Source organism: Corvus cornix, chromosome 8 (genome assembly GCF_000738735.6).
Source record: "Corvus cornix cornix isolate S_Up_H32 chromosome 8, ASM73873v5, whole genome shotgun sequence".
Lineage (NCBI taxonomy): Eukaryota > Metazoa > Chordata > Aves > Passeriformes > Corvidae > Corvus > Corvus cornix.
The window spans coordinates 31,294,430-31,408,065 of record NC_046338.1 but is presented as its reverse complement, the minus strand read 5'-3'; the positions used below and the strand labels follow the sequence as shown (position 1 = coordinate 31,408,065).

The window sequence follows — 113,636 nt, the reverse complement described above, 5'->3', positions numbered from 1 at the left end:
GGAAGGGACTGGGATGAGGATGAGGTGAAACGGGAATGGGGTGGGAAGGGGAGAATTGTGGCAGGGAGATGTGTGTGTATGGGGGGAAATAAGTGACAGGATGGGGAGGGATCAGGGAGGGGAAAGACAAAGGACAGGGACAGAGATGGGGGAAAGAGTAGGAGAAAATACAGGAAAGAACAAGAGTAAGAATTGAGGGAGGCGGGAAGCTGGGCTAACAGGCCACAAAAGACCGGCAGAAAAGGGGAAAAAAAATGAGAACGGGGAAAAGAAAGGGGGAGGGGAAAGGGAAAAGTCTCCAAAAGTTGCGTGATCTCCACAGCCTTTGCCCGCGCGCTGCCCATCAATGCCGTGCACATCCGGGCTGGCACAGGGGGAGCAGGGGCTCCAGGGCAGCTCTTGGAGCAAACCCACCCGCACGGGGCCAGGCTGCCCTGGAACACAGACACCCCCGGGGCTGCCGGGGTCGGTACCCGCTGGGTCACTGCCTGAGAGACCAAACTGGAGCCGGTTGGAGTGGGGCTGCAACCCTTGGTTATCGCAAGGATTCTCAGTGGCCCTAACCCTGCCCCTCCCCCGTTCCTAGATTCTGGGGATTTGACGCGTTTGGGATTAATTTTGGTTTCCTTCAAGCCTCCCAACCTTTGGCACAACTTCAGGTGACAGCTTTCAGCTTTTTCCCACCCTCTCAGGGCCGATCCCATTCCCGCTGCCGGCCCTCGGCAGCACAACCTCCCTCCCCGGCGGCAGCTGCCGGAGCATCGCTCCCCCGACACCCGCAGAGCTCGTTTGCTGCGGAGATTTATGGGGGTCCTGTCGCAGGCCCGGGGATCTGTGATTTGCGAGGGCTGAGATTCGCCTGGCAGCTACAGCGGCGCTCGCTGATACCATCTCTTAATTATGTTTGCAGCAAACCCTTCGATGAGCGGAGCTTTAGTGCCCTTCCTGCGCAGCTCCGCACTCAGCAGCCTGCCCGGCGCTGACCCCGGCACCAGCCCGCCGCCGTGTCGCGGCTTGGCTTAACATTTCGCAGGTCGCCGGCTTCTCAGTGCCTCACCTTGGCAGGCGCTGGTGTGCCCGGTAACACCGCCCGGGGCTGAGCCCGCTCCCGCCGCGATCCGACGGGAGCTGGGGTTGTACAGCCCCCGACCCTTTGAGTGCTGTCGGGCTCCCGGAGATAGCTTGCAGCGGGGAGCAGGAAAGGGGATTAGGAAATAAATATTGTCTTTGTTGTTTGCTGGAGGCATTGCCTGGAATACATGCTGGGGTGTACAATAAATTAACGTCTTCGGATGCGACGGCGGGCAAATTTCGTGATGGAAAGTAACCAGTGATCCCTCCTTTCATTGATTCATTTTGTATCAATAAATGCTCTTTTTTGGCGTTAAACCGAGACAGATGATAGCAGGGGAGACAGAGCAGAGGCTGGGTTCTTTGCTCACCGTTGCCCTGCAGAAACAGCTCCATTCAAGTATCTGATTGGCAAATCCCTGCTTCCCGTTATCGGACACCCTTTGGGACCACGCATCCTGGTGTTTCGCTGCTCGGGGCTTCCCAACTCCTCTAAAGGTTTCAAAACTCCCAGCTCTGCATATCCAGGCTTGGGGGAGGGATGCAGGAAAGGAGAAAGGGCAAGGAGAAGCCTTAAGCACAGGAGAAAAGGCCAGCACCACCTGCCTCTGCTGCCTTCTGCCCACGGCTGGGTGGAGGGCAGGCACGGGCAATCCAGGTGACACTGAAGTGGGATGCTGGTCCCAAACGATCCTGGTCTTGGGTCTGGATCTCAGTCCCCAGAGCTCAGGTTTGGATCCCCGTCGCTGTGGCTTAGGTCTGGATCTCACTCCCCATACCTCACTGGCATCAGGCTGCCACGTTTTCCTCATCTCTCTCTCTCTTTTCCAGGAAAGAGTTTGCATTGTGATTTCCCCCGTGCTGTTGTAGTTAGGAAAAAATCATAGAAGCAATGTTATTTGCATTTTTAAACCCAGCAAGGAGAAGCCGGAATGGGCTTTCCGCCAGTGCAGTCTGGCACTTGCTTTGTTGGGAGTGTATAGAATAATTTATAAATAGCATGGTGGGATTTTTTAAAAAATATATAATTATACTTTTAAAGCTCCTGCATGGCTGGGGAAAAGGAGTCTTCAAAAAAGGCTTTAGAAAAAAGAGTCTTGCAGAGGGAAAATTTGCTTTACTGGCGCTCATAAAATCACAAAGAGGAGGGTTTTCCATCGCAGGAGACAATACAGGAGAGCCACAGACCTCCTCCCACCTCCTCCTCAGGCAAAAGGATTTTAAGACACCTGGATATTTAGGGGCTCGGTTTGGCATGGGAGGAAACGCTTTAGGAGCATGAACTGCCCCGGTCCCATGAGCAGAGCTGAGCCTGGACCATGGGGTCAGGGGGACCGGTGTGATTTACTAAATTCCCTTGTCGTTCAGCATCAGGGGGATCTGGGAAGATGAAGTCATCTCTCATTAAAAACAGAAGAAATAATGCCCAATCCCAGGGTCTGGGGAGCAGCAGCACGTCCCAACCTTGGTGCAGAGGCAGCGGAGGCATCAGGAGGGGCAAAGGCTGCTCTTTGCATCCTCCACTGTCCTGCCCTGCCCTGCGCTGCCCATGCCCACGCAGTGATTCCTTCTCCAGAGGGACCACCAGTGGCTTCACTGCTGCTGCTTGGAAAGGAGGACAGGGAATAAATAAATGCAGAAATAAAAGCAAGTTGGGAGCGAGCTTGATGTGGAACAAGGAGAGAATTGAGTAAATCACACCAAGAGATGCTGCCCTGACTTCCAGGATCAATAGAGCTCCAGCCCCTGGGCTTGAACACCCCCAGCACCCCCCGGCCAGCCCCAAGCGCTCCCATTACCAGCTCCATCCATGGCGGTCTTGAGGAAAGGGGTCAATATATCAGATTTCTCAGTGCAAAAATGCACAAATCCTCCGGCAGCCTGGGCTGGAGCTATTGATTTTTCTTGTATTTCCCCTCCCTACTGGCAGAGGATGAGGGTGTGATGATGAGGAGCTGGGGGGTCCCGGGTCCCAGTGGGAAGAGGCAGTGCACAAGGTCAGACTGGGAGCAGCCCAGTCCACGGGGAGATGTCAGGGTGTCTATACACCCAGGGAGCTGCCTGCAGAAAGGTCTTTTAAGCCAGGAGGAGCAGTGGTTTCCAGGAAATAGTAATGCCATGGACTGATCTGATTCCAGTGGCAGGGATGTTGGTATCCATCCATCCTCGCCCAAGCACTGCCCTGTCATCTCCTGCAGGCTTTCCAAGAAGGGTAAGATGGTGCTTTTGTCTCAGGATGAGACCTGCCAGGCGGGGCCATGCCTCCCCCCGCCTGGGATGCAGCAGGGTCAATTTACCCACTGGCTGAATTTGCTCCATTGGGACTTGAGTCCATCACAGAGGTGGATTTAGGACTCGAAATTCCCAACAGCCAGCCCCAGGGATGGAGCAGCTCATGCAGTTGAGGGTCTGTGGGCAGTACCTCTGCCATGCTGGGCTTGTGTGTCACCTGCCCTGCACTCCCTGGGGCAGGATTTTCCCCACACATCACTCATCCCATGTCCACATGGACGCCTGATGTTAGAAGTCCCAACGTCAGGCAACAACACTGCCCTGACTGGAAGCCCCTCTGTAGGTTTGGTTGCTACTAAAACACTTAGGGATGCAGACACATAGAGAAGGAAGCAGCTCCCTTTCTCCAGAACTGTGCCCTGTGGTGGGAGCAGAGCTGCCTCTGCGCTGGGTGACCTTTCCCGGGCTGACTCATGGCCGTGAGCAGGCAGCAGCTCCTCGCCGCTCACACGTGTCCCCTCCGCTCTGCTGAGGTCACAGCAGCATCCTGCCTGGAAGCCCAGCCAGGGAATCCGAAATAGCCCATCTGCCCAGGCGGTTCAGTGCCCCTGCCATGTGGCTTCCAGGAGTGCAGCGTGCCCCAGTGCCACGGAGGGATGAGCCCCCGGGAGCTGTGCCAGTGCTGGCTGGCTGGGGACTCGCTGTGCTGCCTCAATCTGGGAGCAGATGGGGGGTTTCACGCCCTTCCCTGGTGTGTAAGTGATTGCTCCTGGATGGTTTCCAATCCATATATGTGTGCCTGGCTTAATTTATGCACGCTCGCTTTGTGTGAGAAGACAGCAGCTGACCAGTGGTTGAGAAAACTGAACACCCCGAAAAGGTCTAAAATTAGAGAAGAAATAAGAGCTGCTTCCTCCAAGCCCCCGAGCTGCCTGGGCTGCTTCCAGGAGAGCCTGGGAAGCACCTCCAACCTCCCTGATCCAGCTCTGGGCCTGCCCCACTGCTAAATCCCCCTCCTGAAGCTGAAGGGAGCCTGTCCCCGCTGCACCTCACCGTGTCCGTAGGATTGCCCCACCGAGCTCTGGGGCAGCGTGGACCCTTATCCCTTTGGGATGTTTTCCAGGACAGGGGCTGGTAAAGTGCCAGGTGGCCTTGCGACCGTTCCTGTCCTGTTTACCCCAACCTCACTTGCCCTGTTAAACACACTCCTGCCTCCCCATCGCCATCCTGACCGCCGGCCCCCTGCCAGGGGAATACACCACATGAGGGGAGTGAAGGAAGCAGGGCAGCACCCGCCAAACAGCAGGAAGGGAGGCGACCTGGGACAAGAAACAGCATCCATGGAGCTGCTGCTGCTGGGCCACATGGCCAATGCCACCATCACACCAAAGCCACAGCAGGCTGTGTTGCAAACACAAGATTTTGGCACCTCTTGGTGCATCGATGTTGCAGGCACCAAGCTGCCACAAGCACCATTAAAGGGCTGGGGGAACCCCTCTTTCCTGTGCCACCCCCGTGGCGCAGACAGACGATGGGGGTCCTGCTGGGAGGAGCAGCTCATGCCCACGTGTGACACCGTGAGCTGGTGTAACTCCGTGCTGGAGGCTGTGTCACTGCCATTCTCTGCACTAAACCTGTGTCCCTTATCCAGCGTGTCAGCAATGGCAGTAAAAAGTTGAGCACCAGTGAGCTTGAGGTGTGTGGTAACAGCTATGGCAAAGACTTCTAAAGCTGGCTGGACTTCCTAGGAGTTTTTGGAAATCCTGACATAGCTCTGTGGGTTTTCCAAAACCTCTGCACCTTATCAAAGTGCACAAAAGGCCACAGGCCTCCTATTTGCCTGGGCTGTGGTCAGAGGTTATAGCCAGGTACAAGTAAACCTCTTCTCCCATGTGACAGGACTGGAGGAAATGGCCTCGAGTTGCTCCAGAGGAGGTTTGGATTGGATATTAGGAAAAAGTTCTTCACCAAAACGGTGGTCAAGCACTGGAACAGGCCTCCCAGGGGAGTGGTGGAATCAAGGTCCCTAGAAGTGTTCAAAAAACGGGTGGATGTGATGCTTAGGGACATGTTTAGTGGTGAACAAGGCAGTCCCGAGTTAATGGTCGGACTCAGTGATCTCAGAGGTTTTTCCAACCTTTATGATCCCATGGTTTTAGGAAAAGAACAGCTGCTCCTGCCAAACCTGGCTTGACCCTGCCTGGCTTGAGCCCTGTGTCATGAGCACCCTTAGGGTGTCAGCTGCTGCTGATGGTCCCAGTGGGTCGCAGGTGCCAGGCGTTGTGCTCCAGTCTGCTGGGACATCTCCTGGGACAGCACTAGGTTGGCTGTTCCTCTGTGGAGGGTCTAATTTGGCCTGGAGAAGGAATCACATATCTCCGGGTCATTCCCTCATGCACCAGGGCTGGGTGTGAACCATCCACAGGTACCATCCACACAGCTCCAGGTCCTGCAGCCTCAGAACAGACATCAGTTCAGAAAGAATCATCTGAAGCAAGTGGGGACGTTTCCCAGAGGTCCTTGTGCCCCCAGGGCAGAGAGCGAGGGGCAGCAGGTCAGGTGGATTCCCATCCCAGGTATGGACTGAGTCCATGCTGGGAACTCTGTGCTCTGCTGGGAGCACAACACCTCTGATCTCCGATGGCAGCCGTGGACAGGACACAGCCTGGCTTTGTCCCCACCGTGGAAATCAGCCCTGGTGCAAACCACACGTGTGTGGAACCCCCCTCAGTGCCTCTGAGCAATGCCAGCAGCTTTGGCCAGGGTCATCCTCACAGCCTGAGACCCCCATGCCCTGCAGACCCTCTCTGGCTCCAGACATCATCGCGAGCTTAAAGGACCGGCAGGAATTAGCCCAAACCCCTTCCCTTGCTAACTGGAGCCACGGAACGGGCAGGAGCTCAGACCCTGCGGGACCATGTGGAGGGGACCCTGGGTGTCCCCTTCCTCTGAACCAGCCCAGCCTGCCCCACCAGGACACGCTGACCCGCAGCCCGAGCCTGCCTGCTCCATTGTACAGCCAAAACAAGCCATAAATCCACTTCCGTAGAGCGGGAAGGTGCAATTGCTTATCTGTGGTGCAGGTTTTATCTCGTGCGACTCGTGGCATCACGTGAGGGAAATCTGTAAGTAAAAGTCGGGCTGGAGCCATTTATAACAGCAGCACTGCGATTGTTGCTCCTGACAGCTGCAATTACGGGCACTCCCTTCCATCGCTCCGCGCTGGGGGAGAGCGGAGCCGGCACCAGAAGCAGCTTTTCCAGAGCTGCATCCCTACTCCAGCGCACCTCGTCACCCACAGGCAGTGCTCAGGGAAGAATGTAGGATGGGGCGTGACGCCCCAGTCAGGAGGGTCTGGGGAGGGATGCAGGGTGTAAGGAAAGCTCACCAGCTGCTCCTCATCTCCGTGGGCAGGCCAGGGACTCCACAGGGACAAACAGCACTGCGGAGAAACCCTCCTGGTGGCCCCAGAGAAGCCCAAAGTGGGGTGCAGGTGAGGGCAGCACCCCAGGAGGATCACTGCTGGGCGCTTGTTTCCAATGCCACGGGCCGGACCTCCTGCCTGTGAGGTGTTTGGTGTGTTCCAGGCGGGTCAGCGCTGCGGTGCCAGCAGCCACAGGGCCAGGGAGCTGCCAGGGAATCTGGGAGCTGGGTACTGGAGGGATGCAGAGAACCCTGGCTGGGGGAGATGGAGAGGAGCATGAGGGACATCCATGGTCTCGCAGTGACAGGGCAGTGACAGACAAAGCCACTACTCACTCGATGTGAGCCGAGGGGGAGCTGACAAGAGGCAGGGGAGCGTGGAGGAGGCAGCCCTGAGGCAGCCTAGACTCAGCTGGGCTTTCCTGCTGAACACCTCAGCTCTGTCTTCTCCAGGCAGTTTCAGGGGAACTGAAACACCCAAAGTGAGCTAAATTCCATCATCGTCCTGGTGAAAAACCCCACTCGTAAGAAGTGACTTTTTCTTTTGCTCTTTTCAGTGAACAGCACCATGGGGTTTGTTTCAGAGCTAAGGGCTCCGCTGTGGTTGTTGCGTGGTGACTCCACCACTTGCCTGGGCAGCCTGTTCCAGTGCTTGACAACCCTTTTCCTGACGACATTTTTTCCTAATATCTAACCCAAACCTCTCCCAGTGCAGCTCGAGGCTGTTTCCTCTCATCCTGTCACTTGCAGCCTGGAAGAGACTGACCCCCACCCGGCCACAGCCTCCTCTCAGGGGGTTGTAGAGGACCAGTAAGGTCTCCCCTGAGCCTCGTTTTCTCCGGGTCAAACAGCCAGACCTTCCTGCTGAAAAAAAAAGATGGGAAATAGGATAGAAGAAACAGGAGGCTGAATAAAGCGAAACAAAAATGAAGGTTTTTGTGTTTGCTTGACACAAAGCCAAACACTCTAGGTCAACCAAACTGAAATTTCTCCTCATGTTTTTCATTTCCGTTTAGAAAACAGAATACACATGACGTTCGTTCCGGCTGCCCCAAACCCAAAAGACTTAGTGCTGAGATGTCTCTCTCCACAGAAAGGTCCACTATTTGCACAGCTCCAGCTGCCACCTTTGAACCTCTGGCCAGTCTGTGCTGCAACCACACTGGTGCTGATGTCAGCCCAGCAGGGCTTCGGGCGCGCTTGGGGATCCGTGCTCAGCACCTGCCAGAGGAGTTTTTCCATCAGTGTTTAAGAGGTTTAATGATATGCCAGGAGAAAGGAGATTTATGCACTTCTGAGGGGGTTATGCATTCCTACTGATTTGTATTCAGCACAGTGCAGGAATTTATGGAAGGAGGGGATCGATGTTTTATTGATACCTAAAAAAACCTGTATGATGGATGTGCTAATTACACATTTTTCTCCCAGACTCCCTTTATTATACACAAACAAATGGCCCTGCTGCTGTAACAAATGTAGGGAAAATGTGCAACGGAGCCAAACTCCTTGGAGGTGATGCATGTGAGGGAGGCCTTGCTAATGCCAGGGCAGAGACCTCAGTCCTTTGTTTAACTTCTTCCCTAGCCAGTATTGAATTTTGGTTTCCTGTTGCCTGTGACTCCATTTCCATTTCTTGGAAATCATATCCCTTGTCAGGGACGGGGGGGCACAGCTCTTGCAGCCACACTGCGGGGTCCTGGCTGCTACAGCAGGTGTTGGCTCCCAAAAACACTGCGCAGAGTGTGCATTTGGTGTGCCTTGCTCAGAGGGAACACACAGGGCGAACAACAAGCAGGGTTTTTTTGTCTCTCTGCTAAAGCAATAACTGTGCAGAGGACAGGGCAGAGGTCAGTCGTTGTGTCCACTCCTCCCTCTCCCACTGCAGGGGTGAAGGCCAGGCAGGTGCTGTGATTTGTGTAGCAACACATGTGAAAAATCGATATTGCAGATGGAAATCAGAAGCTGAGACAGGCACACGCTGCCCCATCCCTGCCTGATGAGCCTGAGCCCCGTGCAAGCGCTCCTCCTGTGCTCCAGGCAGGGAGGGAGGGTGGCTCTGCTCAGTGCAGGGAGGGTCTGTGCTCTGGGTTCTGCTTTCTGCATGGGGTGTGTGGGATTTGGGAGCCACCAGAGCAGGGCAAGGACCTTCTGGGTGCAGGACACAGAGTGGATACAGGAGGTGGGAGCAGCACGGAAGAGAAGGTGGGGTAAAGCATGGAGCCCGAAGCATGGCGCCAGAGTGCTGCCTGCCCAAAACTGGCAGCACAGCCTGGGTTTTCACAGTGAGGACTTTGTGATCTTGGGGGCCAGAGAAAAAGTTCTCAGCCGTTCCCCTCGTGTTCTGCCAAGAAATGGCTTTGGCAGGCAGCTGCCACCCACGCAGCTCCAGGCTCCACATGCAGGCAAGGCAGGGGGGTTCCTCGGCTTTGACTGGGCTTGGTGGTGCCCTACAGGGATGTTTGGCAAAGGCAAAGGCTCAGTCAGAAGTGAATCTCTCCTGGTGTCTCCTGTGCCCTGGCATGGGGATGGTGGGAGGCAAGATGGGGAGGAGGGTTCTCCCCCTGAGACAGGGGTGCAGGGAGCAAATCTCCCAAAAAGTGATGAGGGAGACGAAGAAAAGGAGTAGCAGGATGAGGACATTTGCAACTGGTAGCCTGGAGGAGCTCGGGGAGCAGGAGGGGACATTGATTAACCAGAGGAGCAGCTCTGCCCACAGTGGGGTGACACGTGCCAGGCTGAGGTGTGCTGGGGGCTGTGCCACGGGCCGGGAGCGTGCCTGGGCTTCCCCTGGCTCCCTGTGCCACTCGGGAGCCACACACATCCCCAGCCTGCTCCTCCTCCAGAGGCAGGTGTCTCCCACAGCAAAAGGGAACCAGCTCTTAGCTGCCTCTTTCTCCTTTTGTCGTGGAAAAAAGAAATGTAATCACAGCTTAGCTTGCAGGGATCCCTTCAGACGTCGCTTTCAGGCTGGCCGGGGCTTGGTGTGTGCAGTGGCCTCTGCCCTGTGCCCAGGGACAATGACAGGTCTGCAGGCTGACCAGCAGGATGGATATGATAATTATGCTGGGATATTTTTTCCCTGCTTGGCACTGCTGGTCACAGCCTGTTATTGTGTCTTTGCTATCCCAGCGTGGGACCTGGGGCAGACCCACACACGCAGCACATGCAAGGGCCCTGCACGATTTTTTTTACCACTTGGTGCTTGAAATGCTTCTGATTTTGTGTGCTCTGTGGCCCAGGGCTGGGGGAATGGGCTGAATTTGACCTGGCTCGTACTGGGGTGACTGGGGGCTCTCCCAGCTCTGCACCACCTCATGTTTGCAGGGGGTGGTTGGTGCACCCGGCACAAGGGCGCTGGCACTGGCATCCCCTGAGCTCCCATTCTGCTCTCTCCCAGGCTGCGGGGAGCCAGCAACTACATCCACATCATCCTGTGGAGCAGGTGCAGCGAGTCTGAGCCCAGCAGCCCCATCCTCAGTGTTTCCATCCTGAAACCTCCGCGGGCGCCTTGCATCAAACCTGCTCCCACGCCTGCCAGAGCGAGGGGGTGGGAGGAAGGATCAGGCCCCCTTTTAAAAAAAAAGGCAAGGAAAAAGTGAAGGAGAGCTGGTAGGAGCTGCGAGCGCTCTGGAGAAGGGACCCGGCGAGGCAGGGAGGCCTCTCTCACCATGGAGACGCGCCGGGAGCGTGCGGAGGCTGTGCGCTCCAGTTCATTCGCTGCGAGTACTTCTCCCAAGCTATTCCAAGCGGATTCCCGCTGCCAGCCCGCCTGGCTGCCTGCGGAGCGCCGGCAGGCTCGGCCCGGGCCGGGCGGGGCTGGCCGGGCGGGCACAGCCGGCTGGATGGACGGATGGATGGATGGATGGATGGATGGATGGATGGATGGATGGATGGATGGATGGAGGCGGACGGGGCTGCTGCGGGGCCGTGGGGGGACGAGTGGCTGTAAATACCGCCGTTTGTCTACGAGGCTGCGTGTTAGTCAGCCATGTATATATAGAGAGGTGTATTCCTTAATTTGCAAGTGGCAGAGCCGCGTTGGTTCAGCCTTTTTCCCCTTTCCCATTTCAAACCAGGGCTTCCTCCACCCCACACAGGCAAGGCAGCTGTGGGGCCATAGACCAGCAGGGTGCCCTTTGTCCCCACAGAAAGCGACTGGGGGAAGAGTGGGTGCTTGCAAGCACATTCCTGGCTCTGGCACAGCTGAATCTGTCCCCAGTCTGATACTGAGCCGAGACTGGGGCCCCACCACCCCACTCGGCCAAGCTGGGGTGCAGGGATCCCTTCCAGCTCAGGGTATTTTATATTCTGTCAGGGATGTGGGATGTGGCTGGGAGGGACCAGGGCATGTGCAGGAAGCACCTTCATCCTCATCCATCACCCTCCCTTTTCCTGCAGGGCTGTGGTGTAACTACACTCATCCCACTTCAGGGACAGGGATAGTGCCATGGCTTGGTGGCCCAGTGGGACCGTGTAGGTGGCCCTGCATGGCTATGTCCAGGTGCCTCAGTGACCATACAAACATAGAATATTCTGAGGTGGAAGGGACACATAAGGATTGAGTCCAACTCATGGCCTTGCACAGGACAGCCCCAACAATCCCACCATGTGCCTGAGAGTGTTGTCCAAATGTTTCTTGAATTCTGTGAGGCTTGGTGCTGTGACCACTTCCTTGGGGAGTCTGTTCCAGTGCCCAAACACCCTCTGGGTGAGGAACCTTGCTCTGACATCCAGCCTAACCCTCCCCTGACACAGCTCCATGCCATTCCCTCAGGGCCTGTCACTGAGGTGCTCCAGCTTGCTGCCTGGGCTATTTTGGGGCTTTTTCACCCCTAAGTAAAGCCTCTGGCACCCAGTGAGGCTGTGAAGAAATTAAGAGGAATAAAATCCAGCTTATTCCCGCCCCTCATGGAAGCTCTTTTTTCTTCCACAGCTCCTGCATTTTCCTCTGCAAGCCCCTGGATGGAAAAGTGGGTGCACGCATTGCTCACAGGCTGCTGAGCAGAAAAAGTTGGCTTTTATCCTCTTAATCTCTTCACAGCCTCACTGGGTGCCAGAGGCTTTTCTTAGTGGCAGAAAAAGCCCCAACACAGCCAAGGCAGCAAGCTGGAGCATCCCAGTGACAGGCCCTGAGGGAATGGCATGGAGCTGTGTCAGGGGAGGGTTAGGCTGGATGCCAGAGCAAGGTTCCTTACCTAGAGGGTGGCTGGGCACTCAACAGGCTCCCCAGGGAGGTGGTTGCATCATCAAGGCTGGCAGAGCTCAAGAAACATTTGGACAAGACTCTCAGGCACATGGTGGGACTTTTGGGGGTGTCCTGTTCGGGGCAAGGAGTTGGGCTTGATGATCCTTGTGGGTCCCTTCCAACTCAGGGAATAAAATTTATATTCTGTCAGGGATGTGGGATGCGGCTGGGAGGGACCAGGGCATGTGCGGGAAGCACCTTCATCCTCATCCATCACCCAGTGCCTCGGGGTGACACGGCGACCCCTAAACCGAGACCCCCAGCTCGCAGCCCCCCCAGCACAGAGGTGGCCGAGGGCTCCCCGGCGGGCTCGGGGCTGCCGTTCGCCGCGGCCGGGGGTGGAGGAAGGAAGGAGATGGAACTCGACAGCTGTGCGCGGGACAGGGAAATTTTCCACCCGAAGCAGATACCGGGATAAATATAAACCACCTCTGGGATGGCTCTTGGCCGGGATCCCCGGCCAGGGGAGGGTAGGGCAGGGTCACCCCTGGGAACCCGGGAGGCGCCCGCTGACACCGCACATCGTGTGCGGGGTTCACCCTGGCTCACACCGCACATCGTGTGCGGGGTTCACCCTGGCTCACACCGCACATCGTGTGCCGGGTTCACCCCCGGCTCACACCGCACATCGTGTGCGGGGTTCATCCTGGCTCACACCGCACATCGTGTGCCGGGTTCACCCCCGGCTCACACCGCACATGGTGTGCGGGGTTCATCCTGGCTCACACCGCACATCGTGTGCGGGGTTCACCCTGGCTCACACCGCACATCGTGTGCGGGGTTCATCCTGGCTCACACCGCACATCGTGTGCGGGGTTCACCCTGGCTCACACCGCACATCGTGTGCCGGGGTTCACCCTGGCTCACACCGCACATCGTGTGCCGGGAGGATCCCTGCTGATACCGGGCCCCGCGGAGAGGAGGAGGGCTCTGCTCCCGGGACAGGGGTGCAGGGGAGGATCCCGGCTGACACCGATCCCGCCGGGACCGGCCCGGAGCGGGCCGCGAGTGCCCTCCAGTGGTCCCGGGAGGGAGAAGAGAAGGAGGAGGAGGAGGAGAAGGAGAAAGAGGAGGAGGAGGATGACGAGGAGACGGCAGCGGCAGCCCCGGGCCGGGACCGCGGGGGACGCGGGTGGCAGCCGGGCCCAAAGGGGGTTTGGGGGCGCGGAAGGGGTTGCCCAGAGAAGCTGTGGCTGCCCCATCCCTGGAAGTGTCCGAGGCCAGGTTGGATGGAGCTTGGAGCACCCTGGGACAGTGAGAGATGTCCCAGCCCATGGCGGGGGTGGGACTGGATGAGCTTTAAGATCCACCCCCTTAACCTGTCCCCCTGTGCTGGACACTGGTGAGGTCACACCTTGAATCCTGTGTCCAGTTCTGGGCCGCTCAATACAGGAAGGACATTGAGATGCTGGAGCAAGTCCAGAGAAGGGCAGCAGAGCTGGAGAAGGGTCTGGAGCACAGGAGTCTGGTGAGGAGCGGCTGAGGGAGCTGAGGAGGCTCAGGGGAGATCTCGCTCTCCACAACCCCCTGACAGGAGGGTGGAATGAGCTCAGTGACAGCCCCTTCTCCCAGGCAACAAGCGACAGGATGAGAGTAAATGGCCTCAACGTGCGGCAGGGGAGGTTTAGATTTGATATGAGGAAAGTTTTTGTACGGAGAGGGTTGTCAGTCTTTGGGACAGGCTGCCCAGGGCAGGCACATCCCTGTAAGCGCTCACAAAACGCGTGGATGTGGCACCTGGGGACATGGTTTAGTGGTGAACATGTTGGTGCCGCTGGGGGAACGTTTGCACTCGGTGATCTCGGAGGTCTTTCCCAACCCAAACCAATCTGTGATTCTACGTCATGTCGCCGCTCGCCGACATGCGGATCCGCGGCCGCCCGGAACCCTCGTGCGCCGCGCGCGTTTCCCGCGGGCGGCGCGGGCGCGCGTACCGAGGCGCGTCGGGGGAGCGTGTTGTCGGGCGGACCGGGGCGGGCGCGGGCCGCCATGGCGTCGCCCCCGCTGTCGGCGGCGGGCGGGAGCGGCGGCGAGCTCAGCTCGGGCTCCGAGGCGGCGGCCACGGGCGCGGCGTCGCCGGGCCGGGACCTGCCCGCGCTCTTCGAGCAGGCGGCCGAGCGGCTCCCCTCGCTGCTGCCCGCCGCCAGCAAGGAGCAGCTGCTCTACCTGTACGCCCGCTACAAGCAGGTGAGGCGGGACCGGCCCGCGGGCTGAGCGGGGCCCCGGGGCGGGCGGGCCGCGCTGGGGGCGAGGCCGCTGCGGTGCCCCGAGGGGCCGGGCCCGGGGCTCCCCCGCGCCACGTGCCTGCGGGACTGCGGCCCAGAATGTGGCGCCGGTGCCGAGGAGGAAAGTTGCGTCCCGGGCGGGGGTGGAGCGGGGGTATCTCCCTCCGGGACAGCGCCGGCCGCTCCTGCGGGGCAGGTGGAGGGAGCCTGGTGGGACAGAGCCCCGCGAAACTCGGGGGAAGAGTGGTTGGGAAGTGCCCCAGCGGGGAAGGACCTGGGGATGTTGCTCGACAGCAGCTGAACGTGAGCCCAGGAAGGCCAAGGGCATCCTAGCCTGTATCAGCCGTAGTGTGACCGGTGATAAATAACATAGAGAATAGAAATGTTCAGTTCCAGCAGGACCAGGGCACTGAGCGACCCCCTGTGCTGGGCATGGGTGAGGCCGCATCTCAAATTCTGGGTTCTGTTTTGGGCTTCTCAGTTCCAGAAGGACATTGAGGTGGTGGAGTGTGTCTGGAGAAGGTAACGGAGCTGGGGAAGGGTCTGGAGCACAAGTCTGGTGAAGAGCAGCTGGGGGGGCTCTGCGTTGAGTAAAGCAGGCTCAGGGGAACCTTGTTGCTTTCTACAACCACCTGAGAGGAGGTTGTGGCCAGGTGGGGGTCAGGCTCTGCTCCCGAGTAACAAGTGACAGGACAAAAGGAAATGGCCTTAGGCTGGGCCGGGTGCAGTTCAGGTTGGACATCAGGAAGAATTCCTCACTGAAAAAGTGGTCAGGCATTGGAAGGGGCTGCTCAGGGAGCCGGTGGAGGCACTGTTCTTGGAAGTGTGTAAGAAACAGCTGGATGTGGCCCTTAGTGCCATGGTCTGGTTGTCACAGTGGTGATTGGTCTGAGGCTGGACTTGGTGATCTCAGAGGTCTTTTCCAAACCAGATGATTCTGTAAATCCAGCACCCTGGTTGTTGTTCCTCACCTCTCACCCTTGCTCAGTGTGGGTGGCCTTGACCCTGCATCCATGGAATGACAGGAAACAGACTCAAGTTGTGCCAGGGGAAGTCCAGGTTGGATAGTGGGAAAATTTTCTTGCCTGAAGGAGTGGGAAAACACTGGAATGGGCCACCCAGGGAAGTGGTGGGATCACCATCGCTGGAAGTGTTCAAAAACCGCGTAGCTGTGGCACTTTGCCATATGGTTTAGTGGGAATGGTGGCGTTTGGCCAAAGGTTGGACTGAATGATCGTGGGGGTCTTTTCCAACCTTAACGATTCTATGGCATTGGTTTGGCTTTGGCAGAGTCCACGGTGGCTGAAATTGGTGTGGAGGATCTGTCCCTTGCCATTGGCAGCTCAGCTCTCAGGCAGGCTGGTCGCCTGTCAGCGTCCCTGAGGCTTTGCAGAGTAACTTGACTGGTAAATCCCACTGCCATGGCTGTGTTTTCCCAGCTCCGTGTGCCTGCTGGGGGATGAGGCTGTGGGACGGGATGGAGAGGTGGTGCACAGTGCCCATCTCCCTGTTGGAGACAGCGGGATGAACACCAGTGTCCCAGGGGTGGGCACTGCCTCTTTGGGGGCGTCACAAAGGACGCGCCTGTGCAGACCTGTCCGTGGAGGACTCGTGAGTGGGCTGGGAAACGGAGCTGGTTGGGGCTGGTTGTAACCTTGAACACAGCCCCCTTTTCCCGTTCAGGCCCTGTGACCTGAGCAAGCTGTAGGATGCATCCTGCCGAAATACACGGTGTAACTTCTTCTGCTGCCAGGGGAGAAGTTACATAAAACAAACCAAGAACAGCACCAGTTGCAAAGGGCTGTAACAATCACTTAAACTGGAGAAAGAGAAAACTGTAAGTATTGTTAGACCCGGAAGGTGAAAGAGTGAAAGTACAAATAAAGGCTGGATGGAGCTCTGAGCAACCTGGGGTAGTGGAAGGTGTCCCTGTCCATGCCAGGGGCTTGGAACTAGTTGATCTTTAGGGTCCCTTCCAAGCCAAACCATTCTGTGGTTCTGTGGCTCAAATGTGTGGCAAGAGATGCTGCCTCAGCTTGAGAACTGAATCCCACTCATTTGGGCAAATAGACAAAGCTGGGTGTGCACATCTTCCATGTATGTTCCTCCCACATGGATTACCTGTGTCCTGCTACTGCTGTGTGTAAGTGCTCTCAATTTTTTAGTGCAATATTTAATTATCCTCTAAGCTGGCAGCTCCCAGGCTGTGGTTTGTGGACCAGTAATTATGTTAAAAGCAGGCCGGTCACGTGAGGTTTTGTTTTCAGATTGTGCTTAGCGCTTAAACAGGTCTCCAGGTTTCTCCTTCCCTTGTAAGAAAAAGGAGCATGGGAAAAAAAAGTACTAGGAGAATTTTACAGTGCCCAGGATGAGATGAAAAAGGCGTCTTTTCTATCATTTTTTGCCTGTATTCTCAGGATGCTTGTTGCATATATTATCTGTGGTTTTTGCTCTGTTTCAAATGCTTTGTGACTGTCCTGGGTGGAAATGGGAAGGGATTGCTTGCTTTTCAGCTCATGATTGTCCACAGACTCCAGAGGGTTTCCTGGTGTTAGCTCTGTAAAACCAATAAGGAGTTTAATGGTAAAAATTGCTAAAATCAGAAGCTGTTTCACTAGAGTTTTGATACAAGTCAGGAAAAGCTGACAATTAACACTTTGTCAGCACAGATTTCCAGCTGCCTTCCACTAAGGAGAACAGGGCACTTCTGTGTCCTTCTCCTGTGTCCCTGACCAAGCAGGATGTGACAGCAAGTGCCTTTGTGCTCCTCGGTTTCAGGCTGTGCTTGGCTCCTGGATTTCTGTGCCTTCCCAGTTCGGAAAGGTGCCATCCCTCTTACAGAGTGCCTGGGAGTGTAGTGCTGGCACTGGAGAGGGGAGAGGTTTGCTAGCACAGCTATTGGCGGGATTATGCCCTGCTAACTTTAAGTTTTGCAGCATTTTGTGCTTTAAATCAAACCGAGGGTGCTTAATGCAAGTTTTCTGTATTTAATTACAGCAGCGGTATCAGGATGCATAATGAGCTGCTAATATATCACCCCGGTGGACAGTGGAATTGCTGGCACACAAAAGGTGCTGACTCAGATCTGTCCACTGTCCTTGATTTGGCATCCTTGTCTTTTCCCAGTTTAGTGTTTTGTGTCACTAAAGGCTTTGATTTAAGATACAGCACCGTCATAAAAGAGGTGACAGTAACAGCTGAGCTCTCTGTTAAAATACTGTACATTATTTATTTCAAACTGTTTGGGTATATAGACATTTTCCTGGAATTTTATTACCTTTTATTGGAGGCCATTTCAGGATTTTATTACTTTTCTCTCTGATTTTGTTTATGTGTCAGAGACTTGAAAATAAGGGAATTGCTTAGTTGTCATCTCCAGTGAGGTTTTTAGAAGATGTTGCTGAGTTTATGACTCTGCCCCACAACAGGAGGAAGAACAGACCAGTCCATAAGGCTCTGGACTGGGACCGATTTTTCTTTCCTTCCACTACTTTCTGTGTGGTTTTGGGCAAATCACTGGTCTGGGCCTCGTGTCTGTAGTGGTCAAGTGAAGGGAGCGCTTGCCCATCCTGTTGAGGATGTAGAAATCTGAGGTTCAGAAGGTGCAGTAGTGGAGACCAGTGTAGTAGTGGTGATTTAGATAGGGGTGGGAATCCAGAACTTGCTGGAAGTTATTGGACTGGGAAAACTGCCCTGCCAGGGGGAGGATGCGTCTGTGTAAATGCTGGGGGGTGCTGGCAAGCTGGAAATCCAGTGCTGACGGCAAAATGGGCCTTGTACTGTCCCCGAGTGTGGGCTCAAGAATATAATACCAGTTTCAGTTTTGCATGATGTCTTTCAAATATTGTGGACCGTGATGCCACAAGCCTGCCCTGAACACAGGAATTTCTGCCTGCAGCTTCCTGCAGCATGGAACCGTGTGATGGCACTGACTTGGTTGTTACCAGTGTCACTCTCTGTCTCCGGGACATGCAGTCCCTTGGTCATCATGACCCCTTCTGTGGCTGGTGTTTGCTTGTTCTTCCTTACACCCCATTTTCAGTCAGGGCATTCCCATGGGTTGGGGCAGAGCTGTGGGCAGGAGCAGGCGGGAATTGCCATCTTGAAAAAGAAATTTAGCTTACTTGGCTTGTGTACAGTGAGAGCGTAGTCCTGCTGTCCAGGGAGGTTCTGTTCCTGTTACTGCTCCACAGGGAGGCTGCAAATACAATTCACCTTACCAGATTTACAGTCAGGTAGGAATGTTTGGCTGGAACATCCTGCTGTATAAATATGTTGGCAGAAAAATTAGCAGAGAGCCATTTCACCACCACCAGGGAGGGAAAACCAGTCGTGGAGTAATGTGTGAGGAGAATCTCAAGGTTTCTCACGGTGTAGAGCAGCAGCTAAAGTTGTATGGGGACGGTGTACAGCATGAACACATTTCTGAGTATCTCTCCCTCTTCTGAATGTCATTGACCTTCAGCTCTCAGGTGAAGGCCTCATCCAAGGTTTCCAGATTTATTTTGGTCACAAATGGAGATGGCTGCAGACACTGCCCGGTTGGGGCTGCCTGGGTCGTGTTTGTGCAACTCATGAGGATAGCGCCTGCAGGTAGTTCTGCATGCAGAAGCAATACCAGGAAGTTTTTAATGCATTCTGGCTGTCATGTTCTTTTAATGCAGCTGGTGAACTGTAAATGAGGAGAGCTGAGCATCAAGTGACCAGTCAGCACCCTAGAGACCTTCAATAATTATTTTCTGGACACGGAATGAGAAAGTCTTAATTTAAAATACTAATACAGGCCCTTGTCTTTGTGCTGGCTATGGAGTAAAGCAGCTTTTGAGGTCCTCTAGGGAAGTAGCAGGAGGACAGAGTCCTGCACAAAATTTTGCCTTTTTTTGTCAGTATTGGCATGTTTAACTGCCCTGCCTCAGCTGTCGGGCTCGGGTCCCCTCTTATGTTAAATTCCTGGTTGGTTTCTCCTGCATTATGGAGTCTTGCAGCAAAAAGAGAGGAGCCAAAATCCTGTCTTTTATTCTTTCCAACAAAACCTCTGCAAGCCTTTTTAATATATCTTAAAATAGCAAGCAGGGCACAAGTGCACTTTTTCCCCCTCTTGATGGATGAAATTTAACTACTGTTCCTTGATTTGTATTACTATCGATGTTACTAACAGTCTTCCCCAATGCTAGAACAGCCTTTGAGTGCCAAATCTCCAGAGAGGAAACTGCTGTCGTGTTTTGATGATGGTAGTGGAAAATTAATATTAAAGCAGATTTTTTTTTTTTATCTATCTTGGCCAATTTTTGCAGCTTGGCTGTTGAACTAAAGAATTGCCAAGCAGGCGTTTTCCATAGAGATAATGAATTTGCATTTTATTCCCCTGTTTGTTTTGCTTTTTGAAACAAGTGGTCCGATCCACCTCAGAGCATAGTAGAACATTTAGACTACATGGGTTGTGATTGATTTATAGAACCTAACTGTTGCTAGCCTATTCTATTTCTCCATGAAATGCAATATGTTGTTTTAAAGGCCAGCTAAGATGTTCTAATTTGGATGAATTGCTCACTGGGAGACAGTCAGATATAGAGAAAATTAATTTCAGTTACAGTCACTCATATCCTCTAACACTTTAAATGAAAACATAGTGTAACTAATAAATATCTCTCAGCATGGGCATGCTCTCCTTAAAGCCTGATTAATGATTCCATCCTCAGCATAAAATCCCCACCCTGTTAAGGTGAAGAATTGTTAGTTGATTTAAGCACTTCACCTGCCTGAACACTTGAGCATATTTCATAAAACATTGCTGAATGCAGTTGGGTTTTGCTTGGCTAACAAAACATCCAGCAGCCTTTGCCCACCTCCAGGATGTGCCCGTGTTCCCTCCCTGGGGTCCCCTCTGTGCTGTGCCCTCTCCTGTGGGGACTGGGTGTGGTAACTGCTTCCCAGGGGCTGCTGCATTTGGAGCCGTGGTTCAGCTCTGGCTTCTAGTCTTCCCCCCATCATCCTTGTGTTAAAAAAATTTTATACGTGGGAAACTGCCTGGATCCCACTGGCACCAAGTCCATTTTTCACTGGCTATGACACTTTTTCCATATATCTATCCCTGGGTTCTGGCTCGTTCCCTTTCTTCCTTGTGTTTTTTATTTTCACCCCCCACATTTTAATTTCTGCCTTGTTTCTGACAGATTGGTTCATCTCTGGCCCTCGGGCCTTGACTTGTCTCTCACGCAGGGCTCCCGTGCAGCCGGGTGCCTCGGAGCAGATCCAGGAGCTGCCTGGCATTCCTTTGCTCTGGGTTTGTCCCCTTGCCTTCCAGAGGACCTTGAAAATAATTAAGCAAAGTCTGTTTGCTCGAGCTTTGTGTGGAAGCAGGTGAATTTCAGCCTTAATGAATAATCATCTCTGTAGAAACCCTAATCAACAGAATTTTTCTTTATACTGGTGGGGGATGAGGCATTTGGCTGGGTAATAAACATAACATTAGTGAGAAATCACTTGCTGGTTGTCCCTGTGGGTAATGCATGCAAAAGAAATGAGCTGCATAACAAAATTGCTTCCCTTGCATCATGCAAAGAGCACCCAGGGATGCAGAGGTGCTAAAGTAGGGGTAGGATGGGGTTGATGAAGTTGTTTCCCAAAAAAACCTTTCTTCTGGCCTCATGACATGGTTACCCTGAAACCATCAGAACACAGAATTTTCCTTGTGCAAGTCCCCTTTGTTTTGTTCTGACAGAAGGAAATTTCTTTCCTTTAGGTGAAACTTGGAACCTGTAATACCCCCAAGCCAAGCTTCTTTGATTTTGAGGGAAAGCAGAAATGGTAAGTGGAAATCCTTGTCATTTCTAGCAATTTCTGGCTCTACTTTTTGTTGCATCTTGTTTTATCTGTTGACAGATTATGGACCTAGGGGATGTCAGCTTGGAGAGTCTGCCACTGAAGTGGCTTTAAAATCCTTTGTTTAACAGGGAAACGTTTGCTGCTGTGCCTGATACAAATGTGAAATACCAGACTCCCGTATTTACTGTCTTCATCCAGAACTGGCCTGCACACAACAAAAAAGGTGGAGCTCTGTGAACACAAACTGTGTCCCAGCCTGGATCAGGATCCCCTGAAAGATCCTTTTACAACAGAGCTGCACTGACAGTGGCCATTCATGGCCTCAGAGAAAAGCTGACTGTTTCAAGCCGAATGAAAGATGGCTTTGCATGCCCTGAAAGGATTTTGATGAATCTGTTCAGTGTGTTCCACTGATGTCTCTATAAAAACACCTTGTGCTGTCTCCAAGGGGCTCACTGATGTTTTGCTGTTGCTCCTAGGGAGGCTTGGAAAGCCCTGGGAGATACCAGCCCTCACCAGGCTATGCAGGAGTACGTTGCTGCAGTGAAAAAACTCGACCCCAGCTGGAATCCGCAGGTAGGAAACGTGGAAATATTGTTCGGAAAACAAACCAGAGGTTGTCTTTGTAAAGCTGACAATGGTTCAGCTTCTCACAGGCTTTAATTGCTGCATGATGAACTTCATTTTGAGCAGATTAAAGTCTAAATTAATTTTTAAAACTCTCCTTTTGTTGTGACTGAAGCATGAAGAACCATCTCTTTCATTCATAATGATCTTCATTACAGTGAGCGCATGCACAGGGTTGGTTTGGCTGTAGTGATCTAATTTATTTTGCTCTTATTGGTTCATGCTGTATTTAGCATGTAAAGATACTTTTTATCCTTTTCTCATCCTTCTCTTTTCAACTACTATTTAAGTGTTGATCAATAGAAAGCAATCTCCATGAAAGTGACATGAACTGAATGATCAATTCTAAAAATGTTTCCTTTTTGTTTCGATGCAGGAAATTACCAAATCTGATTATGATTAGGTACTCCAACATAACAAGTCTGTATCTGTGTGTTATAGGGAGACTGTACTGTCATTTTAATTAATCTGTCTTTCATCTACCAGGTTTATTACTTGATTGAATCCTTAAGGATATCTCCTGTTTGTAGACTGATTTTTATACAATTTTTAAAAAGGATTGGTCTTTAGAAAAAGTATAGCCTTTGGAAATAGAGTTATTTCACTAATAGTAAAATGCTGAAGGCATGGTAATTTCTTCTCAAGGTAGGAAATTTGTTCTTCTATGCTCCTGTGCTTTGGAAGCAAAATTGTGTGGGCACAATCTTATGAATCAAGAATTTGATTCTGAGTTGTCTTCTGATGCTGTTCTTGAGACTTAAGGTTAATTTTTTTTACATATTTCATGCCACTGATAGTGTTCTTGCAGCAAAGAAACATTGTCACTTAGAAAAAGCCCTTTTTAATGCCCTTGGAGAATATATTTTAATATGCTGTGCGTTTAGCCAAAGCTGGCTGCTTGCTGGGTAAATTCTGGTCAAATCTAAAATTCTCATACAGAAATAAAGTAATTTGTAAAAATCCATGTATAACCCTGAATGAAGAAAGTGTCAAGTGAAACACATGAATAGTAATTTAAAAATGGAAAAAAATATTCAAAAAAAATACCCAGTGCTTTCCTGAAGAAACTTCTCAGCATGGTGACAGGCTTAGCTTTTTGGGTATTCCCTTCCATTTCTTGCCTCAGAGAAATACTTACTGTCACAGTAGTGAGCTTCAGGTTACACAGCTGACACTCAGGAAAGAGGAGTAATCTGTCCGTTTTTACAAAATATTTCAAAGAACCCAAATAGCAAACAAAGAAAGGTTGGCAGCACTGTTCCTCCCCTCTTCCCCTAAATCGAGGAGGTCACCTTAGCAGAAAATGTGATTTAAAAGTTAGCATTGAAGTAGAGGTGGCATTGCTTTCTTCACAAGAATTCACCTGTCCTTCTTATTATGGCATCCTTGTAATTCCACTTTTATAGGACCAAAATGCTGTCAGGCATCCTCTCTGTTTTGTATCTCATGCTGCTCTCCAGTTTTTCCTTCTCCCCACCAAATCAACGTTCTGGAGCCACGAGAGGGAGCTCTGTTCTTTAAAATGATGGAGATGCATGTGTCAGGGGATGGAGATAAAATAGCTACTTTAGTCTTCAGGTTTCAAATTGGATTTCTAGAAAAGAGCTGTGGCTACATTACAAGGTGCTTCATCACTGTCATTGTGTCTCCTTTACATGCTCATCTGCTGGGCTCCTTCAGATTTTTCTTATGTTCCGTAGATCGTGAATGAAGTACTCCAAGTGTCTGGTTAAAAGCAGTATAAAGTGCATGTTACAAATTCAAAAAGTTTGGCTTTCACGTCATTATGAATCATAAACAGTAATTACAGTACAAAGGTGTACAATTTCTTATAGTGCGTCCTCATGAATTTTGCTATTTTAAAGTTTTCTCAGTGTTCCCAAATTTCTTTTTCTTCAACAGTTCATCTCATCCATTAAAGTTGTTCTTTTGTGTTATTTAACATCCTCCTCAGTCTCCTGTTTCATATATTTCCAAAAGGGCTTTATTGTCCTGATCCTTTAGTATTAAATATGCAAAATTTTAAGTTTAAAAACTGCTTATTTTTTTCATAGGTTCATTTTTCCCTTAGCAGATTTGCTGCTGTTCTGCAGTCTTCAGGCTATCAGTACTTTTGTTAGTAAATAGAATGGAACTAAATGCAGTATTTCTTGTGCAGTCCAAATAGATCCACTTCTTCATTCCTTTTTCTTGTTTCTCCATTGGTTCATTCTTTCGTATTGCAGTTTCTTTATTAGTACATTTTCAGCATTAGACTGTACTTGCTTTAATTTAGTATCTTTGTTCTGGATGGAGAAAAAAAAGACCAACGTAAAAGAGTTCTGATGCAGTAGGACTGCCCTGACTTTGTGTCCAGAAGCAATGAGGACTCTAATAGCAGCCAAAATCTCACCTGCTGCTTCCTGTTCTGCACTGAGTTTGGACTACCCACACTTCATTAGGAGACAGCTGAATGTGGAGAGGCAGCAGCTGTTCTGTGCCCTCTGAAGTTTGTGTGACGTTTTTGACAGTATCTGCTTGGCTGTTTCCAGTGTAGTTTAATTTCTTTTTCACCCTTGCTGCCCGCAGGTTGTCTCACAGTCCTGCCTAATCTTCTCTCTCAGAGCTTTGTCTAAAATCTGGAAAGAAATGATCACACTGCACTTATTTTCAGCCATTTTATTTGCTGGAAAATCTTTAAAAATAACAGGTAACCTGGAGGATATTTGAGGTGAGGTCCGTTGTCTTTACATCCATGAAGCCACGGGAATCTCATGGCTGTGTTTGTCTAGAACCAATAATCACAGTTGCCTTTCAGGATGTTTTGCAATTCAGCCCCTCTGTGTTGGCCTGATCTTACTGTGTGTTGTGGGTTGTTTTGTTCCTTTTCCCAAGAACAGCTGTTAGTAGGAGGTCAGGAATATTCTTTTCCATGCTCTCTCCATTCTCCTCTTGATGCAGTCTTCCTTTGTCATCTTCTACTTTTTAGCACATCTTTTGTTTCTTGTGAGTCATTCCTTTCAGTCTGAAGTTCCAGGCAGTGGAAAGGTAATTGCTTGGACCAGCTCAGCTCTATTTGCATATTTCAGAGACATCACCTGTCCTTCAAGTCTATTCACTCTTCCTCCAGAACAGAGAATAATTTATGAAGCCATTCTTTTGCATTCTCCAGCCTTAAACAGAAACATTTCATGCCGTCAACACCTCCCACTGCTTCAGGTCCTTTACAAAGGAAGATATGTCCCGGCTGCTTCTCTTCTCCCATGTTCACCTGTCCTCTTCCTGCTTTACTGGCAGCAAATGACAGATGCTTTTGGTGGCTTTGGCTGGTGTGAGCGTGGTGCTGACACTCACCCGCCCTCCCTGCCAGCCACCTGCCGTGGTGCTGTCCTGCAGCTTCAGTGGTGGGCCCAGGGGGCTGGGGAGTATCACCTTCACGAGCTGGGTGTCTGGCATCTTCATGCAGTAACTTTGTTCTCAGGTACATAGCTGCGTAATTGGGCACTTCAGTGCTTGCAGGTTTTGAGAGTCATAGTGGCTGTGTTTCCATTCCATTTCCCCACGCACCGAAATTCTCATCTCTCCTGTGAATTGGATGGCACAAATCCCCACTGGCTTCAGGCACCCAGATTTTTCAAACCCAAAGAGGCAGAAGCAGGCCAGCACTTCTCTTCTCAGCAGCGTCAAACATGTCCCTTCCAGCAAAATCGTGTCGCAGGGGCTGTGGGTGGAGGTGTGACACGACGCCGCAGCGGGGTGGCCGGGAGCTGTTATTGATCCCTTCTTGTAACGAGATGGTTATATGGCACAGCTCAAACAATAAAAATAAATAATAAAAAAAGCATCCAAATTTGCTCAGCACATTTAGCCTTCCATTTGCTGATTGCAATTTTGGCATCACTCGGTTCTAAATATTTCCTTTTCCTATTTCTTATATTGCGCATTTACCAGTTCCAGTCTGAACAGCTTGTCACTACTAAATTCAGTGGCATCCTTTCCCAAACACTTAGAGGCCTCTTCCTATTTGCTTTGAGTGCTGAAACACACAGGAGGACTTAATTATTTTCTATTTATATATCAAAGTTTAAAAAGTTGGCGTTTTAACTTGTTTGACTCAACTTCACCACTAATGCAGTTAGTAAGGTTCCTGCTGTGCAGTGAGGAAAGTTGGAGATCAGGAATCTAAAGAGCAGAGGCTTCTCTCTAACGCAAAGTGGGAAAGAGAGCTCCACCTCAAAGAAAATAGGCATTCACCAAACATCTTCTTAGGCTCTTAAAGGTGTGAAGTCCCAGTTCTGATGTTTACAAGGGAGAAAGCTGCCTGTGTTTTTTTTAAATACTATTCTGTGCCTTGTTTGAGTAGGGGAGGATTTATTTCTCTGTGTTCTGGCCCAAGTGTGAATGGGACTAAAATCCCTCCTTTGTTGGGTTGGTGTGGGAGCACCAGGTCATGCCAGCAGAGGACCCTTGGGGAACAGAAAGTCTCATGAAACAGAGAAAAACGTCAGAGTGAATAAAATAGCAAATGCACAATTGCTGCAGGCTTGGAGCAGTCCAGTAGGCTGGAAAACCTGCGGGAATAAAACAAATGGATTTGTCCATTGGGTGTTTTTGCAGGAAGTACTGCAGGGGGCAATATTTGATAAGGTGGGTGGCCAGGTACCCTGTGCCCAGGGCTGGGCTCCATCCCTTGTGCCTTCTGGTGAAATAACCTTTCTCTGTCACATTCATATGCAATCAGCAAGTTGAAACTAAAATGTGGAAAAGAGAATTTTCAATTCAGGGATACAGTGAAAAGCAGGAAGAAACAATTCCCAGATTTGCAGCGGTGCTGAGTTTGTGTGTGTGCTTTTGGCAGGTTGCAGTAGGTGTTAACTGAATTGTTTTAAGAATTGATTTAAATTGATGAGCCTCTTGTATTTAAGTAAGATCTCTCAGGCAACTTAGAACCTCTGTAACATAGGACCTCCAAGGGAACTTCAACATTTCTGTAATGACTCAAATACAAACTGTTTCCAATGGCATTAAAAAAAAAATTTGGAAATCAAAAGTTGGATTTTTTCTTAAATTTGGACTCATTGCTCAAGTCTGTCCTCTTGATATCTGGAACAAGAAGCTTTGATCTTTTGCAACTTACAGGTTTTATGTCTGGTCAACTTCTAAGAATTAGATTAGTGGCTGGTAGATGCAGTTTCAGGCTGAAATCTGTGGATTTCTTGGTTAGTTCTGCAGGCCAGTGGAACTTCTTCTGGAAATTAAGAAATGCATTAGAAAAACTGTTGTCTGTAAATAAAATGAGTGCACCCATGGTGTTTTCCTGTTTTGTCTATCAGTCAAACAGATGTCTCCCTCGATAATCTGGTCCAGCAGCCACTGTTTGTGGTTGGGAAAGAGCAGCAGAGTGGTGTGGGCAGGATTACAAGGGGGATGGGAAGAGACCTGTTTGGGTCTCTCTCTGCCCATTACCAGCAGCAGTGAGCTCGCATACCTGCTTCGTTTGGGGAAATATCTCAATTTATGGCTTGCTGTGCTGAGAGGTCAAAAACTTTGAAAATAGCGACTTTATTTCTTTTGTAGTATAAAAGCAATTTAATTGCATCGTGTAAAATGGGCACTAATCAAATTATGGCTGTGCTCCCTAAAGCTTGCTGTCCTGGGCTGTGCTAATGCAGCACACTGCGAAGAGGAGCTGTGCAACAGTGCTGCAGGGGCTTTGCTCTGCACATTTCTTTGTGTAGATCCTGCTGTGGCACTTCATCCTTAGGGAACTTCATATCTGACTTTTTGCTTGGTTTCTTTTTTACAATAATAATAATAATAATTCTTACAAAATGTAGGAAGCAAACATCACTGTTTGCTCTACGTTTTTGGAAGCTCTTACTTCAGTGGTGACCATGTTGGAAGAAGCCTATCACTGAAACAATGTGTAAACTCTAATCAAACTCTTCCCCTTTGAAAACAAAATGGAACAAAGCCAAACTATCAAGCCTGTATTATTTTTTTTTTTAATTATTATTCTTCTAGCAGAAAATGAAGCACTAGAAATTAAGATTAAAACCAGAAAATTGCTACACTCCAGGCTTCTGGCTTTGGGGCGTGTAAGACTACAATGTCCTCCTGTTTTAGACAAACTGCTGAGTTGGTTTTTTGTGAACCACACTGGGGTATGTAATAGTTTTGAGGGGTTTTACATCCTGAGATGGGTTAGATCTTAGCACACAGAGGGATTCTTCTGCCCTGCCCTGCTGCCTTTTGCCAGCCGTATGATGGACAATCTCTGGCATGCAAGTGGAGTTAGTGGGGGATGCAGCCTTCCCGTGGGAGGCAGTTCTTTACTGTGCATGGCTCTCAAAACCTTGCAGTTGGTGGACTCTTCACTCCTACTTGTGAGACTACAGGTGGAGCGGCCCACCTTGTTTTATCCAAGGTGGAAAAATGGCACTTTATTGTCTGCACAAGTTAGACCTTAAGTGCTTTGCTTCTGGAGCATGCTTTCAGAACCAATTTTTCTTATTAGCAAGGGGATGTTTTGGAGCTCCTGTTGTGTCAGAAACTAAAATGCCGCACTACAAACATGAACTAAATTTCCCCATTCTTCTGCAGTAAAGGTGGGTAGTGTTGCTTTGCTGTATCTTCTCGTGAGGAGTATGTGCTGATGCTTTAAGTCCTTGATATAGATCCTACTCACAAACAAAGCTGTCCACAGGTGATTTGCTGCCTTTCTGTCCCTGCCTTTGCACGTGTAATCTAGCAAGTAACATGTTCTAGCAAGTAACTCACCTGCCAGCCACTGGGGTGCTGTGCTGGTGGGGCTGGCATTTTGTCTGTGGACAAGTTTGATAAATCACAGGGCTTTTTCTTTCCTGCAGTCTTTTATTGTAGAGCACAAAACAAAATGCCAGACCCCCAGTGAGATTTTCAGTTGTTTGGAATTGTGGCTCTGGCAAGCTGTGCAGAAGTGAAGAAGTTAAAATGAACAAGCAACTCACAGTAGAAATATAAACAGCTGGAATATGTGTCAGCCTCCCACCCCCTGGGAGTCTGTTGGATTGTTCTCTTTGATTTTACATCTCTGCAGAAATTTATGGTCTCAGCTTCTTTTATTTATGACATTCTGATCCTCGACCAAGCGATTGATTGAAATACAACAGTGCCAAGCTGCAAGTCTGTATTTCAGAGAGACTGAAGTCTAGGAAGCAAACCAGCAATGCAGTCATGGATTGAAGGCTGCACTGGAATCCTGTGCAGAGGTTGCCCACATTTCTATGCCCCTAAGCTTTATCAAAGTAGAGAATTATTATGACGAGGGTTATGCCTTCTCTCTCCCTCCTTTTAAGCTGCCTGTTCTTGCTGAAAACATACTGTATGTTAAATAGGCAATCTCACTAGCCCTCCAATGGGCTGACTTTGGCTTGTAGAGATGCTAGTCCTTGTTTTTCCAGCTCAGATCCAGCAGTTTCAATGCGCTGCTGTAAGTGTGCTGTTAGTGTGCAGCTACTTGAATGTAACAGTAGTGGGTTTTGAGAATTCCAACCAAGGAATTGGGGGCATCACCATTTTTTGGTTACCAATGCAGTGATTTGGGTTAAATATTTAATATTTAAATATTTTTCCTTTTGAATACACCACTGAATTAATTTTCATCATCTTACGCTGATTACAGAAATAGATACTGTTTGGAATGTATTCAGAAAAAAGGAATAATTAGAGGCATTGCTCTGCCTTGCTGAGCGTGCTGCTGCAGCAAAGTGATGTGTGTGGCATCCCAGCATCATGATTCCTGGCCTGCAGGTGGATGGAGACACTGCATGCTAGCCAGATACACCAGAGACAATTGGAAAAAGAGCAAGTAAATTTATATATATATATAATCTCAAACTACTGGCATACAGTGATGACAAGATGTAACAGAGTGAGACAAAGCACTTTACTGTGTAACTTTCTGTGCAGCAGGGAATTTGTTGCTTTTTTCTTTTCCCTGTAATCCTTGTCTAGAAGTAACAGGTTCTGCTGTCTGGCTGCAGTCCCACAGCACCTGGTTCTTCTGTGATCCCACGACTGTGGGATTGGAAGCACGGGATGCAGCTGAGCTCTGGGATCTTAAAACTTCACTTGGGCGATTGCTCTCCTAGCTGAGAAAGGATCTCAGGATCAGGGAAGGACCTGATCACCAGATCAGGTGTAAGTTGCTGCAGATCCTCTGCAAAAGGTTGTTGCTTCTGTGGCTGAGTTGACAGAAAATGGTTAAATGCTGATATTTCCAGGGAGGGCCCGAGATCTTGGCTTAAACTGAGATAACTTAACTGAATTTGTTAAAACTTCAGACCACAGGCTGAAATGACTGAGATGCAACCAGAGGTGCTCTCTGTCATTTCTGCCTTGAGGTGGCAGTTTCTGGCAAGGCAAGGAAGGGGTTTAAATGCCAAGTGCAGTTTCCATTTGTTGCAGATTTTAGCAGCAATGCTGCTGCTCCTCAGCAACAAAAATGTGAATGACAAAAGCGTTGAAAAGCTTGTTTTTGTGAAGTAGCTTTGTGAGGCTGGAAGCAGGAAAGAGCAGTGTTGTTACATGAGAAGTGACTCCACCAGCAATCAAAACTTTCCTGTGAGGTTCATTCCTGTCCTGAAACTCCTCTGGCTAAAACAAATTGGTCCAAAATTGGTACAAATTGGTAGCGCTGACATGACCAAACTGGGGGCTGAGAAAGCTGCAGGATGGGCTGGCAGAGGAGAGAGGTGTTGAGCCAAGCAGGATGCTGCCGTGGGCTGTAGGGACAGGGCAGGTGAGTCCTCAGGAGCCTGAGGCAGAGAGTAGGGCCTCTGGTGTAACAGGAGGTTTGGAAGGAGAGGAAAAATAAATAGGAAATTGCAAGGTGAGGTGGGGAGGACCAGGAGGGCAAGAGCTGCTTTCTCTGCTCGGTTTTAGCTGAGGTTGGAACTAGGTAACCTTTAAGATCCTTTCCAACCCAAACCATCCTATGATGATTCCTGCTGCCCAGGTCACTTCCTGGGCAGGAGAGAGCCTTCCTGACATCCATGGATCCCAATATTTTCCCAGAGTGCCCAGAAACATGGAAAAGCCTTGAGTGCACCCAAGTCAGGTCTCCCAGGACAGTCGAGTGAGGTGGTGGGTGAGGGTGGGAGGAGCAGGGACTGACTCCTCTGCTTGTGGCACTTGGTGGACATTCCAGGAGGGGGGCTTTGCCTTGCTCTGCTGCTCACTCGGGAGCTATGTCAGCCTCTCCCTTGTTTTGGCCCTCTTGCCCCTGTTTTGGCCAGCAACCCACCAGGCTGGGCTGGCAGCTTGACTGCTTTAAGTGGGGAAGGGCTCAACCTCTAATTAAAAAAAAAAAACCAAACAGATTTTTCCAGGTAATTGAAGCTGTTGCAGGACTCTCAACTTGCTGTGTCAGAGGCTCTTAAAAAATCAGGAACTTGGGTGGAAATTGCAGGTTTATCTTACTGTGGAATAATATGTAATACATTAATGTTTAGGTGTGTAGCTGTAGACATTTACTTAAAGTATTCAGATGCAGGAAGGGGCTGTGTACCCTGCTGCTTCACATGGCAGTGCAAAGGCTGGCGTAAAAGAGAGAGTGTGTTAATTAAAAATAGAGTATGCTTTTGGTTAGCAGAAAATAGCTGTAAGTGTTCTGTGTATAACATAAGCTATAGCATAATTAAGCTGGTTCTTTAGTGAAAATACTGCTTTTTGAGTTAGAAAAAGGTTAAGTGGTTATGTTTAGCTTGCTCTTTACAGGAAGTGTCAAGGAAGTATTGAGTATAATTACTGGAGATTAAGATTTTGTTTGGATGTTAACTAACACATTGGTTAAAGTCGTGTCAATGCTGTTTGTCTCTTAGATTGGAAAAATCTTTCCTTTAAAAGAGCAGGGATTGTTTCCTACTTGGATCCTTGGACACTGTTGTACCAAATCACTCCTATTGTAAGGAAAGGTGGCACTCCTCAAATGTCTCCGGAGCATCCTGTAGGTACTTTGAGCTGAACTAACCAGCACAAAGGCAGGGAAAGGCTCAGGCACAGCGTCAGTGCTCAGCACTAAAGGCTGCTCCAGGCAGCCGCATCCAGATCCTGCATCCCTCTGGCTGAGCCTGCCAAGGGTTATTGGAAACCTTCTTGTTCCTGCTTGGATGCTCTGATCCTTCCCATGCCCGAGTCTGTGGGGATGCGGACCAGCAAAGATCTCTTCATTCTGCCATTTCTGTGCCCGCAGACCTCATAAATCCACCCTCTGCCTTCACAGCCGAGATCTGCTGGGGGAAACAAATGTCCATGGCACTGCTCAAGCAGCCTCGGAGCTGTTCCTTTTGCCAGTGGGGACATTGGCCACTGCAGCACGGTCTGGCCCAGTGTCACTCCAGAAAGCAGAGGATGGCTGCTGACATCCTTTATTTACCAAAAGTGAGGGTTGCCTTCAGCTTTCAGGCTTCAGAGCACCTGTTTCATCCCAAGCCACGGAGTTGTTCGGTATTTCCAGCCTGGCTCAGAATATATTTCTTCCTCCTACGAATGTCTGTGTAAATCTAAATAAATATCTTGTATTCAGTTGACAAAACCGCCACAACAGTACAGGCTGTGTTTGTGTCCGTAGCTTGGTTCCCTCTGTTTGGGCACTGATGGAGTTTCATACAGGAGATGTGACTGAAGGGATTGATTGCTCCAGGACTAACCAGGAAGCCTGGTTTCCATCACACTGGAAGGGTCCAAACAATGCCACCCACTTCACCCTTTGGTCTGCAGACACTGGGATTCTGCAAGTTTTGGCAGAGTCCATGAAAAGAGTGTGAGGAAAGGAGCCTTCCAGTGGTCTTACGTTTGCCACCTCCATGCCTGCTTTTCCTTTTAAAAAGGTGCTCCACAAACCAAAAACTGTGGGAAGCCACTGCATTAGGGTTTTTTATTGAGCACAGTATTTCCTCCCATGCATATGCTAGAATGTGTACAGTGAGTTGTGGAATCACAGCTCCTAGTAAGCATAAAACTTGCTCAAAATTATGTTTTGCATTTTACATTTATTTCCCTTCCCCTGACTGTCTTTACTACTAATTTCCAACTGTGATTATGGTGCAGTTATTAATTAAGTCATTATAGTTAAATGAGTCATCTGCAAGGCTTTGCTTTAGATCACAGCACTGTTTAACTATGTCATTACTTATAGTATGTTTGTTTTTATTTTTTGACTGTAATCTGGAAAATGTTTTCCCTGTCTTAGACTGTGTTTTTAAAAAGGAAATTCTGTGATGAGACTTAAAAGAACCAGATTTTTTTTTTTTTTTTTTAACATAGCCATTATTGGAATATTAACTAAACTGACCCTTCAATGTGCAAAACAAAACACCCACCTCAACCCCGGGTTATCCTGCAGTGTGCTGCCATTTCTCATGAGCAGTTTGCTCGGATTGTACAGAGCTTCAGTGGGCTCTTGCAAAGGCTCCAGGTGCTGAGTCATGTGCGTGCTCCGGCCGAGCTGCTGCTGGGAGCCAAGAAGGATCGTTGGGAGAGGAATATTAAAATAGTCTGTTTATGGCAGTCGTTAATAGGGCTGGTGTGGAGGGTACGGCAGCCTTCTGTGAAAGGTGGCTTTGCAGCAGTGTAAGGGGAGGCTGCCCTCAGCCAGGAGGGATTTGTATCTTCTTTGGGTGTTACTGCCTTACAGCGGTCAGTAAAGAGTGCTGAGAAATGCCGAGCTCGTATCTTAGTCGGGAAGGAAGGATTTGATGAATTTAAACAGTGTAAAACAATGCCTAATTTTATAAGTGGGTAAAGATGTATTTCCTGTAGTAGCATCACCTCCAAAGGGTTAATATTTGCCTTCCCTCCCGCTGCAGGTAGTGTGAAGTTCAGCTGAGCTGTAAAGTCAGAAGGATACAGGTGGAAAATACCTTTGGAAGAGAGCATTGTTTGTCCTCATTTCACGCTTCATTAGCCGCACTGCCGGAGGACCCTCCCGCATTGTTGCGGGGTCAGAGCCCCCGCGGCATGGGGGGACAGGGGACATCTCCTCCCTGTCCGAGGGCTCTCATCTTCGGACCACCTGCGTTTGGGGCGGAGAGCACCCTCCTCCCCTTGGCTCTCCTGGCACGGGCCTTAACTAGCAAAGGAAAAGACGGCAGCAATTATGGCACACACAATTAACGAGCTTCTAATCTCCAGCCTTGTGTGTAATTGCTGCTGTCAAATACAATTAGTGTCTGCCCAAGTTCCCCTCCCAGGGGGATGGCCAGGCCGTGGCACACAGGGAGAGGAGGGGGGTGAGTGTCGGAAACTTTAGGAGAGTTTACATTTTCTTGTTGTCTCCCTAATAATCCTCACTCCTCAAATAGAGAAATGTTAATCCAGAGCATTAGGGGAACATGGTGGCCAGCAGAGCAGGTCTGCTCTTGTGCCTGAAGTGTCTTCTGTAAAATTTCTCACCTGAGACTATACCAGCTTAATTACAATTCAATCAGCACATGTCAGGGATTTGCTGGTACCTTCCTGTGAGCCTGCCAGGGTTCCAGCACGTCACCTGTCCTGCCATAACAACAGACTGGAGTTGCTACACCTCCCAGGTGTGGTTCGGGGAGCTGGGACATGGGCCAGGGTTTCTCCTACCCCAGCCAAGCAGATTTCTGTGAGCATCCAGCAACTGCAGCTCCTCCAGGCCTGGTGGCTCAGGACCCTTGGTTTCACTTCAAAGCCCTGCAGCACCTTGAAAGGCCATGACAGATTTGGGTGGCTGCTGAAGGCTGCCATGTTCCTGCCAAGGAGGGTGTTCCACTGGTGTGCTGCTGTGTGTGCCCCTTGCTGTCCCTGTGCCCGGGGCTGGGTTCTGTGCCTGGCCGTGCAGGAAAGCCGGGGAATGTGCCAGGCTGACACCTGCACTGGAGGAACAGGTGAGCTGGAGGAAGGTGAATGGTGCGGCACAAATGCAGACTGGAACCTGCACTGTGTGTTTGCTGCTGCGGAAACGCTTGAGAAGCTTTGACTGGAGTCATATTGTTAGGAATGTTCCTTGTCTATCCCACGAAGCTGGATACAGCTGCTACTCTGACTTGAGCTGCATCAGGCTCGGAGGAAGAGGAAAATAATACAATCAGCAGTGCAAACTTCTTCCATGTGGTGTGGTGGCTCAGGTGTGAGATCCTGATGCATTGCTCTCATTTAAGTTGTCTCACTTTTCTGTTTCCAAGGTGCATGATGATGAAAAACCTCAGTCTTGACCATTTTAAGGCATTAGCCCGGGTAACTTTGAAGATAAGTATTTTGATGAGATGGCCCTTTTTTTGCTGATGGCTTTCTCTTAATATGCATTTATGAGAAGTTATTTAAGGTTTTGGGCGTGGAGAAAAGCCAGAGTGAGATGTGAGGGAATTGGGGGATGATAGATGTGCAGTGCAACGCAGCCACGTGCCTTGCCACCAGCTGTTGTTGCATTTGCTGGGTGTCTAGGCATGCAAAACCAGCCAGGCAGAGTTCCCATATTGCTCTGGATAAAACTGGGATGCCCTACATTCAACCCATGCCTGGGATCACATTCTTCTGTTAACTCGAAGTTATGGTATTCCATTTTTTTAAAAGTTTTTCTGAAACTTGTGCTGTTCCTCCTGTTTTGTAGTATTTCTGTAGGACTTCTCTTCCTTCCATCAGACTTGGGTGTCCCTTGCCCTGCATGTAAATAGCTGTGTCCCATTCCATCCCAGCTAATTACTGAGAGTGAGTTCATTTGCATCTCTATAGCTACTTCTGGCTCTTGAGCTTGAAGTGGGTCATTGGAAGGACCCATGAATTTGCCATCTTGTTAAATCTGTTGTAGCCTGTTTTGTGTAGATCAGAACAAAGCTTGGGTGTGGAAATGAAAAATAAACCATCCCTGTCCTGTCTTCAGGGATATAGCAAGAGAGTGATTCACCAAACCAACCCCCTTTAGGAAGCTACTGCTCCTCCTCTTAGATGATAATTTTCATCCTGCTCCCCAAAAATGCCAAAGGAGAAATGGATCATGTTGTGATTATGGGAGAGTTTTATGACAAAACCCTCACAAAGAAAATGTTTGTCTCTAATTGTTTTGCATTTCCATAATGCTTAGTATGATAAAACCATCTTCTCTTTCTCCTTTATTTTTCAATCATGATTAGGCTTTAATGTTGTTAAAGCTTATAAGTGAGTTTGAGCCACTGTCTTGTTGAAGAGAAGATGGAGCTGAAATTTTCAGTGAGGCATTGGACAGGGTTTTTAATGTGTCTGTCATTATATGTTAACCTCTGAACTGTGACACGACGTCTGTTTTATGGCTGACAACAATTTAAAAGTATACATCTTGACATGGTGGATAAAGGAAGAAGGGGGAGTGGGGAAGGAAAAAAGAATTAATGATGTTAGCAAATATTAGTCCCTGTATTTCCATTTTGTTCCAAAAGTGGTTGTCAGGCTTTGAGGCTGCCTGGAGCAGCATTGCCAGTGACAGCCAGCCGGGATGCGATTGTCCCTTGGATCGAGCTGGGCTTTTATTGACAAATCCAGCACACCGAGGCAGGGACGAGGATGCTCTACTGTCTGTTCCGGGAGGAGTGCGGCTTTTCTCCTGGCATTCCTGGTGACATTTGAGAGGGATGGTTCTGGGCTTAGTGGAGTTCCCTGCGCCAGTCCCTGAGCCCTTCTGGAGTCAGGGGAGTTGAAGATGTCTCTTCAGGAGTACGTTTGCTGCATACTGAAGCCCAGACTTGCCCGTGATTGATGCTGGCTTTGGTCAGCCAGATCCGCCCACCAAAGTTAACTGTCACAGGAACAGTGACTTCGACATCAGCCTTAATTGTACACCAGCCACCAAGAATCAGTGGGCAAAGGGAAAACATGGGAAATTTTGCTGTTTAAGGCATGTCTTACACTTCTCTCTTGTCTTTTCCCCTATTTCTTACATGCCACTGCCTGTGCTTTGGCACGCAAGTGCAATCCTCCAAGGTGTCTTCTTCACGTACTGTCACAAATTCCTCTTTATTCCCACAGTTTTATACTGGTATTTTAAGAGAAATGTCTTGTGCTTATGGAGCCCACAGCAATTTTGCCTTTCCTACAGCACCTCTCTTGCATGGTCCAACTGCGGATGCTACTGCTGTCATCTCCCTTGGATTCAGGTTCCAAATTATGGAAGCCCTGGATCATGCTATTCCTTAACTATCATTAGCTACATGTGCATCTGCAGTGCTTCTGGACAGCGCTGCCAGCTGTGAAAGAGATGGAGCTGGCTTAACTGAGAGCCACATAGTTAATTATTAGTGCCTTTCTAACAGAGGAGACAGGAAATTTGCAGTGTCAGTTTTTAATTTCATTGTGGTTTGCAGGGTAATGTGACTTTAAACTCATGAGTCATTATCTGCATATAGGTAGCCCTAAAAGCCCTCTTCTGCTGTAAAAATGTCAAGAGATTTAAGAAGGAAAGGGGCACCTGTGTGTTACTGATCCCTTCAGCCAGGATGAACAACAAGTAAAAACACTGGTTGCTGTCAGTGCTGACAGTAGCTGTGACGTGGTTTGGAAGGCGCTGCTGCTTCTGCCACACTTTTTGTGTCACTGAGTTCAGTACATTGTGCTCGGATATTGCGTGGAAGTTCTGGCAGGCTGGGCAGCATGGATTTTGGAAGTGGGCAGATGAGCTCATGGACAGGCAGGCTGTCAAGAGCAGCTGGAAAGAAACCAGTTTGTATCTGTGCTGCAGCAGAGTTAACCTTTTTGGGAAGGAGCATTCCTTGTAGCCTGGACAGGTTCTCCGTGGGAAGCCGCGAATGGTGGAGCCACGTCTCTGTTTTCATGGCTTTGCAGAGTAGGGGCACACGTTAAATACTGAGAAAACAGCTGAATCTTTTCCTGGACCTTCTTCATAAACTTCTACATATCAAGGACTGTGATGGAATAAGCTTGCTTCAACATTCATAAATTGAATATTGAATTACCTATTTCTGCGTGAAAGAGATGAGATAAAAGCTGCTTGGACAAAGTAACTCGTATATGGATTAAAAGCCAGAGAAGTTTTTGCCTGAGTGTTTTTGGGAAAGCCTTTATCACCAAGTTTCCTGATGACCTTATGTGTACTCAATCAACATGATTAATCTTTGGTAGAAATGCATTTGTTGCGCAAAGAAGGTGAACTTAATCCTAGAAACCTTCTTTTTTAACAATTTCTGCCTCTAGAAAGATTAAAAGTATTTTTTCAAATGTTTTTTCAGACTCGGAAAAAAAGCAACAACCAAAAACTAGAGTGGGAAGAGATAAAAAAATATAGATTAAGATTTTTTTGCCGTTTCTGACACTGATTGAATGCCCATCATCCCTCAGTATCAAACAGGGTAGACTTGTAGTGAGTATAGCTTCACTGTATAGGAATAACTCTTCTGTGCACTTCCAGGTGATCTCAAATTAATTTTATTTTATTTCATTAGTGCAAACAAAATAATTGATGGACAGTAAGGTTCCCTGCTAAATAATTTTTTAAGAGGGGCACTGCACTGTAAAGACTCTTAAGTCCTTTGCCTTCAAGAAAGGAGAACTTCATGTCACCTTCTACTCTAAATTAGAGAGAGCCGACTTGCCACAGAATAGTCTTCAAAGCCAATTTCCTTTCCATGTGCTCTTACACAGAAGTATGTCTGTGATATCTGCAAACCTAATGTTATGGCTTTGGGCTGGTACAGAAGAGCTGAAAGGTGGAACTGGTTGGCTCAAACTGGGCAGAATGTAAGAGTAAATGCATTAGAGGGAACCAGTACTTGGATTTAAAACAAAAGCAACCTAAGGAGCAGGAAGAAAGACGAATGTAAGTATGTTTTATTTAAAAAAAGAAAAAAATCAACATCTTGCTAGGTAGAATCCTGATGGGACAGCAATGCTTGTTGGTGTAACGAAGTTGATCAGAGGGTTGGAACATCTTTCCTGAGCAGGAAGGCTGAGACAACTGGGATTGTTCAGCCTGGACAAGAGAAGGCTTCGGGCTGATCTGATTGTGGCCTTCCAGTACCTGAAGGGAATCTACAAGGAAGATGGGACAAGACTGTTTACAAGAGCTGGAGTGACAGGACAAAGGAGAAGGGCTTCAGATTGAAAGAGCAGGTGTAGATTAGATATCAGAAGAACATTCTCCCCTGTGAGGGTGGGCAGGGCCCAGCACAGGTTGCCTGGAGCAGCTCCGGCTGCCCCATCCCTGGGAGTGTTCCAGGCCGGGTTGGACAGGGCTTGGAGCACCCTGTCTAGTAGAAAGTGTCCCTGCTCATGGCAGGGGAGTGGAACTAGATGATTTTTAAGGTTCCTTCCAGCCCAAATAATTCCAGGATTCTGTGATTCTATGTATGGCAGCTACAGAGAGGCTGGGACTTTGCTCCTGATGTTTTTCACCCTGGGTGTGACACTCTGCCATCACAGAAAGCCCCAGACCTGTCCACTGGCAATGGCAAGCTGCAATTAATGGGCAGGTTTTGCAAGGAATTGCTGCTGCAAATTGCAAACTAATTTTGACTGCTTACCTGAAAACCAGAATACTTAATGCCGTGGAAGAGTTGGGGTTTCTGGTTCCCTGCACCCCCTAATTGGGCCAGGCTTTCAGACAGCAGGCACTTACCCCTGCTGAAGGTCTGGCATCAGTGTAAAATCAGGCAATTGAAGATCCCAAGCTGCAGGATGGCTTTTTGAAAAGGTAGGCCTGGGGCTCCGCATCGATCAATCATTATTCTAATTGTTCATTTCTATTATGGTGGGAATCACTCAGAATCCTAGAGTTCCTGGGAGTAAATCATTTGGAAATGCTGCCCATTATAAAATTTAATTTTAAATCTATATTAAATAGATTTATAAAGGCAAGCTTTGCAATCTAGTAACAGAATATTATGCTGCCTCACAGAGGCTCAGCTTTTGGGTCCTGAGGGGCCAGGGCTGGGAATGAGAGTTGGGAACACAGTGGGAGTCAGGATGCTGGACCAATTTTTCTTTTTCTTTCAGACAACAGAGAAGAGGGGAAAGGAAAGCAAAACTGTATTTGGAGGCCCAGTCATCAGCTCATTATATCAAGAAGAAACAATCAGGTGATTATCTGTGCTGGAATTCGGTTAAAAAAAGTGTTTTTCTAATGTCATTTTGTTAAGCTTTTTTTTTTAATATTGCACAAGTGTGGTGGCAACTACAACAGGATAATAAATGACAGGAAAGAACTTTTCAGGTCCATAATCATTTAAATCAATATCTGCCTGTATCATTGCCAGGTAGTAACCTTTCCCTAGCGCGAGATGTGGGGGAAGGGCAAGGCTTCCCATTTTTCAGTTATATGGCTAAAAAAAGGTAATATTGGATATTTTTAATAGGAAGCTATTCAGGCACTGCCTTTTTCAAACAGTAATTTCTTTACCAATACATTCATTAGGGACTGTTCAGTGAAGGTTTTAGTGTTGGACAATGTTTGCCTTCAGGGAGAGTTTGTGCCTTATATCAAATTAATTTTTTTTCCAGGCTCTGCAGCAAGAAAAGCTAGCTCTGCATTTACTGAACTAGAGTGGCTGCTACTTAAAACTGTCAAGGTGCAAGTAGAAAGTGACATTAGCTACTGAATAAGAACACCTGGATGGGTTTTGTTTGGTTTATTCTTTTACTGTTCCAGACAACTAGTCATGGGTATAGTATTAACTCCAATAACTAAATCAGAATACTGCATTGTATTTTTAGTTAAAATGAGCAGTCAGAGAAGACTAAATTTTTGACAGTGTTTGCTGTCATGTTGCAGTCACCCATTTATGTGTGTATGATCCCATTTTTTAATGAATGTCTTGCATCTTTTTAGATCCAGGAAATTTAAACACTGATTTCTGGACATGCAGTCTCCAGCTGAGCACTTAGCTAAAGGGTTAAAACTCTAGCACAGTGTTTCTTTGACGTGTTGCCACAAACTAAGGAAAAGAAATCTTGTCCAGGTGGCTCCAAACCCTTTGCAAGGAGCTCAGGTAGGAGCGGAGGCAGCAGCTGTGAGCAGCCAGGGTGGCACTTGTGTGCTTGGCAGTAGTGCAGGCACTTCCCTCGGGATTGCAATCCACTTTAGCATGCAGTGGAGTACTTGGCCAGGAATAGCTTCCTTCCCTCGCCTGGAGAGCCAGCACATCTTTGACTTGCCCTGGACCTTGAGCAGAGGTGGTCAGGTGTGACCTTGGTTTAACACACTGTTTGAGGAATGGCACTTCTGCTGGCCACCAGCTCCTTTTTTGTCCCTGCTCCGTCAGTGCAGGTCTCAGCCAACATCCGTGATCTCACGGTGTGACCTTGTGGTTTAAATCCTGCTCAAGCTCTCCTTTTGGGGGTGGAGCATATCCCTACAGTGCTGTCAGAGTCTTGTTTATCCCAAGTACTGCCTGTGCCCTTTCTTGGGTTTGAAATGCAGCATAATGTACAGAAAAACAGAGTTTGCTCTGGTTGGCTTGACCAGCCTAAATCTTTTCATGTGTTTGTTTTTATTTCCAAGAGTACAGCTGCAAATACTTTTCTTCCAAACATACCTTGAGGAACATAGGTGCTGTTGGTTTAGCACAGCCCAGCTGTCCTTACAAATGAGGCTGTGGGCAGGTGCAGTCTCCTGCACAGCTGGAATAGGGTGATTCTGCTGAAGGTTGTTGAATGAAGTGTCCTGACTCTGCTGGCAGAGTGGAAACTCACGTAGTCCCTTAGCACCATTTGACTCACAGGCATCAGTGTCTTCCTTGCAAGACAGGAGCGAGCAAGTGTCACCATCATCTACCCACACAGAGTTGTACAGCTTCAGATTTCCTGGTTCTTTTGTCTGCCGTTCATTCTCTTCCTGGAACAGGAATAAACATGCAAGTATAGGCACATCTCCAGTATGATAATTCCGCTAATAAAAGCATAGCCTTAAACAGCAAAATTGCTCTGGTACCAAACCTGCAAGCAGACAAATCAAAGAGGAGTGGCTCTAAACATTGGGTTTGGTGTCCAAGTTCGTCTAGAGCAAGAATTGGTTCCATAGTTGTACCTGAGAAGGGTGACTTTTGTGAGGCTGCGAGTGGTTATTTAAAAAAACGTAAGCTTAGCATTGAGTAATACTTCATAAAAGAGAATGTTATCATTAAAAAATAAGGCATTTTCTGTAGAGGGAGAACCTGAAAAATTTTAAGGGGAAAGAAAACTGATTAGCTTGAGGCAAGGTTGATAACACATTGGTAGTTCTGGGTAAGTCCTGTGCTGTCCGTTCGGTGTGTACGTGTGTGCTGCCTCAAAACCTGCTATCTGAGAAAAGAAACTTGGACACAGGCTCTTTTATTGCCTCAGTTGTCCATGGTGGGTCGTCTGAAGCTTTACAGCAAGATTGCAAAAATTTGAATAGAAATCAAACCACTTTAGTTTGTTTCCCAGGCCTGTTGAAAGGATAAGTATTTTCTTGTTACAGGATCACTAAAGAAGCCCAGAATAAGTAAGAAAAGCCCCTTATTTTGTGTACTAAAAACTAAAACTCGAGTCCTCATCAGCCCTGCATCCTGACAGATTGCTGAAAGCAATTTCTCAGCAGGTATTACTCTGCCAAACACAGCCCACCACGTGCCCTTTAGGATTCTGCTGATCCAAAGGCAGGAAAAGGCTGCTAATTTATCTGGAGCCCAGCATCGTCACAAACTCACCTTGCACCAGGAGGTAGACAAGAATGCAGGTGCAGGGTTTTGAAGGGTCACCTGAGCAGGTTCACTTGTTTTATTCTTGTCAGAACCTTTTAAACAGTTTATCAAATGATTAAAGCCCTCCAAGCTGTTGCTGTGTTGTATGAAGAGGAGAGGTTTTGTTTTAAATAGAGTATACCCCTAGTTTGCCATCAGCAGTAGTTAGCAACAAAGCAGCAGTGTCATTGATTTCAAACTGAGTGTCTAAAATTATGCCTAAATAATGCTTACATTCCTTTTGTGGAATGAAATGCTCGGGGTTTAGGGTGCAGATCTGGAAATGATGGACAAAGTGAAGTTACCATACCCTGCCCTAGCATGGATCAGCAGCAGGAGGAACTCAGATGGTGCCAGGGCCGATTTTTTCCCTTATCACTAATTATCTCAAATGTTTCTAATTGAGAACAAGATAGGAAAATGGTCAGTCTGGCTCACAGTACATTGCACTGATTCCAAATAAATTCAAGAGCATCCATAGAAACAGGTTATACCGATCTAATTAAATCAATTTAGAAAGAGATTCGGTTAAATCAATGCAATTTGTGTGTTCGTAGATCAGCCCTCAAATCAGGAGAAGGTCTCTCGAGCTAATGAGGCATAGCAGTTATTTACTTTGGGGTACTGGGCACCGGTCATCAATTAGGAGTCATTAATAAAGCCTGGCAATAAAGAGCTCGAGCACCCCCAGTGAGTAATGGGGAGCAGTTGCAGGATGTATTAGCATAGTGCTCTGCCTCTGGGTTTCTCTGCAAATCACTTATCTCCCGTCGGGCATTGCATAGAACTCCTGCGTGCTGCTGACTGATGGTGGGACTCGGAGGTTCCCTTGGAAGGAAGAATTTAGAAATTATCTGTGATTTCAGCTGGGTATAGTGGTGGGATGATTTGGTGGGGTTTTTTGCTGCTTCATAAAGCTTTATGTCCCTTTTCTGGTCTTATTACCAGAACAAAGAAGTAGTAGTAGAGCTCTTTCATGATCAAAGCACTATAATTAGAGTTTCGCAAACCTGGGAAATGAGCGGTGATCTGAGGTTGACTCATGTGTTACCAGTATAAATCTCATTCAGGACACAATCTGAGATATATGCCAAAAATACCATAGCCTCGGAAATTCAGCTTTATTCTTCAGTATTTTTTAAAGCCAAGGCAAGGGGTAGGCAGTTTGTAAGTGTTTTCAGGAAACAAATACATTGATTTGGCGGGTGGAGAGTGAGAAATAACATTGCCAAATATCCGTGTCCCTTTCCACTTCCGCTGGAGGAGCCCTCCTGCACTCTGCCATGAGCTGCTTCCTCAGGGCCTTGGCATACCAGTTTGGGAATGACATCCACCAGTCAGCACAGAGGCCTTCCTGAGCTGTGTTTTACACTTCTGCCGTCCAGAGGGACGCTGGAGAAGCCCTTTTCTGGTAGAAACGGCCACCCTTCCCCAGGACATTTGGGAGCAACCCCAATCATGAGCGGGGCAGCATTTGGGATGTGGGTGCGGCGCGGGCCCCCCGGTGTGCGGGACCTGCCTGATGCTGTGCAATCCATCAGAATTGTATTAATCCCACTAACGCAGCCGCCATCTGGTCCCGCTGCCGGGCCGGCTCACGCGAGCCCCCGTGATGGATGGCCCTGGGAATTGATTAGTTGTTGTGCGAGACAAATGAACTGTTTTGGCAGAAAATACCAGAGGTCGCTCCATGTGGTCAGGCACAAAGGCTGCTGAATTTTAAAGAGCTGCTTCCAGCATCCATTGCAAGGATGCTGCTTCAGAGCAGCGATGGCTTTTGAGACGAGCCCAGTGCTCCAGAGCACGGTTGGGGTTTTGTTGTCTCCTTCCAGCTCTACTTTTGGGAACACCAGCACTGGAAATGAGTGTAAGGCTGCAGAGATGTGGGAGCCGGCATCCGTGCTGGAAATTATGGGCTGGTGTGCGTGTGGGAGGCTGTGCCACAGATGCCTGTGTTGTGCGTGTGGGAGGCTGTGCCACAGATGCCTGTCACTCGCGTAGATGCTGGGCTGTGCAGTCCCTGTGGAAGAGCTCTCCTGCTTCTGTGGAGCCCAGGCAGCCCACAGTGTGCTCAGCCGTGGTGCCTCTCAAGCACAACACCTGCAGGCCCTGACAGCTGGGGCTGGGGGCTTTTCAGGTCAGTGTTGCTTAGAAAGGGCTGCTCTCATGGTGATGTTCAGCAGGCCAATCTTTTGACTTCAAGATGATTGCCAAGTTTATTGCTTCCCCCCTTTTTACCGTCCCCGGAGCAGTGACCCTTGGGGCTTTGCTTTATTGTGCAAAGGGGCGGCTTGGCTCGGGCCTGCCTTCCCTTTGGGAGAGCACATCCTTGGGTGGCGGCTCCCACTCAGCGCTTCCCGGCCGCCTCCTCTCCGACGCTGCCACGGGTGCAGTGAGGCGCGTGCAGTGCGAGGGGAATTGGATGACACATGTCCCGCTCTGTCCCGGCGGCTCTCGGAGGACAGCACACGAGTGTGCCGGCAAGTGGGCAACACTTCCCTCGGGACGGCCTGCCGGCTCAAAATAAACTTGAGTTATGGATTTATTCAGCTTGTAAAACCTCAGCTGGCATAAATAATTGAGAAAGCAAAGGTTTGTCTGTGAAGCGTACCTCAGGGAGCCGCTCCTGCCTCCCTCCCTCCCACCACCCTTTCTTATGAAAATGATTCCAGTTGCACTGATAGATAATAACAACACCAAGCAATTAAAAGCTATGGGTGGCTGGAGAGAGGAGAAAAGGTTCAGTTAATGAGCTTTTCCTCTTCCTGTGCCCAGGAGAGCCTCCGAAGTGACGAGGCGATTAAAGCGAAGAGATAATTATAGATTATGTGAAAATGGGTCCCTTGGGGGCCGGGGGCCTCGACATAAACAGTGAGTGTTGCGAGTGCCTCTCGGCTCCCCGCACACGTCCCGTTCCGCTCCGCCGCGGTGCCGCTCGCTCGGCAGCGCCGTGCCAAGCTCATGGGCGAAGCCACCTGTTAGCGGCACCCGGGGCCACTCCACAGCGAACCCACTGGGATGTGCCTTGGACCAGCCCCAGGAAAAGGGGAGACGATGCCCAAAGTAGAACCTGGTCTCAGCCCTCTGCCCTGAGCTTTGCACTGAGGTAACCTGCGGAGGGGGAGGATGGGGACGGGACAAACCTGGGGGGTATTCTGTGCACAAGGGTAAAATAATGTGAATTTCAAATCTCCTCTTTGCCCTTTTCAGTGGCAGCCTTGGTGCTGTTTAGAAAGCAAGGAGCTTTACAGCACTCCAGATAAGAAGGAAATTATCAACTGGCAGCAGATCTCTTCCATGAGCTGTTTAAAACCTGTTGGCTCAGCGCGTGTGTTTTGGACAGCTTTTGGAGAAGGTTTGCAGAGCCTTCCAAGCTTGGGGTGAGATGTCTTGGTTTAGGTTCTTCCAAATCCTTTTATTCAAGGATGGAAAAAGCTGCCCATGTGTTACTTGCAGGCAACAGGTATGCTTCAACTCATCCTTTAATCAGAATTACCATCTCTTACTGGGGATGGGGGAGAGCACAAGGAAATAGCTTTGGGGGCCATCAGCAAGGGAGAAGAGAAACCTTCTGGCTGTCCTCAGGAAATAGATGTAAAAACTCTACCTGCTTTTACTGACAGTCAAGTGCTTGCTGACTTGAAGACTCCTTTTTGCCTCAATAATCTGACATGGAAAGAAAATTGCATCCAAGTCTTCCTTTTAGCTACAGGTTTTACATTATGGTGCACATTTCCATTAGGTTGAGTTTCATGGTGTTTCCCATCTGAAGATGTCCTGAATACTGTATTTTTTATGTAAATTGAGGTGTTTCCAGAAAATACTGATGGAAATGCTATGGGTTCTCTCCACCATGACATTATCTGAGCATGTCTTTGCACTGTCACTTCTGTATTTCTCACGTGTTTCTGTCTGGTTTTTGCCTCTTTCTACCAGTTTCTGGGCCTTGCTGCTGGCTCTTACCATTTTTATGAGGAGTGCAAGTTCCTGCTAGGAACAGGTCTGATAAAATCATTGCATCCTTTTTCTTTTCCTGTAGCTACTCCAGTGGAGGTATTATTATGTACACATACACACATGCAAAATAAAGGAAGGGGAAAAAACCGAGTTGCCTAGTTTTCAAGCTCCGTTTCTCATTTGTCCTGTGTGGTTTTCAATGCAGAGTCAGCAAATAACAGTAATTTGTCTTTATTCCATTCACACCGTTAAAGAAGAATGTCTTCCCTAGTATTGGTCCCTCCAAAAATCTGGATTTAACTCCTCTGAGATCTTTCTTCGGTTTCCCTTCCTGGTTTTAGCTGGATCAGATTGTTTTAAATGTCTGGAGTGCAGCTTCCTGTGACTATTTTATTTGTAGGCAAAATGTTCTCATTGTGACTGGAAAGGGCTTGTTTCTCTTTGTTAATATTTATAGGAAAGTTGGATATAATATATGCTTAATTTTTTTAAGGAGGGCATCAGGAGCAGAGGAGTGGTGTAAAGATTGAGAAATAAATGCAGAGTAGAAGAATGAAATTTCCCGAAACCTTATCTTCAGGTGGGGAAATTGGTATTCTGGATTAATTCCACTGTGGAGACTTCTGAAAGAAAAGTGGTTTTTTGGAATGGGGATATATAGAGCATTTGCAGAGTTGGTTATTCCAGAAGACTAAATCATGTCCAAATAGCTGTGTCAGGTCATTTTCCCCTTACAGACAGTAATGTCCTTGGGAAATGACTTTAAAAGTCCTGTCTGGAGGCTGTGGTGGGAAGATGGGCTGGTCGTGGTAGGTCAGGGTTGCTGTGCCCTCCCTGCTGGCACAGACCCTGCAGATGCTCCCTGTGGAGCACAGTCAGGTGCTTTATGGCTGCCGTGTCCCTCCTGGTACCTCTGGTGCTGCCCTGTGAGGTCTGTCGGGGCTCTGCAGCATGTGGAATGACCAGGTGGCATCGCTGCCAGGGAGGGAAGGGCACAGCCTGAGCTCCTGGATGTGACATGGAAAATCACCCGGGAGCAGCTGAGGATGGTTGTGGGCTTCTCCAGCGAGAAGGGACTGGGGTTTGCTTCGGTGTTACGGAAAAAAGAGCGATCTGTAGTAAATGAGGGGGGTGTGGCTGGCTGTGGGGAACCGAGTTCCTGTGCTGCATTGTCTGAAAAGCAGCTTCTCCCAAAAGGCTGCTGTCGGCAGCCAGGGTTGTGTTGGAGAGGTTGGACTAACAAGGTGGGACTGGAGGGACTTCCCAGCATATCACATCAGCCCTTGTTAGCAGGGGCAGGCATGTCTTGTGACCTCCATCATGAGTCTGTCAAGCTCCATCTCGAGCAGTATAAGCTTTTGCCTTTTCTAATCCCGCTGTGAGATTCTTTTTTTCCTGGAATTCGAGGTAATTGCATTTAAAGCATGCAGTGATCTGATTCCCAGGAGCTTGTGTGTAACGAGCGGGTGAGACCTCCAACGAATGAGTTCATGACAGACTGGTTAAGAAACTGGGGGGCTCCTGTAGTGTCCTTAGGCCTAAACACAGATGTGAAATCCTGTGTGGCTCCCAGCTCTTCACTAGAAAGGTGCAGCTCAGGTGTCTCTGCAGGGACTGCCGGCGTACAAAGAGTGGGAGTGGTGTGCTGGAGAAGGGTGCTGCTGAGGGAGCAAGGTGAGAGGGAGGCCAGAGGAAGTGACTTCTTTGGAGAAAGCAGTGATCTGCCACTGGAGCAAGTATTCATGCTTTTTCCCACCCTTTTATGGCACCAAGGCAAGACACAGATGCTTGAGGTCTGAAGAATCAGAGTGTAAGTCAGTAAGCTAGATAAAGAACAATAAAAGGCAAAGCCAAAGTTGGGTCATGGCGCTCTGCCTGCCCTGATGGGAGCAGAGGACATGGCCTTGCTGGCATTTCATTTTTGGGGGACTGCAGCTCAAAGAGCATCACTTTTTGTTTGTAACCCATTGCTCAGAAATGCAAGTGTTATCTAGATTTTACTTTTCCTTCCTGGCGTTCCTCAGCCTTCGAATTCAAAGCAACACAGATGAACAGAAGTATTGTTGCCTTTTAGCACCAGGGTTCAGTTCTCAAATTGCCCTGTTTATCCTGCTCAGAAGGCCCACAGCACACTGACCTCCTTAGTGGGTCTGGCCAGCTCCAGCAAGCTCCTTTCTGAGTAACTGGGGCTGTCAGTCTGAGTTCTGCTGAACATCCAGAAGGTCTTTAGTTAAGGTGATTGAAAACTGGGGGTGTCTGTGTGAGGCAACACCTCTGTGTTTAACTCCTGTGAAGCTGCCAAGTCCCATAGCAATGCTGATGGGCTCATTTGAACCATGGTTTTCATCTGGAAACTAGAGAGAGAATTATGTGGACTTTTGGCTTACTTCTGGAAAACCTATGACCTGTTTTCTTTGTTCCCTGCTAGCAACACAGTGGTATCACTGTATTTATGCCTAGAGGTGTTATTCTTACAAGAATCTGTGAAAGATCTTAACTTCATTAGAGGTTCTGTTTGTTTGGCAGGTAAGGATGGAAGTTTTACTGTGTCTGAAGCCAGAGTATTGCTTTTTGCTGTAAGAGAAGCTGTAGGTGTGACTCAAGCGCATGTGACGCCATCATTTGATCTTTCTGCCTGCAAGCTGTCCTGAGTGAGCACGTGCTGGTGTAATATCCAGGATCCAATGTGTGTTCAGCCAGGGACAGACTGCCTTGCAGGTGTCCTGTTGGTCCTGCTGTTTTCTCCAAGCCACATTAGTGGCCTCTGTCCTGGATGGATGGCATTGGAAGGGGCTTTGGTGTGACCCAGAGCGGCTCTTACAAGAAGAGCGGCTTTAGCCTTTGCTCTTCTGTGGGATTGCAGTGATTTATACCAGAACTTGAACATGGTTTTTTCTGGCTAACTTCGTACATTTCTTGTGTCATTTCACGGGAATAAACTGACATTTGTCTGGACATAATACTGTTAAAAACAACCTTGGTTTTTCTGGGAAGCAGGATCTTCTGTTTCTTAACCTGGGGGTGGGGGGAAAGCACATTATTCTGCATGTGCAGTACTAGATACCTGTTTCAGTCCAGTCACAGCACTGTATATCTGTAACAAAGTTAGAGCATATAGTGTGCATGTGGCCTTTGTGTTGCACAGTAACATCGTGCTTGTTTTGCTTTTGTTTCCTGAATAGGGAAGAGGACAAGAACATTTTTGATTACTGCAGAGAGAACAACATTGACTATGTAACCAAAGCCATTCAATCAAAAAAAGTGGATGTGAACGTCACAGATGAGGAGGTATGGAGAAGAGATAAGGACTATCAATCTTTTATCTGTTTTGTGTATTAATTCAGTGCTACTCCTTTTTAAAATTCCTGGGTTAGGATTGTTATTACAACAGTTGGACAAACACTTGGTCATTGAGACAGGGTAATCTATTTGAAAACAGCTTTCCCCTGGATTTCTGGTAGTGTGTGTGTCTGACTGTGGGGCTGTAGCATGTCAGATCAGAAACTTAGTTTCTATGTTATTTTCAGCAATACCATCTGCCACTTGCAGGGTAAGATCTTCTGGGTACCTCCCTTTCCTCACTTTGTACACTAAATGTGGTCAAACAGAAGTAGAAAGTGAGGAAAGCAGCTCTTTTGGCCCATGAAGTCTGTTCAGGTTGAAGGAGGATTTCTGACATGCCGCCAGCTTTTCATCATTCTCAGATGGAAGGCAAGTGAGTGACACTGGCTTTCCAGCTTCACAAAAACACTGACAATGTCCAGTCTTTCTCTGCTCACCAAACTCAAAACGCCATTTCCCCACGGGGAGGTAATACAGGCAAGTGAAAACTGTGTCTAAAACTGTGAATTGGCTTCATCCTTTTCTTGGTAACAGTAAACAGCTGGTGGGGGCAGTTTCCTGTTCATCCTTCAGGAGTTGTGGCCTTACCAGGTTTGTCACCTTGGTTTCCCTGCTTGCACTCTGCCACCTAGCCGTGCCCCTGGTCCAGCCTGAGCACAGCTCCTTCCAGCACGCTGTGTTTTGGTGAACAGATGAAGTGCTTAGACATTCATAGACTGAGACGCCACAAATTCAGTTGGGTTCTGCTGTAGCTCTAAGCAGATTTCTGCCCTCTGAGCCATGACAGCCCCGGCTGGGGCTCTGAATGCTGATGGCAGGGCCTTTTATTATTAATCAGGAATTCATGTGAATTAATTTTCAGAAGAGAGGAGGGAGGGTGTTCACAATCAGAGTTGGAATTTCACATCATAAATTCAATGAACTGAAACTGTCATGTGCCACACAGTCACTGCAACAGTGCTGTTCCTGAGCTCCATCCTCCTGCTGAGCACAGCTTACAGAAGGAGATGTCCAGGGCAGTCCCACAGAAAATACAGCGTGAGTCTGTTAATTAATAGAAGCTCATTTTTAGGATCACATGCTTGCAATAAGTGCATGTTAGCATTGCTTTGTTTCCACTGGTAAGGTGCTTTTTGTAGGTAGCAGCATTCAGAAGCTTGTATCTTCCTTTCTGTTCAAGTAACAGCTGAGCTTGTTTTCAGCCAAAGAAATACTGTTTAAAAAAAAAAAAATCAAAATATTTTGTGGAAGCTGAAATATCTAAACTATGTAAAAACTACCAGATGACTTCCTCTTTGGGAATTATCCATGAGTCCCAGATGTAAAAGAAGTCCTATTTCTAACTAATGGGTATTAGCACATGGCTGTTGCAGAGTATGGGATTGCTTCAGCACAGGCAGGAGCCAAAAACATCTTCCTACCTGTGAAGGACTTGTGGGAGGATTCCCACTGGGGCAAAACTCTCCCAGAGATTAAATTCTCACAGCTTCAACAATTTTGGTTTACCCCAACAAATGGGCAAATAGGGGAAGTAAGTTTTATTTTTTTTTAGAAACTGCTTGCTTGCTTCCTTATGCTGAGTCTGACTGGTCCAAAAAGCAAAAAACTAGCGTACCAAAAGGAAAAATCAGAAAGAAATAGTTATTTCATTATATGTTAAGGATCTGAAACCATCACCAGTGTTGTTTGGTATCCAAACATATTCTTCCCAGTCTGGGAGGTAGCTTATTTTCCAATATCATGCAGCTTGATTGAAGTTTTAGGACCCATTTTAGACTAGAGGTAACCCAGACTGAGCCTTTCGTGAAGTGTTCTTAAGCATAATCTTGTCATTTTTATTAAGGATTTTGGTGTTACTGTGTAAATACCTCCTGCCAAATCCGAAAGCTGCCTCACCTGGCCTCTGGACATAATTCACGCTGCCAATCCTTTGATTTAAATGCCTATAAATTTAAAATACCAGCAGGGTACATGCAAAGAGTTAACTTCTTATGAAACAAAATCTACTGAAGCACCAAATAGTCTCGTGCTAAGCTGCAGAGACGCTCGGCTCAGCCTTTCCTTGGACAATAAAGACTTGGCTGGGGTTGTAGGGTGTTTAGATTTTACTTTTATGTGATATGTTAGTACTAATTGTTAGATCTAATTGTATCCTCCCGTTTTGTGCAAACCTGGAATAGGTCAGAGAAAGGAGAAAAGAAATCAACAATAAAAATGTAAAGTGGGGATGAGCCAACTTAGGCAAAGCAAAAGGATTTCAGCAAGGGCAGCAGAAGATTCTGGGGTTTACATAGGTGCACTGGGAAACTTCCAAAGCATAAGTGGCCTTCTCCCCACGAGAGTAAAGCTCTTCATGTGCAGCATTAAAGCCAGCATACCTGCTAACAGTTTGGATATGATAAACTTCAATTTAGAATTAAACAAAGAATCTAATGACAGTAATCATGTACAAGCTTCCATTTACCGTGTCTAAATTGCCCAGAGTTCAACAGAATCACTTGCATTCACTTATAAGAAGTAGCACAGGCTAAAGCAACCTGTTTTCCTTCTGTATGTCAGCAGGACTAATGGAATAAGAAATGAACTGTGGCTGTGAAGTCACCCCAGGCACATCCTGAGAGTGTGGCTCACTTGCTGCCTATTTGAAAATGGTACTTCTTCAACTTCTAACAAACCAGGAGTTGCTCAAAGGCAGAGATGAGTTGCTTTTGTAATTTGTGCCAAGAGCTGTGGGAGTTGTAGCTAGATAATTTTTATTTAATTGTTGGATAAATCCCAGTAAACAAGTATGTTACCTGTGTGCAGTGTTTAAGCCCTTGCCAAAGCTTTAATGAAAGGCTTAGTCCCCGATCCTCATGCTTTTGAGACAGCAAGTGCCAAACTGGTGCCAGCTTGCCAAGGAAAGGACAGAGGGGAAAATGGATTTGAAGAAGGGTCACATACTTCTGGATTTATAGGCTTTCTCCCGTTAGAAAAACTTCAGCAAATGTTTCAGAGCTCTGAAAGTGATTGACTTCCAAGTTGAGTTTACCTGTATAATTGCAACAACCCTTCCATTCGCTGTTCCTGCTGTCACAGGGGGTTGCAGCCATTCTGTGGGTATCTGTCTTTTCTTAATTACTGCTAATAGAACACTTGCCACAAGTTAGAGTGGCTCATTGCTATCCAACCATTACAGCTGCAAACATCGTCCCCAGAGGTGTGGCTGTAGGCTGTAGCACATCCATTCGGTTTGGCTTTGTTCTCCCCTTTCTCTGCTCGGGCTAATTGATGTGAAAATCATTCCCATCCATTTGTCTGCCGACTCGGTGTATGGGAGACAAATCCCTGTCCTGTGCTTTGTTTGTGAACACCCTGTGACTTGGAGCTGAGCAGAATTGATGTGCTGTTGGCTTGAGAAACTGCTGCAGGAGCTGGCCAAGCTGGCAGCGGTTAGCCAAGCAAAGCACAGAAGATTTAAGAGGCAGGGTTAGTGCACTGGGGCTATTTTTATGCTTTTTTTTTATTAAATACTTCAAAGGCAGGGGGAAATGCATCCTCTCAAGTAACTTCTGCACCAACTGCTGTGTTTGAATTGCAGGGAGGGAGTACCTTGATGTTTGATGGTGTCTAGTCAAGACCTCACTGCTGCAGCGCTTTCCTACGTGAAATTATTCATGTTGCTTTGAGTCTCTCACTGCTTAATGACATAGTCATGTGAGAATTGTTTTGGGAAAGCTCAATCGGTGGCCCTTAAGATCTCTGCCACGTTATTTAAGCACACAAACACATGCTATGTGCTGTTATAAAGCAGCAGCTGTGCAGAGGTGATATCCATGCTCTACAAAGACTGGGACTGTATGTTCAGTTTAAGCTTGTCTTATCGCTAAGGTTTATTTTAAGAAAGACGTGGGAAACAAGTGGGTTTTGTAGCTGTGTATCTGCCTAAGTATGTTAGCTAGAGCTGTTGACTGTTGTTGACTTTTCTGATGCCCTGCAAATAGTAGTGAATATTATCTAGTTTCCATAGAGCCGTTAAGGTTGAAAAAGACCTCTAAGATCATCGAGTCCAACCATTTTAAATACCGATTTTTTAGTAGTGCTTTTTGTTATGCTGTAAGTGGGTTGAGATTCTTCTGCAGGTGTTTTTCCTTCCACATCCATAGTGTGCTCTTGCACAGAAGGTCTCCAAAGCCCCTTGCACCCCGTGTCGAGGGCGTAGCATGCTGCAGACATTTCTTGGGTGGAACGTGTCAGCTGTTTAATAGTGCACAATTACAATGCAGAGCCATTTAAGGCACTAATTAGAAAATATTGTATCCATTTAGAGTTGCAGAGAAAATATATAGGTAAGCAGAGTGTAATTACCCAGAGTGGAATTGGCCCAAGACTTGAAATCCATACTCCTGCGAATAGCACAAGGAGATTTTTAATGGCTATAGATGATGAGGCTTCAGGGTTTTGTCCTGTTCAAAAGGCACCATGTGTAGCAGAACCAGCCTTCCAGTATCATGGCCAGGACAAGTTGCACAGTGCTCTGGTACCCTGAGCTGTCACAATTAACTGTTGGTTTTCCCTTATTGCTCTCAGCCAAGTTCAGCACCAATAAAATGAGATTCTCCTTGTCCAGAGACAATTGCAAACCAACATATTTTAGCCACTAATCTGTAGCATGAATTTTGATACAAAGGGTAGAAGTGCCTTTATCATGTAATTGTACAGTCAATGCATTTGAATAATTGCAATATTATTCCTCTACACATACATCAAAACATCGAAATCATCTGTTGAAGTATTTATTGCTATTGTGCATATTGCAGATGTGCCTCTTTCTTTTGACATAAACATCTGTGCTATGAAAAAAGTTGGTATTTGTCCGACCAAAATGCTAGGTCTTAAGTAATTACCCGTCCAGAGATGAGTTAAGGCTGCTAAATGTGAATTAAAGATCTCTCCATATTTACCAATTATTTTAAGTTGTACTCTTTCCCCCTTGTAGACTTTGATAGTGGTGTTGAGGGCAAGAACATGAATCATTAAATGGCCTGTGGATGTCATCAGTGCTTCCATGGAAAGTCACTGTCAGAAATTCATTCTAATGCAAGGTTAATTAGTGTAACATTAAAATTACATGTTACAAAAATTAATTAGTTGCTGGGTCAAAAAGTGTGCATTTCCTGACTTAAAATCATGCTCTACCTCTGCTGCCCTGCCCAGGAATATCCAGCAGAAGCAGTGTGAGCTTTGGTCACAGGTGTCTTCTGCTCCTCCTGCTTTCTGGCACCATGGCCGGGAAATTTGGCTCACAGTTCCCATTAGCAGATAAATGAGTTGCTCACCTTGCTCCCCACTGCTTTGTCAAGAGATTTATGACCAGGCATGGGCTAATTTAAACGATTTCTTCTGTGAGGGTCTGTGACTGTTTTCCATGGCATATTGGAAAACACAGGTCAGTCTGATGGTGTCACAGCTTGAGGGGGGTGATATCTGGTCATCTGTGATTTCCAAGGAATCCCCTGCACGTGTGCTGTCCTAAATCAGGACAGACTGATAGAACATTAAGGCTAATTTACTAAGTGTACATAGAAGCTTTTCTTCTTTGTTTGCTATCTCAAACTACTTTGAGTTACATTTCTCAGGGATCCTAAGCTACCTCCCACGTCCTTGGGCATGCAGGAAGATCTGAACTTCCATTGCATCCCATCTCATGGTGGCAGATACCTATAGAAAGGGGATGGGAAGAAAACTGGAGTTTTGGGAGGGGCTGGAGGCGTGGATGCAGCAGCCTGCCCAAGAGAGGACCGTCGGGGGTGCCTGCCCAGACACCCAGTTTCAGTCTTCTCTTGCAGCAGAGGCAGGACCCGTGGGTTGAGTGTTTCAGACCTGCCAGAGGAATGAGCTGTCTGGGGACTTGGCATCCGGGTGACTTAGGCAGCGTTGAATATCCGACTCTTGCTGTGTAAGCCACTGCTCTCAGAGAAGTCAGAGGTGCCAAAATCCTAAATCTATATGGGAAAACAAATAATATCCTGGCTCCTGCGTTTCATACTTTGCTGCTTTCCCCCTCTGAATTTTTTGCTGGCTTGTGGGTTTGGTGCTAAATTAATGAAAAATTAAACCGTGTGTCACTTTGACGCTCCCAGCATTATTGTGCAAGTCCAAATCACCAGCAGTAGTAAGTAGCATACTAATATTATTTTGGGGTTTTTTTTAAGTCTGTGTTAATTTTGGTATTGGTGCTTATTACTTAATAGCAAGACTGATTTTCCATGGGGATTTTTTGCTTGGGTTTGTTATTTTTTTCCTGGCTGTTTCAGGGCCGGGCTCTGCTCCACTGGGCATGTGACAGAGGACACAAGGAGCTGGTTTCAGTACTGCTACAGAACGCTGCTGACGTGAACATCCAGGTAAGAAGGAACACAGAGGTAAACTGGGTTGATGTTTTATGCAGCCTCCTGACCAAATGTTTCCATGAAACTGAAGTCTTCCCCAACTCCACAGCAAGTTCTCTCAGGGTATTTATCACAGAAAAGCTGCTCCATTCTGGTGAGACCCCACCTGCAGAGCTGCATCCAGCTCTGGGGCCCCAGCACAGGAAGGGCATGGACCTGTTGGAGCGAGTCCAGAGGAGGCCACAAAGTTGATTAGAGGGATGGAGCACCTCTCCTCTGAGGCTGAGAGAATTGGGATTGTTCATCTTTGAAAAGAGAAGGCTTCAGGGTGACCTAATTGCAGCCTTCCAATACCTACAAGAAAGATGGAGAGAGACTGTTTACAAGATCATGTAGTGACAGGACAAGGGGGAATGACTTAAACTGAAAGAGAGTAGGTTTAGATTAGATATTCAGAAAAAAAATTCTTCCCTGTGACAGTGGCGAGGCACTGGCACAGGATGCCCAGAGAAGCTGTAGCTGCCCCATGCCTGGAAGTGTTCAAAGGCCAGGCTGGATGGAGCTTGGAGCAGCCTGGTCTAGTGGAAGGTGTTGCTGCCCATAGCAGGGGTTTGGAAACTAGATGATCTCTAATGTCCTTTCCAACCCAAGCCATTCTGGGATTCTCTTGTAAGAACATCCAAAAAAGGTAACCTGGGAAAAATAACAGAATTTTGAGCCACTGAGGTTTGCAGCCCACGTGTCTGAGCTTAGCTGACACCAGTTTCAGGGTATCTGAATTGAGCGGGTTTTGACCTAAACTGGTTCAGCAACCACTTTGCAAATGGTTTCTTCCAGCCAGTCATCCTGGGTCTGCCAGTGCTCCTGAGTCAACACCCTCAGTTCTGTCAGCTTGTTGTAGTTAAGGGCTGGCCTGTGTAAATGTGATCGTGTTCAGAAATAATTGTCCAACATACTTCTGTCAGATCACGACTGACTGCACTTTACCATCATGGCGCTTACTGGCTCTGCTCCCCTTCCCAGCTTGGACATAGATACACCTCTGCTGATGAATCTTGGAGCTCTCACTGGTGAGATCTGAGCAGCCTTCAGTAGATGCTTTGGGAATTTGTATGAGGTGGATCTGAAGCAGAGTTGCAGTCTGAAGGCTTGTCAGCAGAGCTGTAGCATTCACAGGCTACAGACAGTTGTGTTGGTATTTACACACACATAAAATTGTTGTAAAAAAGTCTGTCTTGCCCTTTCCTGGGCAGCATTGCTGGTGGGACGGGAATGAGAAAGCACAGCTCTGCCGTGGCTGATGAGATGTGTATGTTCATGCTTAGGTCTCCAGGGTTTCAGTTGTAGTAATGGATTTTATCAGGGTTTTTCCCTACAGAGAAGAGGGATAGAGTGAAGCCAGTGCAAATGGGGGGCTTTGCACGCCCTGTCCATCTCCTTTCAGACAGAGCTAGTGAGTGGTGTGTTGGACACAGGCAGGAACAGCTTTGCATTGAAATTGGGAAGGAGTGGAATCAGGCAGCTGCCCACTCCCTTCGCCCTGGCAGCCTGGGAGATGGTTCTGGGTTCTCTCAGAAACATCTCTTCTCTTTGACACTTGTCTCATTCCTTTGGAGGTAAAGTCTGACTCTTAGAAGAAAAAGCAAAGGGAGAATCATCGTATTTTTTTTTCCTTTGAGCATTAATTTTCTGTTAAATTCTTCTCTTTACTTTTTGATGCATTGCACATTTTCTAACCAGATTATTTTTGGCCAGTAACAAAAGGTTAATAATAGCCATAAAAAGAAAAATCAATCTTTGATATGTTTTTCCCCACCAAGGTAATAAAGGAGAATTTTTTATAAAGGTCTCTGTTTGCACGTAGGTGTGTTCCCAGAGAAGGCAGACACATTTTTATTCTCAACCATATATAAATTGCAATAACATTTCAAGACTTTGTGACAATGTTTATTTCTCCTTTTTTAATTTTTTTTTTTTTGACCTTTGCCCTGGAAGAATTCACATCCAAAGCAAAAGCAGGAAAAATTTAAAGAGCAACCAGAAGAAAAAGTGAGAGGAAGAAACTGCCTTCCTAACAGGCCATAACACCGCAGCACCTGCTATGAGACATTACCGAAGGCACTGTCAGTGAATGCATGGGCTGCAAAGAGCAGTGGGTTTGGTGTGAGGGAATACCTGCTGAGTGGGTGATGCTGTTTTTCTAGAGTGATGTGCTCCCAGCAGAGGTTCCCTTCACACCTGTGTCCAAGCAGCCTCCACGATTCCCACCTGCCTCTCCAGGTCTTCAGGGGTTCTTCTGTCTTGTTCAGTTTTGCAGCAGCACCTTCGTGCAGGCAGCGTGAGACATAAAGAATAAATTAGGGATTAGGAGGGTTATGAGCAGGTAGTGAAGGAGAGGAATGTTACAGACCAATTTTTTTTTAATGCCTATGTTTTAGTATGCTTCTAAAAAGTTAGTCAAACAGCATGACAGATTTACACTCTCTTCCATTACCTTCTTAATAAATGTTCTTCCATCTTGGCTCTTCTGCAGTGCACTAAAGGATTTAGCTGCCCTAAGCAGGCAGTGACAGTGATGCTCTGCTGGGTGACCTGGAGCAAGTCTTACCTGTTCACTGTGCCTGCAGATGTGCCTTAATCCCTTTTTGCTGCCTTATTTTAGTTACCTTTGTACTATCGATTGTCAAAGTCTCTGGATCAAGAGGGTCTGCAAGAGTCAACTTATTGCTCTTTGTTGATAAACAGGCAGCTTTAGGAGTAGGAAGAGTGGTCTCCTGGCTCTGCTCATTCTTGTAGCATGCTCAAAACCACTTTAGTTCTGGGAATAACCCATGCCTGTGGACTGCAGTGATCCAGTGCCTGTGCTCTGTTTTTTAACAGTGGTGCTGCAGTTTCCAAAGGGTGCTTCACTAATGTCACTGAACAGCTGCAGCCACTGAATGCTCTGGTTGTTCATAATTAGCTCTAATAGCACATTTGAAAAGAGGTGGTAAAGCAATTGCCATGGGTGAGGGGATACAGAAAGGCAACAGGCTGCTTTGCTTTGTTGAGAAGGGGCATTTGTGTAATTGAATTACCTAAGTCTTCAGTGCCAGAGGCCATGTCGCAGTGGGTGGTGGGATGGTGTTTTGGAGCTCTGCTGGGAATACCCAGAGCTTGGGGCTCAGTCTGAGAACAGCCTCCTTCACTGGAACTGTTTGCCTAAAACAGCAAGGTAACGGTAACATAAAGTTATGGTAAAAGATAATCATGTTATGGTAAAAGCATAACACAGTGGTAACATAACAGTTACAAAGGAGTGCAGCAACACGACTATAATACCCATTTCTAGCTTTAAAACATATGAAGACACAAGTTTTTCTTGCAGAGGATGAGCAACAAAGGAAAACCGCTTTCCTCTATGGGGAGAGCACCTCCTGGATGTGAGGTGCTGCTCAAGCAGCTTTCAGAGGAGCTCCTTCAGTGTTTTTGGGGGATGTAGACCACAGGCTTTGCTCCTGGACTTTCTGTGGCTGCATTTTGTTCCATTTGTGGGTGCTCCTTTCTCCAAAATAATAATCCACGTGTTCATGCATGCCCTTGGGAGTGTATGGGGAACTATCCTGGAGTGGTGCTAAGCAACTCAGCTTACTGTGGTAGAGCTTTTCAAGCCTATCTGGCCACGTGAGCAAGTTTTAACATAAATACTGTGAGCTGTAAAGGGAATGGTATCACTTGACACACAGGATCATTAAGGGCTGTGTACATACATATCCATGTGGTAGAGCTGCTGAGTTTAAACTGTATCTTAAGTATTTTATGATTTTTAAACTGCATCATTGTGCAATTATCAATGTTATGGTAATAATTTTCTGTGCTGAAATTTTTCTGTAATTATAACTAAAAGGATGAAAAAAGCTGTAACTGATCTTCAGTTTTTATTTGCTGACTTTTCACTTTCCCAATAAAGTGCAGATCAGTGCACTGAGGCATTAAACACACTGGTCAGCAAGTTCTCAGTGGTCACTCATGGACCCTTCAGGTGTTTGAGAAGGAAACTTGAGACGAAAGCTGAAAATCATCAGGTTAAGAAATCTGTTGTTAGTATATGTGGGGTTTATTTTATTCATTCCTATATAGTTGTAATTTCTGGTGTCAATGCTGTCTGCAGAGAGCATTGGTTGATTTTTGGTGCCAGTGCTGGATTTGTATCTTGTACCAATTCATGCAAGGCTGCTCAGTCATATTTATGGACTGAGGTGATGCTTGTCAGCATATTTTGAGTTGAATCGGGTTTTTTTTTTCTTTTTTATTTTTTTTAAAGATATTTAGAGTAACAGGAGGAGCATGGTTGCTTCTCCAGGTTGTCTTTCTCCCGGTTCCTGACTTTCCTCCTCTATTTGCATCCTAGCACTGGTGAGTCAGAGGGCTCCTGGAGATGTGGAACATGGAGCAGCCATCCCCTTGTAATGCCTTCACTGACTGGGGATAAAAAAAAGAAAAAACCTTTTCAAATTGAGACAATACAAACATAATAAATGGCAGGGAGGGTTCATCTCCCTCATGACTCAATCCTTCTCAAACAACATTATTATTGACTGGCCTATTGGTTGCCAAAAAGGAAAATCAATTGTACTAGAAGTAGTTGCTGGGCCACAGATCACAGTACTAACCCAGCAGAGACAGGTTGATTTTTATCAACTATCCAAAGACTAATTTCCACCATTAGCTAAAAATGAAGCAGAAATTATGGATATGTCGAAGATGGCTAAGATTGGTGGTCTGTTGGTTTTGTGTGTTTGTATAGGTTTTCTGTTTTCCTGCCTGACTCTTAAAAGGACTGTGTCTGTATAGGACAAAAAGCAGCAAGGAATAGTCAGGCCTGCTTGCATGCTCGTTTTTTTTTCTTTTCAGCCTTGTTCGTTTGGATTTCACAGCAAGGGTCTTGTGTTGGAGGCGTGCAGATATTTAAAAATTAAGCTGGTCTCAGCAAATGTGCATCCCGTCCCTGCCTCCTGCACCGAACATCTGTCATGCCCTCATGATTCTGTGCCTGTAGGGAGATGGAGAAATTGATGTGGATGTTTTGACTGTTGTGACCAAGGACCACACGTCTTTCCCCCTCCCCAGTGAGATGGGGATGCAAACGCACTTGTGGGTAGGGTGCCAGCTGCCAAAGTCCTCTGCTGTTATGACCATTCTCTAAACCTGGCTGAGATTAAATAGGAACACGACAGCCTCGTGCCCTTGCAGTTAATGTCCCTAGGATCAATTTCTCCCTACATACACTAAAAGCCTGGCTCATAAAGCCACAAGGGGCCCTGTCCTGGACCTGATACTGCAGCAGAGGCTTTGGCATTGCTCACAGCAAGCAAAGGGTGTCACAGGTACTGCTGAATTGACCATTGCTGTGGGAGGGAGCTACAGTGGGAAGTGCATGGGGGCACTACACAGAGCTGAAAAGCAAAGCAATGAGAGCAGATTCATTAACCACAGTAGTGTCCTTCTTCCCTTAACCACCCCCCACCCCGATCCCTGTGTCAGTATTTCCATGGTCAGTTTTGTCAAGCAGATCTCCAAAGACTCTGCAGCCTCGTACCCCTTCAGCCTTGACACCGTTGCCAGTGGGTGTGAAAGCCATTAGCCAAAAGAAAGGAGAACTCTGCTTAGTGACAGAGGGTAGCATTCTACATTAAAGCATTGACATGGTGCCAGTCACACAGTTATTACAAGTGGCACAGCTCCATGTCTCTCCTGCGGGTCTCTCTGTGGAATGTAGATTGGCAGCAGGTTGAATGTTAAATGGTCACCACTCAGCAGATGCTGTTTTTACCTACTGGGAGAAAAGTCCCTTTCAGCAGAAACATTTGCAAAATATTGGCACTCTCAGTATATGCTGGGAAATGCAGAGATTGATCCCTGTTTTGCTCCTTGGCTTCTGAAGACACCTCAGGCTTCATCAACAGTAACCATAGGTTGTACAGATGATGAGATGTTTCCTTCTGCTTGTCCAGGCTGGGCTTTTTAGCATTGTTTCTTCCCATCTTCCAGCCTGACGTGTCCAGTCTGTTTCTTCTGCTCCTTGTAGACAGATGGATCATTGCTTCAGGGCTGGTGCAGCAGAGCAGTTGGCACCCTTGCTCAGGCAGCCCATGTGCCTGCAAAGCAGCTCACCAGCCAGGAACTGCTGCAGGCTCCCGTGTCTTGCAAAACCAGCGTTTGAAAAGTGAAATCCAAGAGCTGGTCCTGAAGAAACTCGCAGTGGTCTCTGCTGCTTTACACTCAAGGCCTAGAGATGCTTTCAGGGTAATCAAAGCACAGGGTTTAAAAAGCCGGGACCGAGGACAGCGGCACATTTTAGTGGCTTGTGGGCATCACCTCGTACTGAGGGCTGTGCTGTGCAGAGGGAGGCACTTTCCATGGCCAGTGCTGGGGCAGGAATGCAGTCTGGCAGAAGGCACATAGTTTTAGCTCAGGGAGCCTTGTGCCTGATGCCGTGCCTGACAGCACAACTCTTTTGTGGTACGTTCTGTGTCAGTGCTCACAGCAGACAGGAGCCAGCAGCAGCAGTAGCAGTGAGCTTTGAGGTCAGTGCAGGTGGCACCATGGAGGAGGAGCAGGTATCTTACTCCCCACTGCCTTCATGTGTCCCTGCAGAGACAGGAAAGAGCCTTACCTTGAATGCCTCCCTGCGAGGAGGTGGGATGGCCCCATGGCCCTTGGTCTCAGGGTCATCTCTGAAATAAGCATGTGTTAGAACATCTGTAATTCTGAGGTCATTGTTGGAACTCCTTTAGCCCCTCATTAAGGTGTTTGGTTAATTGCGCAAACAGGATACCGCTGGCAGCCAAGCTGGTTCTTCAGGTGAACGAATCACCCTAGGAATGGTCTCTAATCACCCTGGGAATGGTCTCTAATCACCCTGGGAATGGTCTCCAGCCATGCTTCATTCCCTAAGGCTTTGGCATCACCCATCCCTGCCAGAGGAACCACCAGGCCATCAGCTACTCTTTGCTCAGAGATGGTTCCCAGAACATCTTCTTTTACCATCAGCCTCTTGGAAAAGCTTTCCCTGTTTTGAAGAAGTTCTACCACTCACCTTCTTCTTGCAGACTTCTCCATTTGAGAAAGCCTGGCTTTACTTTCCACATGGAATTTTGTATTCATCTGTTGTCAGCAGTTGTTTCTTCCAGTTCGCTCTAAAAACCAAAACCAAACAAACCCACACACAACAAAAAACAACAACAACAACTAAAACCCACCCCAGTTCTAGGTAAATCATTGGAGCATCTCAAATTTGCAGTCTTCAGTACAAAGTGCTTTAGTTAAGTTTTGCCAAGTAAGATTGCTTTAGACGTTGTTGGGGCAGTAACTCTTTAAGCTTATTTTGGTTATATTTTCAGTAAGATGTTTCCTGATTATAGCTCCATGGATTGTAAGTGGCGAAACAGCACTGAAAATGGCAAAGCTAATTTAGTAGGTTCCTGTTTCTCAACTTGTACATGTTACTTTTGCATCCATGAGAACAGTGTCAGTGCAGGAGACTTTCTAGCTCAGAGTCATGTCTCTGGTGGCAGGGAAGAGTGAATGCTTGGGGGACATAGTAGGGTAAGTGTACAGTGATAATTTCATATATTTTCCCAGAATCTGTGGCTTGGAGGCATCCTGAACCACTGTTACTATCTTTGCACTTCTAGATTTTTCTTTGATACATTTCTTTCATCCCTCTTTGGATTCCCAAACTTTATGCTAGTGGGAGTCCTGTAATTAAACTGTGCATTTGCTATGCACTTGACATGACCATTTCATGTGAGAGCCCATCATTCTTGTGTAATGAGAAACAGGAATTGTTCCCCCAGTTACCTTCTCTGTCCTGATTTTGATTTTATTAGCCTCCTTGCTTTCCTTTGATCACTTCTTTCTCAGACTGAGGAGTTTTATCTATTTAATCCCACCCCATTTGGAAGCTGCTCAGTAACTTTGCCACTTGTCATCCTTTGGTTCATTTCTCGTTCTTCCTTACTCTTTTCAGATGAAGGGAGCAGCACTTGTCCCAGTGCCCAAGCTGTAAGTGCCATATGAGATATAATGAAGCAATATAGTGATGTTTTCTTATTTCCTTTCCCTCCACCCCCCGCCCCTCATAATACCTCCTTGTTGTTTGTCTTTTATAAACTACCATTGAATACAGAGCTGGTGTTACAGAGCTGTCTGTAATAACTCATGATCTGTTTCCACAGAGGTAATAGCTAGTTCAGAGCCCATTGCACTGGATTTAGACTGAAGATCGTTTTTCCACGTGTGCATTACTTGGTGTTTATTAGAGCTGAATTTCATCTGCAGGCTTTTCACCCCATTACCTTGAGATGCTTTTGTAGCATTTTACAGGCAGCTTTTGGTTTAAAGGACTTGGATGCTTCACTCCCAGCCTACTTCCCCTGTTCACTTGTGTGGGCTGAACAAGCCAGGCCCTTGCACAGACCCCTCAGAGGCTCCAGCTCTCACCAGCAATTGTGCAAGCTGGTTGTTTACTCCTATTCAGTCTCTGATTTTGTTACCAGTTCTCAAGCAAAGACCTTCCCTCTTGCTCTGTGACATCATTTAATAGTCTTTGGTGAGAGGGTGTGTTTTGGAAACCCATGTGAACAGGCATCCCCACTCGTGTGGGATAGCAGAAGTCTTGGTGGTGCTGGCCTGCACAGGGAAGCGAAGGCTGGTGCCATCCTCCCTCCGCCTGTCACAGAAAAACCACTCAGCTGCTCCCTTTTGTAACACAAGTAAATCCTATCTTGGAGTAATCTTCTAGTTTATCTAGCACACCAATGGATTGTCCCACCTTGGACATTCCATGTTGGAATGAGTCTTCCCTCCTCTTTTAACAGTGCTCGGCTTGGCTGGAATAAAAGTTTGTTATAAAAGGCAGGCCTGAACTTCCACATGTTGAAGGTGAGTTGAAGCTGGCTGTGGCGTTCGTTCCCGGGTTGGGAGGTGCCTGTCTGCAGGCTGGGTACCAGCACTGGAAGAATTGGTGGACTTCCATCACCCAAATCCGTTTCTGCTGTTCCAGCCAATTAAACATTCAAATGAGCATGACAAATAAGTGTTCATTTATGGGTCAATAACTCCACAGCGTGGCTGTGCCGTGGCTGACCGAGACAATCCATTTCAGTGCAGGCCTGGGCAGCCCGACATCCTCGGGTGTGTAATTGCTTTTACAGGCAAGGGCAAGTAATAAGGATAATGCAGCTATCAGGCCCCGGCTCACTAGTTCGGAAACTTCCCCTTGCCAATCAAATTCCTTTGGTAATCAGCCCGTTTTAGGCATGTTCCAAAGGCATTATTGTACTGTCAGAAAATATCCTGATGGATATGTGCATTGTCTCCAGTGTTGGATGTTACCTTCTGGACGATGCTTGGCTTAAATAGAGCCAATAAACCCTCTGTATAGCCAGCCCTCAGTGCACACTTTATGGCAACAGACAGGCCTGTCTTATCCCTCTGCCTCCCTTCCCCCTCCCCTATTATATATATATATTTTTTTTTTTTTTTCCAGCACTATTAGATTATTAAATGCTTAATGACTATTCCATTCCTGCTAACTATACTTTTGATGAGCTGCAGTAATAAAACTTTGTAACAGCGAAGCGTGTGTCTGGTTCCTTTATAGGAAGGGCACATTTGGGGAGCTGAAGTAATGGGGGATAAAACTCAATTAATGAATAGAAATAAAAAGAAGCAAATGAGGTAATCAAACTCAGAGAAATTAGTATTGGCAGTTCTTGAATGATGCTCTGGGATGAACAATCTTTCAAAATCCTTCCTTGTATGCCGCTGCTGTCTCTTTATTTATTATTAAAATAACATGATCCATGAGGCGCTCGGGGTGACTCCCAGCCTAGCTAATTCTAATTAATCCAGTCAGGGAGAGCAGCAGGGTAAGTGGAGCAGTCTATCGGATTGAAATTCATAACTTAATTGAGGTCAAAGTCCCGGGTTGGGAGAACAAAAGTCTTTCGCTGGGACCAGGCAGATCAATAGCAATAAATATCTGGCTTGGATGCAAGTAGCTTATAGTGACGGATTATCTGACACTGGCCAGAGGTCTTGGTCTTGTTCAGGGCAAAGTCCTATGGCATGTACAGTGGAGGGTGACTTTTGCTAGGGTTCCCTCCGAAACCCCAAACAACTCTTAGAGGACTCTTGGGACCCTCAGGAGGAGGATGTCCATATAGAAGTCCACATGAGTCCTGCTGAAATTTGGTTTCTCAAGGTACAGGTGTCAGCTCGGTGACACAAAGGCAAGTGTCACATTAGTGCTGATGGAGGCTGGAAGAAGTTGCTCAGGCTTACAGGAACTTGGAGCTAAATCACAGCTTGTCCAGAAAAAGACCTTTAGGATCAGGAGAAGCTGAGCCATGGATAGGTGGGCCTTATGCCAAGTCTGTATTTATAGCACGTTTGCATAGGAGGAGAGAGGAAGGTTGGAAGAGGGAAGTGTAAATAATCATTAAGGTGGGTTTGTTGTGTGAGAGAAACCAGCAGAGGCAGATGTGGTGTTGCCTGTTCCTCAGAAATCCAGTGTCTGCTGTGACCTGCAAAATGTTCTGTTCCAGGGGTTTGCATGTGCTAAGGATGGCTGGTTGCCCAAGCCCTTGCCCAAGCACAGTGTTTGGGTGTTGCCTGAACTCCTAAACCAGAGAGGAAGCCTGAGGTCCCAGCCTGGGATCTGTGGCTTTGCACCGTGCACACAGCCTTCCCTGGAAGTGGACACTGAAATATTCGTCAATACCAGCAACTGAAGAAGCTTCTCTGAACTTTGAAAGAAGCAGGTCCTTCAGCTGGAGTTCAGAATTAAAATGCAATCTTCACCTAGGCTGTTATTAATGCGATGTTTATGCAGATTGGACTGCTCTGCTCGTATCCTCTTTGCAGAGGACAAATACTGCTGTGCTCAGCACTCGGTACATCCCAGATGGATGTTGTTCTGCCAATGCGCTTCAACACAGCTTGGAAGAGAGATGGAAACCGCAGCTTGGACGCAGCCAGGGACTTGGTTTGACACACCTGCTCCTCCCCTTGACATTGCCTGAGTCTAAAGCATCTGTTCGTGTCCACCTTGCCAGAAATGTTCAGAAGATCTCTTTGGCTCCACAGGTCAGGTTTTGAGGTGCAGGGCAAAAGCCTTGGCTGGCCAGGTGTCAGGTTTTATTATGATGAGCAACTGTTGGTGTTTCTGGGTGTATAAATGGTACTTCTGTACCCTCACAACCTTTGGAAACTGTCTCTGGAAAACACCTCTTGTTTTGCCCTGCAGGACATTTGCTTTGTGTGGACAGAAGGCAGTGAACAAGGCAGCTGTTCAGTACACACATATACATATGTATATATGTATGTATATGATATATATATGTGCACATACACTTGCTTTTACTATATACTGCTGTTATTGTCTATTGGTTGCTATTCTGCTATGTACTACTTTCCTCATTCATGTCCCATCCATGGCACAACCTCCTCCTTCTAAGCTGGTGCTTTCCAGATTCCTTTTAGATTCTTTGCGTGCTCCTGCTTCATTCCTGCCCAGCCTGTACAAGAGCAAAAAGTTCCCGAGGCTGTTAAACACTGCAAACAAAACTGCATTGGCAGCCGTCATCGAGGGGAGAGGGGCTTGAGTGATTTATTTTGCTGTAATTAAAAACCAACAGAAAAATCCAAGTACTGAACAATTCATGACTTAACAGCAAGATCCCGTGAGCAACACATCTTGAATGTACAGAACTTTGATATTGCACTCTAGTTATGGCTCTGCTAAGGTTTAGGAGAAAAATAAATTAAAGTATGAACATTACCATTTTTTCCTCTTCATAGAGCCACACCTGTGATGCAGGTGAGAGAATTTGGGTTTTTTTTCATCTGAGAGAAATAACAGGATCTGTCCATTCAGAGCTGGGTTTCCACAGGTATATATGTTATTAAAAAACATAGCAGTAGAATATCTGTGGATTCAGTAAAGAAATTCTCTTTATGGCTCTTTTCGGAGTCAGGTTCAGGTTTCTAATTCTCCGGTTTTGCTACAGAATCCCTGCGTGACCTTGAACAAGTCACTTGATTTCTTTCTGCCGTGGTTTCCCATCTGGGAAATGGTGGGGCAAATAATCGTTTTTTATCTCATGGATATAACAAGATTATGAAAATATGGTACTTTTAAGAACCTTAGAAAACTGATGAAATGAAATTAAACAGATCCTGCAGTCCAGATAAAATGAGATGAAACAAGCATGAAACTATTAGTGAAAGAAATGTTTCTTTATCTTCTGCAAATAAAAATGCAAAGTGATTAAGTGGGTCTTTTCTAGCTATTAGCAATAGCAGCTCTAGCCAGCTGACTTCTGCCACCCTTGTAAATTAATTTGTGGGGTACAGTCCTGAATTTAGTATGCCCACAATAAATACCCTTAAAGATGTTGTCGCCTTCTGTGATGCACGATGTTACTGCCACGATAGTACTGCAATTAACTTGCCCTGCAGATAAAAAGTGGCTGCTTTAAATGAGATGCTCTAACACAATCGTTTGCAAATTTCTTTTAATTGATTTTTTTTCCCCCTCCCTGTGATATTTCCTGCCTTTACTGTATATCCAGCAGTATTTTTGTGAGGCAGGGGAAAGGCATGGGAATAAAGTTGAAGATTATTCTTATCCAGGACTGGTTTGGAGGTCTGGTGGAGCAAACCCCACATGTCCCTGCTGCTGAGCACGGTTAGTGATGAGCTTTGTGTGTGTGCAAGGTGCTGGAAGAGGAGGAAAGATTGAGCCCCAGCTCAGTCTGTGGGCATTTTCCTTCCCAGGCTTGGTGACTGGATGAGAAAGTCTCTCTTTCAGCACAGCTCTCAAATCCAGGTAGGGATTAATGAACAAAACAGGAAGGAAGGAGTTTGGACTGGTTGACTTTGTCTAACACAGAAGGAAGACAAGCGAAGTGTTTCAGAAAGCAATAGGCTGGATGGAACCTGCTACAAAGAAACTTTGACATGTGCTGGGACTCAGCCAGAGGCCAAGTTACCTGTTTTCAGGAAATCCCAATTCACTCTTTTTTTTTCTTTTTTTTTTAAACTCAAGTTTTAATCATGTTTGGACTGTGCAGATGAAATCTGAGTGAGAAGCCAGGTCTGCCAAAGCTGCCTGGTTCCCTTCTGTGGCGTCCTATTCCTGCTGCTGTTGTGGGGATATTTTCAAGCGATGCTCACAGATTACATGGTAATTTGGCTCTGAAGTGGTATGAAATTGAGCATTACACTTTGAATTCCAGTGGTCAGACTCAGAAGAGATTTGTAAAGTTACAGCTCAGCAATTGCAAGTGATCCATTTTTCACAGCTTAATGACCAAGGGCTTGTTTTTGGAGTGATGGGAAGTGATCACATGCACCCTTACCTCCAGTGCTAATTGCAGAGTAAAAGAGGTTAATTTAAACTGTGGAGGCAGTTTTGATCTGGGTCTTTCACAGCAGCAGGAAAACTCAGAGCTGTGGTGACCTTAAATCATTCATTTTACTTCTCAGATGGAAAAGTTGAGCGTGGATGTAGTCAGTTCACTGTCATCAGCTGGAAAGAAACAACTTGCTAAGCCCAGTCAGCTGGGCTAAACCACAGTGTAAAGGTTATAAATGTGTATTGAGTCAAAAAGAGAAGATTGTATAAACTAGTCATTTAGGCATGGTTTACATCAGCTTCTTTTTGCCTATCAGTTCAAGTGTTCCTCTTGTGCCCATTTAAATTTTAAGTCAAAGCATTAAGCAAGAGCAAAGACCATCCCTATCCCAAAGAGGCATCTTGGCATCAGATGCAGTGCCACAGGTAGTGCAAATGGGAAGGCTGACTGAATGGAAGTCAGAGAACAAAACAGAGATCAGCAGAAAAATGGTGTTCTTGGCTCACGGCTTCCCCAGGCGATGCCAGACAGGGGTGACACGGAGGGTCATGGCAGGAGGAGTTTTACTGAGGATTTAAAGGATGGTGAGGTGTCAGTACTGAGGACTTCTGGCAAAGGACAAACACGTGAATTCCTCACTTAAGTCAATGGGACTTTTACTGGCGTGTATCCCACGGCTGAATGTGTCCCTTGCTGGGATCAGTTTAAAAACCCCTGCAAGTGCTGCATTTTACCAAGTCCTTTGGGAAGAATCAGCGATGGAGAAGAAATGGGAGACTTTTCATAGAGAAAAAGAGAAAATTGCTTTATTTGCATAGGAATGTATCACAGCTGTACCCCATGCAGAAAATGTTTCCTTCTGGGATAGGGTGGTTTAAAAACATGGTCACCCAGCTGCAAAATTGGTTCTGATTCAAGCAGACAACGGCACTCATTTCTGGATGGGTGATGCTTTTGATCTTGTGCCCAGCTAGTGGAAACACCTGGTAGAGTTCTGGCCTCCAGGACATCATCTGCCAATTAAACATAGGAGTTTGCTGTTTCTGAACAAAGAACTTCTGAGCAGAATTCCCAAACTGGGGAATTGTCCATCTCGAGTTGCCAGCCACAACCCATCTTGTGTGACGTGGCTGCTTGTTGGCTTCAATGGTAGCATCTCCTGCATCATCAAATAGCACAGAAACTTCTTTTCCATCACCATTTGGTCTTTGAGACACTTGGTTTGTAGCTGGTGCTGCACTCCAGTGGGTCAGCTGTGTGTCCTGGGAATCTGGAGTGGTAGCAAGTCACAGATGGTCCGAGAGATCAGAAATAGAATATTGGGTGTGCCTGGTGTGCTTTTAGCAATGTTCCTCATTTCCCAAATCCAGGCAGGTCGTGGTTCCTTTATGGTGTTGGCTTTCAGTGTGTCAGGCAGGAAAGACTGCGGCAGCTCTGGAGAAGTAACCAGGCACAAAAAAAAGAGGGCTTCACCAGCTTTTGTTGGCTTAATAAATTCTCTTGAAAATGTGAGTTCTAGTTACTGTTGCTGCCACAGATTTACATCCTAATCTAAGCTAATATTTAAGTTGTGGTGTCCTGGCCAGGTGAGGTTTTCCCCATTCCAGCAAGAGCCTTTTTGCTTCTTCTCTTTTCAAAACAGTCAACCCATTTTCACCTCCGTTTCTCTCCCATGTAGCTACTGGGCAGCTGACCTACAGGTCTGCAGAATGTTAGGTGTCCTCTCTTTGCTACCATTTAGGAAAAAGAGAGAAATGCAGGAAATAGCTGATCTTCAGCACCGAGGGTTCTGTTCTGCTAAAAAAAAAAAAAATTAAAAATCCTAAGCAGTGTTTTAGCATAAGATTCAGAAGGTTTCAAAGAGGCATCAGTTAAACCTGCCTACTCAGTAAGAGCCAACAAGTGGATCTCTCAGATGTCTGAGTGTTCCCTGGGGGTTCACATTATTCATATCTGCCTTATGACAAGGTGGCTGTGCTGATGCCAGGCTTTTTTTCCCAGCCAGCATGATTAATTTTTCCTTCCTTTCTTAATATCTCAGAGCCAGATGCTTCTAAATGTCCTCATAGGGTGTATTGCTGTTCTTAGCTACTCCTCCTTCCCCCCTACCCCTTTCCAACTAATTCATATAATGGCTCTGGAGATGCATTTTGTAGCGTCACAAAAAGCAAAACTTTGAAAGCCTCCTGAGGTGATGGACTTGACACGTGCGGATCTGGCCTCCCGATGTTCCTGGTGGGCTTGAAAGCTTCGTGCCAGGTAGTCTGTCAATAACATTTCCCAGTCCAGAGTGTGCTTATTTGCCTAGCACTTTACAAATTATATCCATGCAGAAGTGCTGAAGTGCAAGTATTCCTGGTGGGGAGGTTGACAGCGGGGCGTTGCGCTGACGTTTTGGAGGCAGGAAATTTTGGCTGAGGCAGAGGAGGAACGCTCGCATTATTTATGGAGAGTGCAGTGGATCTTCAAACACTGATTTATTTTAAGGGCTACAAAACATTGTGGTACTGAAAAAAGATCTTTGTTCTGCAAATGGAAATTAGTTCTCCTTCACAGGTCTAGTTCCACAGAGCAGCTGCACGGGCCTGAGTGGTACCAGCTGAGAGGGAAGACCTGAGCAAGCTCTACAGTGATCAGCTTGTTCCTAAGGTGTTCCTACTTTTGCCATATCCATCAGTTCCCTCCACATAATAGATTTGTGCGTCTTTGGTCTTTATCCTCAGCTGTTTTCAGTCATTAGTGCACTCACCTGCATCTCAGGGGACTTTCCTGGAGGAAGCAAAACCCAGGAAGAGAATAATTAGTGGTAAATAAATTAGGATTTAGTTGCTTATTTTCTGTAAATGTTAATACTGTCTGTGCTAGGAAGACCAGTGGATTTAATGATGGAAGTCTTAATTTAAGAAGTCTAGAAAATAGCATTTCTTAATTTCTTACAGGACAAGCTGAAATCTCCCATCTATTATGTTCTACTGTTTGGGGTGTTTTTGCAATACAACAGTGAGAAATGGTATAATATGAAGCAATTAATTTGCCAGTGCAAATAGAGCTGTAATTAGGGGAATCAAGTCTTCAGTTTTAGTCTGCAGTTCAGTTTTGTTGTGTGAAGATGAGGATACTAAGAATATCCTCAGAGTAAGGATGCTCTTAAGAGCATCCTAAGAGAAGAGCAGGAGGACTCCTACAGTATTCTGTTCCATGAGAGACAGCTGGCCATTTAGCCACGTGTAAGGCAGCCTCAGACAGCCCTTTGGCCCACAGCAATGTGGGAATTAAGTTAAAATTAACCTGAGTTTGGAAAACAACTAGCACCACTTTATTTGTCCATTTAATTGAATTATATGACGCTGTGTAAGTATCCTGACCCGCAGACGTAAATTGCTCCACCCTACCCATTTCCCTCCTTAATTCTTTCATGCTAATGGAGCTGATGGGGATGTTGACTGCAGGGAGAGAGAGAGAGAGAGGGAAAGAGGCTGGAAATAAAAAGGGACTGTTCCAGCCTGGTGCAAACCTTCCCCTTCGGTGAAATGCTGTGAGTGTCACAGCTGCACTAACTGCACTGTGACCTTTGTTGCCATTAAGCTGATTATATCCACAGAAGGATCCATCCAACTAATCCCACAATGCTGCAACCAGTTGCTTTACATTTAAACACAATTTTTTTTTTTTTTGTGAGAAATGAAAGTCAGTCAGGCTTCACCAGACTCTCAAAATGGTTCAGGCTCTTACAGGGACCCACTTTTTTTAATGTTTGTTTAATAGAGGAAAATAGGACATATTGATGGGCCCCATGCATTAGTGGATATGCTTTGTTTGGGAGCCTGTGGTGTAACTTTGGGTGGATGTTCTGGGAAGGTGCTGTGTGTCACTGTACCTTTGGCACTGTATCATTTTGTGTTTTGCCTGGGTGGCCATACCGTAGAGCAGCAGCTCTGCATCCAGCAGTGACTCTGATGAGGGGGGTTCTGACAGGTTAGATTGATATAATTGATTTAATAATCAATTTAAATCTAGTTCTTGCTTGTTTTTCTAAGGAAAGGTTGATTTTCATTGGTTAGTAGTCATTAAAATACATTCGTTTGCAGCTAGATACAGCCTTTATAGTAAATTTAGTTCTTCATTTGCTGATCAGCTACACAGTGTCTGCCTGTGTTTGCTTAATTATGTAGTTTAACCTAGTCTGTTAACATTCTTAATTTTTACATTTGAATCAGGATAGAAAACAGCAAATGAAACGTCTCTGTTAGACTATTCAGTTTTTTGTTTTGTCTTGTGCCCAAGTACATCTGAATGGAATTAGAATTTAATTTTTAAAAAGCCTTTACAAGGAAATTTTCAAATGCTTCTTAAAAATAAATTAAAATCACATCATAAATATGACTGAAAGGAAAAACAAAATAGAATTTTCTTTGTATTTATTAATTACATACTACGTAAAGAAGAGTATGTCTGGCACATTCACGTAGTCAACTTTCCTCCTCAGGTTTTGTTAACAAAAATCAAGGATTTCAGGAAGAAAAATAAGGAGCAACTGGAGAAAGATGAGGACCAGACACAGGCCTTCATTCTGTCATTAAGCATTCAGTGTTGAATAACAATTTATCCTCTTTTTTCATGCTGTCTGTTGTCTGCCCTGAGACTCTGGGCTCAGCTCTGGCTGCCTGAGCAGCAACACTTCCCATGTTCCAGGCCAGCGGAGAGTGGACAGAACATCCCGTGCATTCAGCAGCATAAATCACAGAGAAGTGTGCCCAGAGCCTTGCCATGATTTTCCTGCAGAGTTCTGCAGGGTTCTCCTAATTTCTTGTCTTCTAAAAGCTGTTCCTTCAGATTTAGTCTGTATTCATTGCTCAGATGCTTTAACTTTTTACACTTCTCCTGTGCTGCAGGCGAGGCTGTTGTGTACAAAAGTTTATGGTCATTCTTTCCAGTTCCTCAGGAGTTTAAAGCTGGTAGAGCTGTTGTCTCATACTTAATTTTTACCCATTAGGAGTCCAAAGCTGGTCTAATACCTCAGAAGGATGCTCAGGGTGAGTTACCTGTTCAGTAGTTTGGCTTGCTTTAGAAAGCGGCTGTCAGACATGCCAGACAAATCCTTTTTCACTGAACTGTGGGGTTTTTATGGAATTGTATTCTGTCAGGTCATCACTTGGGGTGTCGTAACTTTGAATATATTAGGGAAGTATTCTTTATTTTAGAGGGGCAAAAAAGCACTGGATTTCACCCGTCCTGGGCACTGATTGTCACCAACATTCTTTGCTCTCATGGAAGCTTCTAAAAAAGAATTGTTTCATGAGTCCAAGTACAACTTATTATATAAACTTTAAGGTCCCATTTAAAAACTGGTGAAACAAATTGTATTAATTCCTTTTGGATTTTTGTTTTTAACACTTAATTGTTTCGTTGACCAAGAGTGGTTAAGCTGCTTGCAAGTAGAAGTGGAAGAAGACTGAGGATAACTGTGCAAAAGCAGGTGCCAGCCCAGTCATGGCGGGGCTCCGTAGCAGCTGGGAGAGTCTGAGTTCTCAGCTTATGGTTTCCAACTTCAGTGTTTCCTTCCCCTGTCACAAAGTGAAGTTAAGAGTGGCCTTAAACGCAGACTTGGGTGAAAGAAAGGGAAGACTTAGTGTGGAGAAGGACAGTGTGTCCTGGCAGTCACAGCATAGCACTGGGAGCTCGGCATCCTGAAACTAATCCTGGCTGTGGGCTGTTTTCCTCGTTTGACCTTGAGCAAGTCAGACAGTGGGGTTTTTCGTGTGTCTCAGTCTCTGTAACCAGCATGGGAATACTATGTGTCTATATCCCTGGGTCTTGCCTAGATTAATAAATCAATATTTGTAAAGGAAGGCTTGATAAATGCTAACTGTATTACCACGTGTACTTGAACCTTGTGCAGAACTTTGGGAATGCGCCTGCATTTCTGCTCTGTGAGGGGATGGGGCCTGTGGGGGCCCTGGGCCAGGGTGGTCAGCAGCCACAGAGACAGGTTTGGGTCATTTTCTTCCTCCCAAGGGACTGCCTGTAGCACATATCTGCAAGAAGGTCTTGAATACAACTTTTCCACTTAACATGCTCCCCCATCACCCACTGTCAGCAATGAGATTAAATTCTGTGCGACTGCAGAGGACGTTGCATGATTAAAATCCTCTTTTAGAAATTAATATGTACCATCTCTCCCCAGTACTGTGCCTCCTCTCGGAGAAGGGTATTGTCTCCTGAGCACTCAAGGTGTGAAAAGCCACCCAGGGAAGCTGTCTATCTTTGAATTTTATGCTGCTGCACAGTTGCTCCGATGAGAGCTACAACTGCATAAAAATCACAGGGACTTGGGGACTTCTTCCTTCACATGGTCATGAGACATGGGGGAAGTCTAGCAGAACAATTAATAGAATAGCAAAAGGAGTGTGGGAGCTAGAAGTCCTGGTTACAGGACTTGAAGTTCTGTAGAAAAGGTTTCCTGAGGGAGCATAGTCAGTCAATAATCACCCATACTCCGTAGGAAACCTTGGGAAGACAATCAAACAAAACTTTGTTTCCAGATAGTGCCCAACTTTTCCTGACCTTGCTGCCTGTATCAGCCCAGAGAAATACAGTGATCAGGGCATTGGTAGATCCAAGTTCAGTATTCATGAGGCACCAGACATTGATGCAGCCCACAGAAGGGCTTTACTGGCATAAACTCTTGGTAGATAGAATTAGGTGTTCAGGGCTGCTGTGTTCAGTACAAACTGTAGCTCTTGAGCCATCATTTCCAGTCTGCCTTAGGTGCTGGGAGGCTTTATGGTGTGACCAGGATGTGCAGTAGGGTGAGTTTTCCTGGGCTGATTGATGGCTTTCTGGTGGAGCTTTTCCGGAATCAGCTGACAGCTGAATATCCGTATTTAACGTGGCCAGGAGCCTTCCTGGTGCTTGGAGCAAGGCTGCAGCAGAAGTGACTGGCTGCTGAAACATCTCCCCTTCCACTCCCATCCTTGGTGGCTGCAGCACAAAGCAGCAAATATTAGTCAGTCCCACAGGTGTTCCCTGCTCACAGCCACGTCAGAGCGATTCCTGCCCACTTCAAGCCTGCAGTGCTCTGCAGGTACTCTGGATCCCTGTTTAAGGCTTCAGGTCTCCTCAGTGAGGAGGATGTTGATCTATTCCCCTTTATCACTTGTTGGTGGTACATAAAGAAAACTTTGAGGCTATTTGTTTATTTAAAAAGTGAGGGGGAGAATTCATCTTCTTTGAAGACAGAAGTTGCTTCTATCTGTTAATTTTTTTCTAGCATATATCCAGAAGTTCATAAAAATATGTATTTCAGAGGGAAGAAATCTCATTTAGTGGGATGATTTTTCATTTGAGGGTGTGTAAAACTGGCTTCACCTGCTCTTACTGTTTTCCTGGCATTTGAGTTTAAAATGCTGCTGTTGGAGCACTCCTCCACGCTGCCTTCAGACAGCACTTCCACTCCTATTGCCAAGGCTTTCAAAGAAGATTTTCTGTGAAATTAGGTTTTACCAGGTTAGACTTCCACAGCTTCTTCTAACCTAAAAAGAGAAAGGCAGGAACTTCTGAAAAAGTCTTCAGAAAATATAACGGTTGCACATGTTTTTCTTCCCTCCGTCAGTAATAATGAGCTTTTTAAATACTGAGCTTTTTCTGGACTGCTTTCCCTGACACCTTCCCATTGTGTTTGACTCTTCTTTTCCCTGAGCTGTACAGAGGACGCAGAAGGACTCCAGGGACTTCAGGTCCATTGGTGTAGCATATTTTTGTGCTTCAAGCATCCTGACCATGTCTGTCACTTTCCTAATTTTCTACAAGACTGCAGGCTGGGAAATGAGGAAGACCCTGAGTCCTTTATCCAGGTCTGGGTCTGAAATGCCTGCTGGAAGGAAGCATTGCTGTACTTTTATTTATTCTCTCTGTCTGATAGGCTCTTCAGATTCAAATGCAATTCAAATTTCAAGTTCAAGTATTCAAATGCTTTGAGGCATCTCTGTTTTTACACTGTACTTTTTCAGGTACAGATGATGAAGTTATTCTCAGGAGCTCCACCTGGTGCACAGGAGCTGCTCTCAGCTCATCATCCAGCCCCTCTGGCCTCAGCTCCTGCTCTCCTGACCCACCTGAGAATGAGCTGCTGAGCCTCACTCAAACACACAGCCCTGAGCCAGCTGGAATTCCCCTCCAGGAGTTTGAGGCACAGGGACAAGTGCCTCAGCTGGAAAGCACATGACATGTTCCCCATTTTGTAGCTGAGGAAGCTGAGGCACAGGGTTTGTCCCGTTCTCTGTGGCAGAGCTCCTTCTCCCCATGCTGGGCATTCCCTGTCTCCCTAGGGAAGACAGGCTGGAGCCAAGACTCTGAACACGGATACTTTTGCCACAGGGTCTGGGTTATGTGGCAGACTGGATTTGTGCTTGCCTGCTTCGTGTTCTGAGTTTCTGTTTGTTTCTGCTAAAGCCTTTCCCTGGCTGCTGGCAGGCTCCTGGCTTCCGAGAGCTCAGCCCTGCTTTTCCTTCAGAAAACAGAGGATCTGGGGGAACCTATAAGAATGCTAACTCTGAGCAGACACGTGGTTTCCAAAATTGAATCTGGCTTTCCAAGGCTTTTAGCAGAAGGGTTGATTTGGGTCAAAATTAATGCAAACACTTGTGTAGACCATTTAATGTTTAGTTTATGGACCTGTTAAGGCAGCAGGATAATCCCTTTAGATTACCCGTGTAATTCCTAGTGAATATTTATTTTAAAGTGACTTCAGTGCCCTTAGTCATTAGCGAAGGTTAGTAATGCCTCTCACAGCTGCCAGCCTCCATGCAGCAGCATTTGTCAATGGGAGGGCTTCTCCCTTTGTTCCCTGGTTTTGGTTTGTTTGTTTTTTAACATTTCTCCAACTCTTGCCGGCCTAATCCCGTGGGCTCACCTCTAATCACAGGGAAGCCTCCGAGCTGCCTTTGCCGTGCTGACTTCCACCTGAGCGAGGCTGAGGAGGGAGCCCAATGCTGGGCTTTGCTTCTGCTGTGTGCCGAGGGCTGCGGGGAGGACGGGCGGGTTCAAGGACGCGCTCCCGCTTTAATGTGCGCAGGCATGCTCCCGCTCGCTCCCTGATTGGCAAGGTTAACTCCGAGAGGCTGCAGCTTTTGCAACTGATTTGATTAGACCCACTGCTTTATCCCATTCCCTCCCCCACCGCTTGGCCCACCACCTCCTGATCCTTTTAACACAGCCCTTGGTCCAATAACCAGCCAGTCTGAGGTTTTTTCCTTTTTTCCCTACCCCCTTTTTTCAATTTTCTTGCAGGATTGTGACATTTTGTAAAATAAATTATGCAGTCCTACAGGGAAGATCAGGAGGCAATGTCTTGGTCTCAGGACTGCGTTTTATTGTGACTGGTTGAGAGGCTGGGATGTGCCTCGTCTTGCTCAATCTGCTGGGCTCTGCACCTTTCCCAGCTCTCCGTGCACCTGTGTGAATTCAGGGACAAGAGACTGGAGGCTCACATACCCCAGCTCGGATGCTCGTTGCCCTCCAATTCCTCTTTTCTCTGCAAAACCAGGCCTGGGGAGAATTACAATCTCAGCCCAAAATGATTTGGCATCCCAAGTCCTCTTCCACTGGGGTATGCCACATTCTCTGTCTGCAAAAAGAAACATGGATAGCATGGATAGAGAACTCCCATATCCCATTGGAGCAGAGTAATGGTGTCTTTTAGCAGCAAACGTTACTGGTTGGGATTGCTTTGGGAGGTCAGGTCACCCATAGCTCCCAGGCTGGCTGACAAGTGGGGTGAGCTCCAGGAGGCCATGGGAGGCTGTTTGGGCATTAAAGCCCCCAGCCCTTGGGACAGCAAGGTTGGAGTGGGCACCAGCCCAGCCTTCAAAGGCTCCGTGGCCCTGTTGCCATCTTTAGCCAGTGTGCTTTAGCGTGTTGTGCGCTGCCAGTTTGCAGTCCTGGGCTCTGCTTGTGATACTGCTCTGTTTGTCGTGTTAAATATCCTAGGGGAATGTGGAGCCTTACGTACAAAAGCTCCTCTTGCCAATTCTCCCTAGTTCTCCTATGAATAAGTAAATAAAGCCTAAAAATTACAAGCTTTCCCAAAACCAGAGAGCCCCAGCTCACAAAATGAAACCACTGGAGAGTGAGCAGCACTGCTGAATTGTTGGTAGTCCTGGATTGGGCCAGGGGAAGCTGCATCTCACCTTGTTTTCACTTGCCTGTTTGTTCAGCAGACCTGATCTGAAGTGGTGTGGGCTGTTTGGGCAGCTCAGTGCTGACAGGGACCAAATCCAGTGACCAGGACCGACCCTATGGAGTCACCCTGGTGAAACAGCACAGGATACAGACAATCCCCTACACACAAGGTATTAAATCTTGACATACTGCATTACTTAAGAGGTCTCAGGGAAAATTAAAACCCTTTTGACCGGGTTTTGCAATGCAGGGAAAATTTTAGTGACATTTAAAAGGTTTCTCTTGTGTTCCTCTAATGGGATAAATAAAAAAAGGCTTGTTTTAGGCCAGCAAATGGGGGGACAATCCAATTTCCCTGATTCCATCAAGGCACTCTTAAAGCATTAGCTTGCGCAGTTTTAAAAAAACCCGCAACAGACTGACCCCTCTGCCTGATGGCTTTGAAAAGTGTCCTGATGTGGAGGTATTTATCCTACACCACATGCTTCATCGAGGCACTCCAGCAGTGCCTGGAAATCTACTCCTTTGTTATTAAACTGTTTAGGAGGACAGCATGCACAGGAGGAAACACAAACACCAGTTTATTATTTACTGCAGCCTTCCACGCTGCGGCTGTGCTCAGACTAATGGGTGATGACGTGCTCTTTAAATTTGCTACTTGGAAGGGAAAAAGGGTGGCACTAACTAGGAACATTTCTGATGGGAGGCTGAAACCTAAACCTGCCCTTAACTTTACATTTTTAAGCAGAGTTTTGGCTCAATATAAATGAAGATTCCCCTGTGGAATGTTATATTTACGGTTTGTTTCCATCAGTCAGAAAGATTAATGTATCAACACTTACTCCGGAGGGGGCTCTGGGGATTGATAATGGGAGATGCGGAGCCTTTCACCTTGAGGTCACTGGTTCAGCGCTGCCCCACATCGGCTGCCACACCAGCACCTGCCATCTGCTCCAGTGGGCTGGGCCCAGTTCTAGGCCCAGCTGGTCCCAGCGGGCTCCCCGGGCTGCTTTAGTAGGAAATGGGATGGACCTGCTCAGCCCAGCCCTCGGCTCAGAGCGAGCACCACCAGGGAACTTGACCTTCTGCCACGCTTGTACAACCCATGAATGGAGAACCTGTTATTGCTGCCCTGTGCAGAATAACTCATTCGAAGAGCAGGACACCGCTGAACATAAATCTGTCTGTTAAAAGTTGGCTGCGGTTTTCCCTGGTTGCCTCCAGTTCCTGCTGAATTTCATTAGGGACACCGCTATTATACAGCACAAGGAGGGAGCAAGTGCTGCCTCTTGGCTTTGAAAGAGCCCTTTAAAGGGAAGATCAATTTTGCATCTCACTAAATACCTAATGACAGACCAAACTGCAAGTACTTAGTTCAGCTGTATTTTAATAGCACTGTGGCTCCGTCGAGAAATTCCAGTTACTGATACAGTTGGATGTCCTGAGGCAGTTTTCTCCAGACATTTTTCCTTTTTTTTTCTTTAGTAGTGGCACTTCATTAATAGCTGTTTGGAAACCTGGCTGTCTGTGAATAAGCAGTACCAATAAACCTCTTCCCTCACTATTTATTTCTCCTTTCTTCCATCGGGAAACAGCCCCAGTGATCACAGACTGAGTTTTCAGAGTCTGACGCGTAGTTGTACTTGGTGGTGCATGAGCAAATGAAAGAGCAGCTTCATGCCATTTATAAAATAACAAATGGTAAATCAGCTACTAATAGAATTCACGGAGGCTGCTAAAAGGCTGCTGGATGTCACAAAAACAGCAACCCTTTGTGGTGATGAGGTGGCAGCTTCTTAAGTCAACACATGCAGTTGGCTTCTCCCTGGCAGTGGTCCACTTCGGGGCAGGATCCAGGCTCTGATGCCTTCCCCCTCTGGCAGACGGCTGTGAGTGTGTGAACCTCCTCTCTAATTCCAGATTAGCCACAAAGAGGAGTCATCATCCTTAAGAAACAGGCATGCTTGGGAAGGAAAGGCTGTCTGGAGGCTGCAGGGCACAGCACTATCCTCAGGTGCTTGGAAGTGTCTGAGCAAGGCTCCTGGCACTGGGTGTTTCTAAAGGAAAAGAGAAAAAAAGTGCCTTTCATGCTAGGGCTATTGGCCACTGGAGCTCAGCTTGCCTGCTAGCCCAGGCTTTCTCAAGCTTGGCTTAATAAAATCCAGATCTCATCTAATGAGTTCAGAGGATGCTTCAGAATGTCTCAACATGGAAAGTGCTGATCTTGCACACCAAGCCAAGGAAGGTTTATGGGACCAAAACAGAGTCTCCAAAGTCTTTATCCTCACTAACCTGAAGGAGAAAAAGCTCCCCTGGTCCGTTAGCAGCACCTCTGCTCCTCCTGCAGCACATTGTGACTTGGTTTTTACTGCAGCCGTGCCTATTATCACGATGACACCACAACCTCCCTGACAGTGCTCCAGCTCTGCCGTGGCATTCCCGGGCATTCCAGTTGAGCCTGCCTTTGCCCAGATCGAGGGAATCAAACTCGTGAGTTCAGTTAGCCCACACAGGGGTGATTTCCCTGCTTTCTTTTGGATTTCTTTCTCTCTCATGGTGACTCAGTTGGCTTTAACAACTTGTTTATACAAAGAGGATGCCTGGAAAGGCAGAGTGGCAGCATTTGCCTTGCAGTCAGCAAGGGCTGAGGTGAACCGAGCAGTGGCTCTCAGCTCCCGCTGTGTCCGCTGTCTCCCGTCCAGCCTGCTAAATTTAGCAGCCTAATCAAGCTTCCTTCTCTCTCTTTAATCAGGTGGAGCAAGTGGCATGCTGACTTGCTGGTTGGCGCTGGCTCCGGCGCCCGCAGCCCCTGGGCAGTTCCGGAGGGGGAGCAGCGCCCAGGGGCACCGCTGCCTCCTCATCTCCCTGCTCCCATCCACACGTGCTGTCCTGATACCCAACAGCCGGTCCCACGCGGGCACCATGCCAGCAGTGACTTTACAGGCTTTGTGGCAGAGATTATTTAAAGGAGATTAACCCTTCTAAACCCCTTAGATTTTAATTATTTCTGTATGTATTTATAAAGCCTGCAGTCTGCTGGTTCCAGGGCACAACTGCCCCAGTCCCCATCTTTAACCTGGATTCATGGATGTACAATGCACCCATATTGCAGGACAGGGGCTGGGCTGGACAGGGCTCGTTGGATTTATTTATTTATTGCCATTCTGGAACAATTCACATCTGGGATGAGAATTAAACATTATGGTTTCAAATTGTAAAAAGAGCTAATAATTTGAATCACTTTAAAATACTAATAGGGCATTCATTGAATTGTTTGAGTCAATGAGGCATCTCTGGCTAATTATTTTGGTTAGGGCAGCTCTGTCATTAGTGCCTCCCTACTGCCCATGTTGTGAGCACGGAGCACCCCCTGTCCCTAGAATGGTTTGGGTTGGAAGGGATCTTAAAGACCACACAGATCCAACCCCCTGCTATGGGCAGGGACACCTTCCACTACCCCAAGCTGCTCAGAGCCCCGTCCAACCCAGCCTTGATCCAGGGGCAGCCACAGCTTCTCTGGGCACCCTGTGCCAGGGCCTGCCCACCCTCACAGTAACACCCTCACATACCTGCCTGTCTTGTAAATTAGAGCATAAAAGGTGAGCATTGGAAGCAAAAACACCCCACGGCATTATGGACCCCAGTGATCTGAGAAAAAAAATAGGGTCATTTTGAATTAATTCCTTAAAACCAGATGATATTTATTTATTCTTGTCTCCTGAACAAGGAAATAAATGCAGACAGTGCCAAGGAGTCCATAAATAAATTTTGTTCTTGGAGAATCTCTTTAATATGCACACAGTCCCGCTTCTGTGGTAGTGAACATTTGACCAGTAGCAATTAATTTCTTATCACAGTCTTTCTATGAGGTAAGAAAACATTAGTGTCTCCATTAGGAGGTGGAGAAGAGAAGCTCTCCAAGAGCAAATGATGTGCCCGGCTTCATTTCCCTGCCCCAAGGCTTGCCAAGAGCTGCTGGAGGGAAAGGGCATTGCAGGGATGTTTCTCCTGCAGGATGGCTGGGTGTTCCTCTCCAGGCAGATCCATCCTCCTGATCAAATGATAGACTTGGAAAACGTTCAATATCTGTGTATTTCAGGATAAGTATCACTAAGCTAATGAATTTTCAGCAGCTTACTGTGAAGCATACAGTATTCCCTGTATTGGCAGGTGGGAAAAGAGAGGAGAAAAAACAGCAGAAGTCCCTGGTATAAATCTCTTCTGTGTGGAAAGGGTGAGAAGAGGGTTTCTTACAGAAAACACCGTGTGATCCCATGGTATGTCAGTGATTAGGCAAAGTGTCCCAAAGGTTAATACATCTTTTTTCATTCAAATAGGTAGGATCTACAGCTGAAAGTGCTGGACCCCGGCATCCTGCCCCAGGGAGGGGGGAGCAGGGAAGCAAAGGGTTAAATTTCGGGGCTGTAGAAGCAGATTGTGTTTTCCTTCTATGATGTGGGCTGACAAGACATCAGTATTCTATTCATCTGTTGGGAATTAGGCTGTTAATCCAATCAATGACTCTTGAGCTAGCTGCAGCCTGCCTCCCCACTGGGGAACAATCGGATCAGACGGGAGATTGTTTAAGAGCACAGAGCGGTCCCGGTGTCAGGTGGAATTTCCAAGCGTTCCCTAGTGAATTGGGGATGGGAAAGCTGTCTCAGCCCATTTATCCTGCCCCTTAAATAAGCAGGTATCTGCCTCAGCCATGCTAAAGTGATAAAGCAGTACAGGAGCACTAACTTTTATGCAGGGAGGGGGTGGGGAAGCACCCTGAGAAGAGAGAATTTAGCATCCTGCCCCTTGGAATACCATCCTGTCCATGGCTTGGGATGGCATTTGCATGGTTTGTCAGGGGCTGGCCCAGCCACAGCCCCGTGACACTTGTTACAGCTTTAGGCACTGACTTTGCCAAACACACTTTTGGTCCCTGCAGCTTCCTGGCAGCTTTGCTATTGCACCAGCACCCTTGTTTGATGGCCAGCAAGATGCCTGGTGCTGAAAGTAACAGGCAGTAGCAAATACTATTTGGATAACCCATAAATATGTCCAAGTACACAGCTGGGCACAGACTGCTGGCTGCAGAATGGGATGAAAATGCTCAACAGCAAAGCAGCCCTGAGAATTTCAGTGTTGCTGCACGAGCTGCTGCGTAGGTTCAGAAATCAGTTTGTTCTGCAATTAATGACAGCCATGTCTGCGGTGAGATATTGAGAGCCTGCATCTGTGCCAGCAGCACTACATGCTGATCACAGTAGATGTGACAAATCCCATTGAAATTGCACTTGGAAATTTAGGTGCAGCACCAGTTAGAAACTAGGGCGATGAGGGATTAGCATAAGGCTGGCACACTGAACTCCTCGGGCCGGGGGCGTTTGGGAGCATTAGCAGATGCAGGCTTCGGGAGGGAGCCAGTGGTGGTTCCTGGGCACCCTGTGAGCTTTCTTAGATCTGCTTTTATCAGCAGCTTTGTGAGCGGAGGCTCCTCCAAATTAGTGCTCCTAAATGAACCACGAGTATGAGCTCCAGCAGTGAATACAAGTAGGGAGGTCCCCAGACAGAAAAATCCCCAGCTCAGAGGCTTGGCTTTAAAGGGCTTCAACATCCCTCTTCCCTTGATCATAATTTTGAATCAAACAAAAGCTAATGCAATTTTCTTTGCCTTTCAGTAGCAGATTGTGCTGTAAGGGTTCATGCCATTAGAAATGTAATAATTGCTTCTCTATGCAGATCTAATTTATCTGTGAGGCACTTAGAAGATAGGCCAAATGATAGCCTGGCAGCAGGCTCTGGAGAAGGGCCCAAGAGGTGATGATAAAAATCTGTCTAGCACCTTCCATCCTCGGGGATATCTGCCTGGCACAGTGCAGGAAAGGGTCAGAATGGGAGGAGGTGAGCAGAGGAGGGAGCTGAGAGCTCTTGGAGAGGGACAGCTCAATAAGAGAGGGGTGCCTGCCAAACCTGCACGCATGCAGAGGAGGTGGGAGAGTTAATTGAGGAACCAAGCTTAAGAGGATGCCCAAGCCCTGCCCTTGTCAGCCTGGGTTATTGGCAATCCCTAAATAACAGCTGTTCGTCACCAGTGCATGGTTTTTGGTTTTGCTTCTAGCCGAGGTTGCTCTGTATCCTTTGTCCCGTGGTGTTGGTCCTTGGGGAGTGCCTGAGCTGCCTTGGATCTGGGACCAAGGATGCACATGGTGATGTCTCCTGCTGAATCCTCTGGTGGAGTTTAGAATGGTTCTATCAGCCCCCATTGCCTGGTTTTAGTATTGGTGGGGTAAATTCTGGTGTGTTGAGCTGTAGCCTTACCCTCAGTCTTCTTGGAGAGAAAATTTCAGAGAGAGAATAAGATGATGATGAGGTTAAAGTAAATTGTTGGGAAGTTGAAGTCTAAAGTAGAAACAAATGAGAAATAAAACTCTTTTTAAAAGTGGAGGGAAGTATTTTCTTGCTATTTTTCATTTCCCTGGCTTGAGTGAGTGTGTGTCGTGAGGCTGCAGAGATTTATATTACAGCTCCTAAGCACCGGTGCTTGTTCAGAGTCTGTATTATTCTGCCCCTTTTTATTCACTCACCTTCTAAAGATGTAGTGTAAATATTTATCTTCCTTCTGGCCCATGGTGCTGCCCAGGACCCAGTGCTGTTAAACCCTCTTATCACCTCATCGTTCTTATCTCCTGCGATCCCTGCCAACATTCAGAGTCTGTCAATGGGAACGATCGTGCCCCTTAAAAGGTGCCACAAATGAGCAGAAAGAAGAGGTGATGTGGGGGGAAAAATACCTTCAAATAAAGCGCACATGTGGTGCCCCTGGAAAGGGCAGGGTTCGTGTGGATGTTTGCTGCTGTGCTTTGCACACTCTCGGTGTCTGTGCTTAGGGAGGTGACTGAAGGCCTCGAGGTGAGGTCTCGGTGTGGAGCAGCACTCAAGGAGCTGTGGGGTCCCCTACAGACCCTTGTGCTGGTGTGGAGGGCCCAGCCCCAGCTTCATCACCGATACAGGGTCGGGCTGGACCAAAGCTCACCCAGGTAACCGGCATGGATTTGTTCTTCCTCTTTCTTCACTGGTGCTAAACGAAACACGTGAGATGGAGGAGGAGGCGGTGTCCCTTCGGGCCACCCTCCCGCTGACAGGTTTCTGCACACAGCCTGGAGGGCAAATGAAGCAGCTCTGACCCATCAGTGTTTATACAGCACTGCTTTTAAACCTGCCCCGTGAAACCACAGCCACACACTGGCCAGTCATGGTCTGTTTGCAATGGCAAGGCAGCAGCAATCGTGTCTTACAGAGTGCACAGCATCTCAGCAGGTTTAGCCAAGCCGTTTCCTTGTCTCTGCCCTTCAGTCCAGAACTTGTGTTGGGTTAAGCAAGGAACAGAAATTCCCAGGGAATGAACATGGGATGGCAACACCAATATAATCCCATCACTTATGAGACGGAATTGACGTGCAGCAGCCACAGTGCCACTTAGCAGATAAGACAGTTGGTCCATCTGCGCTCGGTCCATCTTCTCTCATTTCTCTTGCTTAGATTTCTCAGGAGCAGAACAAAATCCTGTTATCCAATAAGTTATCCACTGGTAGTTGGATTTTCATTGAGTGACATCTGTCGCAGGCCATGGATGTAGGAGGTACCAGTGGTTTTGTAGTGTCTTTGTTTTGATGGGTTTGGTAGATGTGGGCATGTGGGTTTGCATCTCCCAGAAAGGCCATGCAGTTCAGCTGCCGCCCTGACACAGCCAGATGTGCCAGGAGGCTGTAGAAGCCACCAGAGATGGCACATGGCATTAGGAGGCAAGAGGAAAGCTTGGAATCAGATCTTTTGCTGGTCAGTAACGTGTCTGGAACTGAGCAGTCTTACATTTGAGTGTGCCATGGCCTTTCTTTTCTTTCTGGTCATTATCTGTCTGCCTGTGTGGGTTCTGCCATTTCCACAAGCTCCTCCTTGTTCCAGATGGAGAATTGCTAAAAGGGCTCTGGGACAAGGGCCAAGCAGTGCCTTGCAAGCCTTTACAGAAGGTGTGCTGCTGCTTTGAGCCTGGCTTTTCCCCTCTTTTGCGTTGAAGTTCACTGAGTCAGAGCAGGTTTCCTCCTTTTCAGCCTGTGACAGTGACATTTTTCCAGCTGATACAGAGGCATGAAAGGGCATTTCTCAGAGGCATCCTGGCTCACTGTTGGCCCAGAGCTGCCCATCTCCTCTTCTGCACTCTCCAACATCAGCTTCCCTACTCAGCAGCTTCTCTTTGGTCCATCTGCTGAAGGGATCCATCTGATCACCGCCAGCATCTCCGTGCTCCTCCCAGCTGCAGAGGATGCGCTGCAGATGCCCTGCTCCTGATTGGTGCCAGTGGGGTGAGGACAGAGGTTTGTACCTGCCTGCTCACTGTTTGGGATCATTCATCCCAACAGAGGCACATCCTGGGAGAAGGACCCTAAAACGCTCAAGGGGCTGCTGCTTTCTGTTGCACATCAGGAAATATCCCTTGCATCAAGGCCAGCTGGAAGTCATCTTCACTCGTCTTCTGCACATGGTGTTTGATTGCAAAACAGACATTTCCAGTGCCTGGCAGGCAATATTTGTCTCACCTAATTCCCACAATGGGAGCTGTAATCCTGACTGTCACAGCCCATCGTTGATTAGTCTCCAGGTGTGACCATTTTGCTCTGAAGGCTCAGCGCTGCCATACCTGGAGCAGCTGGGTGCATCAGGCTGCAATTAGCCACGGTGCTCCAAAAAGCCAAATCAAAGAGGGATTGAGATCAGCAGCTTCCCAAGGGCTTTCAAGGCCGTTAGTGAGTGACCACACTAGAACTTTTTCCATTTACCTGGATTAAAATTGGTCACAGAGGAAATAGAAGCAAACAGCATGGCATCTGAGAAGTGTAACAAATAGCATTTGGCCATTGGGCAGGCTCAAAGCTGGGGGAAAATCCACAGCGTGAATGAAGTGCAAACCATGTTTGCATAACACTGGATTAGTAGCTCTTTTTAAAAACCACACTGGGATTAAAAAGACGCATTTCCTGTGCCGGGACCAGCGCTCTCTCCTTAGCCCAGCAGATGCCAGGAAGTACATCTAAGAGAAATAAAAAACCTTGTTAGCCCCAGCCAGCTGCTGCAGGCCTTTGGAAGAGGAGCAAATGTCTGTAGGATTCCTGGAGCAGTCCTGTGTGTTTTATAGGGAGTTCTGCAGCGAAGTGTTCCTGTGGGAAGGGGTTTCTGCTGCACAGCTCCAGTCCCATTCACCTGTGAGTTTTGTTGGCTGCAGTCTTGGAGGTGGTGATGCAGAGGGGAGCTGGATTCCCATCCCCCAGCCCACATATTTGACATCCTGCCTTCCCAATAACTCATTCGGAGCACTCCCACCTCTCCTTCTCCAGCCCTGCTCTGTGTTTTGCTGAAGTCCGTGCTGGCCCGGTCACTCCTCTGAGCAGGTGTGTGCTTAAGGAGCACTCAGGGGCACTGGCTCACACTGGTTACCTTATTAGTGTGGAATAATCAATGGATGCTGTCTGTGATCCCCTCAGTTCTTTGGTTTGTGGTACCATCTAATGACACCCATTTGCGTTCCGCTCCCATGGCTGGGGCAGCCATAGGCTCCTGAAATGAGGTGTCTTCAAACATTGCTGTGAGAGACATGAGTGGCACGTAGTGGCACATGGAAGGAAGAATCTGACCCTCCCACCCCATTGCTTGGAAAGACATTAAATGGATTTTCAGGCAGCAAATGCCTGTTACATCTGGCTTTTTGTCCCTGTTGCTGCCATGGTTGACATGTTGGTGCAGTGTCCCAGAGCAAAGCATGGCACCTCCCACCCCAAAACACAGGCCATTCCTAATTCCTCAGCTCAACAGGCTTAATATCAAACAGAGTAACAGACTGGGAAAGCAGAAGGCTTCCAGCTATGAGTGGAATTTCTACCTGTTCTCCCCTTGTTTTCCCTTTCCCCTGCTCTAGAATCCACAGCAGACTGTAGAATTTGCACCTTAATCCCAAAGATGATGGTAATTAAAAACTTAAGTCTCCATAGACATGCAAATAAACTGGGGAGGCAGAGAACTGAATTAGAGGCTAATCCTGGTTGGCATAGCGAAAGCAAAGGGACCAGTAATTCTTTCCTTCTGTTTTTCACCTGTTCTGGTGGCAGGACGAGGCTGTGTCGGGGTGAGGTGCTTGGGTTTGCAGTGCTGGATGTGAAGCACCAACTCCGGCAGAGCCCTGGGGAGGGGACACAGGAGTCTGGGAAGGGGACACACATCCCAGAGCATTGCAGCTGATGCAGTGGCTGAAGTGTTACCTGGAACAGGGAGCTGTGTGCCAACACCTACAGATCAAAAATGGCAAAGCCGTTTGCTTTGCCCTTGCGCTGCAGGGGTTTCACAAGGATGAGTTTGGCAACTTGCTCTCATCCCTGAGCACTGTGCCCTTTCCTGACTCAACAGAACTTAACCTGGGCATTGGGGTAGACCTAAATTCTGGAAGCAGGAACCTAAGATTTATTCAGGTGGAAGGAACGGGGATGTTTTCCCCTGTGTGCTCCCTTGTGCTGAAGAGTGCAGTGCACTGAGCTGTGTGAGCGTCCGCTTCTTTACCCTTCTCTCAAGTAGTTGGCCAAAGCTGGGTTTGCACTGAGGCATCTTGCACTAAAGCATCAGGAGTAGTGAGAATCCCAGAGTGGGGCCACAGGACTGAAATCCTTCATTTTTATGGGCTGGAAGTGATAACGGTATGAACTGAATTATACTCACGTCATGACGTGATCCACGCACTCTTACGGGTGGATAGATATTGATTATCCATCAATAGGGAGTGATGGTGGATAATGATTCAAATCCCAGCTGTCAGGTAGCTGGGTGTCCTGGCTGTTTGTCTAGTCAATTAAAACATTGCTGTGATTCAGCTTATTTCTTTAAAACTGGGATTTATTTGTATTACCACAATGTTACCTATACCTCTAAAATCAAGTCTCTCTCTCTTTCAGGATGGGGAAGGCCAGACTGCACTCCATTATGGTAAGCTGCCTCTAAGCTTGGCTGTTCCTTCTTAGCAGCATGGATTTGCAGCTGGAGTAAATGCTCTATACACAGGAAGCAAATTTCAGGAGAAAAATGAGCAAGGAATCTGGATTTGATTAACCAGTGGCTCCCTCCACTAGTAAATCGCAGCATGGTAGGAATAAGAGCCTTGGGAGAGGCAGTGGGGAAGATTGCTGCCCTTCCTTCGTTCTCCTCTGCAAATGTCACCTTAAAGCCTTCCTTTTCCCCCAGTTAATGATGCAGAGTTTCCCTGTACACCTCTGTGTCTTCAGGATGTGGTTGTGCCACCTGCAGACCCAGGAGTGGCTCTGGTTAGGGAATGCCAAATCCCTCAGCCTTCAGGGAGGGTCTGTGCCAGTTTTAACAGGTTACACAGGTCAGGGGAAGGGGACAACAAGGTGGCCTCCACCTTTGTGTGTCCTGGTGACAAACCTGTTCGATCACAGCTGAGAGAGCAGCAGCTTCTCTGCTACCAAAATCAGCAGAGGCAAGTCACAGTTGGTGTCCCTCCTACAATTACAGGCTAATTAGATACGTGATTTAATTGAAAGATTGTTCTATCTCCAAATGAGAAAAGTAGAGACTGAAGTGACGCATGCGGTGCTGATGTGCAGGGAATAGGAAAAAAGTATCAATTTAATCTGGATCATAATTTTTTTCCCAAAATTAAGACATAGCCAGTTATTATTTTGTACTCTCTCTTGATGCCTGTCACTGTAATTAAGAGCATACTTGTCATTCTGAAGTGTTTGTGTCTGTCTCTCTCTTCTTGATCACTCCACAAGGACATTAGCAGGATGGCAAAATTGCTTTGCAGACATCAGTCCAAAGCAAAGCATTTGGATCTGGAGCTAAGCTCCCAGATTCCCGGGCCCCTGAGCTGAGGCTGTAGTCACAATAATGTGTGATTTGTCCCTGTGGGATCTTGCCTGTAGGATAGTCTATTTTTCAAATTCCTGTCACTGTGACTGGAATGGTGAATCTGTTGCTTAGCGCAGCGTTGTCCGCAGATGGACGGCACTTCAAATGCCACATTGCCTCTTTCTCTGCCTAATTCATTCCCCATTCTGGGCTTTCTCTCTCCTGGGAAGATGCTTTCCCAGCTCCAGGGCTGAGGGATGCGCCGTAGATTACAATAGGTTATGCAAAAGCGTAGCACATGTGTAAGTTATCCAAGAGCACCTGCTTCAAGCGAGCCCAGTATGTGAAAGGAAAAGGTGGGTGCATCACCTGAGTTTAAATTCCGTGCAGGTGGATCCCTCTGGCTGGGGACTGAGGCAGGTTGTTTAACACAAGCAAGCATAACTGGTATAATGAACATTGTTTCAGAAATGGTTTCTCTCATCCACCCTTCCAGCTCAGGTGTTTCAATAATGACAGTTTTCCAGGGTTTTCTTCCCAAATGCTAAGTGTTTGCTAAGTGTTAACGCTTTTTCTTCTCCTTGGGTATTATCCCCTCTCTCCTCCCTGTGCATCATCTTAGGGAAGCCTCTCTGGGTCGCTGGCACACAGGTCTGGTGTTCCTGTGGATGCCCGGCTGTTCCTGGTGGCCGTCACTGCCCCCAGGACATCCTCATTCCCTTACCTGCTGGTCTGGCCATAAATCTCCTCGAGCTTGGAAACAGCGTCTCAGATGAGTGACTGTGTTTGATTCAATTGGCTGTTGGCCTGAAACTGGAGCTCACTGTCACCTCCCAGTCCCATTTGGGTCAGCCTTCACAACCGAGCTGTTAATTGCAGCGGAGAGGCAGGAGAGCTCCTGTGGACACCAGCTCTGAGCAGAGCAGTGCCTTCCCAAGGCCTTCCCTTTTGCTGGAGGCTGTTCAGGGAATTCAGGGAAGGGTTAAATCCCATCAGCAAGGCAGCCCCTGCTTTTAGGGTGTCTGCATCCCTTTTTATGAGCCGGCGTGGCCTGACAGCTGTCCTTGGGGTGACAGCTCTCCTGATTACAGCCGGTGTCGCACCGCGTCCTGCCGTGGGTTATAAATCCTGCCTCCTTCCGCTCGGCGCTGACCCCGGCTTTAATCGGGGGTTAAGTGGAGGCCAGCGGCAGCGCGCTCCGGCAGCACCGGCCCCGGCGGGACCCACGGCCGGACCCACGGCCGGACCCACGGCCGGACCCCTGCCCTGGGTGCGCACGGTGTCCCTGCTGAGCAGCCCCTTCCCCTCGGCTCCTCTCCATCCATCCATCCACCCACCCACCCGCTGGGAATACTGAAATCATTGCTGCTGCCTCTCCCAGAGGAAATCAAGGCTTCTCGGAGCAGTGGTGGCCACGTGGCTGCGGAGTGGGCAGGCTCTGTATCCTCCTGGGCGCTCCGGCTTCCCTGCAAAGCACCATCTGTTCGGCTCTGCGCTGTGGCAGGGCAGTGGGAGGGGACGCTGGAGGGAAAATAAATAATAAAAAAAAATTCATCATCTGAACCCTGAGGATTAATGGAGTCGGGAGGCGAACTGCGCTGAATGGAAATTCATCTTCACCCGTGCCAGTGTCAGGGCTGCCGCTCCAGCCCTTGACAAATCGAGGGTCCCAGGCTGTGATAAATCCAGCAGCTGTGCTCGTCCCCAGAGATGTCCCCAGCCTGCTCAAGGACACGGGCTGGGCCCACCAGCAGCAGCACCGGACGAGTAAGCCACCTCTCCCTGCCCGTCCCCAGAAGCTGCCCCCACAGCTTCCTTGGCACCTCTGGAAGTCTGTTTTCTGCAGAGGGATGTGCTCCCCTTCAGCTCAGCCTCGCCCACAGCCCCACCTGCTTCCTCACCAACCTGTTTCCTCCTTTTGGCCCCTTTTTTATCTTTTCAGTATAAACTCCAATCACACACTGAATTTATTTTAATGAGACATTACTGCTTGTCCTTTTGGATTAGCAGAAGACTGCAGAGTAATGCAAAAGACACTCTAATTACTAAAGGAGTCAGTCGGATGCTTTATAAAAACACCCAAAATGTGATTAAAACCAGTTGCTACCGATGCCAGAGGAAGCTGCCAGCTTCATGGACTTGTAAGGCAGGTTTTGGCTTCACTGGGATCTGAGTTGCACAGGCTTAAGGGAAAATCCAGGGTCTGGGACTTCTGCTAATGTCAGCCAAGTCCAGCTCTTCAGTGTTAAAAGACTTTTCCTGATTTTCCTGGTTCTTTTTTTTTAGCATCCTGAGGGTAACACTGTTACATCCTAGGACAGGGAAGAGCCCAGGTCAAACTTTATCTTGGCAGAGAAAATCAGGGATGAGTAGAGGTGTGAGGAATAAAAGGTGTACCATGAACAGCTGTCCCAGGCCGTGGGCACAGTCGCCTGGAGCTGGTGCTCGGGGAAGTGGTGGCCAGCAGCTGTAAACCATCTGAATTTTGTGCAAAGGGAAGGGATGGACAAGAGCCAGGAGCGAGGCAGCACTGATGATGTCCTGCCTGGGATGTGCCGCCTACTCCCTGGGAGATTCAGGAGGCAGGTGAGGGGCAGGGGCTTACCGATCCATTACAGACGGTGACTGCATTATAAATTCTGGGTACAAAAGCAGGCAGGGAATGCTTTCCCTTTGGGGGTCTCTGCAGTGCTGCAGTAGCACTCTGGGGCCCTTGCCAGGGTCGGTCTCCATTCCTGGATGTGAAGGAGCCGTGGCCAAGGTGTGCCCAGGCTCCCCCCGTGTCCCAGGGGATGCCCTGCAGCTCCTTCGGCTCCCTGCACCTCTGACGGGACCGCAGGCTCTGGGTGCTGGGTGCACCAGCAGCACCCCCTCAGGACTTCTGGCTTTGCGTTGCTCTCACTCTGTCCTTTCTCCTTCCTTTGCATTCTTAAATCCAAAGGAATGCATTGCGTGCTGAACGCTGCCCCGGGCAATGCTCTGCTGCCGGGCCAGGTGCTGAGCCGGCGTTTCCTGCCTCCGGCACACGCCAGCTTCAGCCACCGCTCCAAAAACGCCCCTCACCGCCGCCTCGGGCCAGCAGCCCGGACTGACCCTTCCCTTTCTCCCTCCAGCTGCCACCTGCGAGTTTTTGGACATCGTGGAGCTGCTGCTGCAGGCGGGAGCCGACCCCGGGCTGCGGGACCAGGAGGGCTGCCTGCCCGCGGAGGTGACGGACTCCAAAGCCATCACCTGGGCGCTGCAGCAGCACGGCACCGGCGAGCCCTGACCCCGGGGCCACAGAGATGCTCTGCAATAACACCTCCCTTCCCCCTTCCCCGCTGCCCTCCCCAAACACCTCGGGGGTTCGAGGGGACCTTTTAAAGCACCGGGTCTGGCTGGGCTCTCCGGCAAGAGGGCCAAGCGCAGGCCCTGAGCAGGATGGGATCAGAGTTTGGCATGCTCTGACGCTTATCAGTATTTGAGGGGGGAGGGAGGGGGAAGAGGGCCTGGAGGAGGCCCCAGGTATTATTTTAATGTATCAAACGTGAGCACTGTGTTGGCTGTCTCACCAGAGCAGCGCGGGCTGACCGCCGGCTCCTCCGTGGGGATGTGGGGCCAGGTGAGATGCTCATCTCTCCTGTTCAGGTTGAATTTTGGTTGGTTTGTTTGTTTGTTTGTTTGTTTCCCTGGGTCCAAACAAAATCATATAAATAAAAGCACAGTGTTGGGATCGAGCTTCAGTGTGTTTGTTTGTTTGTTTTCACAGGGCTGACTTGGAAGCCGTAAGAATGGGAGGCAGCTCAGTGCAGCCATAGCCCTTGGGAAGGCCTGCTCGAGCTCTTGTCCTGGGGAGAGAGGCCAGCAAAGACAGCAGGGTCACACAGGTGTCTGTCTGTCCCTCTAGTTCTCACACAACATATGTTGCTAGTCAGCCTCTCCAAGTTGACAGGACTCTTTACCACTTTGCTGAATTGAATGCCTTTAAACCCCACCTCCGTTACGGCTCCAGGGCCTCCTGCTGCGCGTCCATCCCTGGAATGGCTCCTGCGGGGCTGAGGTTTGGCAAGAGCTGCGCACAGATGAACCTGCACCCACCCTGTCACCCCTCTGGGCCTGTCTCAGACACTTCATGATCTTCTCAGCTGGCCAAGTACCCAGAAAGTGGGAAAAATGTGCCTCATGGCCATGCCTGAGTGCTGGAGTGATGTGGGGTGATCATGGGGGTTAATGCTTCCTCATGAGCATCCCGACTTGGCCCATGAGATCTGCCAGGGATGGGTTTGTGCTGTGGGGCAGCTCCCAGCTGGGAGGGAGGCTGCTGCAGTGGGTGGGTGCATGGCCACAGGAGACTGTGGCTTCCCTGTGGGATATCGCCATGAGTTTGCTTTTCCCAGACAAGATTTACAGCCCGGGGGGAGCAGAGGGAATCTCCAGCGCTGTGACAGGAAGCCACTTGCCGTCAGGTTCTGCAGCACATCCAGCCTCAGGAAAATAAATGGGAACGTTCCCGTGGCTGAGGCCTGGCTGGGCAGCAGGCTCACGTGGGTTTTGGCCCCTCACAGTGTCTGTGGCTCGTGCCAGCGTTCGCTGATGCTGACAAAGTTGCTGCGCTGGCTCCAGCTCCGCCCACGGGCCAGGCCGGGCTCCATGATGGGGACACAGCGGCTTGGGCAGGTTATTTTCCATTAGCTTAATATTAAGCAAGGGCCCCCCGATGTCTTGTGCTCCCCTTGCCCCTGCCCAGGGGAGCTGCAGGCTGGCAGTGGCCGGGCTCATCACAGCCTGGCGCTTTTGCATCTGGATGCAGATGGAGCAAAGACGCCAACCCCAATGCTGGGGTCACGCTGACTTCGTGAGGGAGACGTGGTGGCACCAAGGTTGGGGACAAGCAAGGCCACCCCTGTGCAGGGCCATAATGCAAAGCCACTGCCTGGCTTGATGGACATGCTGGGCAATAAAAAATCTCTGTGAAAGCCAGGATGAAAAGCAGCAGCCATGGTGCCGGTGCTTTCAGAGAGCACATTTGGGGCCCGAGCGCTCAGCCCTGGAGATGTTTATAGCACTTTAGGTCTGTTTGTGAGGTTGGAGCCTTTCCAAAAAAAAGAAAGTGGGGGTGGGGGGGGAGGAGAGAAAGACATATATTATTGTTTATAATCTGCTTTATTCAGCCAAACCTTTCCCCAGCAGCCTTGCGGATTGCTGTTAAATCCCTTGGTGCCTTTAACTACCGATACAGAAAGTGGTTAATGTGCATTCGCCCTAAGCTTGGCATCTACTCCAGGAAATCACTTTAATTGAGAAGCATTAAATGTTAAAATGATTAAAATATAGAAAGCCAACACACCGGTGCCCATGGAGGGGCTTGGACCCCCCCGCACCACCTGCCTGGCATGGCCCTTCCATCTCACCTGTGAGGTGCACAGCCAGGCACCCACCGTCCCTGCTGCGTGGTGCCACCGTGGGGTGCCGTGTGGCAGTGATGGAGATTCCCACCCCAAACCTCGCTGTGGCAGCAAAAAGCCAGGGCACGATGACCAGTGTCACTTGTTCCATCATCCAGGGATGTCAGTTCCAGCACCCAGACACGACCCCAGGAATCCTGACCCCAAACAGCCAACGGTGCCAGAGCAGGCGATGCCAGTGGTGACCACTGCCCTCCCACTGAGGAAGAAAATCCCAAAGACAGCAGCTGCTAAAGAGCATCCCGAGTTTATTTGCCATCGCTTTCCCTCGCGGCAGAGGGGGTGACTGTACACATCTCATGCCAACACACCAGAGGCAGGGTACAAAAGCAACGCCCTGGGCCCAAATTTGGGGGCAATTTGGGGGGATAATTTCTCCCCAAGACACGGCAATAAATAAGGTTTTATTCTTTAAATTTTATTATTGTTATTATTATTTATTTTGTTGGGTTTTATTTTTTTTTCCTTTTTATTCCCCCAGGAAACAAGACTCTCACTTTCTGGAACTGTACAAAATTTACACAGCGAGGGGAGGGGGCATTTGGCCTTGTCGAAGGGGGATGGAGAGCAGCAGGCACGGCTCTCCCCCGTCCCCCTCCCCACCAGTGCCGGCAAGGCCGGAAGCTTGGCACAAAGCAGCACCCAAGGCTGGGGAGGGGAGAGGCACATGGATGCAGCTGGGGCAGCTCCTGCAGCGCCAACTCACCCAGCTGGGGGGGCAAGGAAGGACAAGGAGAGACCAGTGATGTGCTTTCTTGTGTGGCTTTTTTTTTTTTTTTTAATTTTTATTCTTTTTTTCCCTTTGCTTCCAGAGCCTCCACACCTCTGGAAGGAGCCGACTAACTGGATCCACCCCCAGCCCTCTCTGAGGGGCAGCCTGGGATCATCAGCATCATCCCAGAGACAGACAGGATGGCAAGGACCCCACGGCCAGGGCATCCCTGTACGGCTGGGGCAGAGCTGGGCACCGTGGGCAGAGAGTGTGGAGCTGGATCTTATCCCTGGGGCTGAATGTCTGAGGGTAGGGGGTGTGGCTGTGCTGGGGGAGATGGGCATGTGGGTTTTGAGCAAGGGCTAGTGCTGAGTGGGCCTGGCCAGGAGCAGACCCCATGGGGCTTGCGGCATGTGCCAAAGCCACCTGGATCCTTCCTGGCTGCCTGCACTCACGCTTTAGTGCCATCAGCCCCACAGCACCAAAGGAGGAGGGTGACCTGTACCGGGAGCATCTCACACCCCAATCCCTCCCTTTCCCACCGCGCAGGTGTTTCTGCAGCTGGCGAAATACCCGTTCCCCTATTGCGGAGGAATTTTTTGCAATACCCTCAGAGCAAACGTTGCCCACCTCTCCCGCGCACCCCTCCAGTGGCCGCTCCGCAGGTGCCAGCCCCAAGCACCCCGGCTGGCCCCGCCCTGGCACGGCTTGGCCAGTGGGCATCTCGGGCCGGAGGCAATGTCTTTAAATTCCTCCCCCTCGCGTGACCGTGGTACAAAGCAGTGATGCTCCTGCGTGCCCGGGGAGGAATCGTGGCCACTTATAAGGGCCAGGAGCAGGCAGGATCGCCCGCGGCAGCATCGCCCCCGGGCAGCGGGGCAATGGCCCTTGCTCGGACGTGTCCCCGGCAAAATAAACCCTTCTACAATATAGACTTCTCTTTCTGCTGAGGCTCCGGGCAGCGCCGAGTTGCGTTTCAACTCCATATCGAAAAATAACTCTTGAAAATAGCAGCGGTGCTCGGCAGAGGGGTGCGGGGCTGGCGCGGGTGCCGGGACGGACTCTGCCACCCCTGATTGTCCTTCTCTCCCTCCCGCCGGCCAGGCCATGGCCGGGACCCCCCGTCCCCAGCGCCGCGGTCCTCGCCGCGCGTCCCGTGCGCCGCCACCTCTCTTGTGCTTACACCCAAAGGCATCCGTGCGCCCCGCCCGAGCACAGCCGCCCCCAGCCATCGCCGATGCTGTCCCCCCTCCCTCCAGCCCTCCAGGGCCAATTCCCATGGGAAATCCTGGAAAGGTCAACCGCCGGCGGGTGCCCTCGGTGGTGCGCTTGCGGGCCGGGGGGAGCGCGGGGGGCCGGGGCGGGGGGCGAGCAGCGCTTAGAAAGGGGGGTGATCCATGTCGTCCAGCCAGGAGCCCGGGCTGGTGGGAAAGTCTGGGTACCCGACGCTGCTCCCCGTGGAGATGTCGGAGGTGGGGCCCCCCCCGGCCATGGCCCGCAGCGTCTGACTCACCCCCTGCGCCCCGTGGGCCACCAGCCCCAGGCTGCCGTCCATGGCGTAGTCCAGCCCGTTGAGCAAGGGCGGGTGGGCCGGCAGCGACGAGATGGAGGACGGCGACTGCGGGAGGCCGTAGGGGCTGCCGTCCCGCAAGTCCTGGTACGTCTGTCCCGTGCCCTCCATGGAGAAGCCGCCGTTCAGCAACTGTCCGCCCGCCACGTCCCCCACGGAGCCGTACACCCTGTTGTTGTGGCCGAGCTCGGAGAGGATCTGGTCTTCTGCCGGGGAGAGGAGGGAGAGCGGAGGTGGGGGGTCAGCGCGGGGGGCAGCCCCGCGGCCCCCCGGCCCCGCTGCGGCGCCGCGCTCACCGCGGAAGCTGAGCTCGCTGTCGCTGACGCCGCAGTCCTCGGCCGAGCTCTCCTTCTCCAGCTTCCCTCCCCCGCGGCTCCGCTTCACGCTCTTGTAGAACTGCCCCCAGCGATGCCGCCCCGCGTCCTTCTTCAGCCGCTTCTCCTTGGCCCGCCGGTTCTGGAACCACACCTGGAGCAGGCAGTGGGGACATCGCTGGCACCGCGGCACCGCGCCACCCTGGCAGTCCTGCATGGCAGCAGCGCCGCAGTCCAGCGCCTCTACAACCCTGCACCCATGAAACCCAGTCCTCCAGCATCCCGGCACCCCTACATCCCGGCACCCTTACATCCCGGCATCCCAGCATCCCCGCAACACAGCATGCCAACACTGGCACACCAACATCCTGGTATGCCAACACCCACACAACCCAGCATCCCCAAACCCCTGCAAACCTGCATGCCAGCACTCCTGCCCCCCAGCTCCCACACCCCCATGCAATCCAACAACCCATCATCCCTGCAGCCCAGCTTCCAGGCACCCAGGTCACGCCGATACCCCTGGCACCCCTGCATCCCCTAAAGCCCAGTGCCCAGGCACCCCAGAGGGGACCCCTGTGCCGCCTCCCCTAGGGGCAGGGTGGAGAGGGGCACCCGCGGCCTCACCTGCACCACCCTCATGTCAAGCCCCGTCTCGGAGGAGAGCTGCTCCCGCACGTGCCGGGCGGGCTTGGGAGAGTTTTTGTAGGCATTCTTCAGCGTTTCCAGCTGCTTGGCCGTGATCGTGGTCCGGGGCCGCTTCGCTCCCGCCTCGGAGTCATCTGGAAGCGAAGGAGGCGGTACCAGCCCCGAGCAGCAGCACAAGCCACTGGGGAATGTCTCCCCAAAACCAGCTGCCCCCGAGCCCGCAGCGACACCTTCCCACGGGCACCCAGGGACACGGGCCACGGCCACCCCTCTGTGCGCCGTGCCCCTCGCAGCCTCTTCGGGGTGCCTACCGTTCTGCTTGGCAGTCTCGTAGTCCTCCTTGCAGACCAGCCGCCCGTCCTCCATCAGGTAGAACTCGTCGCCCGTGGCCAGCTGCCGGCTGCAGATGATGCAGGCGAAGCAGTGGAGGTGGTACACGAAGTCCTGGGCTTTGCGGACAACCTGGGTCGGGGGGATGCCCTGCTGGCACGCCGTGCATTTGGTCCCGAAACGCCTGCGAGGAGAAGCGGGCGACCCTGAGCCCCCTGGCAAGGTGGGGTTTGCCAGGACGGGGACCAGGAGACAGGGCAGAGTTTAGACCAGCTATCAACCTTATTATGCATGACACTTCACACGGCAGGGGTTTATCTTCCTCAGAGTGAGAGACCGGCCTAATGGAGCCGAGGAGGGTTTGATTTTAATGATTCTTTTAACTAATGCTTATAGGCTGCCTGATTTTCCCCTGCAAGGACAGTACATATTTCATCCACATTAATACCAAATAAATTAATTACGCCATCCCGCTGGCATGATGAATCCCAGATTAATGCAGAATGATGGGGCTCTTACACCGTAACGGCGGCCTGACAGGGGCGTGGGGTGGGCTGGTGTGGGGCACGAGCAAATCCGCCAGCACGGCTGCAGGGAGTGTGAAAGGTACGTGAGAGAAGTGTGGCAGCCCCACGCAAGGGGAGGTAAGAACGGGAAGTGTGGAAGGAGCATGCAAGAATGGTGCAAGGAGTTTGCTGGGAGTGTGGAAGCAGCGTGAAAGGAACGTGCGAGGATGGTACGAGAACGGTGCAAGGAGTGTGGAGGATGCACGCGATGAGCGTGCAAGGAGCGTGCAAGGAATGTGGAAGAAGTATGCAAGGAACATGCAAGAATGGTGCAGAAAGTGTGCAAGAAGAGAATTCGGTGAATTAATGGCACGAGGGTGACACGTGCCATGAGAAGGAAGTCGAAAGTGGGTGGACATTCCACTGGTGTTTTCAGCAATGGATGCTGTGGGATCGATCTGGGGCCCATCCCCTCTTCCCACTGGCACCACGGGGGCTCTGCAAGGTCTCCCCTGCTCCCCATAGCAGCCCTAAACACCCCAGGGCACCACGGAGCCATCCTGGTGTTGCAGCAGCCCAGGTGACAAAGCTATCAGAATAAACCTGTCCCCATCTGCTTTGAAGGAGGCAGCACAGCAACACCCAACCCCTTTGGCCCCCCGCCCCAAGGCTGCAGGGGCTGGCAGCGGCATTTGGGAGTGCCCGGGGAGTGCAGCCACTCCAGGCACCTCTCACGGTCCCCAGAGGCCTGAACATCCTCCAGTCGTGCAAAATCACCCTCAAGCCCCCCGGCTACCCATCCCCTCAAGAAATCCAGGGCACAGCCAGCAAAGCTGGGTCTCTGAGACTGTCCCTGAGTCATGCAGGTGTCACCCAGGGATGGGTGGCAGGCACTGGGTATGAGTGGTGCCAGCACAATTTTGGAGTGTTGGAAGCAGAAGGTGAGAAGGAAAAACCTGGTTTTTCTCATTTTCTGGGCTTATATCCTAAAGGGAGAGGCCCTGGATACCTGCTGGGGAGACCTCAGCTCTCCTGGAGTCATCTGGGAGGGAAGGTGGGAGAGGAAAGGAGGAAGTGGGAGAGGAGTGGATAGGAGATGGACAGGAGAGAGGGAAGGAGGGATGAAGGAATGACAGAATGGAGGATAAAGGGAGGGATGGAGGGAGGGTGGGAATGGAGGGAAGGACGAAGGCAGGCGTGAGAGAGGGGTAGGATGGACAGAAGATGCTCTTCTGCTCCCAAGGCTGAGCTGGTGCCCACTCTGCAGCGCCCATTCCACTGCCCACCCACCCCCTCCCTCTCACAGAACACTATAAAAGCCACTTTAACAACTGTCCCAGCGTCCCGGGGGGTTTCCACACCATCCGGGGACAGAGGACCCAGGACAGAGCCACCCACAGCCGTGGATCAAGAGCTGCAATTTGGGGGAAGGAAAAAAAAGACAGAAATCAAAAATGATCTGATCCTTTCCACAGCAGCGCCTGCATTGCCGAGTGCCTCTGAAGCTGGGCTGAAATCCTCACGTTCCCTGCAGGTTCCCCACCCCGAGATCAATGAGCGGTTAAGGAAAGGTGAGGTGCGAGCGCCCAGCTGCTATTGATTGGCACCAAATAATCCAGGCAGGACCTCATCTGAGAAAGTCGCTGATCTTTCAACTCCAATTAACATTGATTACCCGCACCTTTTGGGCGACTATTTAAATGACTTGGAGATTAATAGGCTGGAAAATATCAGAAGCGAAGTGTTATTACCCAGGCTGGAGTGGCCGCTTCGACCGTCTCTGAGAAGGAGAAATCCAAGCTGCATCTTTGGTGCTGATGCCTGATGAGGATCTAGGAGGGCCTGGGGATGGGAAGGCAGGGGAAGTCCCGCCTAGGGACTAATCGCGGTGGCTTGAGGGGAGGTGGGGACAGCCGGTGTGGCTGGCCCGGAGTGGGAGGTGGATTTAGACCCCGAGGGGCAGCGGCTGCCGTTTAGCTGAGCCCCATCTCCTGCATCCAAGCAGTGAAAGGCACCCACCGGCCAGGATCCAACCCCTCTGCTCCATGGCGATCCACAGCCAGCACCAGACCCAGCAAAAACCTTCTCCATCCCTTGGGAAAACTCCCAGATTCCACCGGCTGCCAGGGACCAGAGCATCCTCACAGCAAAGCCCATTTTTAATGGGGAACGGGTTGTCCTGTCTCATGGGAGCAGGGAAATGCCAAGGCTGGGGCATCTCACAGCTCAGAGGCAGCTGCCAACGCAGGCAAATGAGGTTTTCACACTAATGGGAGCAAAAAAAATGGATTTAAAAAAAAAAGAGGTAAAAGGTGAAGGGAGAGAGAAACAGCATCAGCAAATCCCGAGGAGGAGAGCGAGGCACTCGGGAGGAACAGGCAGCGTTATCGCTGCCTTGTGCAGGTTTCTCCTGCCCTCTAGCTCCGAGCGGAGCCGCGGCCACCGGGGCCGCCGCAGGATGTCACCCCGGGGGCCTGAACGCCAGCACAGGGGAGGAGCAGGAGCATCAGGGAGATTTGGGGTTTTCCGATGGTTAAATCCCAACAAGCAGCATTCAGCTTGCAGCCGCTGCAAAGCACCGACATTCCCTTCATTTCCACAACAACAACAACAAGCTGTAGGAAGATTTTGGAGAAATTATGCTTAAAATTTGCTCCGCAGGCAGGGAGATGCTGCTTTTGGGGGGCTGTGCCCCGAGGGGTACTCACTTGAAGAAATCCTCCTTGCAGTAGACGCTGCCGGCCCGGGAGAAGCAGCGGTCGGCCAGCTGCATCTGGCAGTCGGCACACTTGAGGCACGAGCTGTGCCAGTGCCGGTCCAGGACCTTGAGGATGAACTTGTCCAGGATGTGCTGGTTGCAGCCGGCGCACAGGGGGATCTCTGGCCAGGGGGGAGAGAAGAGCAGCGTCAGCCTCCGCAGCCCCCTCGGGGCTCCCAGCCCTGCGCGGGCCCGTCCCGGGGCTGTGTGGGGTGAGGAGCTGCCACGCCTCAGCTCTCCGGTGTCCCGGCGCATCTCCCTTGGCACGCCTTTGCCAGAGGCCGCTGGGACAGCCGAGCCCCCGGCCCCGCCGGCTCCCCCGGCCCCAGACACACACACGCGATGCTTTTCCTCTCTGCACCCCGTTTTTCAGGCCGTGTCCTGCTCGCTGCCACGCTTTCCCTGCCTGCCTCTGGCTCCCTCTGGAACGGCACAGCCCCCAGCCAGGGGCACAGCTCGTCGCCCCCCACGGGCACCCCTGTCCCCCAAGGGCCAGGCTGCCGAATTGACCCAGGGGCTCATCTGTGGGGTCCCAGCTGTGGCCCAGCGGTGCAGGGCACCCCCCCCCTCCACCGCACCAGCAGAGGCTTTTCCAACACGGGCAAACATCCCTTCCCCTCCGCATCCCCAGGGCCACGAGCCACGCGTGCCGGCCACACCGGCCCCTCCAGCAGGTGCCCAGTGCCCCCCTCCCTGCAGTGCCAGGCTGCCAGGTCCCGCGGTCCAACACCCCTTCGGACCCCGCTTTTGCTGCGGCAGGGCCAGCAGGACGCTCCTTGCTTTCTCTCCCATCCAGCCGGGGTGCTTCAGACTCCTGTCACTGGACACGGCTGGAAAACGTGGTCTGAAGCAAGGCCACGCTGGAGCAGAGCAGCAGGAACCGGGAATATCGGGGCTACTAGCCCCATCCAGCCCGCCCTGCATCCGCCTCTCACACTGCGGGAGGAAGCTTGGAAAGGGCTTTTCCTGCAGCAAGGGGTATCCCTGGCCATCCAGATCCCCACACGACGTCTGCCTGGAGATGTCCAGCTTCCATGGATCTGGAGAGCTGGGTATTCCTTTTCTCTCTGCCCAGAGCTTGGAATATATGGGAGGCACGGTAAGAGTCTGCAGGAGCAGACTGCCCGGTGAAAGCCAGGCATGTAACACTGACCCACACACATGGAAGCAGACGGATTTGGGGGGGGAAAAAGGAAAAAGCGTTAAAAAGAGAAAATATTGAAAAAAAAATCAAGAAAAATAAAAAGAAAAGGGAAAGAAAATTTTAAAAAAGAAAAAATTTTTTGAAAAGGAAAATTATAAAAAAAAGGAAAAATACGAAAAAGGAAAAATATTAAGAAAAAGGAAAAATATTTTTAAGAAAGAAAACAGATATAGAAGAGAAAATGTTTTCAAAAATTATAAAGGTAAGAAATAGATAAAAAATGAATACGATAAAAAGGAAAAATATTTTTAAAGGAAACAACATTTAAGAAAGAAAAAATTCACAAGAAGGAAAACATATTAAAAAAAAGGGAAAGGAGGAAAGATTCAAAAAGGAAAAAGGAAAAAGGAAAAAATAAAGCAGAAACAACAACAAAAAAGAAAAAATAAAAGAGAAACAAAAAACGTGAGAGAAGAGAGGAAAAGAATGGAATGGTACAAGGGAGGAAAAGAGGAGGAAAAAAGAAAAGGGGGGAAGGGAGGAAAAGGGGAAAGGGAAAGGGAGAGAAAGAGGGGAAACAGGAAAGAAGGGCAGGGGGAAGAGGAACGAACGGGCAAAGGAGGAAATAAAGGGGGGGCGGGGAAGGAGGAAAAGACCACAGGAAAATCTCATATTGTTACAGCCTCAAACAACATTATTTCAAAATCCTTTGGGGTCCTGCCACGTACCTCACGTGAAGGCACCTTATTCCACCATTGCCCAGGTCAGACAGCTACAATCCCAGTGCCCTTCAGACCGCAGTTACTGCTGGCATTCAAGCCTCTGTCGCATTAAGACATTATTATTTTATAAATGAAATTTTTAAAAATAATTCTACAGCTTCTATAGGTCCCTCTTTCCCTCCTTGTTTGGGACCACCTGGCTGCTTCTCTCCCGTCCCTCCACCACCGCGGCTTCAGGTCGGCACCAGCTACGTTTTCCACGCTGGATTTGTTAAACCCGTTTGAGAGCAACGCGAACGCCGCTGGCACCGGCGGTGGCACCAGCACAGCACCAGCCCCAGGAAATCCTCCTCGGTTACTTCACGAACGCGTGGGCACCTTCAGGAAGGAGGTTTTATCTCCACATGATTATTGATGTAAACACGTGTGTGTTTATATGCACCCATCCTGCACTCTGACGAGCCAGCGAACAGCTTTCCCATTCCTAAAAGCAGCAACACTGCTCAATTTCAGCAAGAGAACAACTGCAGCCGGGAATACAATATCTCCCTTCCAATTTCAAAAAAAACGTGTTGTTTTTTTTAAGAGGAGACCGACTTTCCTTCCAATTTCGCTGTAGATGTACGGCACCAACCTCACGGACAGGTGTCTGTGTGTGCAGTGACGCCCGTGTGCACACGCAAGGATGATAACAATAATAACAATAAAAATAATAATAACAACAACAATAACGAAAAGGTGAGCTGCCAGGGGAACCAGGAGATGTCCCTCTGGTTTGCAGAGGGAAAATATCTAAAATTCAAGCCCTGCACCCTGCTTTGTGCTTTGCCAGAGGCAGCTGCCTCCCTGCCTCGCATTTATCACACTCGTTTTAACTGAATTATTTTATAGAGCAGGAACAAAGTTAATGGATACAATTGGTACATCAGGAACGAGGCGCTCCCTCGCTGGCTTTGCCCACCGGCATCCCCCGGCTGTGCGCACAGGATGCTCCGCTCCCCTGCTCCGCGGGAGGCACAGCCGCGGGGTCCCCCCTCTCCACCCGGGGACCACCCGGACGATGCAGCAGCCTCAGCGGAAACCTTGCCCCGCGGGACCTGCGGGGGTCGCCCCCGGCCCGGGGCGATGTGCCCGGGAGGGGACCGCACCTGGGCATCCCTGCCGCCCGCCGGGCGGGATTGGGCCGTGCCCCACTAATGCCCGTGGGCAGATCCGCAATCCCCCGCCTCCCCACGGACCCTCCCCCGCACAGGGACCCGAGCGATGGCCGGGCAGGGCCGCACGGCCCCGCCGCCACCGTGATTTATTAGCGGCGGGTTCGTCTTCGCAGCCCCCCCCCGACGGGAAAAATTAGAGAAATAACGATGGAAACGAAACAAACTCGCCGGTGGCCCCGGTAATCCCTCAGACCGCAAAACCCCCTCTGAAACCGAGCGGGCGGAGACGCGGGGGCAGCGCCGGGGGGATGCGCGCCCCCAGCCCAGCCCCGCCGGGCACCGCGGGGCCCCAACACCGCCCGCTCTGGGGCTGCGGAATGGGTGCCGGGGAATGCGGGCGGAAAACCGGAGCACAAAGGCGGCCCGGTCCGCCGGTACCGCAGCCGGCACCGACCCCAAGGAAGGCACTAGTCCGGGGATTCCTCAAAAAGTCTTTCTGCGGGGAGGAAACCTCATTCCTTCACATGCAAAACCCTTCCAATTCAATTCTCTGCTGCGGGCAAACGACTTTCTCGGCGGCAATTAATCACTCCCCCAGCTCCAGCCCCTTGGCCAGAGCCTGCCGGCACCCGGGCACTGTTCCCACAGGCTTTGGCACAAGTTTTGACTTCGGTGAGATTTGCAAAACAATATTCATAAATAATATTCGTTTTTTTATTTTTAACAATCCCGTCTGCAAGGCTAAGCAAGGTCTGTCGGGGGCGGGGGAGGCAGCTCGGCTCCCCAGAATCCTGCAGAAGAAGATGCTGTAGGACACAGCCTCTGCTAAAATAAGGAGGCTGGTGGCTAAATAGAGAGGAAAAACTGTGATTTAATAGTGATAAAAAATTAAAACGTCAAGGATTTTCTTCACACACACGATGAAATATCGAGGTGCTGCTGGGGGCTGGGGGGACACCCTGGCTCCTTCTTGGGAAGGAGTCCCCTGCCATGGGGCAATTTCCTTCGGCTCGGAGGGGGCTGTGTACTGTGTCAGTGAGGCAGGATCAGGCCCCACATCTGTCACGACATGAAAGCAGGTGGCTGGGAGCTGGCAGCGGCCACAAGGCTCGGGCTGGGCAGCGGGAAAACCACTGGTTTACAGCAGCCCAGCCTCATCTATTTTCTTTCTGCCGATTTTTTTGCGCATAAATTATTATTAATAATAATAACAACAATAATAGCAATATTAGAGATACAAATAGCAATAGTAGTAATAATAACAGTAGTAGTGATGATAATAATAATAACAACAACAACAACAACAATATCTCTTTCGATTCTCTCCTGCTAATTCCTGACATCCATCAGTCAGTAGAGGAATGACAATGTCATGGGCAAGGGAGAAGGGCCAAACCAGGGAGCTATGCTGGGGCGATGCTGCTCCAGGGTGGTTTAGGCACCTCATTTTTTTTCCCAAATCAAGGGATTTCGAGGCCATAGAAGTGACCCAGAGGCCCGGAACCGGCGCCATGACGCGGGATACGGCCGTGGGACAGACTCTGGCTGTCGCCGTCCCTTTCCCTGCACCGGCGCCGGCTCTGTGCCCCTGACTGGGATTTTTCTTTCCCTCTGCTGCGGTGAAAGAGGTTAAACGGGCCCGCCTGCCCCCCTCCCGGGGCTCGGCAACGGGACCGAAACGGGGGATAACGGGGACAGGCCCCACAAAGAGCCGCGGGCACAGACACCACCGAAAAACACACGGAAAACGAATTCCAGCCGCTCGGGGGGCGGGGACCGTGCGGGGCACGGAGCGGCGCGGGGGCTCCGCGGGGCAGCGGCCAGGGGTGAGGGAGGAACCTGTCCCGGAGCGGACACCCCCGTGCCCCCCTGTGTCCCCCGAAGTGCGGCCGGACCCCGGCCGGGCTGTCCCGCGGCTCGGGCCCGCCTCGCCCCTCCTCCGCCCGGGATCCCTCCCCTCAACTTTCTCGGTGCTGCTGGGGGGGGGGCGAGCATCGCCCTGTTGCCCCCGGCGGGGTCCCCCCGCTCCGGGCCCGTAGGGACGCCCCGGGTCTCGGGAACCGTTTGCAAACGGGGGGAAATAAATAATAATAATAATAATAATAATAATAATAATAATAGCAATAACAACAACAACAACAACAGCAATGCCCTCGCAGGCGGCCGCCGGCGGAGGCCCCCCCGCCCGCCCGCGCAGCCCCAGGGCGCACCGGGCCGGGGGCTCACCGGGGCACGGCCGTCCCTATTATCCACGGGGGGCATCCAGAGTGGTGCGCGTGCCCACGGGATGCCCCCGCGTGGGGCTCGGCCCTATAGGAACGGCGGGGCTGACGGCCCCTATGGCTCCCACGCAGCTCGGGTCCATCACCCACCGTGGGGTCCATCCACCTGTGTGCGCACACCCCAAGCCGCGCCTGTGGCACCCCCACGGACGCGCTACCTGGAGCTGCAGGGCAGACACGCGGCCGTACAGACACACAGGTGATGTTTGGATAGACACGGATGCGGCGGCATCGCTCCAGGGGCCGCGCGGCGCCCAGCCGGGCTCGCCATCCCGCTAACACGCACGGCCCTGGCTCCCTTCCCACCGCCGCCGCTCGCCGCCTGTCGCGATAAACGATAGAAGCGCGGTGTCGTGCGCTGCGGGCCGAGGATGCGCGGGGCGGGCGGGGGCCGTGGCCGTACTCACACACACTTACACACACTCACACACTCACACACTCACACACACACTCACATACGCTCACACACTCACACACTCACACACTCACACGCTCACATCCACACACGCGCTTGCACACGCACAGCCGGAGCCGCGCCGTCCTCCCCGTCGGGGCCGGGCCCGCATCGCTCCGCACGCCGCCCGCGCCGCTGTCCGCCCGCCCCGGAGCACCGCTCCGCATTTTCACGTCCATGAACGGTGCTACACGCTGGGAAAAATAAACGGAAAGTGCAGAACCGGGAGCGACCGGGAGCGGAGGCACCTGCCCACCCGCAGGGCGCTGCCCCGCCGGCCCGGGGCCGCCTTTGCGGCAGGGAGCGAAGGAGGGAGAAGAGAAAAGCGTCCTTACGTTGCACCGGCACACCGAGGATCTCGGGAAGCCCCTTGACAGCCCCTTCGGCAGCGAGCGCGGAGCTTTGCATCATTTTATTGGCCCGGGGGGCGGCGGAGGGGAGAGAAGAGGGGCGGGAGAGCCGCGGGCCGCGCCGGCGGAGCCCGGCGGCGGGAGGTGGCGCGTCCCGGTGCCGTGTCCCGGTGCCGTGTCCCGGTGCCGTGTCCCGGTGCCGTGTCCCGGTGCCGGTGCCCGCCGGTGCCGCCCGCCTCCCATTCATTCCCCTGCGGGGAGCGCGCCTGACGTCACCGCCCGCAGGGGGGCGGGGGCGGGCCGGGCCCCCCGCAGCCAATCACCGCCCGCTCCGCGCCGCCGGGGGCGGGGCCTGGCCCGGGGGCGGGGCTCGTGCGGGGGGCGGGGCCTGCGGGGAAGGGGCGGGGCCCGGGCCGGGCCGTGTCCGGCGGTGCCGCTGGGGACAGCGAGGGAAGAGCCCAAGGCCGCGGTCGCGCTCCGCTCTCGGTGCTCAAGGACCTTCTCCCGCTCCATGGAAGGCGTTGGCGAGTCCCCGGTTCGGGCGCACAGCCCCAGCCCTGCCCCTCCTGCCGCTGGGAATGGAGGCTTAGCCAAGGGGCACTTGTCTGGCTCCGGCGGACACCGGCGCATCACCATCCCGCGCCAGCATGAGCTACTGCCCAGCGGCTGTCACCCCGCCATGGCAAGCTCTGCTTCCACAGGTCGCTGTAACACATCTCCGGGGCCTGTCCCAATGGTGCCTCTCCAGGGACACCTCTGGGCATGGAAAGAGCCAGCCCAACTCCGCGGTGCTGCAGTGTGCCCAGCCCGACAGCCCGCTGGCCGTGGTGGCACAAGGGTGGCAATGCCAAAGACACAGGGCAAAGGGCTCGGCGTGGCTACGGCTTCCGTGAGGATCTCCATGGCGCTCTGCTGAGGGAAAACCCTGAAGCATCCCAGCCCACAGCGCCAGAGGGAAACCGGTGTGGTGGTACCTGGCAGCCAAGGGCTGAGCAAGGAAACTCACTGAAATGGAGCTGCAGTTAGAGTGGGCGCCTCGAGCATCACCCTTCCTGATGCTCACCGTGTCACCAGCTCGGGGACAATGGTGCCAAACAGCCCCGATGTGCTGGGCCATCCCGCTCTGCCCAGAGCACCAAGCAGGGTGAGACCCCCGGGGCGGCACATGGCAGTTTCTGGCAGGGGCGGGAGGATGCTCACCCAGCCAAGAGCACAGCCACCCTCAGCTCACGTGTGCTCATGCCAAGCCTTCGTTTCCACACTGAAATGCAAGTTAGGAAGAGGCTTTTCCCACCTGAAAAAACCTGAAACCCTCCCCTGCCAGGAAATGTACAGGTGGGGCAAGCCAGCAGCTGGGAAAAAAAGCTAAAAATAAAAGTAGTAAAAGCTAATAAATGTATTAAGCCTGATGGTTCCTTACGAAAAAATTGAAGTTTTTCTTTGAGATGCTGGGGTTTGACCCCCAAAGTTTCATTTTTAGGAGCAAAACCCCGTCCAGCTCATCTCTCACCTTGGAGCAGGGACCGGTGTGTGCTCATTGCACGAGTGAGCTCACCCTGCAGTTCAGCGAACACCAAAATCTGCCTCCCACCACAGGGAGGTGAATCCCACCCCACCCCATCCCCTTCTCCCCTAAATCACGCTCCAGCCCTTAAGTGCATTAAGCACAGCCACAGCCCCGCCGGCCCCGGCCACCTGCGCTCCGCAGCCCCTCGGGGCAGGGGCCACCGTCCCCCCCCGGTCCCCAGCCAGCCGGAGTGTGGCTCCCAACACGCAGAAAGGCAGGTCCCTAAGGCAGATTTACGGGAGAAGTTTAGCCGGCCGCGCGGACAGACGGACAGACGGACGCACGGACGCTGCCCCATCGCCTCCCTGTCCCGCTGCTTTGCATTTCCAACCTATTTCCCTAATTATTCCACCGCTGCTGGGAGTCATCGCGGTCTCCCAGCTCTCTGGCACGCTCTGATTTATCTCTCAGCCGGGATAACAGCTCCCCCCCCACCCCCTTCTCCTCGGGGAATTCAATTTTCATTCATTTCTCTGCTTTGCCAGATTGATCCAGCCCCCTCTGCCCTGCTCTGGATCACTCATGGAAGTGGTGAGCGGGCAAAGGGAGCCACGCAGCACCGAGCCTTCACCTTGGGGAAGCATCGTGCTGCCGGGGGGGGGCTGCCACTACCAAAAAAAACACCCCACCAGCATCTTCCCCGTGCTCGCTCTCACATCTTCCCAGTGGAGCCTTCATCCCTTCCTCTCCTGGTAGCATTGCTTTGTTCTCCTCCATCCTTCCTGCTGTCCATCTGTTCCTTATGTTAGTGGGGTGGTTTTTTTTGGTCTCTTTAGGGGCTTTTTTAGATCACTTTGGGTTTTTTGGTCTCTTCTGAGTTTGTTTTTCCCATCTCACAGGAAGGAGAGGGTGGCTGAGATGGGCATGAGCTGCTTGCCCAGCAAACCCCCTCTGTGCCACCCGAAATGCTGCTGGGTCCTGGTGGCACCCAGGGAGGGGGGTTATATGTGGTGGGTGTGAAATGCCCCCCTCCAGGCTTTCTCCTCCTCCCAGAGCAGCCCGCAGAAGGGTGAATGTCACGATTTTAATCAGGTTGCGTTTCTGGGGCAGTTTTGGGGAGCTCTGGCCCCACACAGATGCCCTGCTCCCTCCTCGGCATTGCCTGAAGCCCTGCAGCCAGATGAAGACACGAGCAGCACGAGGCGATGATGCAAAACTCACAGACGAGCAGGGATGGTGTTCCCACACCTTCCCTGCTGGGACTGAGCGTTAATAAAATGCAGGTAAATCCCAAAGCCTGTGACAGGACACAGACCCAGCCTCCCCTTGTGTGCCCCAGCCCTGGGCACATCGGAATTAGGGCTTGGACACCGTGTCACCGAGGGGGACATCAGCTCCCTGGTGCAACAAGGGGGTTTCAAGGCGGAATTGGGGAAAATATAAAGGAATATGAGGAAATATAGGGAAAAAACACTCCTGGCTCATGCCTGTGGGATGCGAGTGCAGCTCTGTCCCAGTCAGCAAACCCCAGGCAGGTTTGGGGGTGCCAGGGAACTGAGGCTTTGTGCTGCCCACGCAGCGAGTTTGCCAGGTGCTAGCCCAGCTCCCGGAGTCCCCTCGTGTGACAAAACCAGCCCCCCCAGACCAAGGGGGGAACATCCTTGCAGGTCCAAAGCTGCCACAGCCACCTTCTGGCATGAGGCCACCTCCCCTCTGGGCAGCATCGGCTGTAGCGCCCCGAGCCCCCACTGCTCCCCACCTCTGAATTATCCCAATAATTGCCCCCTCCCACACACATCCCTATCGCCAGGACCGGCCTGCAGCGAGCACAAGCACATCGAGACCCGGGTACTCACCAGCAGCCAGGGAAAGCCTCTCCCCTCGCGGGCAGGGGCGTTGCTAATTGTAATTGAAAATTAATCGGCGCTCAGAGAACCCCCGGTGATTTTATGGCCGGACCGTGGGTGGAGAGGGAATGCCGGCGGAGAAAGGCTCTTCCCTGTGCCGAGGAGGGAAAGGGAAGAGGTGCAAGGCTGGAAGGAGAGAGCGCTGAAGGGGTGGGAAGGTGGCTGAGTGTGCGGGGGGCTGGCCACCGACCTCGCGGAAAATTAAATTGCACTTGAGGGCAAATTGTATTAGGGAATAGCGGCCGCCTCGCGCCAGCCTGTGGCCATTTGGGTAATTAGCCCCAGGGACCCCCGGGCTCGTGGCAGTGCCGGGAAGGGGTAACCCCAGCAGGGAAGGCACCCCGGGGGCTCGGAGTGGGGC

The 113,636-nt window shown here is 49.5% G+C and overlaps 2 protein-coding genes across 5 annotated transcripts; one reads left to right on the top strand and one right to left on the bottom strand.

Annotated features, from left to right (window-relative positions):
• The first annotated feature begins 13,960 nt into the window (after positions 1 to 13,960).
• Positions 13,961 to 95,187, top strand: ACBD6 (acyl-CoA binding domain containing 6). Its single transcript, XM_039556150.1, has 8 exons — positions 13,961 to 14,158; positions 20,939 to 21,003; positions 21,501 to 21,597; positions 39,613 to 39,695; positions 49,457 to 49,562; positions 55,913 to 56,002; positions 90,555 to 90,585; positions 94,584 to 95,187. Exons 1-8 carry the CDS (start codon positions 13,961 to 13,963, stop codon positions 94,736 to 94,738), a joined length of 825 nt encoding a protein of 274 aa, XP_039412084.1. The 3' UTR covers positions 94,739 to 95,187.
• A 1,958-nt stretch (positions 95,188 to 97,145) lies between these two features.
• Positions 97,146 to 113,407, bottom strand: LHX4 (LIM homeobox 4). Of its 4 annotated transcripts, none has more exons than XM_039556534.1 (6): positions 113,225 to 113,407; positions 103,703 to 103,874; positions 100,470 to 100,672; positions 100,138 to 100,292; positions 99,493 to 99,664; positions 97,146 to 99,402 (listed from the first exon to the last, which is right to left on the bottom strand). In XM_039556534.1, the coding sequence occupies exons 2-6, from the start codon at positions 103,765 to 103,767 to the stop codon at positions 99,005 to 99,007; spliced, it is 993 nt and encodes a 330-aa protein (XP_039412468.1). In that variant the 5' UTR covers positions 103,768 to 103,874; positions 113,225 to 113,407; the 3' UTR covers positions 97,146 to 99,004. The 4 variants fall into 4 exon arrangements, with proteins under 4 accessions (XP_039412468.1, XP_039412466.1, XP_039412467.1 ...); XM_039556532.1 differs by lacking the exon at positions 113,225 to 113,407 and adding an exon at positions 109,847 to 110,086; XM_039556533.1 differs by lacking the exon at positions 113,225 to 113,407 and adding an exon at positions 105,625 to 106,731.
• Between the last annotated feature and the right edge of the window lie 229 nt (positions 113,408 to 113,636).

Excerpts from the sequence above, each read along its gene's own strand:
- ACBD6 (XM_039556150.1), top strand. The coding sequence starts at position 13,961 with ATGGCGTCGCCCCCGCTGTCGGCGGCGGGCGGGAGCGGCGGCGAGCTC. Across the intron at positions 21,004-21,500 it reads TTTGAGGGAAAGCAGAAATG|GGAGGCTTGGAAAGCCCTGG; the intron begins GTAAGTGGAAAT and ends TGTTGCTCCTAG. Across the intron at positions 56,003-90,554 it reads CTGCTGACGTGAACATCCAG|GATGGGGAAGGCCAGACTGC; the intron begins GTAAGAAGGAAC and ends TCTCTCTTTCAG.
- LHX4 (XM_039556531.1), bottom strand. The coding sequence starts at position 109,922 with ATGATGCAAAGCTCCGCGCTCGCTGCCGAAGGGGCTGTCAAGGGGCTT. Across the intron at positions 103,875-109,846 it reads CCTCGGTGTGCCGGTGCAAC|AGATCCCCCTGTGCGCCGGC; the intron begins GTAAGGACGCTT and ends CCCCCTGGCCAG. Across the intron at positions 99,403-99,492 it reads CAGCGAGCTCAGCTTCCGCG|AAGACCAGATCCTCTCCGAG; the intron begins GTGAGCGCGGCG and ends TCTCCCCGGCAG.